This window comes from Rhinopithecus roxellana, chromosome 8 (genome assembly GCF_007565055.1).
Source record: "Rhinopithecus roxellana isolate Shanxi Qingling chromosome 8, ASM756505v1, whole genome shotgun sequence".
NCBI classification, from domain to species: Eukaryota; Metazoa; Chordata; class Mammalia; order Primates; family Cercopithecidae; genus Rhinopithecus; species Rhinopithecus roxellana.
The window spans coordinates 93892669-94036847 of NC_044556.1; the positions used below are offsets into that span (position 1 = coordinate 93892669).

Genomic DNA, 144179 nt, shown 5'->3' on the forward strand with positions numbered 1-144179 from the left:
TTGAGACAGGCTCGCTCTGTCTCCCAGGCTGGAGTGTGGTGATTCGATCTCAGCTCACTGCAACCTCTGCCTCCCAGGTTCAAGTGATTCTCCTTGCCTCAGCCTTCTGAGTAGCTGGGATTATAGGCGCCCACCAAGCTAATTTTTATATTTTTAGTAGAGATGAGGTTTTGCCATGTTGGCCAGGCTGGTGTCAAACTCCTGACCTTGGGTGATCTGTCCTCCTTAGCCTCCCAAAGTGCTGGGATTACAAATGTGAGCCACTACACCCGGCTGAGAAAATTATGTTTTGAAGTTCACTTTACTTTGAATGAGTCCTTTATCTGGAATTATTCCTACATAGTTTGAATTTATTAAACAGCCCAGTTCTTATGCCCCTTGGAGATTTTATAGTGGGGTCTTTGAAGGAAGCGGGAAGTAGGATCTCATCAAATGACTCTAGATGGTAAAATACATGTTGTCTCCAGTCAGCAACTATTAATCTTGGATGTACAAATAGCATTAAATGCCATCAATAATCCAAGTGAATACTAAGGGAATCATGATTCAAAGTAAGCTAAACAGAATCCAAGAACAGATAAAAACGCACCTTTGTTGGGGACATGTGGCCTAGGTAACCGACGGGTTATTGCCCTGATGAGAAGTGAGAGGCACACCACCCCAGGACAGAACACTCAACCGCCTGTCCTCAGAGTTGAAATGAGATGCCAACACTTTTTTTTGAAACTAAATACATTTTAATAGAAAACAAAATACAAAATAACTCTTTTCAGAAAACAGAAATATTTAATCCTTTTTCCACAAATTAGAACTTGCTTTATCCTCAGAGCATAGTTTGATATGCGTGCGTACATACTTACGATTCGTTTCACAAAGTGTTCATTAGACTGGTATTGCAGTGCAGGACGTGGGAGCAGTTCATTGCAGGAGAAAAAGACGTGGAAAAAGCCACACCTCTGAATGGTCATTCGGAAACTCAACATTTTTCTAATTCTATCTTGTTACTTATTACTCCAAATTATTCTTTATCATAATCTGTCTTTTGAGGGGAGAGAATTATTAAGAGAAGTGCAGCTATGGAAAGAATTTTTCTTTCCCACCATCACTGCAGGAGCCCAAAATGTTCTCAATCAAACCCACCCACCCGCTTCCAGAAACATGTCAGCCGGGGTGATCAATCTGTCACCCGAAATTTCCCTTTCTCCCAATACACTGTGCTACCAAATTCTCTGAATTCCCTGAACCTCAAAATTCCAAGTATCAAAGCCAGTGCCAGGAGTCAAACCTGAAAGATTAAAAGCAGAGAAGATACCCTCTGCCAGTGCTAGGTTTCCTCATCTCAATAATAATAATAATTATAATTATAATAACAATAATTAAAAAAATCCTGGTTCTCTGTAATTACGGAAAAGGAAAGACTATTTGCCAGGATCATCCCCTCCCCTTTCCTCGTTCCCGCCCCGCATCCCTCTGCCAACAAGGACTTCCCTCGCACCCAAGGGCTGGACCACGCGTGACCCCTGCAGCACCGCTTCTCCTGAGGGTGCTCTACAGCCACCCTCTAACCAAACCCAGGCCCGGTCAGATGGGGAGAATGAGACAGAGACAGGAAGGTGCTCGCATGCGTGAGGTCACGGTAGGGTCTTCATGAGGACTTGTGAGTGACCTCCAGGGCATCCTAATTATTGGTCACTCATCATTGCCTCGCTTCTGCCCCCTTCCCCAACCTTGGCCTTCAACACTGCGGGGCTGAGTGATGGGGACCTGCCCGGAATGAGGGCCCAGGAGAGAGGGGAGGAGTGGGCTCTTTCACAGTCAATGATTCAATCTCAGCTCATTAAAGGATTGCAACTGGAGGCTTTCCACTGTTACCCCAGTCCGTTCCAACCAAGTTAAAAAATTAATGTTCCTGATTTTCTTGTGTAATTCCAGTCACCAGAAGAAGGTTACAGGCCATGAACTGCACGCTCAGGACGTTGCTCATCTGCCCAGTGTACACGCCCACGAGCTCGCTGGAGGAGCCGTCGGCAGGTGCACTGCAGTAAGTGTTCCTGATGTCCCAGACGCGCACCGAGTTGTCCATGGAGGCAGAGGCAATCAAGCCGCTGTCTGGACTGAAGGTGAGGCTGGTGATATTGTCTGTGTGGCCTCTCAGCTCTTTATAAAGGGTCCCAGAGGCCAAGTCCCACAGCTTCAACCGCTGGTCCTCGCCAGCAGATGCCAAGTACTTACCATTGGGAGAAAAGGCTAGAGAAAGCACGGGGCCGCGGTGGCCTGTGAAAAGCCTCACCGAGTTCCCCTGCTGAGCGCTCCACAGCCGGACGGTCTTGTCGGTTGAGCCCGTGGCCAAGTAGTTTGAATTAGGGTGGAATTTGACACAGTCCACATCTGCCAGGTGTCCTGCATATATCCTCAGCGGGTACGTCCGATCAAATGACCACAGCCTGGCGGTGCGGTCGTGGGACCCGCTGGCGAAGTACAGGCTATATGGACTGATGTCCAGATCCCACACAGGATAGGCATGTCCTTGGTACAACACAGTGTTGGTGAAACTCCCCAGATCCCAGTATCTGATGGACATGTCTTCAGAACAAGAGAGCAACCCTGAGCTGTCGGCGAGGAACCTCGTGCTGTACACTGGTCCGCAGTGTCCCCGCAGTATCTTCATCTCTGTGCCTGCATTATCATCCTCATCATCCTGGGAACATTGGGGTGGGGTGGGAAAATAAACACAAGAAAAAAATGTTCAGTGGTCTGACAAGGAAAACAAGTCCAGGAGAAAAAAAAGCAGAGAACTGAGACTGCTTGGGAAATAGCATCTATCCAGCAAATGACAGTGGCCTTGCCCCAGGAAGATAACTCATAACTGAATAAAAGTCTCTTACGACTTACAAATTGCTCTCCTTAAATTCACCTTGCAGCTCAGACTACATCAGATTAAAAGATGCAGAAATGCAAGGCCATTACAGAGTGATGACTGTGGACCTTACCCTTCGATTGAGAATAGCTTGTATGGTTACTTCTGATGCATGCCATTTGAAAATGTTTACTTTCGAATTTCTGTGAGGCTCTTAGATTCTTCTATTCTATGGGCATTGCCTTCATCCGTCAGTTTTAGCTGCTTGATAAGCCATACTGCTCTCTGTTTTTACTTCATTTAACTGACAACAATATTTTGTCAAGTCCTGACATTAGTCCCTTACTCCCATGATGGGGGTTAATGATGCACGCAACACATGAAGGCAGATGTGGTATCACTTCAAGATTTTTTTTTTTCAGACGGAGTTTCGCTCTTGTTGCCCAGGCTGGAGTACAATGTCATGATCTTGGTTCACCACAACCTCCGCCTCCTGGGTTCAAGCGATTCTTCTGCCTCAGCATCCCAAATAGCTGGGATTATAGGCATGTGCCACTATGCCTGGCTAATTTTGTATTTTTAGTAGAGATGGGGGTTTCTCCATGTTGGTCAGGCTCATCTCGAACTCCCGACTTCAGGTGAGCCACCCGCCTCAGCCTCCCAAAGTGCTGGGATTACAGGCGTGAGCCACCACGCGCAGCCTCACGTTAGGATTAACACACAACTATCAGTTCAAGCATGGTGGCTCTCATTGTAGTCCCAACACTTTGGGAGGCCAAGGCGGGAGGATCACTGGAGCTCAGGAGGTGGAGACCAGCCTGGGCAATATAGGGAGACTCTTTACCAAAAAAATTAAAAAAAATTAGCTGGGCATGGTGGCGCATGCCTGTGGTCCCAGACACTTGGGAGGCTAAGGTAGGAGGCTCACTTGAGCCTGGGAAGTCCAGGCTGCAGTGAACTTTGATGGCACCACTGCACTCCAGCCTGGGGGACAGAGTGAGACCCTGTGCCAAAAAAACCCCCAAAACAAAAACAAATACAAACAAACAAAACCCAGAACTGTCAGAGGAGTTTAGCCAAAATAAAACCTGGATGTTTTAATAATTAACAGTAAGCTAAAAAGGTACAGTTACTAGTAAATCACAGCCCCCTCTGCCTGGTGACCAGCCACAAACTGCTTGGTGTCTCAAAAGAAATAAGAATGAAGTTTTTAAAGTGACTTTCTGGAGGGTCTCAAAAAACATTTCCCCCAAAGTTAACCAAACAAGGCGTGGACTCAGAAGTGCTTTAAGCAAAGCCAAGCGATTCACGTGAAATATTCCTTCGAAATAATTTCCTGTGTGTGAGGACAGAAAAGATGGCAACTAATGGTACTCGGAAAGAGTCCCCTTTCCTGGTCCCCTCCCTACAAGTATACCATCTGTTTTCAAAATTCATTTCCCTTTATTCCCTCACAGATAAACTCCTCAAAACTACAGCTGTCTCTTCTGTCCCAGAATTCATCAATTAAAATGGGTTTTAATTAAATACCAGAAAAAAGGAGTATGATGAAGATTCCTGAACCAGTCAGCTTTGTTGGTTCATTGCGGCAGCCTTAGGTTCTTGTATAAGAAAAGGGCATCCTTTTTTTTCTACTTGAAAATGGTTAAATTCAAAATAAAATGAATGCCTCCCATGTGTACATATTTAAGAAAAAGTTGAGAGAAAATAAACACTGATGTTCATGAATATTCAAAATGGCTATTACAAACACTCAACATTAAAAATACGTAAGTATTTGGGAGCTTAAGGTTCTACTGAGTGCTACCAAAAATATTAGTAATTTTCCTTTCCAAAGAAGTTACAATAACACTTTAAAATTTCAAGAATGACTCACTGCTCTACACCAGAAAGTTTATATAAAGGCTGTGGGAACAAAAATGACACCAGATGAATTACACAAAGATCCTTTGAAAGTTAACTATGAATTAAAGGACATGTTACTGCCTCTGAGGGGTAAGTGGTCTTCATTTGGAACAAGAAGCTATGGAAGTGGCCTTCACCTCCGCAGTGGTGAGGTGCATGGGCTAGGAGCATGGGCTGGGAGTACAGCTGGCGCTCCCCAGGGATCTTGATGATTGTCCCGGGCTGGTGGAAACGTGCCCAGCTGACTCTGTAGACCAAGGAATGGAGAAACCAGAATGTTCCTGCTGGCTATCACTGTCAGCCCTCTGCCAGGACCACAGCTTAAAATAACCCAGCCACATTTTCTGTGTGGCTCAACCAGTCCCACGCGGGCCTCAGTGCAGTCGAGTAGCTGATTTACAAGGGCCCAACCCCATGGGTTCTCACTTCTCTCTCCTGCCGACAGGATAATACCATACCCTACGATTCAGCCTGAATACTCCACAGTAATTGGGTATGCATCCCAAATAGAAATGTTTAATTTGTAAAGCATATTCATGTAATAAGAAATCTTATTATGTACATTATGAAACATACATGAAATAGAAATTTAAAAAGAAAAATAAACAGAAAGAGATCAAGTATCATCTCATGCCCCCTTGTGCTATAGTTTGCTGCCCTTGCTCTGGACTATGGAGTCCCTAAAACCTCAGATTTGTTATGGCTGTCTACTCCTGGACTTGGTGGCTCCAACTACCTCAGAGCTCACACTCACGTTTCCCCCAGACCAGGGGTCCTTTCTTGGGGTCTGGAATTTAGCCTCCATCTATTCTCTCATTAGCTGTCAGTGGAACATGAAGACATTAAATTTGGCTGGACTTGTGAGTGGATTAGACTTGGAAGCAAGTGAATCACTGCTACCTGCGTAAGAGATGATAGCAGCCTGAACTAGAACAGAAAAGTTGGATACTGGCTAGCATGATTTGACAAGTGCTGTTCGTGTAAAATACGTATCAGATTTCTAAAACTTAGGACCAAAAGAGATGTATGTAACAGATTTCATGAAAAATTTTTTTATATTGCTTATATGCTGAAATAATTTGTTCATATTAGTTTGAATGAAATACATCATTAAAATTAATTTTAACAAATTTTTAACCTTTTTAGATGTGGCTACTAGAAAAATTTAAATTACTATATGGCTCACACCATATTCCCATTGGATAGCATTAATCTAAATGACAATTTTATACACAGATTATAGAATTGAGTATTGATGCTAATATTGCCTTCTTTACTTTTCAAACCTAAAGAAGACCAGATTGAGGGGAAAACCACCAGACATATAAATGAATTGCACACAGCTGTTTTATTGCTGAGTTAAGTTGGTAGTTGCTGGTAGTGATGAGGGTAGCACACATAGCTGAAAAGAAAGAAGAGCAAATCCTTGGTTTGGTATCTCTGTGGTTTTACCATGTTGCTCAAATATTAAAAATACATAGGTATCAATCAACAGGGGTAAAGGTTGGACATCATTTCTTTTTTTTTTTTTTCGAGACGGAGTCTTACTCTATCACCCACGCTGGAGTGCAGTGGTGTGGTCTCGGCTCACTGCAACCCCTGCCACCCGGGTTCAAGCGATTCTCCTGCCTCCGTCTCCTGAGTAGCTGGGATTACAGGTGCCCGCCACCACGCCCGGCTAATTTTTGTTTTAGTAGAGATGGGGTTTCACCATCTTGGCCAGGTTGGTCTTGAACTCTTGACCTTATGATCCACCTGCCTCAGCCTCCCAAAGTGCTGGGATTACAGGCGTGGGCCACTCACTGCACCCGGCCAGGTATCATTTCTATCTCCATTTCATATAGAACAAAAGATGGAGAATGAGGGTTTCACTCTTCATCTCAGTGTCTGAAACAGAAGGAGGGCTGCTCATACCAAGGTGAAAAGCAAGGGACTGCTATGTCACTTAACACCTTTCCAAAGGTTAACCTAGATGATCTTCGAGTGGGAGACAACAGAAGCTACAGGACAGTGCTGTGAATTCAGTTTTATTTGGCATAATTAACAGAGAAAATTTTATGCTTACATAGAAGATTTTGGTTACTGTTTTCCTTTTTTTTTAAACTGAGATAAAATTACATACTATATAATTCTTTCAAAGTGTACAATTCAATGATTTTTAGTACATTCACAGAGTTGTGCAATGATCACCACTATCTAATACAGAACATTTTCATTACCTCACAAAGAAATGCCACACCCATTAGCGGTCACTCTTATTCTCCTTGCCCAGCCCTTGGCAACCACTCCTCTCTCTCTGTCTCTATGGATGTGCCTATCTGGATATTTCCTATGAAAGGAATAACAGTAGGTGACCTTTTATGACTGGCTTCTTTCACGTAGCATAAGTTTTCAAGTTCATCCATGTTGCAGCCTGCATCAGTGCTTCATTTCTTTTTATGGGCAAATAATATTCCACTGTAATGCACACACTACATTTTATTTATTCATTCATCTTGATGGCCATTTGGACTGTTTCCATTTTTTGGCTATTGTGAATAATGCTTCCATGAATATTCACGTACAAGTGCCTGTGTGCACATGTTTTCCATTCTCTTGGATATATGTCTGGAAGTGGAATTGCTGGGTGTGAACACCATTTCAAATACTGTTGAAATATTGTATTCACTGATTTATGTAATAGTTATTGCTTCAAAAAGATGAAAGCAGAGAGTGCAAGCTGGCTTTTTAATCTGACTTACATAGTGATTTTGTACTTTCTATCATCTCGTTAATCCATGTGGCGTCACCACCTGCTTTTACCTCTTTGGTTTCTCTAGTTATATGAGTTTGTGGCTCCTGTATTAAAAGTCTCTCTTTTTTTTTAAATATTCAATCTTTCGTTTCTAAATAATAGTCTGTTTTAATTATGCACTCTACAAGGGAAAAAGAAAAGTCCAAATTTTCACTGGAGAAACATTAAACACCAACTATCGTAACTAATTTATGCCTGGCTTCCCCCCCAAATACTTGTCAGAAACCAAAAAGAGAACTTCCCAAATTGCTGTGATAACATGGGCAGGCATGCAGAAATCCCATGCAGGAAGGCCCTCAACAACAGAATAGGAGAATCTCAGCTTTAGTTCTTAAGTTTAAAAAAAAGTTTATTCTTAAAAAAGGCAGAGGCTAGCGCTAGCTAAGCATCTACAGTACTTTCAGTATGAACAAGGATGGAAAGCCAGAAATGCTTAAACAAAACCACCATTCCAATGACATCTTTTGCTCTCTTTTTGATGGGACATCCAACTGTTTAAGCCTGAAACACAAATGTCACCATTGATGCTTCCTCTCCCTTATCCCCTACAGTAATCGAATAACTGAGCTCTCCTCTAGCCTGTCCATGTCTCCTTTGCCACTGCCACTACTCTAGTTTGGCTGCCGTAATTGCTCATATAAGACAGTATCACCACATCACTTCCTGTCTTAGCCCCTCTCCTAACTCCAGCCATAACTTAATTTCTTTCAGTTCCTGGAATTCCGCATGCAGTTCCTCACTTCTGAGTCTTCAGATACACTCCTGATACCCGGAAATATACACAGGACAAGTCACAGAGCTAGTTAGCAGTAGTGGCCAGAGTCTTAAAATGTTTTATTTTGGTCTACTGTTATCAGATGTCATAATGCTATCTTCCTTAATTTTTAATGCACAGAATAATATCCACTCTGTATCATCAAAGCTAATAAGGTCAGTATAAATAATTATTTTTTGTATTTACAGAAAACTGAAAGCAAATGCAGGCAGTATTCCTCAGTTTTATCAGAAGAACTCCCAAAAAGAGAACTGTCTCCAAGGAAAAGAGATGTTTGAAAATTCAAATACAAATGTAATAAAAAATATTTTGGAGAGTACTATAAAATTCTAGAAATTAAAGCTTCTATACAGGAATCTAGACTCTTTACTTATCATAAAGAAATCCTTCAATTATACCGTCTTGGTTGCAAGAATCAAAAATTCAAAGGCCATCCTAACTGGAAGCGGACTTAAAAAACAGGAACAGGAAAACACTGCTTTAATTTAGGGCACCCAATATTCTTTTTTTTTTTTTTTTTTTTTTTTTTTTTTTTCGAGACGGAGTCTCGCTCTGTCACCTAGGCTGGAGTGCTGTGGCCGGATCTCAGCTCACTGCAAGCTCCGCCTCCCGGGTTCACGCCATTCTCCTGTCTCAGCCTCCCGAGTAGCTGGGACTACAGGCGCCGCCACGTCGCCCGGCTATTTTTTTGTAGTTTTTAGTAGAGACGGGGTTTCACCGTGTTAGCCAGGATGGTCTCGATCTCCTGACCTCGTGATCCGCCCGTCTCGGCCTCCCAAAGTGCTGGGATTACAGGCTTGAGCCACCGCGCCCGGCCTAGGGCACCCAATATTCTTAACATCCTAATCATTAACTGTAATTTAATTAGACTGATTTTTTTGCTGCTTAATTTTTCAACATTATGTAAAGAATTTTCCATCCAAAGTAATGTGAGGCAAAGCTACCTGAATGTCAGTGGTGATAAGACAAAAATATTCTGGCCCACAGCCAGTGGTCCCGAAAAAGGACCACTCTAAGGAAAGTTAATTCTGTGAAGTTTAATTTCTATCTTCCTTGGCCCACATTTTTTCTAAGGTAGTGAATTTTGGTGACCTGAAACCCAAGCTGTGCCTGCCCTTTTCAATGACTGTCCTAAACGGTTACAAGTCAAACAAGATTGAACACTGACTGACGGGGGAGCTGGCAACTCTACTTCTTGTGTTACTTCTCCAAGTGGGGTCTGGGAACACCCTGTGGTACATCGAGCCACAGGATATGCACTGGCCTCAGAAAGCCAATACCATCCAGTGTGGTGAGGGTGCAGGGACGCCAGTGTTCTTACTACTGTTGCTGAGACTGTGAAATGGCACACCTTCTGTGGGGAAAATAATATTCATTATAGTTTACAATGCAGGCCCTTCGACTCAGTTATCCTACTACCGATTATTTACACCTGAGCAAATGTGCATACACATAAGTGTGTATTTACTGCAAATCTCAGCTAAAGTCAATATTAGCTAAAGTTCTTTCATTAGGCTTAGTGTTGTTATCCACATTTCACACAGTATAAATACTGACCATTCACTAATAACGTTAACTTAATGTTGCTAAAAATTGTTTTTGCATCTTAGGTTAGGCATGTGCAGGAATTCAATGGCTACAGGTTACGTGGCATTAGTGTGGCTTCAGCTGTAGGATGAGGAAAATTAGGAAGTCCATTCTAAGATATGTCATGTTTGGTAAGGACATTCTAACGAAATTAGGAAGGCAGGTACAGGGAAGAAAAAAATGGTATTCATACCTCCTCCTCCAGAATATCACAAGCCAAATGGATGCGGGACACGTCTACTTGATGGGGCTCTGATTTTAACTTCTTGGATCGTAAACTCCAAAGTTTTATACAGGAGTTGTCAAACCCAGCAGCAAGCAGCTTGCTATCAGGGGAGATTTCTGCAGTGTTCAACAGCTGCTCTGTGTTATAGAAGGCATAGAAGCAGATGGTAGTGAGGGAGGGAGGCCCATCCTTGACGCGCTTAATGCTCTCCTGTAAGACCTCTAGGGCAGCCTCGTTCTGCAGAATAGGGCTGGGCATGTCAGGGGGCTCCAAACTGTTGTTCTCACTGCGGGAGGAGCTGCCACTGGCATATAGCTGATAGTCTGTTCTCTTGGCAGGCTGCACATCAAGATGAATATGTAAGGTGAGGACTTTGCACAGGGCAGTATTGTTGTCACTTTGGAGGTAGCGGATAAGGTAGTTGTAGCTGTCTTCTTGGAGACGGACCACGTACTTGTTATCTAGGAATGCTCGAAGCTTGAAGTTAGATAGGATGTCCTGGATGGTTTGAGTGGTCTGTAGCTGCTCAATGACATCCTTCTGGCTAGCATTCTGCAGAAACATTCCATGGAAGCGGCTGTAAAAACTTTCCACTGTGCTCTTCGGACTGTTTTGGACCAGGTTGAGATGGAGGTAGACAAAGAGAGGATAGAGGAGAGGCATCACTTCGTGGCTATGCTGGGAATCAGAATCTATAATGAAAGAAAATGAGGGCTTTATAATCAGCATAATCTTACAGAATAACGTGATCCCTCCTGGGGATGACCACCATCACATAACGCTTTCTTGCCAGGACCCCATTTTTAAGAGTACTGATTGAACTATAAGCCTAACACAGGATTCTGGAATTTCAAGGCCTTTCGATTGAAGAAAGAGCATGAACTCTGAAGTCCAGCAAATCAGGGCTTGAAGCTGGGCACAACTCAGGAATTCAGTGCCCAGAGTGGTTAAGTGACTTGCCAGAGTTCACAACAATACAGTGGCTTGTACCCAGGTCTTCAAGATTTAGTATTTTTTCCCAATACATTAGTGTTTCTTCCAATTGGGGACCTCAGATATCTGAGGGTACTTGGATATATTCTTGGAAGACTGAGTTCTTCACAATTTTTAACTTGATGATAATGTAAAAAATAATTAACACACAGTATATTCAGAATTATCTGGATGTCCGCTTAACAAGTTAAGTACTGACAAGTGATTTTAGTGCTCTAGTTTGTGTTTTGTGATTACTTTTGGCATCCATTGTCTCAAGTAAAATCAAAGCACTTACTTTAGTGCGTTCATTAACATGTCTGGCTATACAGGCTGGCGTGTCCCATGTTAACATGACAGCCTTTATCCACAATTGTCTCATCAGCATATTCATTCTGATTTTGTTGGTTAACAAATTCTCTTTTGCAGTGATAATTTACAAATAAGACCATTTTATGTCATTAGGACTCAACTACTTACTAATTTGAGAGTTTAGCAACCATGAAACTATAAGACAGAGAATGTTATTTAAAAGGTGTACAGCTTGAATTCATGGGTGAATGAGAAAAGAACAGAAGTATATTTGACACCTAAATAAGTGCTCAAGGCATGCTGTGAGGGAGCAAAGGCTTCGATGTGATTCGTACACAGTGGGGAGAGAGCAGGGCCACTGCAGGGCAGAAGCCTCTCAGGGAGCTGAGACCAGCCCGCATCACAGTCACCAAGCTGTCCAGATGCCTGCTTGCAGCAGCAAGTTAGTTCTGGCAAAATCCATCCGTTACATTCACTCAGTGTTATTTTCAACTTTACTGCTTTTGGGGTTTTGCTTGTCCCTTATCTGTAATGAGTCTGGGTTTCGTAAAGAAATATAATAACCATAAAGGTTTTATATCTAGTGTAATGTTTGTACATATTTAAATAAATCAAAATAAAAATGTTTTAAGTCAGCACTTATGTTTTGGTAGCATTTTTTTTTTTTAATGAAAAGACATGAATACAGGGTTTAAGACTGAGGAATACTGCATCAGCGAATCTTGCTCCCTAATTTGATGATAAAAGATATCTACACGTTATTTCTGCTTAACACCCTATTTCACTTTATCACAAGGTGAATGAATCTGCTGCACAACATTCATAATATGCATTTTAGAATAAATGCATCCCAACTCAAATACATTATTTACAAGATGAAAAATTATAATCGTCCCACTGAACTGGAAGTTAAGACAGCCACCTAGCCACTTTGGGCTCCTCACACCTCTGAATCAACAGGCAAGGAAAGGAGTTACAGTGTTAGCTGGGGTGATTGATCCTGCCCAAGAGGAACTGGAACTACTACACAATGGACGTAAGGAGGAGTTTGTCTGGCTTAAGGAGATCCCTTAGGACATCTCTGTACCCTGCCCTGTGATTATGGTCGATGAAAATGACAACAATCCATACAGGACTGTGAATGGCCCACGCCCCTGAAGAATGAAGGTTTGGGTCACCAGGTAAACCATGATCAGCTTGCAAGATGAGTGCAAAGGGAATACAGAATGGGTAGTGGAAGCTACCACCATGTGACCAGTTACAGAAATGAGGATTGTAATTGTTGTATTTCTTATTTTGTTATGAATGTTTGGGTGTGAATATCTATACATAGATAAACAAAAAGCAAGTATCTTTGTATTCTTTCCTTTCTTGTCTCCTTATCATATAACATCGGATTACTGATTTTATTTTTTTGAGATGGAGTCTCGCTCCGGTGCCCAGACTGCAGTGCAGTGGCGTGATCTTGGCTCACTGCATCCTCTGCCTCCTGGGTTCAAATGATTGTCCTGCCTCAGCCTCCCAAGTAGCTACAGGCATGTGACACCACGCTCAGCTAATTTTTGTATTTTTTTTCTTCTTTTTTTAGTAGAGATGGGGTTTCACCATGGTGGCCAGGTTGATCTTGAGCTCCTGACCTTAAGTGATCCACCCACCTCAGCCTCCCAAAATGCTGGGATTAAGGGTGTAAGCCACTGTGCCCAGCCAGATTACTAACTCCATATCACAGTGTTTAGGTATTAAGTATTGTTTACCTCATAGTATTGAAATTATAGAATATCATGGAGAGGAGTAAACATCATCCAAGGACTTTGCATCCTCCTCTAGGGAAAAAGTTAGTGTGTTTTTTGGTTGTACACAGGATAACTTTATCAGGTTAGGTGGAAGTATGATCTTGTTATTCTCTTTATTTGGTGATTAAGTATGGAATAAGGAGATGCATATGAGTGCCAACTTAACAAGGAATGGACTTGCAAGGTTACTTTTACATGTCAAACTGTGGGTGGGGTGGGGTGGGGGGCATGGTACACAGTCAAACATTATTTTAAATGTTTCTGTGAAGGTATTTTTTTCTCTTTTTAAGATGAGATTAACACGTTTAAGTCAGTAGACTTTGAGTAAAGCAGATTACCTTCCATAAAATGGGTGGGCCTCATCCAATCAATCAATCAATCAATCTGTTTAGGCTTTAATAGAAAAAGACTTATATTCCCCTAGTAGAAGGAATTCTGCCAGCAGAGAGTCTTTGGATTTGAACTGCAACACTAACTCTTTCCTGTGTCTCCAGCCTGCTGGCCCGGAATGTGCCAAGCCTCCACAATTGCATGAAACAATTCCTTAAAGTAAACCTCTATATGTCCATCCTGTTGGCTCTTGGCTCTGTTTCTTTGGAGAACTGTGACTAGATTTTGGTATTTCTTTTTCCTTTGTATTCTATTGGGATGAAGGATTGTTTCCAACTCCTTAGAAACAAAATTTCTGGCTCATTTTCTAAAATGAGAGACATTTTAATTGAGTAAATTTAGAAAAAAAACCTAGCTATCAAGAAATAGTGATGTACTACTTTAAAACTTACTGAAATTCACTGTTGCTTCAGCTCATAGTTTCAGAATTGCTTAATTGCTCTCTCGTGTCTGAAGAGAACAGTGTGCTGGGTATAAAACAAAACAATTGATCAATTTGGAAGAAGGTGAGATTCAGAATTCCAACTCCCATTTTTAACTATTCCCTTGCAATCATAACATACTCTATATTTTACTGAAAGTGTACTCACTTAAAATATATTTTCTTCTAACTGCAAAAGTAACAAACATAGCCTCTGAAAGTAGACTTTTTCTTCCTTCTATCTATCCACTGAAATGTAATGAATGCCTACCTGGTGCCCAACTCTACTGGTAGTAAATGAGAGAACAATGGAGTTTTTCATGAGTTCATGGAAATTAGTAGTCCATGGAAATTGTTTAATTTAGTAGATACTAAATTAAACGAAACTAATCCTGTCGGTCCTCATTCTCCTCTACCTTTCTTCAGGGTTTGGCTCTACCGACTGGCACTCCTCTGTCCTTTATTCTGAAATCCCACACTACTTGGTCCTGCCATCACTCCCTTTTTGGTTCCTCTTCCTCCCGTCAGTCCTCAAATGCTCATTTCACTTTAAAGAATCAACACTGGGTGTGTGCCTCCTAGGAGCCAGGCACTTTACATCCATGATCATGTTTAAGAGTCACAGCTGGCCCTGGTTCAAATCCAGAGGTTGCTTGACTCCAAAGTCTGTGTTCTTCCCACTACACCTCCTGAAGAAAGGACCTATGGCAATAGGTGAGCTCACAGAATCTCTCATCTACAGACAACCTGTGGAGGAAAAATACATTCAGGTGGATACAGATATAGATACTCTTACATCTTTCCCTAGTATCTTCGAGATTTTATCATTTCTTAAGACTTTTAATTTGCATCTCCATATAGCTGATGCTACATGTTCTTTATCACAAGTCTTTATCTTTCTCCTAAATCCTAGCCTCAAATTTCTTACTGCAAGCTATGCAATAGGATGCCACTGTCATGACAATTTAAAAAACATAAACCCTTCTGACTTATTTCTTTTCAATAAACCTTCATCTCCACTCCAGTCTTAAAGTCTGAGCCATTGCCACTTCTTCCTCCTTTACTTCTGAGCCTGGGAGATTCCACCTTGATGATTTAACTATGAAATAAAGCTCCTGCCTTGCAATTCCACAATGCTGGCAAATTCTGGTCCTTTCTCACCTCATTTCTCAACATTGCCAAGCACTTAAATTAACAGTCAGTCTCCTTGCCATTCCTCTTACAAATAATTTTACAAACTGCTTTCAGACTAATATTCATCGATCTCCAGCCTGAAAGTCTCATTCTCAACAAAGCCTTAGTTGTTCCTGTAGAGTCGTCAAGCCTGCCTTTTTGCTCACGTTATTTCTTACCCAAATCACTCCTCTTCCTCCTCCTCTTCCAGTCTACTGAAACTCAACCCATCCTTCAAGTGCTGACTTAAATCCTACCTCCTGCTCAGGAAAGCCTTCTCTGACTACCCCCAACCAAATCACTTTCTCCTTCCATTCTGAATGCAATTCCTATATAATTCAGAAACTGATCTCATACTGGTCTGTGAAAATGCTTCTGTGATATTCAAATTTTATTTAAAAACTTTTACCTATAGTGTTTTTATGTTAGGACTGCTTCTAAAATAAGATTAATGAGTATATCTTTTACTTTATCTTGATGCTCAGGAAATAACTACTCATTTGATTTGGTTATAAGCTCTTCAGAGACCTGAGGATAGAGAAAAATATTCCAGGAGCAGCAGTCCAAAGTGATCAATATATATTAACCCCTTTTAAATAATGATCCTTTAAACCAACGGATTAAAGAATCAAATTACAGACAAAATAACAGACAATTTTCTCAGTTCAGAAACAAAGAACCTAAAGGAAATGGTTGATAGATTATAATCTTTTGAAATGTAAAGTTCTGGCCAAACTATCCTTGTGGTAATAATTTTTAATGGTAAAAGATGAGTATAAAGTAATCAATATATAAACCAAAATAATACACCTGGCCTTACACACACATAGAGTTATCCTAGTTTTTATCTGGCCCCCAAAAAGGTTAGCATTTTAAAGCAAAGAATCTACATTTACTATAGTCTACAGTTGGAGAAAATGGTCAAAATATTACAGGAAATAAGGGTTACAAAATAAAACCCTCTGGGGGGTTATCTTATCAGTTCACGGTTGTTGGGTGATAGAATTCGTAAGTAGAGAATAGTCTGTTTAATAGTCACAAAAACGAAAAATCGTGAAGATTAAGGCTTTAGTAAAATGAGTCTATTACGTTTAAACTGAAAAGAAGGAAGTTTCATTAATTCTGCATATCATATAAATGTTAAATATTTCAGTGCAGTGATCAATTTCCACTAAAGATAAAAAAAGAAAAACTGAATTTATAGTGTTTCTTTCATTCAGAGGTAAGAACTTAGAGATATTTTTTTATCATTGGCATTGGTTTCTGAGGCATTAAGCAATTTTAAGAAAAATTTAACTGAGTTTTTAGAAAGTTATTTTACTCAGTTAAAAAACTATGATATTATTCTCTCCATGACAGATTTATTTTCACCATACTAGTGGTGTGGAAGCCAGTTTAGAAAGAAACGTCTTGGCTGGGTGTGGTGACTTGTACCTATAATCTCAGCACTTTGGGAGGCCAAGATGGGAGGACTGCTTGAGGCTTGGAGTTTGAAATCAGCCTGGGTAACACAGTGAGACCCTGTCTCTACAAAAAAATTAAAAATAAAAATTAGCCAGGTGTGGTGGCGCATGCTTGTGGTCCAGCTACTAAGGAGGCCAAGTTGGGAGGATCACTTGATCTCAGAAAGTCAAGGCTGCAGTGAGCCATGATCATGCTACTGCACTCCTGTCTGGGCATCAGAACAAGACCCTGCCTCAAAAAAAAAAAAAAAAAAAAAAAAAAAGAAGGAAATTATCTGGCTTCTTTGAGCCTGTCTCCTTCATTCATTCAGCCTGTATTTATGTTAAGTGCTGACTACATGCCAGGGTAGATACTGTCCTAAGATATACTGATATGGTCCCTGCCCTCATGGAGCGTATAGTCTAATGAGGAAAACAGACACAAAAGTAAATCAACAAATGTATAATTTTAACAGAGATATATTCTGACTCATGACAGTGAGATGGCTTTTGTCATGGATATGACTGATTTCCATTATGAGTGACACTCAGATGACCCTAATGACATTACATACATTTTTGTATTTTTTAATCACTGAAGCATAGGTACATAATAAAATAAGCTCAATCGCATAATTTTATTGTTACAGAATTGCAATGATTTTTGCAGTGAAGTATTGATACACTCGGTTGATTGCTAAAGTGAGTTATCCTGGTGTAAATTTTTATGTTTACATCCCTTTCCCATTTATCTTCTGGGGCTTTTAACGTTTTTCTCCCTAATATGTGTATAGTATCTTTTTTATTCTTATCTCAAGTGGTCATTCTGCCACTCACAAACTGGTCTAAATGACAACTTCTAGTATTTTTGCCTGTTCATTCATAAGGACTATTTACTAGCACTTTTGGAAATAAGGGGCAAAGACCATTGTGCAATGTACTATATTATTAGTAGAGATATCGTGTACATTTCAAATGTGCTGTATTTAAGGATGTTTCTCTGCATGGCTGACAGTTTTTACTTATTCAATACAAGTCACAAGTCACTGTGCTGAAGGCCATGAATAAAACAGTGAATAAAACACCCAGAGCTCTGCTCTTGTAAACTTAAACCTCATGATTGAACTCTTCAGGAATTCCAATAGACCGTAAGTTTGAACGCAAGAACTGTGTTAAGAGTACCTTCAAATCCCTAGTATCTCATACCAATCGTGGAATATAGTTGGTTCTAAGGGAAATTTGCATTACTCTATTTTTTTCTTTTTACTGCTCCTTGTGGAGCAGGGCTAACTCATAAGCAGTGTGCCCAGAGTTGGTCTGTATTACTCTGTTTTCGTAATAAGAAAAGGTTCTAGAGCTGAGTACTTACCAGTGAGAAAATTCCGCAGTCGTCCAAACTGTACTTCATATTGCTGGGGTTCTGCCTGGCAAGGGGCTGCAGACACTATGTTGGCACAACCAGATTCTGATTGCACTAAAGAGAGGATACACAAGACAGGGCAGGAAACACAGAGATGGTTATTAACCCAGTATGTGGCAGGGTGGAGGAGGGTGTTGTGCACACATGCACAGCAACTGACATTTCAGCAGGTTTCCAAAGTGTGCTGGGTCTTGGTTAAATACGACAGACTGATGACACTTGTTTCTCTCCCCTCCCTCCTAAAGTTCAATAAAATGAGGGCCAGGGAAGGAAAGGCATCAAGCACAGGACAAGGTGAATGAGAGAAGACAAGTACATAAATTCATGAGATTTATCAGGAAATGTTTGACCCTATGTTCTTACATTTCACAGGTGCCTTCGTGTGAGTTCATTGTCAACCACTGTGCTGGGCACTGAGTGGGCCCTTTCAATTTGGAAATTCATGTCTTCTAGTTCTGCGAAGTTTTCTTGAATCATTTTGATAATTCCCTACCTTCTGAGACTCTTACAATTTCAAGGTCGGATCTCCTGAACCAATCCTTTCATTTTTTTTCTCCTATTATTCCATTTCTTTGTCTTTTTGCTCTACTTTCTGAAAGCCTTCCTCACCTTTCGGCCCTGCTACTGATTATTTCCTCCTAGATTACTTATAATACCTAATGAGTTTTTATTTTTTACTATCATGTATCTAATTGGTAAGTTTTTTCATTCTCAACATTCTTTTTTTCCCCAAACAGGCTATGATGTTTGAATCCTAAGTATTTGAAACAAGGTATTTTTGAGGTTTTCTTCTGCTTCTTTCCATCTGCCCTTCTTAGAAGATATGTTTCTTCTAGGGTTCAATGGCCCCCGGCTGTCTTACAGTGATGCACTCTGTGTGGTGAGGCTCATCCTCCAGGGTGACCAGGGTGAGCAATGTCCCAACATCACTGTCTTTTGGTATTTCTTCTTGGGCAAGTTGGACTCCCCAGGGAAGGATCGTTTACTTGCCTTCCTGGAGCATGGGTGCCTGGCTGCAGTATCGTGGGCAGATGAATTGGTGCGGGGGAAACAAGGCTGGAGTCTCAATATTCAGTATGTAAACACACACTTGATCTCCAATCTGTGAGTTTATGCTTTCTAAAACCAAAAACCAAAAACCATTCTCCTCCTCTTTACAAGAGGAGTGGGGAATACTGGGGAAAGAAGGTGGCTAAAAACCAAGGGAAGCCACCTTTAACCGTATCCTGAATGAAACATGAATGCATTTTGGACAATGGAATGTGGATGGAGAAATGCTGATGAATGCGGCAGGACTGAGGGAGCCATAACAGGAAACAAGTAGAAAGGGAATCACAGGGGAGAAGAAAGCCACCCTACTCCAAAAGGAAGAGAAGCCAGAAGCGAGGACCTGCTGCAAGCCTGCATGCAAGGGCGGGGCTCCTCCTCCTCCTTCTTGCCCCCACCTTTAGTTATTCTGTCACTAAATCCTACAGCTTCCTAAAATTTATCCTCTCCTCTCCACTCCCATTGCCACTTCCTCAACGGAGGCTGTCTTCACCTCTCACTGGACTGTGTCTTCTAACTACCTTCCCAGATTCTAACCTGGGCTGCCTTATCAATACTGCCACTAGACTCATTTTTCTAAAATTCACATTTGAAAACTTGGATACCCTCTTCCAATTTGTTCCCTGGTAAATATCTAATGGTTCCTTTGCAACTCAGCTCACTCCTTCAACTATTTACTGACCCCCAACTATGTCAGGAATCACAAGGCCTTTTGGGGCGCCTTCCTTGGCTTGCCAGCCTAATTTGGATGCTCTTTTGTGCTACCACTGAACCTCTCCCCTCACAGAACTTACTACCTCATGCTCTTCTTCAATCACTGACTTACCTGCCTCACTTCCCAACTAGAACACTTAGCTTCTCAGAGCTAGGGTCAAATCGTAGCTATCTCTAGAACTTTTCAGCACGTGGTCTATAGCAGATGTTCACTAAATGACTGCTGAAAAAAGACAGAATTCTTCAGATTACTTCATTAATGGAAAAATCTAGGACAAAATCTTCCGATAATCATATTTCACGTTTCTCACTTTTCCTGGTGGTTTTCCAGCAACAACACTTTGTCCTAATAAGCTATTCTATTGAAACTAAGACAACTTAGATGAGCATAGTTCTTGAAGACTGTTTCATATTGTTCATTCCTAGTTTCTATCAACAGCAGCAAGAATTACTGCTCCCTGGTTCCAAAGGATGCAGGGCAGCAGATTTTTGAAACAGCTGGGACGGCATGTTCAGAAGGAATTACTCTACAGTGGGATAGAGGTGCTGTAAATGGACTCCCCTATTCGAACAATAAGGCACTCAGTATTCTATACCAAGCCCATAATCTGGCCCTGTTTTGGTTAAGGGTATCTCTAAGGAGTTTGAAGGGAAGGAAGAACGGGTGGATCTGACCCTGAAATATGTGGCGGCAGGCTGCTGACTAGGCTTCTGTTAGTGTTTCAGAGGGAGTCAGGAACCACTCCTTTGAGAGCGTCCTCAGGTTGTTACTGTCCTAGCACTCTCTTCCTATGGCAATGTCAATGAACCCCGGGTCCTTGACTTTGAAGGTCTATGAAAAGAGGGAGCTGAGGTAATTCCTGCTACTAGGATGGAGGATGAAACCATTAAGAAATGGAGCAGGTGGTGACAGACATTTGGAAGAGCAGAGAAAGTCCAGGACCAAAGAAGAGAGAAGAATGTAGCCTGAGCATGTAAGAAAGGGAATCAGGACTGAGCTGCAGAAATCACTGCTAACTCCACCTGCACACACAGTCATTAAAGTAGTTTATAAACACCCTAAAGCATCCCAGCATTTCCCCCACCCCCAGAATCTCTAGTAAATAAGTTCAGTAAAAGCAAGTCCTGTTATGCTGGGTGCAGTGACTCACACCTGTAATCCCAGCACTTTGGGAGGCCAAGGTGGGAGGATCACTTGAGGTCAGGAGGTCATGACCAGTCTGGGCAACATGGTGAGACCCCATCTCTAACAAGAATAACAAGCAAAAAAAAAAAAAAAAAAAAAAAAATTAGCCAGGTGGTTGTGCATGACTGTGGTCCAAGCTACTCGGTAGGCTGAGATGGATCACTTGAGCTTGGGAGGTTGAGGCTGCAGTGAGCTGTGACTGCATCACTGCACTCCAGTCTGAGTGATGGAGAGAGACCCTGTCTCAAAAAACAAAAAACAAAAACAAAAACACAAAAAAAGAAGAAGACAGTCATATTACATAGAAACATGAACTCAAAAAATAGTTAATTACAGTTGGCCCTCTGTATCTGTGGGTTTCACATCCATGGATTCAAACAACTGCAAATCAAAAACATTTTGGGGGGGGGGGAACAAAAGTCCCAAGAAGCAAACTTTGAATTTACCAGGTGCTGAATACCATGATGAATCCATGTGAATGAGGTGATATGTAGGCATTGTATTAGGAACTATAAGTAACCTAGAGATGATTTAAAGAATACAGGAGGATGTGTGTAGATGTAACCTACTACGCCAAATATTATACCACGTCTTATCAGGAAGGGACTTGAGTATCCGCGGATTTTGGTATCCATGGAGCGGTCCTGGAACCAATCCTTTATGGATACTGAAGGATGACAGTATTTGTTAATCCAGATGGAGTCAAATCAAGTTTTTCTAAAATAGAATCTGATTTCAAAACATTAAAAAACAAAAACAAATTTAAAAAACCTCAGGAATGTGTCTATAATAATAATATTTCCAACTATGGATCCTGAAGTACTAATTCATTCAACAAACCTGACTTCCACATGTGAGGCTCCATGCTGGAGGAGAGGGGACCTGTGCAAGAAGGGGACAGAGGGAGACCCTGTCCCTAAAGGTCTTGTAGGTTAATTGTTTACGGAAGGAAAAAGTTGCACATACTTTCAGGTACAGATAAAGTAACTGAATGGTCCTGAGGAAGGAAATGACTTTAGCCAGGAGAACCACAGAGGTTATTAGAAGTGACATGTGAGCATGGCTCTGAATGACAGACAGGGTCTCTGAGGCCAACATCATTCACTTAACGTAGCTCACTGAGGTTTTTGGTCAGTCTGCTCTCTCTGGCACTATCTTGAGTAGAGAAGTAATCCCACATGGATATTGACGTGAGTTCTCCTGCTCCAGGTTCACCCCACCAGACAAACCCCCACCATTACCTGTTAGATTGGCCGCCATCTCTTCAGCAGTCTGTGACAGCCGCAGTCCTTGCTTCAGGGGACCGTCTGAGTCCACGTACTGCCGGCGTTTGAGGTAGCAGGACACTGCCATCTGAATCTGCTCGGTACGCACTCGTTTCATGACCTTCGAGGGAGGCAACCACAGGATGCAGAGACATCAGGGGCCTGGGAGAGCAACCCATCCAACTGCACCATCGCGGATGGGTAGGATATGTGGGAGAGGAAGACCAGCCATGTGGCTAAGTGGCCTAGTTAAGACGCAAATCTAAGTTCCCTAATACCAACGTGGTATACTCTTCCATTTTGTCTGTTTCTCCAATGACAATACAGCCAACTTCAACTATAGAAAATACGAAAAGCATTGATAATAAAGTCCTTAGATCACCCCCAAACTCTGTTTAATACCAAGATTCCAATCAGCCCCATGAAACTTTTCATTAGAGAAGCTAACAAACAGCAAACAGGGCCAGTCTGAAATTTAGGGCCTTTGATTTCTCCTGCCTACTCTGTGAGAGAGGTGTTAATTAGCAGTGAACTAGCCAAAAAAGTAGGCAGGAGGCAGTGCCAAATCAAAGACCACAGAAACTGGATAAATAGACGTTAACAAAGTATGAAGTTAACAATGGTGAAGGGGATTGTGATATTTTTGCTTAAGTGCCAGGAAAAGGCTGCCAGCTCTAAGTCAGGGATTTGCAAAATCTGTTTTCATTTTAATTGTATAATATTATTTATCTTTTTCACTCTTTATTTTAAACCACAGGTACAGAAAGGTAGCACAACATTAAGAGGGTATGTTTATGTGTTAGCATATGTCTCATAAATTCCTGTAAGAAAGGAAAAGAAAGTGGTAGGAAGTGACCTGAACAGAAGTAAATTATTTTTGAATAATTCAAGCTAATTTGTAGGTTCACAAAAACAAAAAGAAAAGGGGGGAAAAAAGAGGCACTGTTTCCTTTGACTATTGAGTTTATTATCAAGAATGACAGGAACCCCTAGTATTGCCATGGCCTCAAACACTACTTTGTCAGAAATAAATACTGCAGTTCAGATGACCAAAGACAGCTGGATGAATTTTGTGGGTTCACTGCTGTCATGTAAAACATACCTTCCCCTCCAGAACCAAAACATTGTGTCCATTTTGGAATGCATTTCATGTACGCATACACACATGATCATCCCAACCAAAGCAACATTCTCTAAATCAAGGTTTCCCAGTTGTTTTGTGTGGGAGATCTGTTTTTGATCATTTATTTGCATGTGTTTAAGTTTTAAGTTTCAGTTACATCCATTAGTATTTTCCTTTGAGAGTTCTTTCATTTTTTAATTTTATTTTATTTTTGAGACACTGTCTTGCTCTGTTGTCCAGGCTGGAGTGCAATGGCATGATCTCAGCTCACTGCAACCTCCACCTCCTGAGTTCAAGCGATTCCCTGCCTTAGCCTCCCGAGTAGCTGGGATTACAGGCCCACACTACCACACCTGGCTAATTTTTATATTTTTAGTAGAGATGGGGTTTCACCATGTTGGCCAGGCTGGTCTCGAACTCCTGACCTCAAATGACTCACCTGCCTTGGCCTCTCAAAGTGCTGGGATTACAGGTGTGAGCCACCATGCCTGCCCTTCCATTCTTTTTTAAGATGTAAAATTCCACCTTTTCCAGAAATCTATTTATTTATTATTTTTATTTTTTTAGTAGAGAAGAGGTTTTGCTATGTTGCCCAGGGTGGTCTCAAACTCCTGGGCTCAAGCAATTCTCCTGCCTTGGTCTCCCAAATTGTTGGGATTACAGGCATGAGCTACCATGCCTGGTCTTATTTTTCTTTAAACATAAAAAAAATGATTTGTATCTAATTTTCGTCCAACTGCAGTTTCTTTTAGTGTGTGGTGAATAACCAAACAAATGTTTTGCCTAGTGACTGTAGCTAACACACTGTCCCAATACCATTTGCAAGTAATTATTTCCTTCTAAACTGATTTGTGGGAGCCCTTTAAAAATAATACTCTGAAGACCCACTTTTCAGTTCCCTAAAAGTCATACAACACAGCAAACTGTGAAGGCTAGAGACACAATCACAAATATATATACATACAAATATAAAATGTCAGGACATTATATATATATATATATATATATATATATATATTAAACTATATGCATTGAAAGATTACATTATCCATACATTTTATTTCTAGATTGCCAAAGAGTTCAAAATATTTGTTACAAAGAAGGGGTACTAGGTCTGTTATTGTTAAAAAGAAGGGACACTGTGGTTGTGAAGCAGTGACATAATGAAACACAATAATAAATTTCCAAATACTGAACTCTCTTCTCACTATGAAATTCACCTTGCTTGTGTATGGTGTGTTATTCTCTCACTGTATTGATGACTTGGGTTACTTTTTAATTAAGTTGTTTTTTTAAATTGCTAATCCAGGGATTCTGATACTTCTGAGAGTGGGGTCCCTGCTCCCATTCTCTGTGGCCACTGATCAGCACTGCTCTACCGGTGATCCTCCAACCTGGCTAGACATAAGAATCCTGTGAGTGTGTGGACATGTCTGAATAATTCCAGCCCTGCAGATTCTGGTTCAGGGTTATATTCAGATGAAAAAAGTTAAATGCACACAGAGGCTGTGACAGTACTGTCCTTTCCCATGTGGCCCAAAGTCAAGATGAGTCAATCCAACCAGTGCCTCTTCCCATCACTTGCTAAAGCTGCTTTTCACCTAACTTCAAGAGCTCCTAGTCTGTGGACTTTCCCAAGCCAGCCCAACTCCCTACTCTAGCCGAGACTGAAATCTTTCCGACTTCTACACTGCCGATCTTTTGCTGACTTGGGAATGCATGCACGTATAGATGTACGTCCCTGAGCATTCTAGGCAGATGGGCCTGGATCTCTCAGATCACCTCTGACAGGAAAAACCCTTGCGTGTGAAAGACACACGCATGACTGATGGGGAGAACAGACTCTGTGATGACACAGTGTCCTCAAGGTGAGACAATATACCTTTGTGTCTGAGGAGGAGGGGAAAAGATGTGAAGTTATGAAAGAGTAAATAGAATGGAGTAAGAATGAATGATAGTCAACGCTGACCATATTTAAGATTGCTAGAAGCTAGTTTGTAAAACTGATTCTAACAAATGTGCTTAAATTAGCTGCCCCAAATAGCAGTTTCTCTGAGTCCAAACTACTATATATGATAAGGGCACTTCCCTGAGTGGGGGTGGTGAGCCAACTGTAGGGCCATGGATCTTAAATGCAGGAATTCTGGCAGTGACTCTCTTGCATAACCATGCTGAACTCAAATACTAGAGAACGACCCAATCAACTTAGCTGGGTTTTATTCCAATGTACCTATATTTCAAGTGACATGGATAATTAATGAACCTGAGATAACTCGGTCCCCTCCACCCAGATTGATTTCCAGAGTTCTAATATCCAAAAGAAAAAAACTCTCCTTAAACTAGACCCAAGTCTCCGGAGAGACTCATACGTGAGACGAACAGTGCAATTTCGTTACCTGCCTAGCTTTTCCTATAATTATAAAATCTTTCAAACTGAAATTGGATTTAGATACAATTATACTCTTTGTTACCATTTCAGAATTTCTCATAATTTTCAATTTATATAAAATACCTAACTTTCAGAGGTAAAAACAGATGTCAAATACTCTGCTCTTCATATCACATTGTTAGTATTTCTGGAAATCAAAATGAGGATTTTGACACAATGTATATCTATTCTCATATATCAACAGTTGCCAGATACTTCAACCAAGTTGCTATATAAAATCCCACACGATCATTTCAATGTAACAACTATGCAGGGAAAACCACAGCCACACTTAGCATTCAACTACAGAAATAAGGGGAGGTGGAGACACATGGAACCCAGGCACTCTCTTAAGATGCTGTCAGTGTGGAACTCTAGTCTGGTCAATCCCTTCGGTGGTTACACGCTGCATCCTATCCCTCCACCTCCACCCCCTTAGGCTCTAATGTACACAGATGGTAGAGGAGTGCTGGGAGGCACCCTCACCCACCACGTCACAGGTTAAAGTACTACACAGTTCCATGAAATGCCAAAAGAGTACTACCTGGCTCCCCCATCCCTCCCCCTGCCCCAATAAGGTGGCAGTTTTGAGTCGGGGTGAGTTCAAGATAAATTCAAGCAAACTCACTACACAATCCTCAAATCAGCTCTTCAACTGAGACTTCTGACTGTTGGCCTTTTTTGAGTAATTGTACTTTTTTCCCAACGGTAAATTTATGCTTATAACAGATGAAAAAAATTATTTTTGCATTTTTTGTAAAGTATCTACTAGGTAACTTATTAGTTCTCTTCACTCACAGCAACTAAATGGTTGTAATATCTATCAAAAGATCAGTCTAAGTTGGACCTAAAACCCTAGCTTTGCATTAATCATCATGATAAAGTATATTCAACTAGCTTTGTGAAAATATAAATCATAACTGAAAAGTAAATGAGCCATAGTACTTTCCGTTTCAGTCATGCCTCATATAATTTAAAAATTATGATAGCCTTTCATATTCAATTTTTGCTCAGACTGACAGAAATACACTTGAATTAGAAGCTGTGTTTTTTCCCAGGGTGTCCTAAGAAATAAAATGGCACGTGGATAAGGCCGTAGCTGGGCTCAGGATGCAGTGAAGAATGTGGCGTTTTGGTGGGCATGGCAGCAGTGATAGAAAGTAGGTGGAAATCATGAAATCCAGCAAACAGATGTCATGAGAAATAGATTTTCTCCAACATCAGCTGGGACCTCCATGATGTTCCAGAAGTCTTGTTTCATCAACTACTTACCCTACAGCCTTCCACCTACGCTATGCTAAACCTTCACCAGTCTCCCCACCCAGCCAGCTGACCCTGCTTCTGACCTCAGCAGGCTACTGAGACTTAGGATTCCTTAACTCTTGTCTGATCTAACCGGTCACTTTCCAGCAGCACCCTTCATGATCTCTCAGCTGGACGTGATGCTGCTGAACTCACCTCCCACTTGAAACTCCCTTGGTCCCTCCCACTGCAAGCCTCCCTTGTGGCTCTGCCCTCCCAGTCCTGTCTGCCACTGCTTCTTTACATTCCCTGCTTCACCACACCACTATGCAAGACTTACAGTCAAATCACCTTCCTGAACTCAGTCAATTAACAGATATTTCCACCTGCAATACCTCTACCTTCTCCCGGTTTTCTTAGTCGGCTTAATGGTGCCATTATCCACCATTAAAGCAAAAACAAAAGAAAACCAAATCCCCAAAAAGCCAGCCATGATGGTAAGATTCTGTTGTCTCTCTCCCTTACTTCGAAGAGGCCACCAACTCCTATTCTAAATGGGAATTCTCTCTCAACTTAAAAAAAAAAATGTGGCTAGTGCAACTCAACCATTTCTGCTGCCCTATCTTGACTGTTTGCTATTTGACAGCACAAATTGCTTCTCTCTCTCTCTCTTTAGAGGAGTAGTCTGGCTATATTGCCCAGGCTGGTCTCCAATTCCTGGGCTCATGATCCTCCCAGCTCAGCCTTCCAAGTAGCTAGGATTACAGGTGTATGCCACTATGCCCAATTCTACAAATCATTTCTCAACTGGACTATTCCAACATTCTTCCACCTTTAGGCCCTCATCATATGGTCCTTTGAAAAGCAGCCAAAGTACATGACAAATCTAATGATGTTACACCCAAGCCTAAATCACCCTCGCCCTCAGGCAGGTTGTCCCCTCTTGCCATCACTCTTCCTCAGTTCCCCTCAACAGACGGAGAGTTCCCTGAGGACAGGGCTTATCTTTGAAGCTCATCTTAAAAATAAAGTGAGTGCTATCTAGCTTCTTGGAATTCTTGAGAGTTTATTTTAAGCTCATGATCTTCTTGAATTTCTACTTTAATACTGTTTTACAGCACAGAAAAATTGCTTCTATACAAATCTTATTAACGTGGAAGAGTGTGGCACAATCTACAGAATGACTCTCTACACTACTTACTATGCTTGACTACATAACTTTCACGAATGCTTTACTTGCAAACACCACTGCAGACAGAAATAGGCTGTCCTGTTCTCAAAATAAGGGGTAGCATGTTTTCCTATGTTTATCACTGTTCCTGAAACTGAATTCAAATGCAGTACATGAGGATTTGGAGATGCTTCATTAAAACATTTATATGTGTGTGCGTCTCCAAGTGGATGGAATGATCTTCAATTTTTCATTTCAGAGCAGTACTGTCCAAGAGGATTTTTGGCAAATGACGGAAGTGTTCTAAGTCTGCACTGTTCACCACAGTAGTCACTAGCCACACAGGGTGATTGGGCAATGAAAATATGACTAGTGCAACTAAGGAACTGAATTGTTTTAATTAATTTTAATTTAAGTAGTCATATGTGGCCAAAAATTACTGTATTGGACAACAGAGTTCTACAGCATGACATTACCTGGCGAAACGAATGCATCAGCATCTTAGCTTAAAAAAGTTAATTCACAAAGTTTTGCATAACACTTCTGCTTACTAATGACAAAGTCTCCAAAAGTTAGTATTTTGTTTTAAAAACACAGCTACCTTTTATTATTGCCAAACATTGTAAAGTTATTAAATATCCATTCACCTTGTTACACCTTACTGGCGGGCTATCTTCTTGGACTACTAAACAATTATAAATGGAAGTATTTTATAGTGTTTTCTAAACACTGACAACATACATCATTCTTCAAATCTTCTTCAAATTAAAAAATAAGGAAAAAGACAATTTGCTTCAGCAGAGAAACAGCAGCAGCTAATTTCTTTCTGTAAAATGTCCCACTAAAAGGTGAGCCCAAACCTATGACCATGTTTCCTTTGCAATAAGAAAATTAAAAAGAACACTTCTTAGTCAACTTTAATTTACAAAAAGAGAAACGCTGAGGGTTATAGATGAAAATCAAATGTCTAACTATAATCTCTATCAATTTACACATATCTAAAATATATAAGGCAATATATGAATTCACTAAACAAATTCTCTCCAGCTATTCATGAATATCTTAAACACCAGTGTGTGTGATGAATTAAGTCACTATGAATCATCAAATTCCATTTCCAGAGCACTTTACCTTTCCCATCTACTAAATCAGTTACAATAAAGCACTTCTTAAATCCATATGCTCTTGCTGGAAATGTCAGCCCAAGCCATCAATGCCTGTTCAGGTGAGCAGAACGTCTTTTCATTCACCATCATATATGTGCGCACACACATATATATGTGTGTGTATATATATGTGCACGCACGCACGTTTTTTTTTTTTTTTTTGCGATCTGGAAAAATTATGTGTGGCATTTAACACTTGCACTTTGTGATACTCCCCACCCCATCAGGAATAATGACCTAATCTTTCCTATTTTTTGGTTTCACTTATTTGGTAAGATTGAATAAATATCCCAAACAGCACCTTGTTGTTCAAAATAGACTGAGAAAGAGTGCCCTGTAACAGGGGAGCCCCAAACATGAGACTTTTGGGGGGAAAACCTTGCTTGTGATCAAGCATATACAATATATACTTGAAGATAATTTTTTTTTTTTTTTTTTTTTTTTTTTTTTTTTTTTTTTTTTGAGACGGAGTCTCACTCTGTCACCCAGGCTGGAGTGCAGTGGCCAGAGCTCAGCTCACTGCAAGCTCCGCCTCCCGGGTTCACGCCATTCTCCTGCCTCAGCCTCCCGAGTAACTGGGACTACAGGCGCCACCACCTCGCCCGGCTAGTTTTTTGTATTTTTAGTAGAGACGGGGTTTCACCGTGTTAGCCAGGATGGTCTCGATCTCCTGACCTCGTGATCCGCCCGTCTCGGCCTCCCAAAGTGCTGGGATTACAGGCTTGAGCCACCGCGCCCGGCCTTGAAGATAATTTTTAAGAGGGAAGGACTGCCTGGTTTCTTCATGCCTTCTGTAAGTGCTGTCTAAGCTTTGAGATTTGGAATAAAATGCCCAACTCTACTGCCATTTTACTTTTGAAATCACAGGCGTATAGGGAACATCCAAGACTTTTTTAATTTTAATAAAAAATAAAAGTAAAATAAAAGTCTTTTTATTTTGAAACAAGGTCTCGCTCTGTCACCCAGGCTGGAGTGCAGTGGCACAATCACTGGCTCATTGCAGCCTTGACTGAGCTCAAGGATCTTCCTGAGTCAGCCTCCTCAGTAGCTGGGGCCACAGGCATGCACACCATCGCACCTGGTTAGTTAAGAAAAAAAAATTTTTTTTTTTTTTTGTAGAGATGGGGTCTCACTATGTTGCCCAGGCTGGTTTCACACTCCTGTGCTCAAGTGATCCTCCCAAAGTGATGGGATTATAGGCATGAGCCACCACACCTGGCCCTACTTTCAACATAATACTATACTACTATAGGCACAATCTTTCCAAGGAGCTAATCTGATGTTATCTCTGCTAAGGTTAAAAACATTTATTGCCGTCAGGTGCGGTGGCTTGAGCCTGTAATCTCAGCACTTTGGGAGGCCGAGGCGGGTGGATCACCTGAGGTCAGGAGTTCGAGACCACCAGTCAACATGGTGAAATCCCGTCTCTACTAATACAAAAATTAGCCAGGCATGGGGGCATGTGCCTGTAGTCCCAGCTACTGGGGAGGCTGAGGCAGGAGAATCGCTTGAACCTGGGAGGTGGAGGTTGCAGTGAGCCAAGATCATGCCAATGCACCCCAGCCTGGGCGACAAGAGTGAAACTCCATCTCAACAAACAAAACAAAACAAAATACTTTCAAATGCCTCCACTAGTGTGAAGGATAGAAAAATTGAGTGTCTACTGTGTCATTTCCAGGTTACTCTAATCTGCCTTTGTTTACCTCACTGGACCAATCCTTGGTTCTTCTTACTCTACTGGTGGGTCACTCTCCACCTTCTCCCCTCAGGGGCCCTCGAGTAGTTGGAGGCACTCCACACTGGCACTGCAACCTGGTTTGACCAAATCCCACCCACACTTCGCAGCTCAGCTGAGTCATCTCTTCCTCCCAAAAGCTTCCTTGATCACAGTCCCTTCCACATTTGGACCCAGGGAACAAATCTGTATCATAGAACTCAACCCTACTCTTGTCTGTTTCACACACTACCACTGTGAATACTTAACACTGAGCATACCCGGCGCTAAGACACTTCGGGCACTTAAAATTAAGTGCTTTACACAGATCGCCTTCTTTAAACTCACAACAAACCTGAGGTAGGTAACATTCTTCAGATGGGAAAGCTGAGGCCCAACGAAGTTACACAGTGCCAGGATGGGAACTCAGGCCATCTGGCTGAAGGGTCTGAGCTCTTACCTTCTATAGCATCTTGCTGCTCAAAGGATTCTATACATGACCAGGGGCTTCCTGAGAGTACAACAGTGAATGCTTACTAGATGCTTGCTGAGAGAATGATCAGAACACTTACTGCCTGAGAAGCCACCAGTCACATAGAAAATAGGTTGGAAACTTGACTTCTAGTACTGTCCATTGAGTAATGCTGGTTTAACAGATGATCCCTAGAGTGTCCTTCCAGCAAAACAAATTAGCAAAAACAAAATCCCCTTTCTTTCCCCAGAAATGTCCTTCACAGGTGCTGATATATTGCTTGCAAAGCCAAAAACCAGTCACTGAGTAGTTAAGTGAGGCCTTTACCTAGTTTCACAGTGACAGAAGCTCACATAAGCTCACATTTAGAGGCAGGAGCAACAAAACTATTCCAAGATACACTAATCTAATCTGTTGATGACAAAGAAAAATACTCAAAACAACCCCATCTTTTAATTTTCTAGCTTAAAACTGATTTTTAAGGCAGGAAGGATTTACGATTCATTAAAAAATTAGCATGTATTCCATTTAACGCAAAACTTAGGACTACAGGGAACCTAGAAGGTATCTGGCAAAAAGGAAATCATAATAGCTAACATTTAGCCATTTTCATATACATCATTCTTTTTCTGGGTACCTTTAAAAAGGTCGTTTTTTGGGAGGCTGAGGCGGGAGGATTGCTTGAGCCCAGACCTGGGCAACATAGAGACACCCTGTCTCTTTGAAAAAAAAAATTCCACGTTTAAGTTATTCCTTATCATTGCATTTTATAGATGAGGAAACTACAGTTCAGAGAGGTTACGCAGATGGCTACATGGTTTCCATTCTAGGTCTACTGTCACCAAGCTCTATCCACTACATTATGCTGTTCCAAAGTTTAAAGATGTGGCCAGATGCATTTAACCTACTAAGCACAAAACTCCCTTTCCTACTCCCACTTCCAAGTAGAGATGTGATCAGGAACTGGGGAACAGCCTCCGTGTCCTCTCCTACATCCCCAACTCAGGTGTTGGCACACTTGAATCGCTTAATGTAAGACATGCTCCGCCCTTACTGTTCCTCTCAGCACAGCTCCCACCTGCTTGTTAGCAGGAGTCACCATTCCGAGATTGCAATCTGCAAGGTCAGTTTAGGTACAGTAATTTAAGACAGACACCGCATGGGACTGGCACTCACCTTCTGATCCCAGAACCACAAAGACTGCGAGATCCGCATTACAACGACTTTCACAACTGATGGGAGAAGTGCATGTAGCGTTCCTGCACTCCACTTCCGCTAAGTCTAAAATGACACCACTGTTTCTAACCATCCACTCACTTCGGACCAACGCCTTATCGAATACATTTTCAAAAGCCTGGCAGCTTCGCGAGCTGGATGGTGAACCCGTCCCACGCCATGGGCGCACCAACCTTACCTTGCTGTCATGAGGCTAAGAGCCCCGAGAGACACTTTGCAGGTCGGCACTCTCCTGCAGCAGCTAGTCTAACTCTGGATCCCCCGTGTCACATGCGGAGATCGACTCCACACCCACCCACGCACGATCACCATGTGCAAAGTTGAATCCCGACTTCGCCGCAAAGACATTTCCTTTTCCCCTACGTGCAAAGGAGCTGTGGAGCCGTGCTCCCTGCCTGGCTGTCGGGAACTGGGATACCTTCCCCGCGGGCGCCCGCCACCTCCTCCCCGAGCCCGGCATCCAACCCGCAGGACCCACCCCTGCGCAGGAACGCGACGCCCGTCCAGGTGTAGCCGCCGACTGCAGGCCACGCCGCCGGCCGCAGCCCGCGACTCGGGAGGCCGAGGGCGGAGGCGCGGCCGCCGCGCCCGCGCAGAGCCGCTCACCGCCCCCCCGCCCCGCCTCCCGCGCCCCACCCCCACCGCCCGCCGGCGGGAGCCAAGGCGCGCCCAGCCGAGGCCCCACCGCCACGGCCCCCGCCCGCCCGCGCGCGCGCGCCTCGCGACCCTCCCGGCCCTCCCCGCCCGTGCGCCCGGCACTCACTGAACATCCCAGGCGGCTCCGGCTCCCCCCGCCGCCGCCGCCTCCGGGATCGGGTTGCTTCCGCCTCCGTCGTCTCTGCCGCAGGGTCTCGCTCCTATGGTCGGCTCAGCTGGGCCCCCGCGCCCCGCGCCCCGCCGCCCCCGCCGCCGCTCTGGGCGGCCGCTCCATGACTGACTGACACGGAGCGGGCCGCGGGCTGGGCCGCTCGGGCCTCCAACGCGCAACCGTCTCCTCCAATGGGCGAGGCGCCTCGGCGCTCGGCTGGCGACGCCTGGCGTGCGTGCCGCCCCTCCCCGCTGCGCCGCCGGCGTCGGGCGGAAGGAGCGCGGGGCCAGGTCCCACGTGGTGGGGCTGCGGGACCGGGACAGCAGCCGCCGCCGCTGCCGCCGTCCTCCGCCGTCTGCCCGGAGCTGTCTCGAGGTCGGCCCCCTACAGGGCCCGGGTCCCGAGGTGAGTCCCCACCCGCGGTGAGCCCCTACCTGCGGCCAGGTTCCGATGTGAGTCCCCCACCCGGGGCTGGTCCTGAGGAGAGCTCCCCACCTGAGGCCGGGCCCGGGATGGGGGTACCCCAACCCTGCCCAGTTCGGGTGCCACCAGCAGACTCTGGGCGAGAGCCGACTGGGCACGCTCCATTCGCGAAGGCAAACTCCCTCCTGGCATCTAGCTGCTCTCCCCTGGTTCTTGTTGCTTGGTCTCTTTCTGCTGGGCAGGGAGTGCTGGCAGGGCTGTGCTGTCCGCCCTGGACTTCGCATTGCCCGGTAAGGGCGGTTGCAGGCCCGGAGAGCCGAACTCTGGCGGAGCTGGGGAGAGCATCTCGGTTGTTTTTGCTAGCCAGTTCAGCAAACACCTGTTATGCACTTTGTAGCTGTCGCGGTGGCGGTCTATGGTATTGAACTTAGAAGTCAGGCATCGTTGAATTCGTTTTGGACATTTTGACAAAATAGGAAAACTAACAGCACTTGATGGTTCTTGTCCTCTGCAGTAGAGTGAAGGATAATTTAATTTCTAAAATGAAAACGTCTTAACGTTCCTTTTCTCTATAACTTTTAGGAAACTCAGCCAAGTTTACCCAGTTTTATAGTAACTGTAGGTGTTTGGTATGTTTGCTGTCCCCTAGACTTCACGGTTTTTTGTTTTCTATTTTTAATCTTTTCCTTGTGCAAGTATCTCTTGTATCTTTTTTGAAGTGTGTATGTGCGTTGTAAATTTATACGTGACTGAATAAAAGTCTTAGCGGAAGGTTACTGTTGCAGCTGAAATAACAGTATTCCTTTGGGGATTTCTTTTTCACTTGGAGACATATTACTTTCTCCAGATATTGCTTATGTATCTTTTCCTCTTTCAATTTGAAACCATGTATGAATGACTCTTTCCACAAGTAATGTAAACAGTGATATTGGCCTTGTTGAATTCCTGCACACTCACCTTTGTGGAAGTGATGTTTGATCACAGCTGGAATACATATAGTCCATCTTCTGTGTGTGCAGTCCATCTTTTTCTTGCTTTTGTCTGAACTTTCCCCAGAAAATTCATGGAGTCAAGCATCTTGTATGTGGATTTACCCCGACAAATCTGTTGATTCATTAAAAACTTTTAAAAGAATACATATTAGGTAAACGATAAGATGCAATATTGTTGGCTTTCTGGTGCCTCCTCAGTCTGACCTTGTTATAGTATTTTTTTTCCCATTGTTTTTAAATTGTAGATAAAGCCTAGCCATGGCTGCTGTTTATTCTGGCATTTCCCTAAAGCTTAAAAGCAAGACAACCTCCTGGGAAGATAAACTAAAACTAGCTCACTTTGCTTGGATTTCTCACCAGTGCTTTCTTCCAAATAAAGAACAAGTAAGTTTAATGTGAATTTCATATTTTTACAGTCTGTCAAGATAATTATCACTTGTATAATTTGGGTATTGACAATTGGTTAAAATAAAAAAAAAGAGAAAAAGTTGGGGAGGGAACTTTGTTGGAAGTTAAATGTAATGACAATGAAAAAAGTCATTACATCAGTCAGGTACTTCATTAATACATTTTTTTTTTTTCTGTTAAAAAACCTCATTTAGGTCGGGGGCAGTGGCTCATGCCTGTAATCTCTATTTTGAGAGGCCAAAGCAGGAAGATCGCTTGAGGCCAGGAGTTCTAGACCAGACTGGACAACATAATAAGATCCCATCTCTTAAAAAATATGTATAAATATATATGTATATAAATTAGTCAGACATGGTAGCATCTGCCTGTAGTCCCCACTACTTGGGAGGCTGAGGTGGGAGCATCCCTTAAGCCCATAGTTTGAGCTATGACTGTGCCACTTTCACTCCCAGCTTGGGCGATAGAGCAAGACCTTGTCTCTTTAAAATAAATAAATGAACCCACTGAATTTAGCATTTCTTTTGTTTGGAGACATCATATTACAAGTTAAGTATATGCATTAATGAACACATTGGTAATTAAGTTACAGAAGTTAGGTTCTAAAAGTCCATTGATAGCTGCATTTGCTTATAAATCCAAAGTGATGTTTCATAATCGGTTGGTGGTGCTTTGTTAAAAATCCTCACGATTGGATAAATTGAAGGTTGGGAAGTAGAGAAATGTTAGTATTTGTATAAAGTCATTTTAGAAATAGGCTAGGTACCAAGAAAGGCATTGCATTTTGCTAGAATTTCTCAGGCTTTTTAGGCTAAAAAATAGTTGGCATGATAAACACCAGGATGACAAGCTCATGAAATTGGATTAATACACATCCAGTTCCTGTTGTCAAAGAAGACAGCACAGAATGCGTCCAAGGTGGATGATGTGTAAAGTGATGATGAGGTATGGTGCGGAGAGCAGTGGTCATATCCAGTGCCTTCTACACCTGGCTGCACGTGGGAGTCATCTTGGCAGCATGGCCATCACCTGGCAAGTCTGCCCAGGGTGAAACAAAGGGGAGGCTCTAGCAGCCAATTGGATCAAAGTTTCTGCCGTTGTTATACTGAGAGATTTTATTCCTTCTGGCATTTGTCACTGTTCGTACTGTTATTGACAGTTCTGGAATCATGAGCTGAGGCCTCACCACCTTTCTTCAATGTTTTGTGAATAAGGAAACATGACACAGTAATGGAACCTGTATAGGCACAGTCCTCCTTTTCATAAAACACTTGTGTGATTTCATATCAACTGTGTCTGTCTCCCGGATGACGTATAATATTAATAATATTAGAGGTTAAGCTGCAGGCAATGTGGGGGAAGCCAGGACACAAATCCCAGACTTTCTACTCTTACTTGCTTTTTTACTTTGTGTGTCTGATACATTCTGTGGTCATTCTGAGCAGTCTTTTGTGTTTCTAACTTTTAAAACAGAGATACAGCAGGCTTGGTTCCACATCACCAAAATAGATCACAATATTGTGAGTCACACAAAGTTTTTTGTTTCCTAGTGCATGTAAAATTTGTTTATACTGTACTGTAGTTTATTAAGAATGCAATAGCAGTATGCCTAAAAAATGTACATACCTTAATTTTAAAATATTGCCCTAAAATGCTACTAGTTATTGGTTATCTGAGCCTTCAGGGAGTCATCATCCTGGAGGGTCTTGCCTTAATGTTGATGATCTGGGTGGTGATTGCTGAAGGTTAGGGTGACCGGCAACTTCTAAAATAAGACAACAGTGAAGTGTGCTGCATTGATGGAGCTTTTCCTTTCATGAAAGACACAGCATTTTACCCACAGTGGAACTTCTTTCTAAATTGGACTTCTTCTCAAAACCTGCCACTGCTTTATCAACTAAGTTTAAGTTCTATTCTCAATCCTTTGTTGTCATTTCAGCAATGTTCACAGCATCTTCACCAGGAGTAGATTCCATCTCAAGAAACCACTTTCTTTGCTCATCTCTAAGAAACTATCCGTTCAAGTTTTGTTAGTCCCGTCTTCAGGCTCCACTTCTAATTCTAGCTCCCAGGCTGTTTCCATTATATATGCAGTTGCTTCCTCCACTTCAGTCTCAAGCCCGTCAAAGTCATCCATGAGGATTGGAATCAGCTTCTTCCAAAATCCTGTTAATGTTGATATTTTGACCTCTTCCCATGATTCATGAATATTTTTACTGGCATCTAGAGTGGTGATTCTTTCCAGAAGATCTTCAGTTTGACTTTCTCCACATCCATCAGATAAATCATTATGGCACCTATAGCATTAGGAAATGTGTTTCTTAAATAATAAGACTTGAAAGTCAAAAGTACTCCTTGATCCATGGGTTGCAGAATGCATGTTGTGTTAGCAATCATGAAAACAACATTCATCTCCTTGTCCATCTCTGTCAGAGCTCTTGGTCACCCAAGAGCAGTAATCTTCTGATAGGAATCATTTTGTTCTGATCAGTCTCAATACGGGCTTAAAATCTTCAGTAAACCATGCTGTAAACGGACATGCTGTCATTCAGGCTTTGTTTTTCCATTGACAGAGCACGAGCTGAGTAGATTTAGCATAATTCTTAAGGCCCCTGGGATTTTGGGGATGGTAAGTGAGCTCTGGCTTCAACTTAAAGTTACCAGCTGCATTAGACCTTAATAAGAGAGTCAGCCTGTCCTTTGAAGCTTAGAAGCTAGGCGTTGACTTTCTTCTTTAGCTATGGAAGTCCTAGATGGTGGCCGGGCACAGTGGCTCATGCCTGTAATCCCAGCACTTTGGGAGGCAGAGGCAGGTGGATCACCTGAGGCCAGGAGTTTGAGACCAGCCTAGCCCACATGGCAAAAACCCATCTCTACTAAAAATACAAAAATAAAAAAATAAAAAAATAAAAAAAAATTAGCTGGGTGTGGCAGTGGGTGCCTATAATCCCAGCTATTCGGGAGGCTGAGGCAGGAGAATCAAACCTGGGAGGTGGAGGTTGCAGGGTACCGAGATTGCACCATTCCACTCCAGCCTGGGCGACAAGAGCGAAACTCCATCTCAAAAAAAAAAAAAAAAAAAAAAAAAAAAAAAAAAAAATCCTGGATGGCATCTTCCAATAGAAGACTGTTTCTTCTACACTGAAAATCTGTTGTTTAGTTTAGCCAACTTCGTCAATAATCTTAGCTAGACCTTCTAGATAACTTCACCTGGAACTTTTATGTTATGAAGATGGCTTCTTTCCCTAAACTTCATGAACCAACCTCTGCTAGCTTCTGACTTTTTTTTCTGCAGCTTCCTTACCTCTCTCAGCCTTCATAGAATTGAAGAGAGTTAGGGCCTTGCTCTGGATTAAGCTTTGGCTTAAGGGAATGTTGTGGCTGGTTTGATCTCCTATCCAGACCACTAAAACTTTCTCCATATCAGCAATAGGGTGTTTCACTTTGTATCATTTGGTGTTCACTGGAGTAACACTTTTACTTTCCTTCAAGAACTTTTCCTTTGCATTCACAATTTGGCTAATTGGCTCAAGAGGCTTGGTTTTGGTCTGTCTCACCTTTCAGCATGGCTTCCTTACTAAACTTTATTATTTTTAGCTTTGGATTTAAAGTAAGAGACATGCAGCTATTCCTTCCACTTGAACACCTGGAGGCCACTGTAGGGTTAATTGGCCTAATTGCAATATTATTGTGTCTCAAGGAATGGGAAGGCCAGAGGAGAAGGAGAGAGGGGAAAATAGCTGGTCAGGGTAATAGCATTTTGGTGGAGCAGTCAGAACACATAGAACATTTATTGATTAGGCTTGCTGACTTAGAAGGACACAGTTCATGGCACCCCAAAACATTTAGAATAGTAACATCAGTGATCACCGGTCACAGAGCACCGTAACAGATAGAATAAGAATGAAAAAGTTGGAAATACTGGGAAAATTACCAAAATGTGGCAGAGACACGAAGCAAGCGCATGCTGTTGGAATAAAGGATCTAATAGACTTGCTTGGCACAGAGTTGCCATAAACCTCCAATCTGTAAATGCAATATCTGTATCCACAAGGCACAATAAAATGAGGTATGCCTGTATAATGTCAGAAAAGGGGGTAAGACATGTTAGAGTTTCACCTGAAACTTTTAATTTGCCCTAACAAGACAAATTTGTTTTCCCGTTCTTATCCTTTAATAATAAACATTTTAAAATACCTGGACACTTAAGTAATATTACCAAAGGTAAGTTTTAAAAGAGAAGTTCGCCCCCATGGCAATTGCATTTGGTTATACCTGTAATGTCCCTATGATGTCTAACATCTTTCTCTCTTAGCAAATAAATTTATTGTCAGTATATGTTTCCTTCAAATTCAGGTATTACTTGACTGGGCAAGACAATCATTGGTTGCCTTTTATAAGAAAAAACTTGAGCTGAAGGAAGATATTGTTGAAAGGCTTTGGATCTACATAGATAACATTTTACATAGCAGAAAATTGCAGAATCTCCTCAAGAATGGAAAGACCATTAATCTTCAGATTTCCCTAGTCAAGGTAATTCACTCTTCTGTTGTCCTGTTATGTGTTGCATGCATCTCCATTGATTTCTTCTTCATGCTGGAAACTTGTTTTAGTGTCAGTTGTGTGATGATATAGAAAATATTAAGGTAGGGGAGAAGGATGTATTATTATTGGAATTATAATAATAACTATTGAATGTATCATATGCTGTAAGCGTTTTGTTATTTAATATTCAAAAAAAGCTTAGAACGATTTCATAAACAGGTCATTGATTACCTTTTTAATTGGAAAAGGTAGCTAGCAAATTATGCTTCTCTGATTTGTTTTTCTTCTTCTTTGCCTTTCTTTTGGCCTAGAGGGAGATCAAAGGCCAAAATTCGGACAGAAATTTCCTCAAAGGTCCCCCCCCCCACCCCCCACTATGGCCTTTGAGCCACAAGTGCCACTAGTGGCTTGGCCGGCAACCCGGGGCCTCCTCAGTTTTTGACTGAAAGTGATTTTGAAGTCTCGGATCAGAAGTAGGAACTTCATTGTCAAAACTGAGTATGTTTATATACCACGAGAAGTTACTACGATAAAAACTACTACTAATTAGCACTTAATGTGTGCTAGGCTCAAAGAAGTTTAACTTTCCTAAAGTCACATGGCTGGTTAGTGGCAGAGCTGGGATTTGAACCTCACTCTGCCTGAGTATAAAGCCTGGGCTGTGAAGCCATAACACTGCCTCACCCTCATGACTGTGCAGGCAGAGAGAAAATCGTTAGAGGCTAGTAACGGAGAGGAACGAAGGTTGAGCTGCCTGATGGCACATAAGGCTTAACAGTTCTTGAGATTATGTTCCAAACTGGGTCACTTTTAAAAATAATAAACCAGTGGTCACCAGAGTGGCTTGTTTCAAATGATCTTTTGGAATATGGGAAGAAAATCTTAGAATGTCTCCTTGTTTAAAAAGCCATAGTTAATTTTTATTTTTATGTATGCTTCATAATTATATAAAATGTTAGTGCTGTAGCATATGTGCATAATTTATAAATAAATTACACTTATTGAGTATAAATGCAGGGCAAATCGATGAGTTGTATAATCAAAAATTTGGAGATCACCGTAATAGTGCATTGATGTTTAAGGATTTGTCATCTTTGTTACAGCTTTTCCAGAGTAACTTTAAAAGTCCACGACCAGCAATTACTTGAATAGAAATAATAATACCTATCTCATTGGGGCACCTGATAACTTAGCACCTGGGATAGGTTTGGTTCTCAGAAAGGCTGGGAGCAAGTCACTTAACCTGTGAGTGAATGAATCTGCCTGGTTCTCATAATTTCTGGTGTTTGTGAATTTTGGAATTTTGAGAGCAGTAGACAATAGATTTGCTGAATAATAAGCAGTGGCAACATAACATTTGCTTTCCTTTTTTAAAATTTTTTTGAGATACAGTCTCTGTCATGCAGGCTGGAGTGCAGTGGTGTGATCTTGGCTCACTGGAACCTCTGCCTCCTGGGTTCAAGCGATTCTTGTGCCTCAGCCTCCTGAGTAGCTGGGACTACAGGTGTGCACCACCATGCTCGACTAATTTTTATATTTTCAGTAGAGATGGTGTTTCACTATGTTGACCAGGCTGGCCTCTTGTAATCTGCCTCGCACTCAGCCTCCCAAAGTGTTGGGATTACAGGCATGAGCCACCATGCCCAGCTGCTTTCCTTTTTAAAAGAGTGTCTTTTGCTTTGCCTTTTTTTAATAGAAAAAGTATAATTGACTATAAACATGTATTTTTTTTTCTTTTTTCAGACAGAGTCTTGCTCTGTCACCTAGGCTGGAGTGCAGTGGCTCCATTCCAGCTCACTGCAACCTCCACCTTCCAGGTTCAAGCCATTCTCCTGCCTCGGCCTCCCAAGTAGCTGGGATTACAGGTGTATGCCCGGTTAATTTTTTCATTTTTAGTGGAGTCGGGTTTCACCATGTTGACCAGGCTGGTCTCAAACTCCTGACCTCAAGTGATCCACCCACCTTGGCCTCTCAAAGTGCTGGGATTACAGGTGTGAACCACTGTGCCTCGCCTATAAACATGTATTTTGGACCACAAGGTCATAATTTAAGTGCTACTTTCCTTCAAGTGCTACTTTCCTTCTGCCTGGTAACATCTAAGCTCAGTTGCAGGTTTAGGGTCTAAGGGAAAGTGATATTTGGCATTTAAGCCCTTTAAAACTCAGCTTTAAAAAAAGGGACAACACATTTACAAAGGCACGGATCCTTTTCTAGATTTGCATTGGTGGAAGATGGATGTGTGGAGGAACTGAAACAGGTGCTTTGCCTTGTTTTGATGCACTAAGCTTATGTCAAGTTCATTGAAATATGGTAATCTGGGCATTTCTTTCCTACCAAGATGAGGGTAAGGGGTGAGTTTGTTGATTATTATTATTATTTTTTTTTTGATACTTTTCTTGTGTATATGGGTTTAAGGTCAGTAATGGATTTTCTTTCTTTCCTACTGTTCAGATCATAAATGAAAGAATAGCTGAGTTCTCTCTTCGGGGTTCCCAAAGAAACATCTGTGCTGTCCTTCGATGCTGCCAGGGCATCCTGTCAACACCTGCCCTTGCTGTCATCTACACAGCCAAACAGGAGCTGATGGTGGCCTTGCTGAGCCAGCTTTGCTGGTCGGCCTGCAGGCAGCCAGAAGGAGCCGTGGTAGCCCAGTTGTTTGAGGTCATTCACCTGGCCCTTGGCCATTATCTCTTGATCCTGCAGCAGCAGGTCAACCCAAGACGTGCCTTTGGGGATGTGACTGCTCACCTGCTCCAGCCGTGCCTGGTCCTGAGGCACTTACTCTCCGGGGGCACATGGACGCAGGCTGTCGAGGGCCAGCTGAGGCAGGTGCTGAGCCGGGACATCAGAAGTCAGATTGAGGCCGTGTTCCGAGGAGGAATTTTTCAGCCTGAGCTGCTGTCATCCTACAAGGAGGAGCTCTTGGACCGGCAGCAAGGGGATGTGAAAGCAGGAGCCATGAAGAACCTTCTGGCTCCCATCGACACCGTGCTCACCAGTCTGGTCAGTGCTGGCTACTGTGCAGCATCCCTTCATACCTCTGTTGTGGCCAATTCAGTGGCCTTGTTGTATAAGCTCTTTCTAGAGTCTTACTTCAAGGAGGGAAACCAGCTTCTTTGCTTCCAGGTTCTCCCCAGGCTGTTTGGCTGCTTGAAGATTTCACACCTGCAGGAGGAGCAGAGCAAAGCCCTGTCCACATCAGATTGGACCACAGAGCTTTTGGTTGTGGAACAGCTATTAAACTCAGTGGCCAATAACAATATCTACAACATCGCTGCTGACAGGATTCGGCACGAAGAGGCTCAGTTTCGCTTTTACCGGCATGTGGCTGAGCTGCTGATAAACCACGCGCAAGCACCCATACCAGCCTGGTTTCGCTGCCTGAAGACTTTGATCTCTCTGAATCATTTGATTTTGGAGCCAGACCTGGATGACCTGCTGGCTTCGGCATGGATCGATGCAGAAGTAACAGAGTTTCGAACCAAAAAAGCCCAGGAGACGCTTATTCAGACTGTCTTCCAGACTTATGCCAAACTCCGACAAGTGCCACGGTTGTTTGAAGAAGTTTTGGGGGTGATCTGTCGTCCAGCTGCTGAGACACTGAGGCAGCCTGTGCTGGCCTTGGGCCCCTCCACGGTACTGTCTGCATGCCTCCTAGAGCTGCCTCCGAGTCAGATCCTGGACACGTGGTCCCTTGTGCTGGAGAAGTTCCAGTCTTTAGTCTTGCCCTATTTGCAGAGTGATGCTGACATGGCCCTGAAGTCACTGTCACTGAGCTCACTGCTGCACTGCATCATGTTCAACATGAGGAGCCTGGACAGCAGCACGCCCCTGCCCATCATCAGACGGACGCAGTGCATGATGGAGAGGATGCTGAGGGAACTGGTGCAGCCCCTGCTGGCCCTTCTCCTGGACCCCCCAGGCCCAGAGCCAGAGCTGTGGCTGCAGAAGGTCAGTGACTCTGCACTCTTGCTCGCTTACACCTGGGCCCAAGTGGACACTATGTTAAGTTTGAACCTGTAGCCAGTATCACTCTATGTCTGGGGCCCTTATAGGTGTTGCTGTGGAGATCTCGAATCTCCCTTCGTTGCTCCCAGGTGTAGAAACACAGCATTGGAAGAAGATAGAGAAATTTACAGCCCAGTTCAGCTCTCTTGGTAGATATTGCTTGGAACAGCTGTACCTGCAGAAAATGAGAAGAACTTTAATGCAAACTAGTTTCCGGTCTGAAGAAGCCCTCCAAAGTTTGAGGTGTGATGCTGCCTTTATTATTGGTTCCAGCAGAAAAAGCTTGAATCAGAGAACGATGGCTTCCTGGGATGGCCAAGTGGGAACAGTGAGTGGACTCACATACCCTGTAGCACACTGGCACTTGATTGTGTCAAATCTCACCATTCTGATGCCCTATCTGTGTCCAGATGATGTGAGATACCTGGCCAGTGTCCTCCTGAGAACTTTACCAATGGGCAAAGCCCAGGAAGGCTCAATAGAGGAAGAGGCATACGTCACACTGGAAAAAATATCCAAAGCCATCCTTCATAGCCCTCTCTTTCCAGAGATGCAGTCCCTTCATTCTGCTTTCTTAATGTGCGTAACTGCAAGATGCTCCAGCATTCTGTGTTCTGGTGTCCAGTGTGACTCAGGTCTTGTCAGTCAGCAGCTTCCCTGGCTTTTTGAAAAGGACCACATGGTTGTGGGTCATTGGGAAAAGAGATTTGCAAAAGCTGGACCCGAAGGTATAGAACCTAGAGGAGAAATTGCCAAGAACTTACTATCCCTGGTCAAGGGTGACTTCCCCATCCAGCTGGAGGGAGAGCAGTTGGAAAGCATCCTGGGGCTTTTGGAAGTGATTTCTGCTTTACAGCTGGACAGCCTTTTACCACCCTATCATGTGCATTATTTTTTTCTGTTACTGTCCATGGCCATCACCAGACTAGGATGCTCTTGCTCCTCCTCACTGGCTCTCAAGTTCTTGATGACTTGCTACCAGCTTCTTGGTTACCTGCAAAAGGGGAAAAGTGCTCGCTCTGTGTTCAAGATCATGTATGGTAGTGATATTTTTGAGATCGTACTGACCTCATTGTTCAGAGCTAGTGGTAGGTTCCCTATTGAGATGGATGATCCCACTTGGCTGGAATTCCTCCGAGTGATAGGTACGTTCTTAGAGGAGCTAATGCAGATGCTCATCCAAATGAAGCTGAGCTTGTTGCTCAATTTTAGAAAAATCACCACATTTCTCTCTAGTTCCAAACCATACACGGAAGCAGCTTCTGGCAAACAATTGGAAAATCAGAACCCCCAGGGCAGGCAGCTCCTTCTGGTGTCTTTAACCAGGTTGTGCCATGTCCTGGGACCTTTCCTCAAAGAGCAGAAGCTGGGCCAGGAGGCCCCAGCAGCACTGTCCGAGCTGCTGCAGCAGGCTGTGCTGCAGGCGGGAGCTGTGCTGCAGCTCTGCTCAGTGCGAGGGGACCAGGGCTGGCACCTTCCCTCCATCCTCATCTCATCCGTCAGCGCGCTCTTGGAAGCCGACATGGGTCAGCACTGCAGGGATGGAGGAGCCAACATTTCTCAAGTAACCGACAGGACGCTGCTCTCCCACGCTGCCCTCTACCAGGGTGTTTACTCTCAGATACTGTTGGAGTTGCCAGCTCTTGCGGGACATGATCAGTCTTTTCGGGCAGCCTTGCGGTTTTTGACTCTGTTCTTTTTGGCCCCAGAACTCCATCCCAGAAAGGACTCCGTGTTTACCTCCATGTTTCATTCTGTGAGAAGAGTTCTTGCAGGTAAGATATTTTCTCTTGAGCTAATTCTGTGTTATAGAGGTCTAGTTTCCACTGCTCCCCTTTTTGGAACTGGGAATAAGTGAACACGTGATGTGTTCAAAACGTACCACATGTGGACAGTGAGAAGATCTCCCTCCTAGGCCCGGCACCCACGACTTCATGCCCTCTGTTTACATTCTAGGCATACATTAGCAATTACCGCTACAACTAGTTCCCTACTTTCTGTGCAGACAGCAGCCTCCTCAGTGTGTTGCTCTGCACCTCAGTTGCTCACTTCTTTTGGAGGTTGTTCTGTGTAAGTTTATAGTTTTGAAATCTGCTGCTCTTCAGCTTTTTAGCCTTTAACTTGTCCTGGCTGCAATGAGATACACAGATACCTGCATCCTTAGTAGACTCTTATGTATCAGACTTTCAGTGCCATAAATTGACTTTAAAAAGATATAACAATCTTTTATACCTTTTTAAAAAAGTACAAATCAGAGCCAGGCGTGACAGCTCACGCCAGTAATCCTAGCACTTTGGGAGACTGAGGGGGCAGATTGCTTGAGTCCAGGCAACATGACAAAACCCCATCTCTACAAAAAATACAAAAATTGGCCAGGTATGGTGGCACACGTCTGTCGTCCCAGCTACTCAGGATGTTGAAGTGGGAGGATCACTTGAGCCCAGGGAGGTCGGTGCTGCAGTGAATCTTGATCCTGCCATTGCACTCCAGCCTGGGTGACATAGTGAGACCCTGTCTCATTTAAAAAAAAAAAAAAAAAGTACAAATCACTTAATGTCTTTTTTTTTTTCTTTTTTCGAGACGGAGTCTCGCTCTGTTGCCCAGACTGGAGTGCAGCGGCATGATCTCGGCTCACTGCAACCTCCACCTCCTGGATTCAAGCGATTCTCCTGCCTCAGCCTCCCAAGTAGCTGGGACTACTGGCACCCGCCACCACGTCTGGCTAATTTTTTTGTATTTTTTAGTAGAGACAGGGTTTCACTGTGTTAGCCAGAATGATCTTGATCTGACCTCGTGAAGAGTTTCACTGTGTTAACCAGGATGATCTCGATCTGACCTCATGATCTGCCCGCCTCAGCCTCCCTAAGTGCTGGGATTACAGGCGTGAGCCACCGTGCCCAGCCAAATCACTTAATTTCCAAAGAGCCTCTTACAGTTCCTTGAGGGCAGGACTGTGCCTTCCTTAGTTCACACACGCAATCCCCCCCACCCCGCCCATGTTGGGGTGCTGCCAGGTATAGGTGCTCACTGGACCAAGGCTACCTATGATGTCATCAGAGTGTTTGAGTCTGAAGGCAGCCTTCCAGGCAGCAAACTAGGACCTCATACACAGTCTCAAAGCGAGAGAGCTCATGTCTTCCTGCACAGAGTCGACCTTTACAGCCCCCTTGTGAAAGGTTAATGGGTTACGAGGCAGCCATTAAAATTATAATTCTGAAACCTCTTATGAAGACAAGGGCTAGAAATATATAGAAAATATTGTTAAGCAAAAAAAGTACAACATGAAATGTTAAGTATGCCACAATTACAACTTTGTAAAATATGTATTCATGCAGAAAAGGGCTAGAAAGGCATCCAAAAATTAAAATAATTATTGCATTAACATGTGTTGTATTAGTGCAGTGTAATATGTTGTGATTGTTGCTATTTTCTTATTTTGTACCACTTTAATGTTGCATTTTAATAAGAATAAATCAAAATACTTTTCTATGATTTAAACTTGGCATAAGCAGGGAATAGATGATAATGTTTTTGGAGGCCCATTTAGAGTTTGTTGAGGTTTTCCTCTAAATATAGTGAAAGATGATTAAGATTTGTTACCTTTATTAGGGTATACAAATAAAATACACTTTTATTCCTCCCAAACAAACAGTTAATGGAAGAGATTTCTTCTGTTTCAAGATGGCACACACCACAATTGTGGGGGGTCTTTTCTTTTTTGTTTTGGTAGTAACAAAAGGGCTGGGGTCAGGTCAGTCTTTTGAGGTGAGGTCTGCAAGTCAGCCAAGTCTGACCCTCGTTAATGTCACGTTAACGTCCCTGTTAAGCACACGTTAAGGTCTGTGTTTCTGGGTGGAGAAGCTGTGACGGATGGGGCCACGAGCGTGCCTTTCAGTACGTGAGGGTTAAATGGGTTCTCGCAGAAAGTAGAGCCATCTGGTCTGCCTGTGCCAGCGCCAGAACTAGAGTGCCATGGGCCAAATCACGCTGCTGTTGTCTCCCTTTCAGTAACCTGTCTCTGGCTGGATTGTGGATTAACTGAAAGGCTTTGATATTACATTGTTCTGTCTTACTGTGTCAGGGTATCTTTTAGTGAATGGTGTTCACCTTCTTAATGGGGGCTAAAATCGAGTCTTTTATTAAGCCTAATTATAGTGTTCTAAGTGACTGGCCCAAGAAACGGCAGCTGGTGGTCTGAAGCTCTGCCCTTGTGCCCTTTAGTTAACAGAATATTGTGTCCCCCTTTTCCTCTTCAACCCTGCTGAGTTGAGGCAATCTCTTTTTTTTTTTTTTTTTTTTTTTTGAGACAGAGTCTCGTTCTGTCACCCAGGCTGGAGTACCGTGGCATGGTCTTGGCTCACTGCGACCTCCGCCTCCCGGCTTTGAGCGATTCTCTTGCCTCGGCCTCCCGAGTAGCTGGGATTACAGGCGTGTACCACCACACCCAGCTAGTTCTTGTATTTTTAGTAGAGATGAGGTTTTACCATGTTGGCCAGGCTGGTCTCGAACTCCTGACCTTAAGTGATCCGCCTGCCTTGGCCTCCCAAAGTGCTGGGATTACAGGAATGAGCCACTGTGCCTGGCTGAGTTGAGGCAGTCTTTAAGTCCTAACTGTATGTCCCTGGACTTTTGGTACCTTATTTCCCCAGGGACAGAGCCCCTCGGTCACAGCGTGGTCAGGGTTGGGCAAGGCCAGACTGGTACACTGTGCCCTCAGTTCATGGCCTGGGGTGTTGCTGTGTCCAGGCCTCTTCCACCTGAGCTGTTAGACACTGTCCAGGGAAGTGCCAGAATTGTGAATGCTCTGGAAGAAATGCCAAGTGAGGAGTGGCCCAAGGCTTTGGGCAGGAAGAGGGAGTGTGAAGAGGGACCTGTGCAGGTGCCCCAGCCATGGAGTTCTCCCTGTGTCCTTAAAGGTGGCTCAGAGGTGGGCTTTTGAAAAGAATGCCTTCTGATAGTAGAACAGAGGGCCTGAATTCGATTACAGAAACCAACATTTCTAAAAATGCTTCTTGGCTGGGAGTGGTGGCTGGCATCTGTAATCCTGCACTTAGGGAGGCTGAGCCAAGAGATCACTTGAGGCCAGGAATTTGAGACCAACCTGGGTGAAAAAGCAAAACCCCATCTCTACGAAAAGCCGGTGCGGGTAGCATGCACCTGTGGTCCCAGCTACTCCGGAGGCTGAGGCGAGAGGACCCCTTGAGCCCAAGAGGTCGAGGCTGCAGTGAGCCATGATTGTGCCACTGCACTCCAACCTGGGTGGTGGAGTGAGACCCTGTCTCCAGAAACATAAAAAAAAAAAACCAATTAAAATGCTTGAATGTTTGAGGCTGTGTCCTGCTCTGGAGATGAGTGAGGTATTGATTTTGGCCTTTGTAATTAAGTAAACAGACATTCGCACACATCACAGGGTAAAGGTGGGGGAGACGCCATAAAGTGAACCAGAGCTATGGGACTCGGTGGAGAGGCCAAATACAGGCCACGTGTGAGTGGCCCTTGAAGCGTAGCTAGGGCAGGTGGAAATGGGAGCCTTTCGTGTGAGGGGACTATGTTGTGAGCTCTGTGGCCTTTTTTTATTTGCCAGCCACAGGAGTTGGTGCTGTTATGCTCACTTCACTGATGAGGGAGTTGAGGCTCAGATAAATCATGGGTCCAGGGTTTTACAGCTTATGGGAGACTTGGACCTAGATCTTTACCTCCCAAAAGTCCACTTTCCCCCAGTGCTGTAAATAGTAAGCAAAGACAGGAAAGCAGGAAGGTATTCTGGCAATGTGGAATAGGCAGGTGGGGCTGAAGCGCTGGCTGGAAAGATGACCTGGGGCCAGATGATAAAGGGCCTTGAGTGCCCTGGCTTTGGGCGTTATTGTGAAACTGTGGGCCCAAGGACACTGGGGATGATGGGAAACAGCTGGGTGACTTCCTGACCGTCATCCAGGCCTGAAAAATGGAGCTCTCTTAATCTTTGTGACTTTCCCATCTGTTTAAAATATCACCCACTCTTGCACCCCTACCAATTTTATAAGAGAAACACAAAGAAAGTAGAGAAATAAAATACAGTTGACCCTTGAACAACATAGGGGTTAAGGCACCAACTCTTGGCACAGTAAAATATTCCATGTATATCCTTCTGAAACAATTCTATTTAAAAAAATCTTATATTACTTTTGACTCTGGAAACTAAACTACTGATAGCCTACTGTTGACCAAAACCTTACTGATAATATAAACAGTTGATTACCACATGTTTTGTGTATGTATTTATGTATTATATTCTTACAATCAAGTAAGCTAAAGAAGATGTTATTAAGAAAATAATAAGGACGAGAAAATGTATTTGCCATTCATTAAGTGAAGTATATTATCATCAAGGTCTTCATCCTCTTCATCTTCACACTGAGTAGGTTGAGGAGGAGGAAGAGGAGGGATTGGTCTTGCTGTCTCGGGGTGCCAGAGGCAGAAGAAAACCCATGTGTAAGTGGATCCATGCAGTTCAAACATTGTTCAAGGGTCAACGGCACCAAGCAATAATCACTGTCTTCTGTGGTTCAGAGTTTACCTCCTAAGCATGGCTGTCGTCTTCTGTGTTTGTGTGTGTGAGAGCATGGCATCACACCAAATACGTGTACCTGCTTTTTCCACCAGTGCTTGTATCACCATGCCCCTAACTTCGTGATGGTTGATGGCGGCCACAGCTGTGTGCAGTTTCATCCTGTGGCTACTTGGTAATTTATTTCACCTGTCTGTCACATCTTAATAGTTTTGGTTTCTTACCCACACAGATCCTGAAATTCCTGTTCGGGTCACTCAGGATATTGAGCCTCATTTGGGAGCCTTGTTCACCCAAATGTTAGAGGTTGGGACAACAGAGGACTTGAGGCTGGTGATGCAGTGTGTTCTCCAGGGACTGGACGTCAGTAACATGTGGAAAGCAGATGTGCAGGTGGGCGGCTTCTCCCTCCTTGTGTGGCAGGCTCAGAAATCATGTCGGCTCAAATGGGAAAACTGATTTGAGATCTGGTGTCACCCTTAAAACTAAACAAATTCTAACTGGTAGAGACTCTAGGCAAAGAGGGAGTCTGTGAGAGGGAGCCCTGGCCTGTGGAACAGCCCAGGCTGCGGCGTAGGGAAGGCCTTAGTTTTCAAATGGGAAGTCTTCAAATTACAAATGAGTGGTCTTATTACGTCAAATACTAAGTGTTACACATTCACAAAACTGATACATAAAAAGGTTAAATTCTGCTCATTCTTTGCTGAAGACCTCTTACACCATGCTTTTTGAAACGTGGCCTGATTGGGCCATACTGCCCTCATGCCAGCATCTGAGAAGCACCTCAGTTAGCCTGCCCCTTCAGTTCTGACAGAAGTCACTGATACAGCCTGCATGGTGTTGCATTTGCTGAGTGCCTTTGCACAGAGCTCACATGCTGGGATTTGCTTCTGTGAATGCCTGTGGGCACTGGACCGGTCAGATGTCTCTTACACAAGGAATAAGGCCACAGACCACAGAGCCAGTGGTTGGCGGGGCGGAGACTCCAGACAAGGTCTGTGATCTAGGCATATTCTTTCTGCCTCGTGAATGACTTGTTGACTCCTGGTCATATACAGCACACTGGTATTGGGTACTGATTTGGGCAGGGGAAGAAACAAACCCAAATTTCTGTTTGGACCAGTTGGTCAGGAGACTTCCCGGAGGAAGTGAGACTCCAGCTGTGCCCTGAAGAATGCAGGAGACTTGGTTGGGGAGCAGAGATGAGGGGAAGGGAGGCGTGCACTGTGCAGGCAGCGTGTTGGGCTGCCAGGAGCAGGGGATGTACAAGTGTGAGAAGATGGACAGGGAGAAGTGGTGTGGGGGGGCGGGCCCTGGTGGGGAGATAGCCTGTAGGTGGGCAGGAGAGTGGGAGTGGAGATGGGGCTTTGGGGTGTGCATAGTCAGAGGGAGCAGGGAAGGGAAGAGAGTGAAAGGCAGAAGCTAGGACTTTGGCTAGGGTTGTAGGGCGGGCTGCACAGCATTCGGGGAGAAGAGGATGGTGTGAGGCTGAAATAGAAACTCACTGACAGTGTGAAATGCCTGGCACCCAGTAAAGGCAGGGCTCTGCCTATGTCTCATGGTTTAAAACCTTATTTTTCAAAGGGGAAGTTTTTCAAATTACAAATGTGTGGTCTTACTGTATAAAATACTAAGTGTTACATACTCACAATACTGATACATATAAAAGTTAAATTCTGGCCCGGCGCGGTGGCTCACGCCTATAATCCGAGCACTTTGGGAGGCTGAGGTGGGTGGATTATATGAGGTCAGGAGTTCGAAACCAGCCTGGCCAACATAGTGAAACTGCGTCCCTACTAAAAATACAAAAATTAGCTGGGTGTGATGGTGGATGCCTGCAATCCCAGCCACTTGGGAGGCCGAGGCAGGAGAATTGCTTGAGCCCAGGAGGTGGAGGTTACGGTGAGCAGAGATCATGCCATTGCACTCCAAGCCTGGGTGACAGAGCGAGACTCAGTCTCACAACAAAAAGTTAAATTCTGCTCATTCTTTGCTTAAGGCCTCTCCCACCGTATATTTTGAAACACATGACCTGATTGGGCCATATTGCTCGAGGCTCGTATCAGCATGTAGCACCCGCGACCACAGCACCTGATCCGATTGTTTTCACATTTTCCTCCAGCCCCTCTTGTCTGTAAGCATGCATCGTTGCTCAGTGAAGTAACAGCCAGTGTCCTCTGCGTGGACAGAGCCTTGACAACACAGGCTCTCCATAATTAGGTCACAGTGTGTGACCCTTGTGCAGTTCACTGTCCTGGCCTGTTTACGTGCTTGGTTTAGTGAGATGCTGCTGAAAGACCCTGACTTGGCCCCAGCTCTGCTCATCTTCTTCACTTCCTTCCTGTCTGCGTGCTGATGTGAAGGTTGTCCCTCCCAGGACTTAACCCCAAGCAGGCCTTATCCACGTCCCCTGACAGCAGGGCGCTCAATCCACTCCAACGCTGCAGCCCCAGGGACCAGGCTCCTTCCCCAGGCGGAGTTCTTAAGAGAGAACAAGCTATCTCTGCTGCTAAGTTTTTTCTCTTTTGCCCCAGGCTGTTGTGTCAGCTATTACATTGCTGAGGCTGCTACTGAACTGCCCACTCAGTGGAGAGAAAGCAAGTCTGCTGTGGCGTGCGTGTCCCCAGATAGTCACGGCTTTAACAGTGAGTACCCTCTGGAGATGTGTCCTCCAGCTCCTCCCCTCCCTCTTCCTATAAAGACAGAAGTCAGCCTTTTGGGGATCTGCTGCCCTGTGGCTTTATGCAGAGCGTGTGTGTGGGCTGCTTCCTGAGGGCGACGATGAGCAGGATGCCGAGTTTGTGTGGCCTGCCTGAACACATTGGTATCAACAGTTGGAGCAGTGGAAGGGAGGTGGTATCAAGGGCCATTTAGTAGCATTGGGAAGCATCAGACAGGCAGTAAAAACAGGGATGTAGTGATAAAGGGAGGCTATCGTGGAGGCCTGCTTAATTTTTAAAATTTTATGTTTTATTATTTTTTTAGAAATGGGGTCTCAATGTGTGGTCCAGGCTAAGGTGCAGTGGCTATTTGCAGGTGCGAACATAGTGTTCTGCAGCCTCAAACTCCTGGCCTCAAGTGATCCTTCTGCCTTAGCCTCCCAAGTCACCAGGATTATAGGTGCATGCCACTTCAGCCAGCTTGTAGATACTTATTTAATCAGATGATAATACAAGGAATTCTGGGGTTTTCTTTGTCCCTACAAAATGTTGTGGTTAGTTTAATGCGCTCGTTTATTTGTAGGAGTTTTGTGTGTGTGTTTAAGGCCTATGATACAGTGAGAATAAAATGCTTTATAGGATGGGATAGTAATGTTGCAGATAGGAGTTTATTTTGTTACAATCTTACTCAAATGTTAAAATTTGTGTCCAGTTGTTGCTAGGCTGTTTGTTTCACTAGAACAAAAGTCTGGCTCAGATTGGGACTGTCTCCTGCCCTCTACAAACCCTGACCTGGGTGTTCTTACACTTAGGTGTGGAGGAGCAGTATCTATTTTACCATCATCCTCTATCCTTATTCTAGCTGTTGCTACCTGAGAGAATTGCCCTGGGTTAGCATGTTCCTAGGGCAAAAGGGCCTAAAAAACAGACTTAATATTCTCTCTTGTTTCCAATTTGGCTGCTTTGTCATTTTCCTGAGCATCTGTTTTGGTGGATGGCAGGGGTCGTCATCACTGAGTATGTGTGGTGAGCATCAGGAGAGGCACGTGGGCTATATATAGGGGTGACCTATGCTGACGGGCAGGCAGTGTTGATGATGTGTGTGGTAGGCCCTCACTAATGAGAACACCAGGCTAGAATCTGCTTATGTCCACCCAAAGGGTATAGCAGGGGTCTACACAGCCAGAATTCCCAGCAGAACAGTGAGCATTGTAAGAGACAGCCCTCACCAGGGCTGCTGTGTGTCTGAGAAGGAGGGTCACAGGTGAGCTGTCCCAGGTTACGTAGGTAAGACTTTGAGCTATCCTTCCTCTTGGGTCTGTTGTCTGTATTTTCTAAATCATTAATTGAATATCTTTCACTAGAGCTGATTTGTAAGAAGTTTAATAAATGGTATTTAACTGCCCACTGACCACATCAATTCATTTTGGAGCACAGACGTCTTTACCTCAGTCACTCAGTGCTACAGTGTTTGTGTTATTTCCTTGGGGAATTACTTTCATTTTTCCTCTATCTCATCTTGCCCTTTAGCTCCTAAACCGAGAAGCTTGTCAGGAGCAGCCTGTGTCCCTCACAGTGGTCGGGCCTGTCTTAGACGTCCTGGCTGCACTGCTGCGGCAGGGGGAGGAGGCCATCGGTAACCCCCACCACATCAGCCTGGCCTTCAGCATCCTTCTCACTGTCCCTTTGGACCATCTGAAGCCGCTGGAGTATGGAAGCGTCTTCCTGAGGCTGCACAACGTGCTCTTCTCAATCCTGCAGTGTCACCCTAAGGTGAGAAGGAGGGCGAGAGCGGCAGGCAAGTTTTCCTCTGCGAGCAGGGTACTTGACGTCTATAGAAAAGTGGCAGCAAAACTTTACTATTGCAGGACAATAATACAAATAATGAATTGCCAGGCAAACTTTCTGTTCTAGTAAATTTCAGAGCCAAGTGGTTTCTCAAGCATAAAAATGCTTGACCTTCATACTGGGCTTTGCGAGCGAGGTTTTCTTCATTGGATCTGGCGCTTTGAATAGTGTTTGTATACTACAGGTTGTACACTTCTAATCCAAAATGCTCTAAAACTCGAAACTTTTAGAGTGCTGACATCGTGCCACAAGTGGAAAATCCCACTCCTGACCTCACGTGACTGGTCGCAGTCATAACACAGTCAAAACTTTGTTTCATGCACAAAATTATTTAAAATTATTGTAGAAAATTACCTTCAACTGTGTGTATAAGCTATATAAAGTGAAACATAAATGAATTTTTAAATTATATTTAGATGGGTCCCGTCTCCAAGATATCTCATTCTATATATATGCAAATATTCCAAAATCTGAAATCTGAAACACTTCTAGTCCCAAAGCTTTAGGATAAGGGATACATGATCTGTACTATTTAAGGAAGCTCATTAGAAATTATTCTGTTTTTGCTCACCACGTATTTAAATAAGCCACTCACTTGCATAGATCTCTTCCTGGGCTTTTAATTCAAATGGATATAGGGAATGAGGCATCCTGAGTTCCAGTTTTGTAGTATGCTCCTTTTTAAGTTAAACTGAAACTGGGGATAAATGTCCCACAGAAAAAATTACAGTTCAGCTAACATTTATTGAACATTTGATATGTTCCGCCCCTATAGCAAGCCTGTGAAGGAGGCACTAATCCCATTTTATTGATGAATAAACTGGAGCTCAGTGCCACCAAATGATGTGACCAATGTCACTTAGCTGAGGCTAAACCTTAGACTCACGACTTGTTATCTTTGACCAGTGTTCTTTTCATGGTGCCACCACTGTATGTATGGCTGACTATATGTGTAGGAACTCATAAATATGACAGTTAATGCATCGCTTAATGACAGAGACATGTTCTGAGAAATGTGTCGTTAGGCATTATTGTTGCGCAAACACCATAGATCATATAATACTGTCACAAACTCAGATGGTACAGCGTAGTGCACACCTAGGCTATGGGGTATAGCCTGTTGCTTCTAGGCTATAAACCTACAAACTTATACAGCACGTGACTGTGCTGAGTCCTGTAGGCAGTTGTAACACAATGGTGAGTATTTGTGCATTTAAACAGAGAAATATTCCATTAAAAATACAGTCTTATAATCTTATAGGACCACCGTTGTTTTATACAGTGTGCCTTTGACCAGAGTATGGTTTTGTAGTGCATCGCTGTGTATCATATATTCATGCACATTCAGATATTTTTAGGTGTTTTGATGTCCTAAGGCTAGAGACCTGCCAGCAATGCAGTTTTTAAGAAAAATACTCTCTGGTAAGCTATATACTCAGAAATTGGATCTAACTCTAAAGCCTTCCCCCATTAACAGTTGCCTTTGGCCCTGTTTATCTTGTCAGCATCTTTGTTTTAAAATCTCTCTGCTGTTGTTAGAGTTGTATGTGACTGTGCAATATAAATGCAATGCACATAAATTACAAACTGAAATTACAGGTGCAGGATTTCATGAAGTTGATGAAAGTAGTATTAGAAAGCAGCTTGATTCTTCTGTTTGCAAAACCATTAACAAATGACCATTTAGTGGAATTAAGATCATGTAACGAATGGAGAAAATTGACCAGATCATGACATGGTATTACAGTAAAGAATGATGTGAATTAATCAAAGCTCACTCTCATCTGTTGGGGTTGTGTAGGGAATCTGATGCCTGACCACAGCATCAGCAGTGTGCATGGCAGGCCCACACGGATGTAAACACGCAGCCACAATCCTCTTAGGTACATGTAAAGGGTATAGCAAGAAGTCAGCACAGCCAGCGTACCCAGCAGAATGATCAGCAGCTCGTGCTGTTCCAAGCACTTGACATGGCTTAGCTTGTTCAGTCTTCGCGACAACCTCTCGTCTTCATTTTGCAGATGAGGAAACTGAGGTGCACACAGACAAAAAAGAGCTAGATGATTTGTTCAAGATCATAAGGAGCCAGAGTGTGAACCCAGATAGTTCCAAAAGGATTTGTGATCAGTATGATAGCAAAGGATTAAGAGAGGGTCCTTGGGGAACTGGATGAAACGCTGGAATACTTTTGCAAAAATGACTTCTTTCAGAATATGCTGCAAAAAGTCTAATTTGACATGAAGAATGTGGTATTATGCTATCAAAAATTTTGTTGGACAAATTATGCCAAAGAGAATAATCCCAACGCTTGGCTTACTCTCTGTTCACTCTCACACGTGGTGCAGCACTGTCCAGCAGTGGTCGGCAGTGGTGGGCGTGTGCTGTGTCTCCATTGTCCAGCATGGTAACCACTGGCCACAGCTGTCTTGACCACTTGAAATGTGGCCAGTGTGACTAGGAACTGAATATTTAATTTTATTTAATTCTAATTAATTTAAATGTAAGTAGTCACATGTGGCTGGTGGTGCTCTGCTGGACAGTGTGTGGTTGTGATTCAGACCTAAAGATGATTGAGTATAAAAGAGGCATGTTCTGTCATCAAAATCTCATTTTTCTTTTTTTTTTTTTTTTTTTGAGATGGAGTCTCGCTCTGTCACTCAGGCTGGAGTGCAATGGTACGATCTTGACTCAGTGTAACCTCTGCCTCCTGGGTTCAAGCAATTTTTGTGCCTCGGCCTACCGAGTAGCTGGGATTACAGGCACCGGGCACCATGCTTGGCTAATTTTTGTATTTTTAGTAGAAACGGTTTCACCATGTTGGCCAGGCTGGTCTCCAACTCCTGACCTCAGGTGATCCGCCTGCCTAGGCCTCCCAAAGTGCTGGGATTATAGGTGGGAGCTGCTGTGCCCGGCTGAAATCTCATTTTTCAAGATGAAGTTTTCAAGCAGAGCTTTTCACCACTATTAATTGAGAGGTTTTGGTCCCCATTTTAAGTGCATTTGCTTTAACATAATTTTTTTTTTTTTGTACCAATGATACTTAAATATATGAATTAGTACTGTTCCTATTATTGTTTATTTCTACCCATTTCCAGAATGGATTAGCACCAGCTTAGAGTAAAAGTTGATTCCAAACCAGGATTGCCTGATAGACCTCCTGAAGTTATGCAGTGTGGGGGTCTCTGCCCTTGATAGTTAAAATAAGGGTCAAAGAGTCTAATACAAGATGGATGAGCAGTGACACCAGCATGTCCAGGCGAAAAGATGTGGCTACCCCGAGGCACACACAACTGGTTTAAGTGTCCCGATAGACAAGACTAAGAAATAAATAAGTATGAGCTCTTTTAAAGTAGAAAAACTTAAATAATCACATATGTACTTTTACATTCTGTTATCTGTCATCACAGGTGATGCTGAAAGCCATCCCTTCTTTCTTGAACTCTTTCAATAGATTGGTGTTTTCAGTTATGCGTGAAGGGCGGCAGAAGGACAAAGGTAATTTGGAGTAACATCAGATACAGTTTCAAATGTATTTATCATGAGGTGTTGGCTGCTGGCCACATATGTTACTGAAAATAAAACTACTCAGTTGTGTTTAAATAAGAGAAATGTTGATATCAAATGAATACTCAATTTTTTTTTTTTTTAAATTTCATTGGTCACATTTTATCTTATCCAAAACAGTGGATGAATCAGGCATCTTCTTATTGAAGTAGTTCCTTTTCTGGGAAAAAAAAATAGCAGATTTAGGAAATGGTTACTGAGTATGTATATCCTATAAAGGGGATATAAAAATGACTTACAACCCCATTCCTGCCCTTCAGGAGCTTGTAGTTCAACAGGGAGATGAAAAGGAACAGGCAGGTATAGAGCAATCTCATTTTATAAAAGGGATAAGGTCCTTCTGCTCACTGCTGCAGCCTCACCTTGGCAAGGGTGTGTTTGTTTACTAGGGAAACACTAACCGCCATATGGCAATAGCATATATTATGTGTACAATTCATTTTTCAGCTTTGAAGTTGATTCTTGTTGAATTTCTAATTTGAGGGAGACTTTCAGTATTTTAAAAATTGCTGGCTGGGCGCGGCGGCTCATGGCTATAATCCCAGCATTTTGGGAGGCTGAGGCGGGTGGATTACCTGAGGTCAGGAGTTCAAGCCCAGCTTGGCCAACATGGTGAAACCCTGTCTCTACCAAAAATACAAAAATTAGCTGGGCATGGTGGCACACTCCTGTAATCTGAGCTACTCAGGAGGCTGAGGCAGGAGAATTGTTTGAGCCCGGGAGGCAGAGGTTGCAGTGAGCCAAGATCGTGCCATTGCACTCCAGGCTGAGCAATAGGGCAAGATTCCGTCTCCAAAAAAAAAAAAAAAAGTATGAAAACCAAAATTGCATGACTTTCTATTTTATATTGCAGTATTTCGAAATTGCATAGCATGTACCATCCCTGTACTGTCTGATGTGCTAAGTGGTAGGTCAGGGTGTCAGCTCAGATGCTCTGGGACCATAACTCAACTCAGGGTGTCAGAGAAGACCCTGTGACCGTAGTTCTGGGCCAACTGGAAATACACGAGTGGTGCTCAGCTTCTCTCCCACCATTGTGGTTCAGTTTTGTAGACCTAAGCAATAGCCCTTTAACCAGACAGCTTTTGAGAAAAGGGAAAGGGCATTGTTAACACTAGGCTTCAATTCCTCTGCCTGGTTTTGGGATCAGTCAGTGGCACAGTTAGATATTTCACTTCTTCCTGTGTCTGATGCAGAGCATGTCAGCTTAATATTGTGAATCGATTTAGGAGCAGCCTTCGTAAACAAGTTTCCCCTCCCATGTCAGCCTCAGCCAGTTGGTGGTGGCTGCCTGCAGTTCTGTGTCAAGGCCTCTCCCATCATGTCTGAGCTCAGCCAGGAGGAATCCCTGTTCTTGTAGTCATATCTGCCTGGACGGAAGGGGCCTTGCTCAGTGGTGGTGGAGCACAGCCTGGTCACACTGCCACAGGCGTGTCCTTTGTCATGTATTTGAGGAAGCACAGGAGCACATCACACTTCTGGTACTCTGTGCTGTGTTCATGTGAATGTAGCTTCATCATCTTGTCTGCTAAGACCTGGTTCTCAGACATATTCATGGCTTAACTGAGTAGAGTTTTAACTCTTATTCTCTCTTTTATTGGTATCTAATATGCTCTTTCTAATGGGCATGCATTAAATTGGTGGCCAAAATAACAAGTGCTTTGTATTCATGTAATATGTTGAACAGTCTGAAAAGAGAAGAAACAGTCGATGTTAGATATTAAAGCATATCACCAAAGTATATTTTCTGTTGAAATGCTACATGAATGTTAACAGTAATGTAATTTAGTACAATTACATTGATCTAGAAAAATTACATCTATAAAAGATATTTGTATGCTTATTCAGGTCTTCAAAAAAGGTATGCATTCCAAAAATCAACTTTATTGAGTTATATGCAATGTATGCATAACAAATTGCTTCTGTTTAAGGTATGCAATTTAATGGGTTTTATGTATGTGTGAAGCTGTTCCCACCATCAAAATACAGAATATTTTCCATCATCCTTAAAAGCTTCCTCTGGCTTCTTTGCAGTTTTTTCTCCACTGTGGTCACAGCCCCAGTCACCCATCTGCTTTTTGTCCTTATGGATTCGTTTGTGTTTTCTGGAGTTTTATAAAAACATGCCTGCCATTGTGCTGAATGACAGCAGGGAAGGTGCTCTCGTGTGCCGGAACTTCCCCATGGGCTGTAACGCAGGCTGTGGGGACACACATGCAATTAGGATTCTTGGGAGGAGTTTGTTAAGAGGCCCTGGATGGTCCTGACACTATATGGTAGGAAAAGAGCTAGGAATCAGAAGTAAATCTAGGAAGACAGTAGAATGTCTACTAATGATAATTGAGTCCTATGTCTGTGCAGCTATAAAAGGCACATAACACAAACAATTTCTGAAACTTAAGGAGGCAAAGACATAATTTAGGGTATCTCATTTTTTAAATCATATGTCGGTAAATGATTTTCTCCCCTTAAGATAATTTTTAAGTTTTTTTCCATTTTATGCCTTTCTTATAGAACTCCATCTTGGTTTTTTTTTTTTTTTTTTTTTTTTTTTTTTTAGTAATCCTAGATTTCATCCTAAAAATCTTGATTACTTTTCTGGTTAGACTCTTAAAAACACCTGAGCACTCTTGAGTTTTTAAGTGTCCTTCCCTTTGTTGTGTAGATAACTGTTTGGACATATCTGTTCTCCCTTATTCTGTCTGCAAAATAAGCCAATTAAAGAGTCTGGGAAAACATGTAACACCTGAGATAATTTTCACCTGTATTAAAAGTCTAACATAGAAGAGTTAAAATGTGCTGTTTTTGAACTAATTGGTTGGGAAACCCTTTGCTGTCTGTAGGAAGCGCAGATGACCTGCCCACGGTCCTAAAGTGTGCACGCCTGGTTGAAAGGATGTACAGCCACATCGCCGCACGAGCTGAGGAGTTCACTGTGTTTTCCCCATTTATGGTGGCCCAGTACGTGTTGGAGGTACAGAAGGTAAAATCGGGTTCAATGTCTTTCACCAAGTGCTGTGTTTATGGTCCTTAAGCCGGGTTTCTCAACCAAAACGGCAAGTGATGTTGTGGGTCTGACAGTTCTCTGTTGCTGTGTGCAAGTTTTAGACAGGGTTTTGCTCTCTCACTCAGGCTGGAGTGCATTAGTGTGGTGATAGCACACTATAGCCTTGAACTCCTGGGCTCAAATGATCCTCCTGCCTCAGCCTCCCAAGCAGCTAGGACTACAGGCATGTACTATTACACTCAGCTAATTTTTAAATTTTTGTAGAGATGGGGTCTCACTATGTTGTACAGGCTGGTCTCAAACTCCTGGCCTCAGGCCTTCCTTCCTCCTCAGCCTCCCCAGTCTCTGGAGTCCTGTGTATTTCAAGGTGTTTAGCAGCATTCCTACAGGGTTATTGTAAGGACCAAATGAAATGACATACAGAGGGCTCAGTGGTGCCTTGTACACAGAAAATGCTCAATTTTCTGTCTTGCTCTAGCACAAACCCTGGGGTCTATTTTGGTTGGTTTCTTGAGTAATATAAAAGGAGAGGAAATATTACTCAGGTCCAAGAACAGGAGCTCTCATAGGACCAGGATTAATGGAGACTAGAAAGAGGGATTCTAGACCTCAGGGTTCTGGGGTCCCCTCAGCTGCAAGAGTTCATGTATCTTTACTCTGGAGGTGTGTCGTTCATGTGACTCAGCTGCTCTCAGACACTCAAAGTAGATGACAAGGTGGAGATACAGGTGGTTACTCAGATAGATTGAGAAAAAAGATCTTTGTCCAAATTAATCTGACTTTTTGATTCAGTGTTCTAGATAACTCATTATCCAAGCAGTTATCTTCTGTTTTTTCTGAGATGGAGTTTTGCTCTTTCTCCCAGGCCGGAGTGCAGTGGCGTGATCTTGGCTCACTGCAACCTTCGCCTCCTTGGTTCAAGCAATTCTTCTGCCTCAGCCTCCTGAGTAGCTGGGATTATAGGTGCCCACCACCATGCCCGGCTCATTTTTGTATTTTCAGTAGAGACAGGGTCTTGCCATGTTGGCCAGGCTGGTCTCGAACTCCTGACCTCAGGTGATCCACCCGCCTTGGCCTCCCAAAGTGCCAAGATTACAGGTGTGAGCCACCACGCCCAGCCATTTAATAGTTATCTTACTTTGGAATGTCATTGTGCTATTTTCAAAATTCCATAGGATGCTCTGTGACCCATAGTAAGCTCACTACAGAACTTTATAAATCTAGGCTGTATAAATCTTGGTTTAAATTGACTGTCATAGGCTTGAGTAAAGTGCGGTGCATTTTTTTGTCTGTCTTCTTCTGTATGTATAGATATACATGTATATTGTGTTCAATCTCTCTGTAAAATATCCATTTCCCCTTTGTAGAACGATAGTAAAATCACGAGTAAGCTTGTTAGGGTAGAGGTGTCAGCATTTGTCTAGGGAGGCTGGGTTGAATGGACTTCCTTAGAAAACCTGGAGCTGCATCACTTTTCATCCCTGCTCCTGTTTTAGATATATCTAGAACTACTAAATAGTTTCTACCCCGCTGACCTTTCTCACCTTGGCAAGTGGGTGGGGACATGGGGGCAGCCTGGCCATGTGAGTGCACACACCTGGTAAGAGCTGCGGATCTTGAGAACACCCCTTCAAGTTGTCTTTTGACCAAGATGTGGGCTTATAGTTTGGTTTCCTTGCAGTTATTTGGCCTTTTTATGAAATCTTAATGTTTCCCAAGCACACCAGTCATTAACATGTAAGCTTTTGATGAAAGAAAAGCTGGCATTATTTTCTGTCTTACTGTATAATAAAATGAGACATAGTAATATCACTTCACTAAGGGCCAAGAAGAGAAGCAGTAATTTGAACCCTTAAGTCGCTAATTATCATTCTGAAATTTACTTTATGAAAAGTCTCTGGCTTCCTGGCCTCATTATTCATGTCTAATTTATGTTCATTAGTTATATTTTATTTTTAATCTTGAAAGCCAGAGGCCTTGGGAATTAGCTAGGGCCACAGCCTCCCAGAATCCACTGGCACCACAGTCTATGTTTTATCTTTCATTTGTTTTTAAATTTGGTAATGAAGAAAATATTCCATATGCATTAGCGGCTTCTACTGAGAGAGCCATAAATCTTTCTAGATCAGTGTGTTTTAAGTTTAATTAAATGCCAGATCTAATGCTAAATAGGTCTCCTTTGCATTTTCCTTGTACTTCTGCAGAGTTGAGTATTGCTGGTGGGACCTGTCAGTAGTCAGGGAAGACGACCTGGTGAGATATGTCAGTCAGGAGCCTAAGGGGCAGCTCCAGAGGCCTGCTTGTCTTCTTTCCTCCAAGCAGTAATGAGTCCCCGTGGAAACATACAGGGAAATTATGGTTACTTTCATCTTCTTTTTTACCGGTAGACCAAATTTACAATGTCCCTCTGCAGACGCTCCTTGAGTTAGGATGGGGCTGTGTCCCGATAAAGCCATAGTATGTTCAAAATATCCTAAGTTGAAATGCATTCAATACTTGATAAACCCATCGTAAAAGTGAAAAAATCGTAAGTTGAACCATCGTTAAGTGCAGATGCTCCTCGACTTAATGATGCAGTTATATCTGGATAAATCCATTGTTAATTCAAAAAATGTTAAGTCAAAAAATGTTAAGTTGAACCGTCTTTTAAGTGAGGAACCATCTGTATGTTGATAGCTTAGAATGAATAGTTTGTGCTGCTCATCTTATCTGAGGTTTTTAAAAGCTACTTAGCGATGTTTTCATTTGTTGGCCAGTGATCTTAGTCTTGTAGAAATTGATTTTTTTCTTGTTTTATAAATAAGTTGTCCGAAACCTAAAGATTTAAAATGGTTGTGTTGTCTAAAACCTACTGGCCTTCCTAGCTCTTTGCTAGAGGCTGTCTGGCTCCATTTTCACTACTGAGAAACTGTGCGAATAGTTCAGAGCATGGGCTCTGGGCTCAGACTGCCTAGGTTCAAGTTTCAGTGCTGCTAGTTATTAGCTGTGTGACTTTGGGGAGGTCACTGAACCTCATTTTTTGCCTTTGGAAGTGGAATTATTTATTTAGTAAGTGATAAATGAATGAACGGGTATGAACAAGTAGTCCACTTACAAAGCTCTCACCCTGCCAGTATGATCAAGGACTTTGTTTGTGGTTTTGTCTATTTTTTGTTTTGTTTTGTTTTTTTCTTTCCCTCCCAATTACCTTGCTGTAAAATTCACAGACATGCCATTCTATCTTTCCTTGAGTGTTCCTATCATCTATAAAATGGTAAAATTCAAGATGATCACTTGTCAGAAATTTCTGAACTATCACATGAAAAGGATCATAACTTTGAAGAATAGCATCATCTTAGAGACAGAAACAAATTACCTCTTTAGGAATGTACTTCTTCTCAATGGTTGCCTTTGTGAACAGTTCTTCTGGTTAATAAAATATATCCTCATTAGAAGCTGTGTTTGCAGAGACACATTAACTCTTTCAGGTTATCAGGGTAGCAATAAATGATCAGCCAAATTCCAGGCCTGTCTGCTGGTACTTTACCACTGTTTTGTTTTTTTTTCTACTTTTTAAAAGTAATGGTAAATACATCTAGTATAAGGTGAATTTTACCAGCTTAACTGTTTTCTGTGTGCACTTCAGTAGTATTACATACTTTCTTACATTGTGCAGCCATCACTACCATCTGTTCCCAGAACTCTTCATTACTACTGCTTTTTAGTTTCAGTTACTAGGGTTTCAAACTCTGTTCAGCCCTCATTTAGTTGAAACCTGAATGGATGTGGTAAGTGTGAAGAGAACCTGCTCCCCCAGCCTTTTAGGTTGGTTTGATATTAGTCTGAGTCTCTTCTCTGGAAGTTTGGGTGAAGCATCAGATATAGCCAGGTTGGAGCTGGCTGCCACGCCCACTCCTGTGCTCCAGATTTTAGTTAACTGTGAACTTCAGGGGAGAAGTGCATCTTTAGGCATGAGGACCAGTTCAGCCATTCCAGGGCTGTTAGGAATTAAGTGCATATTGTGCTGTTCTTGACACAAATAAAAAAAGAATCTATTAAGTGGCAATCATGAATCACTTCTGCTCTTGGGTGATATGATGTGATCTAATTACTCGTGTAGGCTTATCAGTGGTCTGTTTTGGTCATGTCAGAGCCTGCCTGCTGCCTTGCTCTGGAGTGAGATGGGGTCACAGTGTTACAGTGAACGTAGTTGTCATTGTCCCACAGGGTTGGCAAAGCTTCCAAGGTGATTGATGGCGTAGAAGAATTTGACACAATGGGCAGGCAGCTTACCTTCTTATAAGGTTTTTAAATTTAAAGACTCCAGTTTTTTAAAATGCCCCTGGTAAACATGTAAGCATCATTTACTGAACAGGAAAGCTACCCTTGTGCTTTCATGGAGTTTCATTCCAGGTTTGAGTTTGCTTGAGTTAGCTTTTATTTCCCCAAAATACAAACTTTAAAAATAGGAGGATTTAAATATTTGACTTAGCAACAAAATTATATTTTGAAAGTGAATGTCAATCTTTTCTCAGTTTGGAGATCAGTTTGAAATCACTTCTCAGTCCTTCCCAAGATACTGTCGGCAGGTGGTGCGGCTTGATCTCTGCCCCCAATTGTTCTCACAAAGGTTTGCCTTTTTCCCCAGGTGACCTTATATCCAGCTGTGAAAAGTCTGCTGCAGGAGGGCATTTACCTCATCCTGGACCTCTGCATCGAGCCTGACATCCAGTTCCTGCGGGCCTCGCTGCAGCCGGGAATGAGAGACGTCTTTAAGGAGCTCTATCATGACTATCTCACGTACCACAAGGCCAAACATGAAGGAGAGAAAAGATATACGGCCTGAGGCCATGGGACAGAAGTGCTGCCAGGGACATTGTCCAGAGGCTTTGGCTGCATGGTCTGAAAGAGCTGGAGAATGAAAGACTTAAGATGTTCTAATTCGTAATATTGGTATACATAGAAAATCCTTTGGGTTTTATGTAGTATATTTTGATGTATTTTACATCGTGTTTTTCTTACTATTTTTTAATACATAGTTTTATGCAGTAAGTATTGCAATAGAATCCTGAAAATTGACCCGGGGATGAGATTAATTCAGTAGAAAAATTGCGGACTCTCAGAACCTTTCCGTGTTTGGTTCTCGTCTTGGTTCAGTGGCTTGGTGTTCCCTCATCCACACTAGAAACTGCGTAAAAGTTGGCTTTTTACTTCAGGTACATGGGTATATAATTCAGCCCTGTTTAACTATTGCCTTTCAAATTCTTCAAGTAACATGGGAAGTATTCTTGAAATGTCACTTTTTCTGCCTTCCCTCTAAGTATGCTCTCTGAAGAAGTCAGGGAAAGTTAGAGTCTGTGGCCCGCGGTGTGTGCTCTGGGCAGGGATAGCGGGCACCTCAGGCAGGTGGGTGATCTTTAGCACAGGTGCCAGGGTTCCTGCCTGCTCCTCCTGCATTAGCTCTGTGAAGTTCATTTAGGAATTTTTTTCCTATTCAGTTTAATAAATAATCCTCATTGTTTTTGCTTATTACCTAAGCAATATATTTTTATTATAGCAACCTCAGAAAAGAAAAATAAAAAGATAATTTAAAAAACTCATTCATAGTCTCAGTTACCCAGATAAGCCTCTGTTGTCACCTTGGAGTATCTAGTTTTAGTCCCTTTACTATGTGTATGTATATAGATGGGCATATCAATATATATAGTAGGTAAATTGGATCATAAATGCATTTTTTTAAGTTACCTTTTTTCCTGTGTAATATTTAAGTAACTTTGGGTCAGAGAAAACATTCAACATCTATTTTTTATTGGCTGCATAGTAGTCCATTGAGTAGATACTGTTGTTTTATTTAATAAGTACCCCATGGTTAGCCATAGCTATCTTTCCAAATTCCCTTTTATAGATGGTGCTTGCAGCTGAACTATTTTCAGAAGATGAATTCTCATGAGTTGTATTATTTGTCAGAAAGCCACATCGTTTTTAAAGGATTTATATAAATATTGCCAAATTGCCCTTAGAATATGTACTTATTTATTTTCCTATTAGTGAGTCAACTTTAATATTACTGATTTTTGTTTGTTTCTTTGTGCTTCCTTGATAGGCGAGAGATGTTATTCTGTTTTGAATTTCTTTAATTACTAAGAGATTATACGTTTTTCTATTTACCATTTTTATTTCTTATGTAAATTATGTTTATATAATTATCTTCTGTAGTAGCACATTTCTCAATTGGGATATTTACTGTTTTTCTTATTCACTATCTTTGTGGGATTCATGTTGGAATTCCCTTTTTAATTAGTCCAAAATGCAGACTTTTAAAGTTATTCGAAGGATCATCCTTAAGCAAAGACTTCTTTTTTTTACACTACAGTTTCAAGCAGATGTGATTGGAGCAGACAATATAAAATGAATGTCTTTGATACCTAAGAGAAATCGCCCGTGTTTTATGCCCCACGTTTGATTTTATTTCCTGTGCTGTCTTGTGGGGTCTGAGGGACAGTCCTGCCTTACGCACCGTGCAAGTCATCCGTTCCCTTCCTTTTCTCATCTAGACTGTGTGTGCGGACAGGTTTTCGAAGCTCTGGCCACCAGAAGTGGCTTGGGCTGGTCTGGCAGCCTTTCACTTAATGCTTTGTGTTGACAGAGTTTTGTTTCTGCGGTAAACTCCCTGCAGGAGCCTGGAAGAGAGTCTGGTGGCGCCATTTCTTGTTCACAGTTGGAGATGGGTGTTGGTGTGAGCGGCGACCTTTCAAGGACACGAGCTGTAAACCAGCGGGAGCTAAAATCACGGTCTTAGGTTTGCCCCTGGTTCAAGTGCCCAGACCGGAAACTCACTGTCTCTGAGGCCTTCATGGAGCCGTGGCTAGTTTTTCCTGTTGCTGGAAATTCCTCCCCTGCCTTGGGAATGCTGGGGGAGCTGGCGAATATGGAGCAGTTCGTCAGGCGACCTGGCGGTGGCACTGCAGGGCCTTTAGAAGGGAGTTGGCAGCGGCTACCAGGCAGTCAGCCTTGAGGGAAGGGGAGGAAGAAGAGAAGGCTGGGTCTCCACCTCCTCCCTGCACAGCTCTGAAGGGCTCTCTGCTGTGTTCCCGTTTCAGGGGAAGTGGTCACAGGTTCTCACAGTCATTTCTATTTGAACTCCATATGCTCCTCAGCAAAGAATTTGTTTTAACTCCATTTTGCTGATTCATAGGGTAGAAGAAACATTTTTCCGGCTGGCGAATATGGAGGCTCTGTTGTTCATTTTTATCCTGTTGGAATAGATCTCACAGGCAAAGAGAGTTGGCCCAGCCAGCTCTCCACATGGCAGAGTCAGGGACTCAGCTTGCGGGACGGCAAAATGTTGAGCTTCAGAGACTGTCCCCACCGGACCTGCTGTGGCTCTAGACCCCTCATCACCTGACAGATGTGCGTGAATCACCTGTCTGTACCTGGCATGGAGACATGGCCCTGGTCCTCAGGGAGCTTTCTAGCAGGGGACATTGACAATGAGCCAGGAAACAAATAGGCCACGGGGTGGTGGCGGAGTTGGCAGCAAAGCAGACAAGTTTAGTGGCTGGAGAAAGGGGTGACATTTGAACTGAGACCTGCCTGGGTGGTGAGAGGCGCCCCTGGTAGGGCCTGGGGTGCTGCTCCTTAATGCCTGCACTGAATCCATGTGGCACCCTGGTTTTGGCTGAGAGCGGACACCTGAAGGGAGGGGTGGGCGTAAGGGGAGTTGGGCAAGAGAAGGCCCAGCGGGGTGACTCTGCCTGGGGTGTTGCCTTGGGCGGTCCTGGACAGTAGTACATCGGGGACCCCCAGTGGCACAGACAACACACAGCCCCGTTCTCAACCTTGCCCTTGACCGCTGCTTGTGCACCACAGTGGGTGGGTCTCCTTCACAGCCTGTCTTCTGCAGCTTCCTGGACTCGGCCTCCTACGGTAGCTGTGGAAACTGCCCGTTGTTCAGGAGTGATGTGAAGTCTCCAGAAAAAAAGCAAGGAGGGGGTGTGTACTTGAAGGGATTTGGGTGCTGTTTTTTTTTTTTTTCTTGGTTTCTCTTTTTCATTTTTCTTTGGAGACAGGATCTCACTCTGTTGCCTAGGCTGGAGTGCAGTGGTGCAGTCCTAGCTCACTGCACCCTCCAACTCCTGGGCTCAAGCGATCCTCTTGCCTCCAGCTTTCCGAGTAGTTGGGACTACAGGTGCACGCCACCACAACCAGCAAATTTTTCAGTTTTTAGTAGAGATAGTCTCACTATGCTGCCCAGGCTGGTCTGGGACTCCTCGCCTCAAGCAGTCCTCCCTTCCTTGGCCTCCCAAAGTGCTGGGATTACAGGCGTTAGCCCCTGCACCCGGCCCTGGTTTCTCATAACTCATAGAGGTTACTTTGATTTATTGCCAGCGTGCCAGGCTATAGCCTGAATTCTTTTGTCTAATAAGCTCACACATTTCTGCTTTATGTCTCATAAAAGCCACTGTAGAGGCAGCAGCGGTGTCATTTTTGATTCCTCATTCCTTTGTGTAACTTCTGAACACTGCTTTTTTTTTTTCATTTTACTTTGTTGTTTACCTTTTCCAGCTCTTCCAGCAGACAAGTTCAGTGGCTGGAGGGAGAGGTGATATTCGCCCTTTCCCCCCAGCCTGTATGTCTCTCGTGTCTCTCTAATGGATGTTACTTCTGTTGCCCTGTGCCCTCTTGTCCCCATGTCCTTCCAACACCATTCTGCCATCCCCACTCACTGACTTCTCTGCCCTCCCTCCCCGGTGTGTCTGGGCCACCTCTCCTAATCACTCCTGCTTGCTGGTGACCTCTCTTCTTTCCCAGTCTTCCCTCTTGTTTCCTGCTGATATTTTTTGTAGCCTCATGTCCACAATGGGGACCCTTCTGAAACGTCCTGACCCGGCGTTCCCAGGACTGCCACTCCTGCCCATCTGCCATTGCTGATGTGAGAAGTCATACTTGAGCCTCCCTGTTGGACTCTTCCTGGCTTCCCTTGCTCCTTTTTTTAAGAGGCTTAAGTACTGTGGTGTGATCCTAGCTTACTGCAGCCTCCAGCTCCTGGGCTGAAGTGCTCCTCCCACGTCAGCCTCCCAAGTACCTAGGACTACAGGTGCATGCCACTACGCCTGGCTAATGTTTTTTAAGTAGAGATGGGATCTCGCTATGTTGCCCAGGCTGGAATTAAACTCCTGGGCTCAGGTGATCCTCTTGCCTCGGCCTCCCAAAGTGCTGGGATTACAGGTGTGAGCCACCATGCCTGACCCAATGAGCCTGTTTGTAATGTCCTTTCTCTGGCCTGCCCTGTTGTCCCTCTACCCAGCTTGGTCCCCATTGCCACCATGACCACTGTGCCTCACTGGCATCCCTAGGTCTGGCACCTCCTTCCTCGGCTTTGGAGTCCCCTGATTGTTCTGCCCTCCCCTCAACTCTAGAGCCAGCTCTGTTGTGGGAGAAAGGAATGGAGTCATGGGGATTGATTCTTTACAAAATCCTGTTCCCTCTCTCCTGCTGGGTCCATCTATTGGAAGGAAGATGTCTTTTTTCATCAGAGGAAGAAACATCCATGAAGCTGCATAGCTTTGGGATGTTATGAGCTTGTGGAGACTGGATTGTTATAATGGTTTTAATGTGAAGTTCTGGTTGATGGTAGAACATAAATGTTATGGACGAGGGGAAGGAATTGTGAAATGCTCCACAATGAACACAACTAGTAGTGAGAGTGGCTTTTCATTACAAAGGAGGATTGAGGGGATGTAACTCAGTAGAAATGGCACAGACCAGGCTCAACAGAGGTGAAAGTGTGTTGGGGCCTGGGGCAAGAAACACACTCAGAAAATGAGGCCATGGGAAATCCCAGCAGTAGTGCCTGGCTGGATGCCAAGGTGGTGATAAAGAAGCACCCACAGAAAGCACAAATCAGTGCACTGCCAGCCCTGCGTCTTCCTGTACCTTAATGTCATGCTGGAGGGCATGGCCAAGTGTTTCCCAACTGTGGCCATTTCAAAGACTGAGAATGGCTGTTCTTGTGGGGACAAATGTGGGTGCCGGTGACAGTGTCTGGTATTCTCTGACTTGGCATGCAGCCTACACTGGTATTTTCTCTAAGCCCTCTTTGAGCTTTATAACAGATTAAATCCGGCACACAGTCTCTTCCCATCTAACCATAGCCCTCTGTCTCTCAAGTCTCTGCTATCACTTTCCCTGCTGCTGTTTACGGACACACACAGAATACTCTTAATTTATCTTAAATATCGATCCTATTATCCTCCCACATGTCCATCAGCCTTTTCTCTTGACTACCCAACAATGATAAGGAGTCTACCTTTGTTCCTTGGTTATCCTTGCCATTGAAACTGCCCTCTGAAAGATGACTGGGTCAGCTTTAGCCACCTGGCTTCACGAATGTGTGGTAGGTCCTTGACCATCGCTGGACACCCTTGGCTGGTCGGACCCCCTGCTGGCTCTCTGCATCCTCTAGGGCCTCGACTATCTCTAATGCTCTTGCTTACCTTTTTCTCTCCCTTCGCCTAAAATACTGGTGTCTTCAAGGATTAGTCCTTGACAATTCTTTCTAGACTTTCTAACTTTCCTGACCTTCCACTCCCCGGTGTCACCATTGCCTCCGGGCAAGTCCTTCTCAAACTTGCCAATTTCTGGTCATTGAATTGAGTTGAAAATCTGGAGGACATAACCGATTCCTCACTCTCCTTCAGTCCCAGCTCTCTCTAGCGTCTTCCCTCTTTTCTCTTACTGCCTGCGGTCACTCATCCTAGAGATTGTTTCTAAATAGTCCTAGTGGTTGTACCTCCATCTTCCTTCAAAACCTCCAGGAGTCTCCTTTCAAAAAACACATTTCTTTTTTTTTTTTTTTTTTTTTTTTGAGACAGGGTCTTGCTCTGTTGCCCAGGATGAGGTACAGTGGTGTGATCTTGGCTCACTGCAGCCTTTGCCTCCCAGGTTCAAATGATTGTCCCACCTCAACCTCCTGAGTAGCTGGAACTACAGGTGCGTGTCACCACACTCGGCTAATTTTTATATTTTTTTGTTAGAGACGGGGTTTTACCATGTTGGCCAGGCTGATCTTGAACTCGTGGCCTCAAGTGATCCACCATCCTCGGACTCTCAAAGTGTTAGGATTATAGGCGTGAGCCACCGCGCCCGGTCTTATCATGACTTTTGGAAACTCCATCTAAAATCCCACCCGCCTACCTTGACCGTCGTGTCCCCTTTTCCCTGCTTCATTACTTTTCCCTCAGTGTGTATCGCTCTCCAACTTACTAGGTGTTTTGCCTATTCATGTTGTCTGGTGTCCTTTTTCCTAGTAGAAGTTAAACTCCACATATGCAGGGATCCTGTTTGTGCTACTCACAGTTATGAGTATGGACTGGGAATGGGCACCTGGCACATATTAGGTGCTCAATTAATACTTGTTGGATGAAGAATGCCCTGGGAAGACTGGACTTCCAGCAGAGTAGAGCAATTTGAAAACTGCGCTCCACCCACTTGCCTCCATAAATGTCAATGAATGCGTCTTTGTAGAATAAATATTGGAAAAACAAGTGACTGTGAATTAAATTTTCCATGCACTGTGTGCGGTTGCATGGCCTGACTGTACGGAGGCTGCAGTTTACCACAGCAAAGTGTTGCTGATGCTCCCTATTACAATGTGTCATTGTTTCACTAAACACCTATAGCTTACGTTTTCAGAAAATCTGGAAATGTGACATTAGCTTCCTGATTGTGTCAATTTCCAGATGCATTCATCCCTAATCCAGCAAATGTCAGGAGGGCTGCTTTATGCCCCAGGGGCTGCGGTTTTCAGCGACCTGTTTGCCCCGTGCCTAGTTCTGATGGTCATTGGGATTGGAGATACAGGCAGAAGACAGCTCTGCCAGATTCGACTTTCTGATGAGGCTCCTGTGACAGGTGCTGCCGCTGGCACTGGCTTGTGGTGCTGGAAATGCAGGGTCTGGTGGCTCCCTTTGCAATGGGAAGTTTCAGAGGAGCTGGGCTGGTGAAAAGCAGCTGTTCATCCACAGCACGTCTGCATGGAGCAAGGGCACTGGGGAGACTTAAATGTCCACTTCTGGGATTCTCTGGTTGGCATTTGGACGCCAGTTTTGATTGACAGGTTGTCAAAATGATAGCATGAATGTCCAAGGCTGGTGCCTTACGTGTGCATGCAGCAGTTGCTAATGGTTTCCTCCAGCTTCTTGAACGCATATTCATCACAGATGGGGCATCAGTCTGGGGGGATTCTTCTTCCCTCCTTAGAAGACAATGGGGAGAAATGCCAAGATTCCTTTCAAGGTCTCCAAAAGGGCAAACGTTTCTGTCTTTGGAATACTCACTTTGGAATGCTTTATGGAAAACTGTCCAAATCCCAGGTGGCATTTTCTTTTGCTGTGTGGTGGGAGCAGGTGCAGTGATTCAGATGGCTGCATGCATTGGACAGACACCTGCAGCAGGGCAGGCAGAGCTGTGAACTGGGGAAATAAATAGCTGTTCTTGCCTGTGGGCTTCTGGAGTTCGCAAGGTTTTGTAATTAACCTTTTGTTTATCTTTTGGAGCAATTTTGTTGCTTCTTGCTAAGATGCAAAGGACTTTTTGTGAAAAGACTGTAGAAGCAGAGGTTAGGAGATGGCTGCTTAAAACCCAGAGAGTGGTGGGGGCAAAATACCCTCTCTCATCTCAGAATCCGTTTTAAATCTTCATCTAGTTCTTCAGTAATCTGACGGCTGCCTCACTCTGGCCAGGCTTGGTCTTCTGGTGAGTGTTTGAAGGCTGCTGTCTGCTGTGTTGAGCTCCCTTCTCCATGCTTAATTCTTGAGCACTCTCAGAATCAGAGACCTGGGGTGTGTCCAGGAATAAGAAAAAGCTAACATGCTTCTACTCAGGAACTGTAACTTCTACCTTTCTCCTCAAGGCTGAGGTTTTAAAACTGGCCTTCAGAGGAGCCACAAACCCACTGAGACCCCATGTCAGTTTCTGCTTGTATGTGCACTTTTCTGGGTGGGCCCCTGGCTTCCATTGATTCTACCTTAGTGCAGGCTTCCAGAAAACAAAGTAAGATACGGAGGACATAGGTGCTATTACTTTATTATGGAGTTCAATCTCAGAGAGCAGGAGCGAGGGGCGTGGGGCACCAAGCATAGAAAGAGTTCATAGGAGGGCATGTTCTACCCCTGCCCTGTGGGCTGCATCTGCATTGTCTGGGTGCCTGGTCGGGGAGTGGGGAGGAGGCCTCTGTCAATAGAAGAACGGGGCAAGAGGTTTGGTGCAATCAGGTTGTGTCTGTAGGAGGTCAAAATCCACACAGCTGGAACAAGAGACAGGTGAGGTCCAGAGGCTCTGCAGTGGAGCAAAGAGGTATCTGATGCAGATTCTCTACCTGCTTAACTTCAAGTCTGCTTCATACAGTTGTATGGTTTGTGCACTGCCCAAAGGTTCCTGGCTGAGGGAACAAGTTGGGACCAGAATCTGACCTGAGCTCTCTTTACAGAGGCTTGTACCTTTGTCCACCCAGAGCAGGTGCCTTTTCCAGATTAGCTCGGGGGGAGCTCTCTTCAGCTGGTTTTCCAAAGTGACCAGTCAAGGGTAGGTTGCCCCCTATATTAGTCCGTTTCCATGCTGCTGATAAAGACATACCCAAGACTGGGCAATTTATAAAGAAAAAGAGGTTTAATGGACTGACAGTTCCATGTGGCTGGGGAGGCCTCACAATCATGGCAAAAGGCAAAAGGCACGTCTTACATGGTGGCAGACAAGAGAGAAAATGAATACCAAGCAAAAGCATGTTCCCCTTATAAACCATCAGATCTCGTGAGACTTACTCACTACCACAAGAACAGTATGGGGAAAACCGCCTCCATGATTCAGTTATCTCCCACTGGCTCCATCCCACAACACGTGGAAATTATGGGAGCTACAATTCAAGATGAGATTTGGGTAGGGACACAGTCAAATCATATCACCCCCTCCAGCCTCTTTTTTCCTTAGCTCCCTTCACATTCTAGTTTCTACCCGTGCCACCAGGCCCTGTGGCACAGACCAGGCATCTTGGACGATACCCCAGACCCTCCTCATAAGCAGAATCACTCTTCATAGGTGCTCCTTTTTCCACCTGCCCTGTACTCCCGTCTAGATTCCGATTTCTTGTGGTGAGTTGGTGTTGCCTTGGATTTCTTGTGCCTGCTCAGATCTGTGGATTTGGCCCTAGGCCCTTTTTCTTTCTTCCTGTTGGCCTCCTCAGCTCTCTCCCTCCTTTCTGCCAGGTGCTCCCTGCAGTCCTCAGCATCAGGGCTACCTCTATTGACAGGGGATCCTTGGGCATTGAGGCCGTAGGTTTTCTTTGGTGAATAAATATATATGGCTTATAAAACATATGTGTTTCTAAACGTGTGCAATTATATGTATGTTTATACAGTCATTCATGCTTTCATCACATTTATTTTTTTACAGAAACCACTTCGTAACTGTGAGACTCTGGATAAATCATATGGTTTCCTGAGTGTCATTTTCTTCTCTGTGAAATGGAGGTAATAACGATTGGCTCCAGTGTGGTCCTGCACCTTGAACAAGATAGTGGATTTTAAAGCGCTTCATCAGATGCCAGCCCAGAAGGTGACCAGTGGGTATGAATGTCCCCCCTGATGCCATCCCCACACCTGGTTCCCAGTGGGGAGTGTGATGAAGTGGCTGCTACCCAGGAGCTCATGGCGTTTCTGCCCAGTTCCAGTGCACACGAGCTCCCTGGGGATGGCACCTCTCACTCTGCCATGGAGTGGTGAGAAGTCAGTATTCTGGAATTGTTTTATCTCAGCACTACATACTATCTTCAGCATCTGTGTTTCATTTTTCTTCTGGAACATGCCTCCCAGAGTTGTTGAAAGAATTAAGCTAGGTGCTGTATGAAGAGAACTTAGAACAGTGTGTGGCACATAAACAATAAGGGTTCAGTAAATAGTGGCTCTCGTCATCCTTGTCATCCTATAGCCAATGAGAGAAGTGAGTTGAAATAAAACCTGGCTTAAGAGCCAGTTGTATTTGAAATTATTTGTGTTGGCCCGTTGCCTGTGGGCGGCTGGAGAAAACCATCGGTTCTGGTTCCTGGAAACAGACCAAGCCAGTGCAAAGGTTTCTTGATGTAAGAACACAGTGAATCTCGTCTCGCAAGTAGGCAGATGCCCTGGACTACCGTCATGCTATGTGGCCTTGTCATCTGGGGTCTTGAATTAGGGTTTTCTTCTCTCTGGGTTCACCTTGCACTGCTGCTTGGTCTTTAGAATAAAGATTGAAGTTATCAAGACCTAGAAAAGTGACTTTTCTGAACTTGAAATATTTCTTTTGAATGCTCAGGAGGCAGTATACTTTTGTTATTCAGAACACGAATTCCAAGTTAGATATACTCAATTTGAATCTCACCTGTCATTGATAAAATTATCTGTGTAACTTTGTGAAAACCACCTAACTTCTCTGTACCTTAGTTTCATTGTCAGGAAAAACTGGGATAATAATTATAACCACCTTGTATTGTTGTTTCAAGGATTAAATATGAAATGCACCAAAATCCTTTAGTACAGTCCTAGGTAGAGAATAAGTGCTACCACAGCTAATATCATACTGAATGGGCAAAAACTGGAAAAATTCCCTTTGAAAACTGGCACAAGACAGGGATGCCCTCTCTCACCACTCCTATTCAACATAGTGTTGGAAGTTCTGGCTAGGGCAATCAGGCAAGAGAAAGAAATCAAGGGTATCCAGTTAGGAAAAGAAGAAGTCAAATTGTCCCTGTTTGCAGATGACATGATTGTATATTTAGAAAACCCCATCGTCAGCCCAAAATCTCCTTAAGCTGATAAGCAACTTCAGCAAAGTCTCAGGATACAAAATTAATGTGCAAAAATAACAAGCATTCTTAAACACCAGTAACAGACAAGCAGAGAGCCAAATCAGGAATGAACTTCCATTCACAATTGCTTCAAAGAGAATAAAATACCTAGGAATCCAACTTACAAGGGATGTCAAGGACCTCTTCAAGGAGAACTACAAACCACTGCTCAGTGAAATCAAAGAGGACACAAACAAATGGAAGAACATACCATGCTCATGGATAGGAAGAATCAATATCGTGAAAATGGCCATACTGCCCAAGGTTATTTATAGATTCAATGCCATCCCCATCAAGCTACCAATGAGTTTCTTCACAGAATTGGAAAAAACTGCTTTAAAGTTCATATGGAACCAAAAAAGAGCCCGCATTGCCAAGACAATCCTAAGTCAAAAGGACAAAGCTGGAGGCATCATGCTACCTGACTTCAAACTATACTACAAGGCTACAGTAACCAAAACAGCATGGTACTGGTACCAAAACAGAGATATAGACCAATGGAACAGAACAGATTCCTCAGAAATAATACCACACATCTACAGCCATCTGATCTTTGACAAATCTGAGAGAAACAAGAAATGGGGAAAGGATTCCCTATTTAATAAATGGTGCTGGGAAAATTGGCTAGCCATAAGTAGAAAGCTGAAACTGGATCCTTTCCTTACCCCTTATACGAAGATTAATTCAAGATGGATTAGAGACTTAAATGTTAGACCTAATACCATAAAAACCCTAGAAGAAAATCTAGGTAGTACCATTCAGGACATAGGCATGGGCAAGGACTTCATGTCTAAAACACCAAAAGCAACGGCAGCAAAAGCCAAAATTGACAAATCGGATCTAATTAAACTAAAGAGCTTCTGCACAGCAAAAGAAACTACCATCAGAGTGAACAGGCAACCTACAGAATGGGAGAAAATTTTTGCAACCTACTCATCTGACAAAGGGCTAATATCCAGAATCTACAAAGAACTCAAACAAATATACAAGAAAAAAACAAACAACCCCATCAAAAAGTGGGGAAAGGATATGAACAGACATTTCTCAAAAGAAGACATTCATACAGCCAACAGACACATGAAAAAATGCTCATCACCACTGGCCATCAGAGAAATGCAAATCAAAACCACAATGAGATACCATCTCACACCAGTTAGAATGGCAATCATTAAGAAGTCAGGAAACAACAGGTGTTGGAGAGGATGTGGAGAAATAGGAACACTTTTACACTGTTGGTGGGATTGTAAACTAGTTCAACCATTATGGAAAACAGTATGGCAATTCCTCAAGGATCTAGAACTAAATGTACCATATGACCCAGCCATCCCACTACTGGGTATATACCCAAAGGATTATAAATTATTCTACTACAAAGACACATGCACACGTATGTTTATTGCGGCACTATTCACAATAGCAAAGACTTGGAATCAACCCAAATGTCCATCTGTGACAGACTGGATTAAGAAAATGTGGCACATATACACCATGGAATACTATGCAGCCATAAAAAAGGATGAGTTTGCGTCCTTTGTAGGGACATGGATGCAGCTGGAAACCATCATTCTTAGCAAACTATCACAAGAACAGAAAACCAAACACCGCATGTTCTCACTCATAGGTGGGAACTGAACAATGAGATCACTTGGACTCAATAAGGGGAACATCACACACTGGGGCCTATCATGGGGAGAGGGGAGGAGGGAGGGATTGCAGTAGGGAGTTATACATATGTAACAAACCTGCACGTTATGCACATGTACCCTAGAACTTAAAGTATAATAAAAAAATAAATATAAAAAAAAAATAAAAGTTTCTACAAAAAATAAAAAAAAAAAAATTTTGTCCCCAACTTTTTATTGTGAAAATTTCAAAATTATAGAGGTTGAAAAAATAGTGTAATAAACATCTATATACTCTACCTATATTAAAAGCTTGTTAGTATTTGACATATTTGCTTTCTCTCTCTCTCTCTACACACACACACACACAATATGTTTTGCTAATGCAGTATGAAAAGAAGTTGCCAACATATTTCACTCCTAAAAACTTCATCCTGCTCCTAGTAAAAAGGACATTCTCCTACATCCCATAATGCCCATCTCTTACCTAAGAAAAATCAAATTCCATAAAACCCTCTGTTGTCCAGTCTATAGTCAATTTTTTTCACTTGTTCCAAAAATATTTCCATGGCACTAAAGAATTACCCCGAGGATTACTTGCTGAGTACGATTAGGGAGGAAAGTATCTTTATTATAGAAATATCGGTCCATGTTAACAATAAACACTACCATTAAGTAGTGGTCTGTGGCAGTGTAACATGAAGTGCATACCACCACCTAAGATGTATCACGGCCAAAATTTTACCTATCATCTAATCAAGTCTGTACACCCGCACTGTTCAATACGGTAGCCGCTAGCCATGTGTGGCCATTCAGTGTTGAAATGTAACTAGTCCAAATTGAGATGTGCTGTAAGCATGTATTATCTAAGTTTTAAAGACTCAGGATGAAGAAATAATGTAAAATCTCTCAGTGATTATTTATTTATTATTTATTTTGAGATGGACTTTCACTGTTTTGCCCAGGCTGGAATGAAGTGGCACCATCTCGGCTCACTGCAACCTCCACCCCCCTGGATTCAAGTGATTCTCCTGCCTCAGCCTCCCAAGTAGCTGGGATTACAGGAGCACATCATCATGCCCAGCTAATTTTTGTATTTTTAGTAGAGACGGGGTTTCATCATGTTGACCAGGCTAGTTTTGAACTCCTAACCTCAGGTGATCCACCTGCCTCAGCTTCCCAAAATGCTGGGATTACAGGTGTGAGCTACTGCACCCAGTCTCTCACTGATAATTTGAAAATATTATGTTGAAATCAGCATTTTGTGAGTTAATGTTAATAATTATTAAAATTAGCTTTACCTATTTTACATTTTTTAAAACATGGCTACTGGATAATTTAAAATGTATGTGGTTCACAGATATTTTCTGTTTTCTTTTTTTTTGACACAAGGTCTTGCTCTGTCACCTGGGGTGGAATGCATTGATGTGATCATGGATCAAGGGATCCTCCCACCTCAGCCTCCTGAGTATCTGGGACTATACAGATGCATGCCACCACACCTGCCTAATTTTTTTTTTTTTTTTTTTACTTTGTAGAGATGCAGTTATGCCGTATTGCTTAGGCTGGTCTCGAACTCCTGGGCTTAAGCAATCCACCCACCTCAGCCTCCCAAAGTGCTGGGATTACAGGTGTGAGCCACTGCACCGGGCAGGTTTACAGATTTCTGGTGCACAGCACTGCTGTAGACCTAACTTGGAGAAAGTCAGGGGGTGGAGGAACAAGCCAAATGATATCACAAGGAATCAATCAGATAAAACCAGAATGTGGGGCATGTTTGAAACTCTTCAAAATGTCAATGTCATGAAACAAAGGAAAGAGTGCAAGGGTTATTTTAGATTAAGAGATTATCAGATGAAACCAACAATATTTAAACCTTAATTGGAACCTTCCCCTCTCCACCATCACTAAATCAAAAGCCATAAGAAATGTTCTTAGAAGCTGTTATTATTAAAGATAAGCAAGAACTAGATGGTGAAGGTTAGGTTGTGCACTTCAATGAGGACATTCCAGGCAGCTTAAGAGAGGGTTGTTAGTAGGTACGGTTCTTCCGGAGGTTTTGATTGGAAAGTGCGTTGTTGATGTCTTAAAATGTCCAGGTTGGAGTGATTCTAGGGAGTCAGACAAGATCTATTCTGCCCACTTGGGGCAGAGTGGTGCAGGAGAAGGACATTTGTGTTGAGACATCACAGAGCTTGGAGACAGGATTTGGTGGGTTGTCTCTGTGGACACTGACGTTGGTCTCAAAGGTCAAAAGTTGGGGTTTATAACAGAATCAGTGATGATAAAATACATAATGGAATTTAAGAAAAACCCCGACCTTAGCTACTATCCTTTTTGTGGTCTTTGCCATTGGTTCATTAAGCTTTAGTTGCTCTCCATAGCTGTAGGCAATAAAGAATGTTTTGGCACAGAAAAAGAAAAGAAAAGAAGAGAAGAGAAAAGAAAATAGAAAAGAAAAGAAAAAAGAAAAGCAAAAAGAAAAGGCTGCCTTTTGGAGTTTCTAATGTGGACAGAATCCTACTGGAATCAAAATCTCCACCACAGAGCCTGGAAGCCAGAGCCTGATGATGCTGTACACGTCTCAGCAGGATTTGCAGGTGTTTCATTTTTATTTGCTACCTCTTTGAAACAGCTCACTTTCTCAGAGCTTTGAAATTGTTTCTGCTCTATTTCATTTTAGAAACATCTGAAAACCTACCGACAGAGATGAGTTTTATGCCAGTTCTGGGCTTTTCTCCACCCAAATTACACATTTATTGAGAATAGCTATGTTTATAATTTCCATAGAACATGAAAAGATCATTTAAGAAAATTGATAGGCAGGGTGCTGTACACCTTTTATTATATTTGCAATGTATTTCTGACTTGGGTTTTTGGTAAAGTTTCATTATTTTATTTTCAAGGTATCATGCTGACAGGAGATCTGTTTCTTTTTTCTCCCCTGGTCAATGAATTTCAAATCAGATGTTAAATCAGAACTACTGGAATGGTCCTATTTTTCAGTGCTGGGGAAAAGGCATTTGGGAATTCCTGTGTGTATTTGCCCTAAGAGTTTCTGTGATTCTTAGTGATGTCAGTAGTGCTTCCTATCCCAAAGGGATGCTACTGTATGAACATGCTCTGCCTCTACAGTGCAGCTTCTGGTTGGAAATCATGCTGGTGTAAACATGTGTTTTCAGGCTATGAGGTTGCACAGTATCAGAATAACCTGTTGCTCTGAGACATGCCTGCAATAGAAACCACTTAGAGGGAAGTTAGCTGGCTGCATGCACAGGCAGGGCTCACAGTGTGGCAGGCCCCTGATTCAGAGTCCCTATGTCCTGGGGACTCGATTAAGCTTATTAGCAGCTTTAGAAACTTCACTATATCAGTAAATCAGCATCAACTAGATACTTAGAGCTAACTTACAATCTCATGATAACCAAACAAAAAGAGTTTTCACCATGGACAAGATTCATCAACAGTGACCGTGCTATTTAAGCTCTTAACTAAGGCACGAGCTCTACCTGGTTTCAGAATCTTCGGGAAGCTGGATTCATCATCTGGGGGGTTGCTTGCAGAGGATGACGTTATGTGAAAGGAGCTGCATTGTTCTAAAGGGTATTTCATATAGGCCTTTCCACCAAGATTAGGTTCATTTTCTCAAATGTGCTACCTGCAGCTCTCCTCTTCCTTCAAAACCATGTCAAAATGAAACACAATGAAAGATATAAAAATCGCAAATTGCAAAAAACCATTCACAAGCTTCAATATTTTAACTTTTATTGGTGCCAGATTATCTGGAAAACACCTTACAAATGATCCCAACATACCTGTGACCAATGCTACTGTCCCTGGATCTGTCCCCCTCTTCTTCCAGTGTAATGAAGTTTAAGCCAGGCACATGGCTACCAAACATAAAGACTAGATTTCCTAGTCTACCTTGCAGCAAGTGATCATGTGGCCAGTGGGATGTGAGGTGAAGTAATGCACACACCTTCGGGGTCATTCCTTCAAAATGAAGGGAAATACATTGTCCTTCCTGCTTTCTGGAGTGCAGCCACCTTGGATCATACAGATGAGGCAAATGCTTGGGGGATGGTCGATGACCAGGGAGAAGGAGCCCGGGTCCCATGCCTTGAGTGCCATACCTGCTGAGGCAGTGACATCGATTACAGTTTGCTAAACATCCTCGAGCTCCCCGACCCCCCTCCAGCAGCCAGGCAGAGCTATGTTCAATTGTGACATACGATTGCTTCTGGGCTGCAGCACACACAACTCTCCAGCCTGATCCTCTCCTCTGAGACAGGTGGGGACGATGGAGATGCAGGTGTAGGTAACAGCTCCACATGACACCCCGGTGAACTTGCACTATCTACAATGACCACCTAGGTACCAGCTTGCCCTGCAGTGAATCTGAGTCTTGCCAGAATGCCTCATGGCCCTTTCAGAACACAAGAAGTTGACAGACTTGTGTGAGCTGCTCTGAGCCCCCAGCCCACAGCCTCCCTCTCCCCCTGCTCAGCTGTTATACCGTTTCCCATTGCCTCCTGGGTTCTGAGGAGGTGTGGGGCTTTGTGCACCATCTCTCTCAGAATAAAGCTGCAGACCATAAAACCACATGGTTAGAGGTAGGAATTAGCTCCTCTGCAACGGGGTGTCCTACAATTCATGTTGTATTCCCTGGGCCTCTTGTTTCAGATCATCCTTTTAGTGTGTGGGACGAGGACTTCTGGAGTGGGCACCTTTGGCTGTGTTTCCTTTCACGGCCTATGTACGTAGTAAACTGTCAAAATCAAAAAGGGGCTTCTTGTTGCTTTCCTGGCTGAGTTTGCTAGGGGTTTGGCTGTGTCTCTAAGCCTTGTGCTTGATAAAAAGGCAGCATCAATGTGAATCCTCGCCCCACTATTGAACAAGCTTCCCAGAGGAGCAGTCAGATCCGCAGCAGCCACTGGCATGAGCAGGGGAAGAACCAAAGAGTGTTTCATTGTTAAGCCACTGAGATTTCAGGGTTGTTTTTCCGGCAGCACGGCTTAACTTAACCTGAAGAGCACGTTGATTCTTTGTGGAGTAACTTCATGGAGCAGAGCCACCATATTATTCTAGACATGCACACAGGAGAGAAATACAGTTCTACCCTCTTTAGACCACTGTTATTATTATTTTAATCACAGCCAACTGGTTCTGTATCCTAATGACCTACCATGAGTCTTGATATCTCATTTGAGAACTATTCAATAGCAAGTGCTCAATAACTGTTTGTTAATGGAACCAAGGCACGGTAAAGTCCAATGACCTATCTCTCTTTTAAAATAGAGTATATCATTCTGGTGACCAGAGCCCTCTGCCAGATTTCATAATTTTCTCCTGAATCATGCTGGATTAACATGGGCAAGTTCTTTGATACATGAATACATGATCAAATAAATCTCTGTTCATCCACTCATCCCTCCATCCCTCTTTCCCTTCACCCTTCTCTCCATCCACCCACCCAACCATCCATCCATCCATCCAAACAGGGAAAAAAGTATATCTGCCTTCATGGAGCTTATCTCTTTACTAGTAAAGGAGCCAGGGAAATAAAAAAATTTAATTTCTTATTCCCTATTCCCCAGGACTCGTCCGTTAGATATAGTTTTCTAACAACGTGTAAAAAATTAGGCTTTTATTTTCTTGGTTGCAATCATGTTTATATCATGACTCACTGATACAATATCCCATATCTGATTATACTCAGGAGCCCTGAGTTTCCTTATTTTCATACATATAGATAATCTTTTAAATTATTTTTTAAAAAATAATTTAAATCTTTTAAATTATTTAATTATATATATAGATACTCTTTTAAATTATTCTTTTAAAGACAGATAGCTATCGTCTTTTCATATGTCCTACTCGCTATGAGTTTTATTCTCAGGGGTTAACCTTATTTCCCAGTTTTGGGGACATTTTACTTCTGTGTCTAAATGACATCTCTTATAGAAAATTCACTCATTTGTTTAACAAATACTTCTAGAGCAGCAATTATGCACCATACTGTTATAGGTGCAAGGGGTATAGTAGTGAAGCAAATAGACAAGTCTGCCTTCATGGAGCTTACATTCTAGTGATGCCATGAAGATTAATATGCCATCCAGCTATGTAATTACAAAGGTATTATGTGAATGAGGCTATAAGGAAAGTATTTTGACCAAATTATTTTAATGCTAGTAAAACTGAATTTAAGGAATTCGTCTAAAATCAACATCATAATTTTTTATTTTATTTTATTTTTTTGTGGAGTCTCACTCTGTTGCCCAGGCTGGAGCGCAGTGGTGCGATCTTGGTTCACTGCAACCTCCGCCTTCCAGGTTCAAGCGATACTTCTGCCTCAGCCTCCCAAGTAGCTGGGATTACAGGCATCTGCCACCGCGCCCGGCTAATTTTGGTATTTTTTAGTAGAGATGAGGTTTCACCATCTTGGCCTGACTGGTCTTGAACTCCTGACCTCATGATCCACCTGCCTCAGCCTGCCATAGTGCTGGGATTACAGGTGTGAGCCACCATGCCTGGCCAAATCAGCATCGTAATTTAAACATAAATTTATAATTTCTTTACCATACGCAACCACAGTAAAAAATGTTGCTTAAAAAGTTGATACAGGTTCACATTTTTCTTCAATGAACTTTCTCTAGTTTCTGTAATTAGTCCTATCAAGACGTCACCCCATTCTCCCTAATTATCATTTCATTTTCTTTCTCATTAAGATTTGTACTCAATATATTTCACTTTTGCATAGCCCTTGGATCTTAGCTACCATTAATTTCAGTCTATATTATGCAAAGCATTTCATGAACAAAAATGATCATAGATGATTCTCAAATAAATTTGATAGTTTTGCTTTTATGTTGAAACCCAGGGATATCTTTTGATGAGCCAAATTGTGACTTTTTAGCTTTATGGTGGTAGGCTCATTAGTTATTTCTGACTTAAATAGAAACATCTGAATATTTTGTTCTATATTTCAAGCTGCATGATGAATATTACCTGGCTGACATTTCAAGTAATATTTTATTTGACAACTTCATATATTTTGATGTATGTTCTACTAATACTTCTTTCTCACCAATCCCACTTTATTCCAAATTCTTTTTATTCTTACTGCTTTCTTTCAATACCTAATAAAAATCTTCATTTATAAGGCACTTTATTTCCATTATAAAAAAAGAGAAGAACATCTTTCAAACCACAATGCTGTATTGCGTAATCAAAGCTATAGTTTAAAGGGAGCCGTCTCATTTGCTTTTACCTATAATATGATTGCAAGTCCTGGTCATTATTCACGAGATTAAAATTCCTATTTACAATTAAACAGTAAGAGTCACTCCTCTTTATATTTTGAAAACAACAGAAGGAACACAAAATAGCATTGGCATATGGGTTCACATTTTACATATGTCTCTTAAAATTGGTTAGAATAGGTTAGAATTTTGCTTATTGACATTTAAAAATAGTATTTATCAGATAATGTTGATTCATGTTGATCAAAAGCAAATTATAACATTTAGGTAGGGTGACCCCATCCAAGTAAATTTTTTTTTTTTTTTTTTTGGCAATTTCTCAACATGTTAAACTCTTTAAAAAAAAATTTTTTTTTTTACGTGTGCCATGTTGGTGTGCTGCACCCATTACATGTTACATGTGCCATGTTGGTATGCTGCACCCATTAACCCGTCATTTACATTAGGTATATCTCCTAATGCTATCCCTCAACAGGCCCCAGTGTGTGATGTTCCCCTTCCTGTGTCCAAGTGTTCTCATTGTTCAGTTCCCACCTATGAGTGAGAACATGTGGTGTTTGGTTTTCTGTTCTTGCGATAGTTTGCTGAGAATGACGGTTTCCAGCTGCATTCATATCCCTACAAAGGACATGAACTCATCCTTTTTTATGGCTGCATAGTATTCCATGGTGTATATGTGCCACATTTTCTTAATCCAGTCTGTCACTGATGGACATTTGGGTTGATTCCAAGTCTTTGATATTGTGAATAGTGCCACAATAAACATATGTGTTCATGTGTCTTTATAGCAGCATGATTTATAATCCTTTGGGTATATACCCAGTAATGGGATGGCTGGGTCAAATAGTATTTCTAGTTCTAGATCCTTGAGGAATCACCACACTGTCTTCCACAATAGTTGAACTAGTTTACAGTCCCACCAATAGTGTAAAAGTGTTCCTGTTTCTCTACATCCTCTCCAGCACCTGTTGTTTCCTGACTTTTTAATGATCACCATTCTATCTGGTGTGAGATGGTATCTCATTGTGGTTTTGATTTGCATTTCTCTGATGGCCAGTGATGATGAGCATTTTTTCATGTGTCGGTTGGCAGCATAAATGTCTTCTTTTGAGAAGTGTCTGTTCATATCCTTTGCCCACTTTTTGATGGGGTTGTTTGTTTTTTTCTTGTAGATTTGTTTGAGTTCTTCGTAGGTTCTCGATATTAGCCCTTTGTCAGATGAGTAGATTGCAAAAATTTTCTCCCATTCTGTAGGATGCCTGTTCACTCTGATGGTAGTTTCTTTTGCTGTGCAGAAGCTCTTTAGCTTAATTAGATCCCATTTGTCAGTTTTGGCTTCTGTTGCCATTGCTTTTGGTGTTTTAGACATGAAGTCCTTGCCCATGCCTATGTCCTGAATGGTATTGCCTAGGTTTTCTTCTAGGGTTTTTATGGTTTTAAGTCTCTAATCCACCTTGAATTAATTTTTGTGTAAGGTGTAAGGAAGGGATCCAGTTTCAGCTTTCTACTTATGGCTAGCCAGTTTTCCCAGCACCATTTATTAAATAGGGAATCCTTTCCCCATTTCTTGTTTTTGTTGGGTTTGTCAAAGATCAGATGGTTGCAGATGTGTGGTATTATTTCTGAGGGTTCTGTTCTGTTCCATTGGTCTATATCTCTGTTTTGGTACCAGTACCATGCTGTTTTGATGTAAATCTTTATTAGTTGCTTAAGTTTAACCTCTATCTCTCTCTGGGGCTTTGTTTTTGTTTTTGTTTTGAGACAGGGTCTGGCTCTGTCATCCAGGCTGGAGTACAGTGTAACCTCTGCACTCCCAGGCTCAATCCATCCTCCTACCTCAGTCTCCCGAATAGCTGGGACTACAGGTGGGCACTACCATGCCCAGCTCATTTTAGTATGTTTCATAGAGACGAGGTTTCACCATGTTGCCCAGGCTGGTCTCGAACTCCTGAGCTCAAGCAATCCACCTGCCCCAACCTCTCAAAGTGTTGGGATTACATGGCACTGCACCTGGCCTGGGACTCTGTTTTAAGTCAGCAACGTAGACTACCTGTACTCCAGGTTTTACCTCAGAAATCACAACCATGGCTCTCTGTATAATTCTTATTAAAATATGTATGGTAAGTTCTCTGAAGAAAATACAATCCATTTTTTCTTACACAGACACACACACCACAGAAACATATACACACACATACATACAACCTTGGTTCAAACCAGTTCTCCAGAGAGCTGTGAATGAGACGACGTTTGTTTGGCCTCATACAGAACTCCTCAACTCACATTATTTGACTTTATATCAACTGTGATTAAGTGAGTGAATTGCAAATGCGTGAGTATAAAACGGGTCATGGTATTTTTTTGTAAAGATGTTGTCAAAGACATTATCTATGACATCACATACTATTCTCTTTATAAAGACCCATGGGGTACTGAGAGGTATCCAAAAAATTGGGGCCATCCTAAACTTTTATTAATCTTAACGATATCACAATTTTATAATTCATTTTCTTCCTTTTTTTGCATTGGCCACTAGGAATCTTTAATTTTTTGGTATATTCTTGGCTTCCAATCAAGACAAAATGAGATATAATTCTAGAGGATAATCCGACTGTAATTTCTTTTTTTGTGGGGGGGGGCTTGGGGGGTGGGGATGGAGTCTTGCTCTGTTGCCCAGGCTGGAGTGCAGTGGCATGATCTCAGTTCACCACAACCTCTGCCCCCTGGGTTCAAGCAATTCTCCTGTCTCAGCCTCCCAAGTAGCTGGGATTATAGGCGCACATCACCATGCCTGGCTAATGTTTGTATTTTTAGTAGAGATGGGGTTTCTCCATGTTAGCCAGGCTGGTCTCGAACTCCTGACCTCAGGTGATCCACCTGCCTCGCCTTCCAAAGTGCTGGGATTACAGGTGTGAGCCACCATGCCTGGCCCAGACTGTAATTTCTTAACCATGTTTTTCCTTCATCTTGACTTCTCAACTATTTAGCCTAACACTTAAGAGCTTAAGGCTGTGGGCTCAGAAGTAACTACTCTAGCTTTGTCATTTACTAGATATATCACTTTGTGAAATTACTAAAAGATTTCCTTCCCTTCCTTCCTTCCTTCCTTCCTTCCTTCCTTCCTTCCTTCCTTCCTTCCTTCCTTCCTTCCTTCCTTCCTTCCTTCCTTCCTCCTTCCCTCCCTACCTCCCTTCCTTCCTTTTTTCCTCCCTCCCTCCCTCCTTTCTTTCTTCTTTCTTTTCTCTCTCTCTTTCTCTCTTTCTTTGACAAAGTCTCGCTTTATTGCCCACACTGGAGTACAGTGGCGTGATCTTGGCTCACTGCAACCTCTGCCTCCTGGGTTCAAATGATTCTCCTGCCTCAGCCTCTAGAGTAACTGGGATTACAGGTGTGTGCCACCACACCCAGCTCATTTTGTACTTTTTAGTAGAGACGGGTTTCACCATATTGGCAAGGCTGGTCTTGAGCTCCTGGCCTTCAGTGATCTGCCTGCCTCAGACTCCCAGAGTGCTGGGATTACAGGTGTGAGCCACCATGCCCGGACAGCCTTTCTGAATTCTAGCTTTTTCATCCAGAAAATGGAAATAATGATGATTAAATACAATAATATAGGTAAAAACTTTAATATATGCCTACCACATGATAAATAAGTAATTTTTGAAAATTAGGTATTTTTGTATGCTTCTTAGAAACCTTATAAAAACAAGGCATTCTATCAGAAAACAAATGAAGACCTTTATGACCTTTTCTCTTTTTATACTTGCTCAGACTAGCAAAATATTTTTCTGCCCAAAGAGTGGCAATGATGAGTAGCAGAAAGAGCACGGGCTTTGCAATTGGACAGAGGTGGTGTCAGAGCTCAATCTAGACATTATTAGCTGTGTGAATTTCAGCTGTGCATCTTTCTGGCTCCATCTGACCAGTCCCAGGTCCTGGGTTTCCCATTTCTACCTTGCTAGAACTATATGATGTCTGTCCCTTTCTGCTCCTACCATGTAGGTTCCAGGGCCCCTCCCTGCTGTGTGCCTCTGCGGGAGGACACAGGAGGGGCTCTACTAGGAAACTTTAATATGTTGTGCTACTGATTATATTCTGACATTTTGCACCCCCCTATGATAAACAATCTCTCGATTTTTCTGCTATTTCTCCTCTCAAGTACTCATGATAGCCATGGTGGGCTCTTTGTGGCTGCTTGTGCCATGTGACTCTGTCTCCTGGTCACAGCTGATTGGACCAGGAGAAGGCAGCTAATATAGGTCAATTGTTGTCCTTTACTTTAGGCCACAATTGAGGAATTTACGGGTTGATACCTGCCTCAAAGTGTTCCTTCCTAGGAATTTGGAATTAAGGCAGAGAGAGAGAGTGGAGTCTAGACCAGTAATATGCAAACCACTGGCCATGTTTTCTACCATATAGATGGGAAAAGCAGTGGAATCCAACCTGCCAAGGAGAAGGAAGCAGATGTTTTCCACAGTGGCTGCACCGTTTTATCTTCCCACTAGCCACACACCCAGGTTCCAAGTTCTCCACATCCTTACCAACATTTGTTATTGTTCCACTTTTGGGATTATAGCCAGCCTAATGGGAGTGAGGTGGTATCTCATTGTGGTTTTGTTTGATTTGCATTTCCTTAATGATTATTGACACTGAGCCTCTTTTCATGTTCTTTTTGGCCATTTGTCTGTCTTTTTCGGAGACATGTCTATTCAAGTCCTTTGCCCATTTTAAAATTTATTTTATTGTTATTGAGTTATCAGAGTTCTTTATATATCCTGGACATTAACCTCTTATCAGATAATTGATTTGTAAATACTTTCTCCCATTCTATGTGTTGATGGTATATTTTGATGCACAAAAAGGTAAGTGCATCAAAATACATTACTAATAATATGTAGTTAGTAATACATTATTAGTATAAGTAATGTAAGATATATTACTTCTCTTTTGATGGTATAAATTATCTTTTGATGGTATATTGCTGGGATTACAGGCATGCACCAACACGCCTGGCTAATTTGTATTTTTAGTAGAGATAGGTTTTCATCATGTTGGTCAGGCTGGTGTTGAACTCCTGGCCTCATGTGATCTGCCCATCTTGGCCTCCTAAAGTATTGGGGTTATAGGCATGAGCCACTGCGCCTGGCCATATTTTTTCTTTCAGCAGTTTAAATATGTCCTCCTGCTTTCTTCTGTTGGTCATGGTTTCTCATGAGAAATTGGCTGTTAATCTTATTGAGGATCCCTTGTATGTGACTAGTCACTTCTCTTTTGTTGCTGTTTTTTTTTTTTTGAAATGGAGTCTCACTCTATTACCAGGCTGGAGTGCAGTGGCATGATCTTGGCTCATGGCAACCTCTGCCTCCCAGGTTCAAGTGATTCTCCTGCTCCAACCTCCCAAGAAACTGGGACTACAGGCGTGCACCACCACGCCCAGCTAATTTTTGCATTTAGTAGAGATGGGATTTCACCATGTTGGCCAGAATGGTCTTGATCCCTTGACCTTGTGATCTGCCTGCCTCAGCCTCTCAAAGTGCTGAGATTACAGGCGTGAGCCACAGCACCCAGCCTCTTTTGTTGCTTTTAAGATTCTCTTTTTGTTTTTGGCTTTTGACAGTTTGCTTGTAATGTGTCTAGGTGTGGGTATTTTGGTGTTTGTCCTAATAGTGTTCATTGAGTTTCTTGGATTTGTATATTTATATCTTCTATGAAAGTCAGTACGTTTTTTACCATTATTTCTTTAAATATTCTTTTGCTCCTTTTTCCCTTCTCCTTCTGGAACTCTCATAATGTGTATGTTTGTCTACTTGACAGTGTTACACAGCTCCCTTAGACTCTATACTTTCTGCATTCTTTTTTTTCTTTCTTTTTCTCACACTTGATGACTTCAATGATTCTATCTTTAAGTTTGCTAATTCATTTTTCTGCCTGCTCAAATCTGGTGTTGGACCCTATAGTTAATTTTTTCATTTCAATTATTTTATTTCTTTTCAGCTCCAAAATTTGTTTTGTTCTTTTTAGATAATTTTTATCTCTTTATTGATATTCTCTCTCTCTCTCTCTCTCTCTCTCTCTCTCTCTGTTTCATAAAGATGGGGTCTCACTCTGTCACCCAGGCTGGAGTGTAGTGGCACAATCATAGCTCAGTGAAGCCTCAACTTCTGGGTTCAAGTGATCTTCCCACCTCAGCCTTCCAAGTAGCTGAGATTGCAGGCATGTACCACTGTACCTGGCTTCTCATTTTGTTGATCCATTGTTATACTGATTTCCTTTAGTTTTTTTGTGTCTTCCTTTAATGATCTGATCATATTTTAAACAGTTTTTTTTTAAACCTTTGTCTAGTAACTCCAATTTCTGTCCTTCCTCCGGGATGGTTTCTGTCAATTAACCTTGGTCCTTTGAATTAGTCATACTTTTGTATTTTTTCGTATGCCTTGTGATTTTTCATTGAAAACTAGACATTTGATTACTACAGTGTGGCAATTCTGAAAATGAGAGTCTCCCCTTCCCCAGGATTTTCTGGCTCCTTTTCTTTCTTTTTTTTCTTTCTGTTATTGAAGGCTACAGTAGCCTGTTTGTTTAGCGACGTTCCCAAACTATATTTCAAATACTGTATTTTTTGTTGACATGGTCACTAAAGTCTCTGTTTCTTAGCTTGAGTTCAGCTAGTGTTTTGACAGAGAATTCCTTGGATGCTAGGAGCTCTCCTACTCTTTGCAAATTGGCTCTGTGCTTGGGATTTCCTTCAATTCCAAGCTAGGCTTGCACTGTGTCTAGGGATCAGTCTAAGGTGGAAGCTTAGGTCTTCTCAGGTCTTTTCTGAGCATGCATCTTGTTCTGGGCATGTATATGTCTGTCAAAATTCCCCATTTACTTTTGATTGTCCTAATTTCCCAGAGAAACTCTACACAGATTTTGCCTTAGGTAGTCTGTTGTTTGTTGAACTGTAATCTTTTTTCCCAGGCATCTTAGGGTTGTTCTTTTGGTTTGCAATATTTTTTAGCATTTTTTGGCCTCAGTCTTGAGCTAGGCAAAACAGAGAGAAAATCAACTTGCATCAGTTTTTCTGTGTTAGCCCCTATACAGATTAGAATAGAAATGTGGCTCAGACAAATGAGACATACACAATAACTTGCAGATAAGGTCTGCTCTGATCCCTCCAGAATCGGGGACATGGTCTTGCACTAGGAACTTGGGCTGTTGCCTCATTAACATCACTACTGCTTTCAGATGGCTGCCACATAGGAGAGGGGTGGGGCGAAGACATCTAGAATCACTTCAAAACCTTCTACAGGTGTGTGTGAGTGTGTGTGTGTTTGTGTGTGTTTGTCTGTTTGTTTGGTTTTGAGATAGGGTCCCACCCTGTTGCCCAGGCTGGAGTGCAGTGGCACAATCTCAGCTCACTGCAACCTCTGCCTCCCAGGTTCAAGTGATTCTGTCTCAACCTCCCGAGTAGTTGGGACCACAGGCACGTGCCATCACGCCCTGCTAATTTTTGTATTTTTAGTAGAGATGAGGTTTTGCCGTGTTGGCCAGGCTGGTCTCGAACTTCTGATCTCAAATGATCCACCTGCCTCAGCCTCCCAAAGTATTGGGATTACAAGTGTGAGCCACCACGCCTGGCCCTTCTATATATATATATATATTTTTTGGAAGTAGTAAGGATTTTTATTGTCAAAACAAGAGACCATAATAGAAGACACAAATTAATTGTTCTAATAATTTTAGATTCCAGGGCCTCTCTATGAAAAGGTCAGCTTCTTATGCAGACAAGATACTATCCAAAACCAAAAACGGGTATTTGAGACAGTGTTCAAGACAATGACTGAACTTGTCCACAGTGAGGAGAAGTAAGAAGGCAGTTTCCCTGTTTCCTTTCCTCAGTGAGGTTATGTGTTGCACAAAGGGATGAGGCTCATTTTGGTGAAAAATGCTTTCATACAAAGAAGTTTGAATTCTTTCACCTCCCCTTGCAGATGTTTCAGGCTCTGAACAAGGAAATCAAAATACGGTAACACTGGCTTCACATGAACCTCAAGACTATAATCTAACTGTACCTACCATCTTCTTTACTTTAAAAAAGTTTAGGCTGGGTGTGGTGGAACATGCCTGTAATCCCAGTACTTTGGGAGGCCGAGGCGGGTGGCCTCATCAAAAGATAGAGACTATCCTGGCCAAGATGGTGAAACCCCGTTTCTACTAAAAATACAACAAAAAATTAGCTGAGTGTGGTAGCACGTGTTTGTAATCCCAGCTAATCAGGAGGCTGAGGCAGGAGAATCACTTGATCCTGGGAGGCAGAGGTTGCAGTGAGCCAAGATCATGCAACTGCACTCCAGCCAGGTAACAGAGCGAGACTCCAACTCAAAAAAAAACGAAAAAAAGTTTAACGTCCATTTACCAATACCAAATCAGTAGACTGAATTTTCTCTCTTAGGAAGCTTTTAACCAAATTGGAGTTAAATTAATCTCATTTTAAAGTGCAAGGAAAGCTTTGCAAGCCTAGTGTTTGTTCTGCGGCATAGACAGAGAAGCATGCCTCTCCCAGCACTGACCTAAGAGGCCCCACATGAAGAACTGGCTGCAGGACAGTGATCCATTAGGTCTACCAAAAAGCAGGGGGACTCAAGGTTCAGCCTAGAAAGAGGGGTCCCTGCCAAGTCTGGCTTTTCCCTGTACCCAGGTCCCAAACAGATCTTGGGTTCCCTAAGTGACAAGGCTGGAGCCCAGTACCAGTCGTCAAGAGGGCCAGAGTCATCTCAGCGAGTCAGTGAGCACCTCTTAAAGTTCTTATCTAGGGTGAATGATGAAAAACTAGGTAATGAGGCCCCCCATACACCCCTGCTGAGATGATTTAGTCTAGCTTTGAAGCAGTACAAAAGGGCTTCTTCCACACAAGGGCAAGCTTTGTACTAATGTTTCTCAAAAACCAATAATGTCTCCAGCTCTAGCCTCTAATTAACAGGTTTTTAAAAATATACCTTTCCGGCCAGGCACGGTGGCTCATGCCTGTAATCTCAGCACTTTGAGAGGCCAAGGGGGGCGGATCACCTGAGGTCAGGAGTTCAAGACCAGCCTGGTCAACATGGTGAAACCCTGTCTCTACTAAAAATACAACAATTAGCCAGGCGTGGTGGTAAGCACCTGTAATCCCAGCTACTCAGGAGGCTGAGGCAGGAGAATCTCTTGAAGCTGGGAGGCAAAGGTTGCAGCGAGCCAAGATTGCACCACTGCACTCCAGCCTGGGTGACAACGCGAGACTCTGTCTCAAAACAAAACAAATATATATATATGAAAGATATACGTATATCTTTCCTATGTCAGAGCCAAGTTAAAAGGGGAATGGGGCAAGAAACCCTCTTTACCAGAGGACTGGAAGAGAAAGCACTCCAGAAGCCGGTAGGTGTGAGCACATTCAAGTCACCGGGTTTGAGATGATGGGTCTGTGTCAGCTGTGTATTCCCTTCCGTCACTGGGATGTCCATCTTGGGTGGCTTCAAGGTTGCTGGATCTCTAGTCATGTGGTTGGTCTGGGCACGGGTCAGTTCCATTGGAGAGGGCTTATGGGCTCTTCGGTAGGCCTGGGTGGCAAAACTTGCAGAATCTTCCTTCTGAAGGGATCTTGGTCCAAAGAGGCTCCACTTATCTGACAAGTTTCTGTCCTTTTCTCCACTTCCAGAATCCATGGTGCAGGGATCTGGGCCAGGTAAAGCTGTGGAAGAACCAGAAGTGAATCAGCCTTTGGGCCTCTGCTCAGGGGAAGAGTGAGGAGCGCAGCTTGGGGCAGACTGGGCCGATGCAGGTCGCCTCTCTTGTCTTGTTCTTTCTCCACTCTGTAGCTTTAGTTGGTGGAGCACTTCTGCCACTCAAAGGTACTTGGTCTCCTCCGTGGTGAGGCCCTTGTAGGGTGTGTAGCCAGCATGTCTCAGCCCTGCCTGTCGCCCAAAATGCTGAGTACTTTTCCTTTTCTGTTTTGTGAACAGAGAATTCGTGATGATATGGGTAGCTTTAGACTTCACCACTGGGACCGTGCCACGCTCTCATGGCAGGGGTGGGTAGGCTGGCTTCTCCTTCCTTCTCCTTGGTAAGGGACTGATACTTGCACTCTGGAATCACTGCCTTCCAGTGGATGCTGCCCGTGTCCGATGGAGGAGGAGTCATGGACACAGGGTCCTCGAGGGTATTATCATATCTGGATGCCCAGCAGTTTATCCTGATGGGAAGGGACATCTTGCCTAGAGGCCCACCAGCCTCAAGAGCAGGCACTTCTGGTTGTGTTGAAGCCAATGAAAGACTGGGACCCAGGTGCTTTTTCCATATAGAATTCCAAGCTGAGTCCCTGCCACCACAGTGAAATGATATAACGACTAAGCTGACAGGCGTTAATGAGGAACAAGGTGCAGTGGCTGCAAATTAGCAAAGCTTCCCAGGAAGAGTGCATCCAGAGGTTCTGTTATCCTGCTGCTGCTGCCGCTGGGCTGCCTGTGGCCTGGAGTCCATCGCTAAAGAGACTCCGAGGGCCCACGTCTCCCGAGAGGCTGTGATGCAGTCTGGACCCAAGGACATGGTGAGAGCAGCATGGACACTGAAGGTCTCCAGGACCCAGCAGAAAATACTGCCCCCCTGCTACGGTTTTGAAGGGTGTTCTTCTGGACTCAGCCCTTACATGGTTGCTATAAACATTAGATTATTTTTTAAAGCAGTTACAGATGCTTTTTTTTTAATTTTGAAAGTTTCTGCTTTTTTTTTTTTTTGAGACGGAGTCTTGCTCTGTTGCCCAGGCTGGAGTGCAGTGGTGCGATCTCGGCTCACTGTAACCTCTGCCTCCTGGTTCAAGTGATTTTCCTGCCTCAGCCTCCCGAGTAACTGGGATTACAAGCGCCCCCCTCCCCACCACAGCCAGCTAATTTTTGTATTTTTAGTCGAGACAGTGTTTCACCACATTGGCCAGGCTGGTCTCAAACTCCTGGTCTCACATGATCCACCCACCTCGGCCTCCCAAAGTGTTGGGATTACAGGCATGAGCCACTGCAACCTCCACCTCCTGGGCTCAATAAAAACATTTTTTTAAAAAAGTTTCTGCTTTAAACTTTAAACTTTAAAAAGTTTAAAACAGAAACTTCAGCCTGGATGACAGAGTAAGACCCTATCTCAAAAAAAAAAAAAAAAGAAAAAGAAAAAAAGAAAGTTTCTGTTCGGGGAGAAGAGATTGGGGCGTCATACTCTGCCATTGTGCTGACGTTGCTGTATTTATTTTTACATTCAAACTTTCTTTTGTAATAAAATATATCTTGAAAAGCATCAGTGGTGGTGTGGCTTTATTCATTTTTAGTTTGAGAATGTGCACATTTCTTCCTGATATTTGGCAACTTAAAATTATCAAAAGGCTTAGGACCCAGTTAAGAGAGTTTATTCAAATGCACTGTGAGGGTGACCATCACCAAAGAATGGTGATCAGTGCTCCTAGTGTCCTTGTGTGGGGAAAAGTGAGGGTCGCTTATGAGTTCAAAAATGGAGGTGCTGAACAGAATCACGTTTTCCATACAGAGGCTAACATGCAGATATAGGATTTGATTGGCTACTATTGATTCCACGCTAAGGGGGTAACTTAACATCCTATTGTAAGGATATAACAACCACAAGGTCTCCAGCATCATTTTGTGTAGTTTGAATGAAGAATGGGAAGTCTGGTTGACATATAACATCTTAACACAAAAGTCAGGAAGCGGTCGTGCACCAGAGGAAAAGAACAGTCATGTTACCTGACTCAGTTTGCAGGGCTTAACTTTTCTTCTTAGCACAGTACATTTGGAAGATCCTAAAATTTTACCTCTTTTCACATATGGCAGGTGGATACATCAGTGTCTCAAGTGGGGCTGGCTATGCTCTAGAGTACTGGCTGTCCTCGGTGGTCTCTACTGTCTATCAAGTGGTACCCAATCTCCTACCACAAAGGGCTCAATGTTTTCAGCCAGACAACAGTGTGTGTGCCTTTATTTGCAGCTCAGATAAATATCTTCTCACAATCAGTTCAGCTGAAAAATATTTATTGAGTACTATGTGTCAAGTACAGCAGAAAGCATGGGGGTATAACTGAGGACATAGAGGCTCCATGCTAGAGGAATGTACTTCCAGTGAGAGAGACAGATGGTAGGCAAACAATTTTAGGACAATGGGGAGCTGCCATGATGGAGGTATGTAGATGGTCCAGTGGGAGCCCAGAGCAGGAACTTGCTGGAGCTGAGCATTTTTGTTTGTTTGTTTGAGACAAGGTCTTACTCTGTTGCTCAGGCTAGATGCAGTGGTGTCATCACAGCTCACTGTAACCTCCAACTCCTGGGCTCAAGCGATCCTTCTGCCTTAGCCTCCTGAGTAGCTAGGAATACAGGCATGCACCACCACACCTAGACAACTTTTAAAATTTTCTGCAGAGAGAGGGTCTCACTATATTGCCCAGGCTGGTCTCAAACTCCTAGGCTCAAGAAATCCTTTTACCTTGACCTCCCAAAGCGCTGAAATGACAGGAGTAAGTCTCTGGCCTCAGCCCTGGGATCTGAGTCTTGATTAGAAGTTAGCTAGATGAAGAAGGAAGGGCCACCAGACGAAAAATTCATAGCAAAGCCTGAATGAAAACTCAGGATTTCTGAGTCCTGCTCCAGCATTTTTCTTTCTTATTCAGGTTTTCAGAATCTCATCTAGAAGAGACTCATATTCTTGTTTAATCTGGCAGGGCTTTTTTTTCTTGTAAAGGTTGTTGGGAAATGAGGTATTTTGCCCTGTTTGACAGATTCACCTACTAAAAGGATTATATAGTCACTGCTCTAGAAAACCACTTCCTCAGTGAGAATTGGTCCAGTAGATTGTGTCCTGGTTTTTCACACATTATTATATATCTTTTTTTTTTTTTTTTTTTCAGACAGAGTTGTCTCGCCCAGGCTGGGGTACAGTGGTGCTATCTTGGCTCACTGCAACCTCCGCCTCCCAGGTTCAAGCAATTCTCGTGCCTCAGTCTCCCAAGTAGCTGGGACGACAGGCATGCACCACCATGCCCAGCTAATTTTTTAATTTTTAGTAGAGACAGGGTTTCACCATGTTGGCCAGGTTGGTCTGGAACTCCTGACCTCAGGTGATCCACCCACCTTGGCCTCCCAAAGTGCTGGGATTACAGGTGTGAGCCACCACACCTGGCCTATTATTTATTATTCTAACCTGTATTCCAACATACTTTGATGACCTGCTTGTTGAGTGGCTTTCAGAAGGGAGGCTTTGCCTTTCTTCCTGGGATAGAGTCATCTGAGTACTTGTCTTGGCTCAGTTCTAAGTGACTGGTCTCTTTACCTGTCATCCCCATTGCCGGGTTAGATCTAAGCAGCATCCCATGAGACTCAATCCTCCCTGGAATCAGATGAGTGGACAGGGGGGTGGGCCCTGCCAGCCTAGCTGAACAGTCAGATGCTCTCCCTGAGAATCTGGAATAGGGATGCTTCCGATTCTGGGGACTGACTTGGTTAGCTACAGGTTCCAAGTACAGTTATGTGGAGTCGAGTTTCATGATGACGCTTACTTAGGCAAAGCAATAAGCAAACTAAAGTTGTGAAGGAGCAGAAACCCTGAACAGCGAGGGGAAGCCAGTGCATAGGGAGGATATGGGAGCAGGTGTACAGAGAGAAGCCAAGATGAGAGATGATGTGGCTTGAGAAACGGTTGCCATTCATTCTCTGGTTCCCTGGAGACCCAGCTGCACTTCCTACAGCTGGGTTGTTAGATCGCTCTGTATCTTGTACAATAAACCTTTTGCTTGAGTTGGCTTGCACGGGTTTCTGATCTTCAGCAAAAACTTCCTGCGATTCTAGCAGTCCCAAATTGATTTCTCCCCAGATCTTTCAGCTGACATGATTTCTTCCCCTTTTGTTACCTAGTCTGTGAGAATGAAGGAGATTCTGTGGCATCAGTGATTTTCTTTTTCCAGCTGTTGCAAAGGTATTTTACATTTGCTAGGGATTAGAGGCAATGACTCAGTAGTTTCTCCGACAGAGGGGGAGCAGATTCATTGGTGAAGTCAACGATGGCCACTTACAAGCAGTTCCACATAAGCGGTGCATTGCAACACAGAAGTATTGAATAATTGAAAGCATAACCACACTAATAGGATCTATGCCTGGCTACATGATAGGCCATGAAAAATATCAGACCAGGAGCCAGGGAGGCAAGGTGCATAGTTCCAACCCTGCCTCTAATTGGCTGCATGATTAAAAGCATCAGGGGCAGTTCAGTGCACCTTGGGGTTTCGGTGGCCTCCTCCCCTTGCTCACAGGCTCAGATGAGACAAGGTATATGAAAGCACTTTGAAAAAGTACAGAGTGCCTTACCCTGAGATATGTGAAGGACTATATTTGGTTGCTGGGAGCTGCAAGGGGCTAATACCTTTCCCACATGTCCTATCAAAGACACATGTGCAGGACAGCTGGCAAATACAGATCGGTGAAGCGTTGACCCTGGCTGTGCTTTGGAATTGCAGTGGTGCTTTACAGATAGAGAGGGGCCGCCTTACCAAGTCTCTCTGAATCCGAAGTTCCTTGAGCAATGCTTGGCAGCCAGGACTGAGAATCTCTTCTGCTGAGCTGTCTCCCAGTTAGGCACAGAACTCTGGGAGGCAGCAGGCCTATGTTGGCTTCTGGCGCTTGGCTGTCCCGCCGGGCCCCTGGAGGTCAGAGGCAGGAGGAGCCAGAGCACAGGAGCCAGAGCACCCAGCTGAACACAGACGCTTACTCATCCTCCCCCTCGCTGGTCACACTAATGGGACTGGTTACGAGAGAAACTCTTCAGTGCTAACAGGCTGCAGCTGCTGTTGTGGCAGCAGCCAGGTGGTGAGTCGGCACAGTTGATGACTGGCTTAATTTGCAGCGGGAAGCGGGGCTGGGGACGGTCTGCTTCCTCTGCCTCTCTTCGTCCCCAGCAGAGCCCTGCCTCCTGGTGAGCGGTGCAGCTGGCAGAGGTAATTGGATTTGATGAACATCTAGTCCTATGGAGACAGAACACTTTAGGTTTTCCCATGAAGGTCAAAGGCAGGCCAGATGGTTTTAAGATTTCACCTCTGGCATCTGAAAAGACAAATAATGGAAAGTTTTTTTTTTTTTTTTTTAAATGAGTTTGTGGTTGAAATTTTGGCTATTTCAAATGGCTAGGAGGATACACAAAATGACTGAATTTAACCCCTGAGAATAAATTCTGGACTGCTATAGAATGGCCTGGGCCTTCCCACCTCTCTAGCCTTATGTCTTACACCTCACAGATACACTGGCATCTTCCAGGCATGGGCCCACCCCACACTTCCACTTCTGGAAATGTGTTTTTTTCTCTGCATAGTTTGACTTTATCCTAACTACCCATTTTGCTGGGCCAACCCCTATTTATCCTTCCAAACTCAGTTTGAGTCACTTTTCCAGGCAGGTGCTCTGCCTCCTCCTTGTGTGAATTTCCATCATAGAACACCCTGTGCGCAGCTTGCTTGGATCCCTTCTGCCATGCACTACTGCAGAGGGGGCAAATACTGAGCCTCTCCAAGCCACATTCTCTTTGGATGTAAGATTGGACTAGTAATATCCATCCCTTAATGATGTGGCAAGGATGAAGCTGGCTCATTTGTACCAAGTGTTTAAAATGCCATCTGATAGTAAACGTTCAACAAATGATTGCTACTGTTCCTCTTCTGTGATGGCAGGTTTCCACATCTGCCTCCGGGTACTAGCTCAGGGCCTGCACTTAGTGGGGGCCCAGTAAGTGTCTGGCAAGGAATACTTGAGGAAGAAAGAGGAAAAACTAAGAACCTGATAAGCTTGTTAAAATGATCAGTAATTATAATCATTTTTTGAGCTGATTGTCATTTCTGCCCAATTATTAGGCAGTGCTATAATGTATGCAAACATAACATTTGCATAATACTTTCTGTGTAAGTGGCATGTTCCAGGTAGAGTAACTTACTTAATATGGTAACCCTATGGGCAAGCCTTATTAACTTTAATTTCATCATTTGCATTTTACAAATGAGGAGCAGCCTGGCTCCAGAATTGGTGGCTGCACCACAGTGTAGTTGCTAGAAACACGATGAAACCTCATCCAAGTGAAAAAGGCCCAGCCAAGCTTAGGCCCCTGGAGGCCAGAGTGGAGTGGGCTTTGGTCTTAGATGGGAAGCATGTCTGTCAGAGAAGGCAGCACAGTTCAGGAAAATACCCCCGGCCACATTCTCAGATGAAGCCCCTTAAAACAGTCAGTTTAGGAAGGTCACAGGGCAGAGGAACAGGTGTGTGGGTGGATAGGGCTGGGCAGGGAGAACAGAGCCTTAGTGCCCTCCCCTGGAGGAGGCACAGAAGCTCCCCACATGGTCCTCCCTGGGCCTCAGTCACCAGCTGAGAGCACAGCCTCTTAAAATTGCACCCCCTGCCTGCCTTTGTCTCCCATTTTGGGATCCGGAGAAGTCAAGCATCTCTTTGACAATGTCAGTGTGGCTTTAGAAACGCTGTTCTGTGTACTTGTTGTTGTTGTGTGCACTTTTTATGGAAACATATGCACTCGAAGGTGCCCCGGTTGCATGTTGTATTAACTGTGTCTTTTTATTTTCTGTATTCTGATGCTTTGCTGTTTTAGGGCCTTGCTATCTTGGCGGGACTCCCCCTCCCAGGGCTAATTATGAGAGAAAGTCAGGAGCTGGCCTGAGAGTGCACCTTTCATATGCAAACCAACCAATCTAGAATGCCCATCAGCGACACTTCCTCTATTGCACTTACACTCCCGGCCAGGCCATGATTCCCTGCCCTCATCACCCCAGGGCTAGGTAGCAAACAACTAGGCACAGTCCCTATACTCCAGAAATTACTTGCTGAAATTACTCAGACAAGACAGTCCTCAACCCGCTTGTCCTGTTTTGCATGCTCTTTCCCTTGGAAACCACAGTAGAGAGCCTTGCTCGTGGTTTTCCCCTCTCCCTCTGTCTTCAGCCAACTCTAGTGCTTGCCTGTGTGCCCCATGTAGAGGAGTGACAGCCTCTTCCTCTCAGTAATTGCAACAAAGCTACCTTATCAATGGCAGTCTTCTGATCTGTTGGCTTCATCAGACCTGAATAATAATAAAATCTGCGTTTCAAAACAGTGTGTATTGCCTTAGAAATGCATCTGGGAAAAACTCAAACTTTCTTCTCTCTTACATAACAACAACCTAATCTGACCCGATGTGGAGGGGATTTCCTCCCACCACCAAGCAAGCGTTCTGTAGAGGACGCCAGCTGGGTGTCCTCCAATTCAATTCCCACAATGTCTACCTGCAGAGAGCGTCAGACCCCACAGGTTGAGGGCCCAGTCCCCAAGATTGCCCCCCACCCCAGATGCCAGTCTCGACTTTGGGCTTCTGGAACTCTGACCCACCAGCTTCAAGTTGGGGTTCCCATGACACGCCTTTGAGTTCAACTAATTTGCTGGAGCAGCTCATAGAATTCAGGGAAACGAAGTCATGTTCAGCAGTTTATTATAAAGGATATCACAAAGGATACTGACAGAGAGATGCAAAGGGTGAGGTATGGGGGAAGGGGCGCAGAGCTTCCATGCCCTCTCTGGGCATGCAACCCTCTAGGAACCTTCCCGTGTTCAGCTATCTGGAAGCTCCTAGAACCAGGTCGGCATGATTGATTAAGTCATTGGCCATTGGCCATCAGCCCCTCTCCCCTCTCCAGAGGTTACGGGGTGGGGCTGAAAGTCCCAGCCCTCTAATTATGCCTTGTTCTTTCTGGTGACCTGACTGGGCCCATCCTAAAGCTATCCATCAACATAAGCATACAAAAATACATCACTGTGGAGATTCCAAGGATTGTAAGAGTTAAATGCCAGGAAACGGGATAAAGACCAAATATATATTTTACAATGTCACAAGTTGTAACAGCGCCAAGGCCAAAAAACATTACCAGCCATTTCCAGAGCATTTTGTTCTTTTACAGTCCAACAAACATGTATTAAGTGCTTTCTATTCCTCATACCTTCACCGATTCACTACACATTTGCCAATCATCTACTGGGTGTCAGACTGTGCTTGGGAGTCACTGAAGATTCACCGGCGAGCAAAACAGACACAGTCCTTGGCTTCACCAAGCATGTCTTTTAGTGACAAAGACAGTTATTAGTCAAATAATCACACAAATGAATACGCAATTGCAAATGATGGGAAATGCAAGGAAGAAGAATCAAGATAGATAATATTTATCATGCACTGCTCTGTGCAGGCTGCTCTGTGGATTATCTCCCTTAGTCCACTCACTCCCTTAGGCCTATTAGGTGAATCTTGTTAATATCTACTGCCTACACTGGAGGAAACTCAAGTGAGGCCTTGCCCAAAGGCCCCCAGCAGGAGAGGCAGAGCTGGAATTGAACTTGACTGGCTGATGTATGTCTCTGCATATCTTCGCCGCACTGCAAAACTGCCAAGCCCTACTGAGCCACCAGCTCTGAGGGTATAACACACACCAGGGCCAGGCATGGTGGCCTGTGCCTGTAGTCTCAGCTACTTGGGAGGCTGAAGTGGGAGGATCACTTGAGCCCGGGAAGTTGAGGCTTCAATGAGCTATGATCACATCACTGCATTCCTTCCTGGGCGACACAGCGAGACCCTGTCTCAAAAAAAACAAAAAACGTGCCAGGCATGGTGGCTCAGGCCTGTAATCCCAGCACTTTGGAAGGCTGAGGTGAGCAGATCATCTGAGGTCAGGAGTTCGAGACCAGCCTGGCCAACATGGTGAAACCCCGTCTCTACTAAAAACACAAAAATTAGCCAGGCATGGTGGCAGCCGCCTGTAATCCCAGCTGCCTGGGAGGCTGACACACAAGAATCGCTTGAACCCAGGAGGCAGAGGTTATAGTGAGCCGAGATTGAGCCACTGTACTCCAGCCTGGGCGACAAAGCAAGCATCCATCTCAGAAAAAAAGAGAAGAAAAACATAAGGAAGAGAAAATATATTTACTATTCATTAAGTGGAATAGATTGTCATCATCAAGGCCTTCATCCTCATGTTGCGTAGGCTGAGGAGGACGAGGAAAAGGAGGGGCTGGTCTTGCTGTCTCAGGGGTATCGGGGGGAAGAGGTGAGGAGGTGGAAAGGGAGGCAGGAGAGGTATGTGAACTTGGTGTAACTTTTATTGAAAATAAATTCACATATAAGTGGACTTGCACAGTTTAAACCCATGTTGTTCGACGGTCAATTGTATTCTGCTTTTCTATCTGTCAGGTAGAGCTTCCCAGAGTGAGGGTGGACACATCCTAATTCAGGACGTGTCTCTTTGAGGGCAGTGTAGTGCCCTCAAAAAGAGGGAAGGCTTTAATGGGATTGAATCTTTGTTTTGCTACTTACTGGCTGTGTGACCTTAAACACGTTACTTAATCTTTATGAGCTGGTTTTGGTATTGGCCCAATGGGATACAATATTAATCTTGCTGGGTTGTGTTAGGATTCAGGTTCATGTGCAACTAGACCTTGGCAGAGAGCAGGCCCTCTCTTCCTCATTTACAGGGCATGTGTTCTTCCTACAGGCACTGGACCAGAACTTGAACAGTGAAGCCGACTTACTCTGGGCAGCAGCAAGCAGACCCTTCATGACGTCACAGGGATGCCAGAGTCTTTTCTGTATCTTCTTTGGCCTGCTTTTCTTGCTCCTCTGGGACTCCCATGCAAGGCCAGACTTAAACAGGCACAAACAAGGAACCAAAGACGCAGCCTCCAAATGAATGCTGTGCACAGATCCAAGTGACCTCAAATACCCTCATACTTTGCTGCCCTCAATTTTGTAAACATGTGTACAAGATCGTGTATCCCTCAGGACTTCTGTGAGAAGACCGTCTTCCTAGTGCGAGACGTTATCAGCAGACGCGTTAAAGATAAGAAAACAAAAAACTTGGCCGGGCGCGGTGGCTGAAGCCTGTAATCCCAGCACTTTGGGAGGCCAAGACGGGCGGATCACAAGGTCAGGAGATCGAGACCATCCTGGCTAACACGGTGAAACCCCGTCTCTACTAAAAAATACAAAAAACTAGCCGGGCGAGGTGGCGGGCACCTGTAGTCCCAGCTACTCGGGAGGCTGAGGCAGGAGAATGGCGTAAACCCAGGAGGCGGAGCTTGCAGTGAGCTGAGATCCGGCCACTGCACTCCAGCCTGGGCGACAGAGCGAGACTCCGTCTCAAAAAGAAAAAAAAAAAAAAAAAAGAAAACAAAAAACTGTCCACATCGATGGGAGAGAAGCACGTATTGGTTTTATGCCAGCTCCCCACCCTCCAACTGTGACTTGTAGGAGAGGAGTGAACTTGGCAGAGACTGAACTTGCTTTTCCATTTTTGATGCTGTTTCTTTGATTTTTTGACTTGATCCGACAGCATCTCAGGAGTTCTAACAGAAGAAACAAACAAAAAACCCACCATGTAGAAATTCCTTGAGATCATGTAATACCTAAAATCTTTCATATACGTTTTAGTTAGTTTTATTAAATATGTCAAAAAATAACATAAACGGATACCATATAAATGAATAAATTGTTCTTATACATAGGCTTAGCCCACACTCAAGGGATGAACACATCTTCTCCATATATATGTAGGGCACTGTTCCTGGTCTTGACCCATGCTCCACAAACCACTGTATGCTGGTTTTGCCCAGGGTGAGGAGTTACATTTGGAGTTTCTTCCAAGTCTCCAGTTCTGTGACAGAGACAAATCCCTGCCCTTTAAAGTATTGAACTAGAAACATGTTTTATCTCTGTGTAGGGCAAGAGACAGGACCCAAGGAAGATACCTTCTTTTCCCCCTACACCTTTGGATTGATTTTGCTAGCTCCCAATACATATTGCCCTTTATTGTAAATGCTGGAGTTGCCCTGGCCTCGACCTTCGGATGGTGGTGGTGTCCATGGTGGTGGGAAGGAGAAAAATGTGCTGTGTTAATCTCTGACTGCATTGTGCTAATGACTGGTAATGGAGGTCAGCTGACCTGAGGGTACCCCAGAGACCATTTACTTAGCTTATCAGATGGTATCAAATATGCCAATTTTTGTGAGGGCCTGGGTATGCTTTAACCAGGAATCATATCTTTGGACATTGGCTTTTTCTGTTTTTAATCGAAAAGTTAAAAAACAAAGTCCATCACAGGTCTTATCTTTCCCTCTATGTATTTGGATGTCTTGAACCAACTTCTCAGTTATATGACTAGCAATTACCCTCACTCACCTCACAATCAATAATATTCTCTCCTGTTTTCCTTGTTTCTTAAAAAATGCTTTTATTAAATATTAAGTAGAGTTTCCACAGTTGCTTAAGATACTGCAAGAACATGTCACTCCTACCTGACAAGAAAATCCAGGTAATCTACAAAATAATAATTTTTTCTAGGTTGTAAGTTATAAAGCAACCAGGGGACTGAATTTCAAATGTGCTAAATCAAAGGTGTGGCTGCACAGTCTTGTGGTAAGACCTCAGAAAGAGAGAAAGGTTAGAGTACTCAGTCACGCATAAAGCTCTTTGAAGAGGTTGAGGTCCTCCAGGTTAAGGGTCTTGGGCTGGGGAGAGGAGCCTGGATTATCTAGGTGGGCCCAATCTAATCACATGAGTGCTTAAGAGTGGAGAACATTTCCTGGCTGCTGAGAACCAGAGAAATGGCTCCATAAAAAAGACTCTGCCCACTGTTGCCGGCTTTGAAAATGGTGGAAGGGAGCCACAAGCCAAGGAATGTGGATGATCCCACCTTAAATATAATGACATATATAGGATAAAAGTAAATGGATGAGAACAGTAAACGAAGCAGGAGTGCTTATATTAACATCAAAGTCAAATCCCAAAGTAGGAATTTTACTAGAGATAAGAAGAGCCTTCCTATAATGATGGAGGGGCCAATTCCTTAATGAGCTGTAACAACCCCAAGTGTGTAGATATGGAAAAACACAGCTCCAAAATATATAAAGCAAAACATGATGGAACTAAAGAAGAAATAGATATATTCACAACCACAGCTGGAAACGTCAACATCCCATTCTAAGGGATTGATAGAACAAGTTGCTAAAAAGAATCAATAAGAATATAGAAGACTTGAATGACACAATTGTGGGAGCTGGCCTCCAAGATGGCTTTCAGTGGTATTCATACATATGTGTAGTACCCTTCACATCATATTTGAAATTCTTGCAAAATTTCTTTTATTTTTTAAATTAAAACATTTATTCTATTTTTTAACATTTATTTATTTGTGTTTATTAATTTTTTTCGAGACGGGATCTCGCTATGTTGCCCAGGTTGGTCTGGAACTCCTGAGCTCAAGGGATCCTCCCATCTCAGCCTCCTGAGTACCTGGGACTATAGGCATGCACCACCGTGCCTGACTCAAAATTTCTATCTCTTGTTCTTTACACCTTATTCTATATAATTTCTTCATATTTATTCTTTATTCCATGAATTCTCTCTTCATCTGTGTCTCATCTGCTGTTAAACCAACATTGAGTTTTTAATTTTGATTATCATGTTTTGGCTGGGCGTGGTGACTCACGCCTATAATCCCAGCACTTTGGGAGGCTGAGGCAGACAGTTCACTTGAGGCTAGGAGTTCGAAACCGGCTTAACCAATATGGCAAAGCCCCATCTCTACTAAAAATACAAAAATTAGCCAGGCATGGTGGTACATGCCTGTAGTCCCAGCTACTCGAGAGGCTGAGGCATGAGAATCATTTGTACCCAAGAGGCAGAAATTGCAGTGAGTCGAGATCATGCCACTGCACTCTAGCTTGGGCTCCAGCCTGGGCGACAGAGACAGACAGACTCTGTCTCAAAAAAAAAAATTATTATGTTTTTCATTTTTCCAAATCTTGCCCATATAGCATTTTTATTCTTTAAAAATATTGCATATATTCTTTTATATTCTATGTCTAATTTAAATTTCAGAAGTCCTTGTGGATTTGATTCTGTTGTTTTTCCTAGATCCATCTCATGGAGATTTGTTTTCTTGGTATTAAGTGATACTTTTTGTGACTTCATATTTGTTGGAATTTTATTTGTGGGAATTCTTTGTGTCCCCTGTTGAAAGTAGTTTTCTTCAGGAAGGATTTGTATCTGCTAGATGGGCACTATTTTCTTTTTCTTTTTCTTTTTTTTTTAGGTAGAGTCTTGCTCTTGTTGCCTAGGCTGGAGAGCAATGGCGCAATCTCGGCTCACTACAACCTCTGCCTCCTGGGTTCAAGCAATTTTCCTGCCTCAGCCTCCCAAGTAGCTAGGATTCCAGACACCAGCTACCATGCCCGGCTAATTTTTGTATTTTTAATAGAGATGGGGTTTCACCATGTTGGCCAGGCTGGTATCGAACTCCTGACCTCAGGAGATCCATTTGCCTCAGCCCCCCAAAGTGCTGGGATTATAGGGGTGAGCCTCAGTGCCTGGCCTAGATGGGCACTATTAACTCAGAACCTGGTTTTTAAAAAGAATCAGTCTGAAGTTTTTCTAGGCATAAAAATAGTATGGATTTGGGCTACAAAACTATCTGAGAACTACCATGAGGTTATGAATCCCTGAGTTTTTTCCCCATCCATATATGCCAATTTATGAGATAGCAATTTTCTTCATAGTCTACTCTGGCTGAGGACAAGCTCACTTCGGATTTGCTCTTGCACTGAGAGTATACCCCTTTGGGATCTTAGCATTATTAGGGTATCTCTCTCTCTCTTTTTTTGCTGTTTAATAACAATAATAATAATAATAGTTATTTGGGAGTAGTTTGAGGTTTACAGAAAAGTTGCAAAGTTGCAGACAGTTCCTGCATACTCAGTTTCCCCATTAAGATCCTCCCACTATCTTGCACAAGTGCTTTTAAGTCATCTTTCTCTCATTTCTTTTTCTTTTCCTTTTTTTTTTTTTTGAGATGGAGTTTCGCTCTTGTTGCCCAGGCTGAAGTGCAGTGGCGCGATCTTAGCTCACCGCAACCTCTGCCTCCCGGGTTCAAGCGATTCTCCTGCCTCAGCTTCCCAAGTAGCTGGGATTACAGGCACATGCCACCACACCTGGCTAATTTTTGTATTTTTAGTAGAAACAGGGTTTCACCATGTTGGTCAGGCTGGTCTCAAACTCCTGACCTCAGGTGATCCGCCTGCCCTGGCCTCCCAAAATGCTGGGATTACAGGCGTGAGCCACTGTGCCAGGCCATAGCCATCTCTTTCTTTTTTTTCCTTTTTCTTTCTTTCTCTCTCTCTCTCTTTCTTTCTTTTTCACAAGAACAGTAAGTCTTTTATTTATTTATTTAGGTTACATGAGTAAGTTCTTTAGTGGCGGTTTCTAAGATTTTGGTGCACCCATCACCTGAGCAGTGTACACTGTACCCAATGTGCAGTTCCCTATCGTTTACCTGCTCCCACCCTTCCCCGAGACTCCAAAGTCGATTGCATCATTCTCATGCCTTTGTGTCCTCATAGCTTAGCTCCCAAAGGTATCTCTTAGTGCATTTCCCACTCTAGGCAGCCCCTGGTCTTTCTCTCCTGTGTCTTATGTCCCTTGGGGTGTAAAAACAGGAACTTTGGTAAGTTTCTATCTTATTATGATGGTTTCTTATTTTTTCTGTATTTTAAAACTTTTCATTTAAGCTAATTTCTTACAAAAAAATTAGAGAAAATTACCATATACCTTTTCCCAAATTCCATAAACATTAACATCTTACATAATTAATTATGATGATCAAAATCAAGGCATTGATGTTTACATAATACAATTTTCTGATGTATACGCCATATTCACATTTTGCCAGTTGTCCTACTCATGTTCTTTTTCTTCTCTGGTATCCAGTCCAGGATCCCGTGTTCTACTAAATTATTGTCTCCTTGGTATCCTTTAATTTGGAATATTCCTTACTCTGTGCCTTTCGCTTTTCGGTTAAGATGTTGATTGTTTTGTTATTTTTAATGACTGATTTGTATTGTATTATTAGAAGTTTACTTCAGTGGTTCTGTATGTATGAACTCCTCCTAGATTCTTTTCTTGTCTTTTCTTCCCTTTCTTTTGTTTTGCTATTACAAACAATGATTAAATGAATGAATACATAGGTAAATGAATCTTATTTTATTAATAAAGAAAATTGTATTTACTTAGAAGCATTTAGAATGTCAACAAAACAACTGCAACTTTTTTTTTTTTGCAACTACAAAGTGGTATTCAGTGAACAGAACAACAATTATTTCATATAAGCTACATCAGAAACAACCGAAGATGAAAAAACTACCATCCCCGTATGTTACTAATTTGTGCTGTGCACCAACAACAACCTGTTTAAATTTCCATGCTGATTTACAACCCCATACTGTACCAGGCAAGGTTAGTGACTATTGAACATACCACCAGGACAGGGCTATCTAAAGACACATTCAGTAATGTGTTAACTATACAAAAAAGACACGGTACAGTTAAAAACAAATCTTACACAGCCTCCCATTTCAATGTGTTACTTTAAAAGGAGTGAGTTGTGTACAGGGGGGTTATATGCTTTAAAGACAAGAAAAGGAAAACTGCTAGAACCAACTTATTCATCATCGTCATCTTCTTCATATTCATCTTCATCTTCTTCCTCCTTGTCCTTTTCCTCTTCCTTCTTTTTCTTACTTTTTCAGCTTGACGACTCCCTTCTTTGCTGCATCAGGCTTTCCTTTAGCTCAATATGCGGCAATATCCTTTTTGTATTTTTCCTTCAGCTTTGCAGCCTTCTTTTCATAAGGCTGCTTGTCATCTGCAGCAGTGTTATTCCACATCTCTCTCAGTTTCTTTGCAACATCACTAATGGACAGGCCAGGATGTCCTCCTGTGATTTTGGGGTGATACTCAGAACAGAACAGGAAAAAGGCTGATGGGTGCACTGGGATTCTCGAACTTATTTTTTTCTCTCCCCTTTGCAAGGGATATGGCTTTCATTTCTCTTTCATAGCAGGTCTTGTCTGCCTTTCCCATGTCTTCAATTTTCCTTTCTCTTTAGCATGTATGGTCTTCCACCCCTCTGAGCACTTCTGAGAAAACTCTGAGGAGTTGACTGGAGCAGCTGGGTACTTCTTCCTATGCTCCTGCTGACAAGCTTGCACAAAGAATTCAGATGATGACATTTGGCCTCTCGGCTTCTTAGGACCTCCTTCAACCATGCTTAGTTATCTTTCCTCAGCAACGCACAGAGTTGCCCAGTGCCTGTCTGGCAAGTCCAGCTCTCCCTTGCCCCAGTGCTGTCTCTATGGAGCTCAATGTACTGCAATGGCTGCGACAGTGGGAACCAGACACAGCATCTGTACTTTCTCTGCTCTGTAACCAGGTACATGAATCTTTAGGTACTTGTAGAAACTTACTCATAGGGTAAATTTGTAGAATGATATTACTGGGTTAAAATGCTCTTACATAGATAAATATTGCCAGCAGCATCATCTTTTTATTTTAATTTTAAAAACTTACAGAGAGTAAAATCTACTTTTTGGTGTAAAGTTTTATGTGTTTTACGTGTGCATAGAGTCTTGAAACTAACAGCATGGGCAGGATACAGAACAATTTCAACAACTTAAAGAATTCCCAGCCGGGCTCAGTGGCTCATGCCTGTAATCCCAGCACTTTTGAAGGCTGAGGCAGGTGGATCGCCTGAGGTCAGGAGTTCAAGACCAGCCTGGCCAACATAGTGAAGCCCTGTCTCTACTAAAAACACAAAAAGTTAGCTGGGCATGGTGGCAGGTGGGCAGGTCCCAGCTACTTAGGAGGCTGAGGCAGGAGAATGGCATGAACCCGGGAAGTGGAGGTTGCAGTGAGCTGAGATCGTGCCATTGCACTCCAGCCTGGGCAACAAGAGCAAAGTTCCACCTCAAAAAATATATATATATATTTTCTGCTTTCCCTGTGTAATCAGACACTCTTGTCCCTGGCAACCACCTACCTGTTCTCCGTTCTTATATTTTTGCCTTTTCCAGAATGTCATGTTGCAGGAAGTCAGGGACCCTGAACAGAGGGATCAGCTGCAGCCATGGCAGAGGATCATAAATTGTGAAGATTTCATGGACATTAATTAGTTCCCTAAATTAATACTTTTATAACTTCTTATGCCTGTCTTTACTGTAATCTCTGAACACAAATTGTGAAGATTTCATGGACATTTATCACTTCCCCAATCAATACTCTTATAATTTTACATTACACATTCCCTGTCTCCAAGGACGCCTCTGGTGTATTTCCTTTATCTGGAGTTGAACATCTTCTCTTTGGGTTTTAAGCCCTAGTGGCGGTTAGCAGGCTTGGTCAGGGGTAGGAAGATTTTACTCTTGCTGGTGATACATCAACACGAAATTAATAAAGGATTCTGAACAGTGCTCAGTCGACCTGAATCTAGAATTCTTGCTGAGATTGGGCTTTTAGGAACCCTGATGAAGAAATAAACTCAGCTCTCTCTGTTTCGACTGAGCTCGTCAATACAGCACTAAGGCAATTTGGCCAATGTAACAACCCACCATGAATCACTACAAAGCTGAAATTGTGTCCCTAGAGCGCTCACTGAAATGGACATGAGTATTTCATGAGAAAGACTAGATCACTGCAAAAGGTTCATCTACATCAGTGTTTGTAGTTGCGGTTATGCAGCCAGCAAAGTGAGGTTTTCATTCTGTTTTGACTCCAGCTGTTTTCCTTCAGGGCTGCTCTTGCTCATGTGTCTGAGGCTTTCCCTGTTGGAGGCCTTCTGCTACCTCATCCTAAGGTGCACCTTCCATAGACGATCTATGCCCCTGGCCAATGGAAAGCAATTCTTGTACCCAAGACCCTGTCACCTCCTGCTCCGAATCTCCTTATCCCTTGCACTTCTACCTGGTCCTGAAGGTCAACTTCTTCCTCTCTACATCTCTTTCCTCACTCCATAATAATTCCTCTTCTAGCCTTTCATCCACATAGGGGGCCCTACCTGTGTGCCTGAGATGGAGTTGTCTGGGTTCATATGAGGATTCCCTACCTAGGATCCTCAGCTGGTATTTCTTCAAGAATGGCCAACAGACCAACTGCATCAGTACCACCTTAGGGCACCTGTTAAAAATACAAATTGGGGAGGCCCATGGGATCACTTGCAGGAAGCATAGAATCTGCCTTTTAACAAACACCCAAATGTTTCTCTTTGCAATTCGACTTTTAGAACAGTTGGCCCAGCCCTTCCCACCTATAGATCTGCCTGCTGGGCATCACCTCAGCTCATTTCTGCTTCTCTTTATAAGAAAGTCTTTTATATATTTGCAGATTAGCCCCATCTGTCTCAAGCCTACAACCTCATACTAATAAACAGCTTGCTGTAATTTTCTTTACCGCACTCCTATCCCCAAATAAAATCCCATCAACTTCTTGTATCTCTGTTTGTTTTTCTAGTTCTCATTGAAAGGGACTTACACTTATGGGCATGAGAAAAATAAAAAAGTACAAAATTACCTAGAACACTAGAAAACTGAACAAAACATGTGAAACAACAGTGTTCAGACACTGAACTACGGACAGTCCAGGTTCCAGATTGTGGAAATCTCACCAAATTGAGACAAAATAAATCAGAGCTCAGGGAGGTCAGACAGCTAGAATGTGGGGCAGAGAACAGGCAGGAGAGGACTCTACAGAGAAAGAATTCCAGAAATCTGAACAGGGGTCTCTTGAGTCTGAAAAACTAGTCAGTATATGGTTAGGATAAAACTCTGCAAGGCGGGGCAAAGAACAATTTCCAGGAAAAGACAATTACCAGAGAGCTGTAAGCCAAAAAGTTTCCAGAGCTTACACAGAAGTGGGAATCATTTGAATGTCCACCAGCCATAGGGTAGGGAGACTTCCTTGCATTACAGAGATTCCACTCAGCAGAGACCCCAGAAGGGTCATGTCTTAGGAATGTGATTAAATTAGTCCTAGAGTAAAGGCTACTCTAGTTCTGCTTTATAAGAGCTTAAAAACAAGCTTTGAGTGGGCCAAACTGATTCACAAGTAATTTAACTGCCTGCCAGAACAAACTCCAACTTGTAAAGGAATAAAATAATATCTAGCACTCTACAATGAAAGAAATGCCTACATCAATAAAAAATTACTAGATTTATAAGAAATAAAAAAGTGCTACATAACCAGTAAAAAAATCAGTCAATAAAAAACTTTGAAATAATAAAGAAGATGAAATTATCAGATGAAAACATTAAAACAGGTATTATGAATGGGATTGATACGCTAAAATATTTAAAGGAAAACATAAATACAATTATGAGAGAAATGGAAGCTATCAAAGAGAAGCCAATGAAAAGAATAACATCTGAAAATAAAATTGTACTGAGTGGAATTTACAGCTCAGACACTCTAGAAGAAAAGAGCAATGAACTTGAATCCAGAGAGAGAGAGAGAGAGACAGAGAGATGACAAACAAAAACAAAAACAAACAAACAAAATATAATACTTGAAGAAATAGTCCCTGAAAATTTTCCAAAAATTGATAAAAACTATAAACCCACAGTTCTAGGAACAAACTCCAACTAGCAGAATAGACACAATTAAAACAACTCCAAGGCACGTTATAATCAAATTGCTGAACACCTGTGATAAAAAGAAAAATCCTAAAAGTATTAGATAGCTGGAGAAAAAAGAGGTACATTATATCAGAGATAAATAAAGATTAGAATTATTACACACTTCTTGTCAGGAATTATGTAAACCTTAAGACCATGAAGCAATATCTTTTAAGTACTGAAAGAAAAAAAAGAGAAAATTATCAATCTAGAATTCTATACCCAGGGCAAAAATAAAGGTGAAATAAAGACTTTCAGATAAGTAAAAGCTGAAAGAATTTCTCAGCAGTAGGCCTTCACTACAAGAATTACAATTCTCCATGAAGTTTTTCAGACAGAAGGAAGTCAGATATAACTTGGATCTATACAAAGAAATGAAAAATGCCATATATAATTAGTATGTAGGTAAGTGAGACATTTTTTATTATTTTTAATGTTCTTAAAAGATACATTGACTATTTAAAGCAAACTGTAGTCATGCATTGCTTTGCAATGTGGATATGTTCTGAGAAATGCATCATTAGGCAAATTCATCATTGTGTGAACATCACAGTGTGTACTTACACAAACCTCAGTGGTATAGCCTACCACATACATAGGCTGTGTGGTATAGCCTATGTTCCTAGGCTACAAACCTCTACAGAGTGATACTGTACTCAATACTGTAGGTAATTATAATACAATGGTAAGTATTTGTATATCTAAACATAGCTAAGCATAGAACAGACGCAGTAAAAATAAAGTATAAAAGATAAGAAATGGTACATGTGTGTAGGGCACTTACCCTGTATGGAGCTTGTAGGGCTGGAAGTTGCCCTGGGTGAGACAACGAGTAAGTGGTGAATGAATGTGAAGGCTGAGGATATTACTGTACACGACTGTAGACTTTGTAGACACTATATACTTAGGGTACATTAGTTTATATAAATATTTTTCCTTCAATAATAAATTAACCCCAGCTTACTGTAATCTTTTTACTTTATAAATTTAAAAAATTTTTAAACTTTTTGACTCTTTTTTAATAGTGTTTAGTTTAAAACACAATCATATAGCTGTACAAAAATATTCTTTCTTTATATCGTTATTTTATAAGCATTTTTCTATTTTTAAAAATTTTAAAATACATTTTAAAAGTTTTTGTTAAAAACTGAGACACAAACACACACATTAGCCCAGGCCCACAACGGGTCAGGATCATCACTGTCTTCCACCTCCATACCTTGTCTCACTGGAAAGTCTTCAAGGCAAAAACACGCATGGAGCCATCATCCCCTATGATAACAGTGCCTTCTTCTGGATACCTCCCAAAGGACCTGGTCAAGGCTATCTTACCATTAACTCTTTTTATAATGTAAGTAGAAGGAATAAATCTAAAATAACAATAAAAAGTATAGTATAGTAAATACGTAAGCCAGCAACATAGTCATTTATTATCACTATCGAGTATTACATATTGTATGTAATTATATGTGCTATACTTTTATATAACCTACAACACAGTTCATTTGTTTATGCCAGTATCACCAAAACATGTAAATCATGTATTGTGCTACAATGTTACCAAGTGATAGGAATTTTTCAGCTCAATTACAATCTTATGGGATCACTGTTTTGTATGGGGTCCATCATTGACCAAAACATTGTTATGTAATGTATGACTGTAGTAACCATCTATTATGGGGTTTATAACATACGTAAAAGTAAAAATCTATTAAAGCAATAGTGTAAAGACAGAAAGTATACTCTGGAAGTATAGTGTTACAGGTTTCTTTTCTTTTTTCTTTTTTCTTTTTTAGACAGACTCTCGCTCTGTCACCCAGGCTGTAGTGCAGTGGCGCGATCTTGGCTCACTGTAACCTCCGCCTCCCAGGTTCAAGTGATTCTTGTGCCTCAGCCTCCCGAGTAGCTGGGATTATAGGCACATGCCACCGTGTTGGCTAAATTTTTGTATTTGTAGTAGAGATGGGGTTTCACCATGTTGGCCAGGCTGGTCTCGAACTCCTGACCTCAGGTGATCTGCCTGCCTCAGCCTCCCAAAGTGCTGGGATTACAGGTGTGAGCCACCACACCCGGCCTACAGGTTTCTTAATTATACTTGAAGAAGTATAATATTGTTTTTGTTGTTTTTAGAGAGACGTTCTCAGCTATGTTTCCAAGGGTTGGAGTGCAGTGGCTATTGACAGGAGTGATCATTGCACACTAATGGCTTGAACTCCTGGGCTCAAGAGATCTTCCCACCTCAGCCTCTGAAGTAGCTGGAACTACAGCCTGCCTGGCTAAAAATTCATATGTTAAGTCTTAGAACAACACTTAAAAATAAAGAAAACAGAAAAATAGCTAATAAGTCAATATTAGAGATAAAACGGAATCCTAAAAATATTACCAGTTATCCAAATAAGGCAGGTAAAGTGAAAGTGCAACAAAGAAAATATGAGGATAAATAAAGTACAAATAGCAATATGGTAGACTCAATTCCAACCGTATTTGTAATTATAATAAAGAATCTAAACACTACTATCCAAAGTCAGATATTGCCAGACTAGATATAAAAATTGAAACCCAATTATATGAAGTCTACAGATATGCTCATTAAATATGAAAACATAGGTGGATTAGAAGTGAAAGAATGAGAAAAAATATACCATGAAAACACTACCCATTTAAAAAAAAGCTGATGTGGCTATATTAATATCAGAAAACTATATCTCAGAACAGGAAATATTACCAGAAATAAAGAAGAATATTTTATATTGATAAAGGGGTCAGGAAGACATCATAATTCTAAATATGTAAGCACCTAAAAACAAAGCCTCAAAAAAATCAAAACTGAAGGAACTGAAAGGAGAAATAGACAAATGCAGAATTACAGTTGAAGATTCTGTTACTCTTCTTTCAGTCCTTGATAGAACAAATAGACAGAAAATCAGTCATGGAGATATATGAGACTTAAACAATGCATGATATTGGATGTTTAGTAGGACCGTTGTCCTGGAATTAGCACTGGGGGCTACAGGCAAAAATAACAGGCTAAATTTAAGTACCCTATATTCTGGAGAAAGCTGCCAAAAATTGGGGCCAGCACCTCCCTAGTAGAAGACCGTCAAATTAGCCCTACTCCTCCCTACCATCATTCCAACAACTACCTGCCTTACTGCCCACCCATATGAGTAAACAATTGGGAGAACGAAAGTTGGAAGTCTTTGGGACTTGGGAAGTGTCTGAAGTTCATAGCAACAAGCCTTTGAGGTTGGAGACCAGCTAGACTTGTTTTCTGGTCACAACCCTGCTGATCCAAACAGGATCTTGTTCAGTCAGGATGAAGCAAAAAAACCGTCAGTAACCAGCAGATAGCGACAAAAGTGATCCCTAGGTGCCCTCATTGCTCATTAGCATGAGACACTCCCACCAGCACCATGGTAGTTTACAAATGCCATAGCAACGACCTGGAAGTTACCAATCCTTTCCTAGAAAGTTTTAAATAACCCACCCCTCAATTTGCATTAACCTGCCCTTAATTTGCATATAATTGAAATTGAGTATAAACACAGTTGCCAAGAACCCATGCGTTGTTGACTCTGGGCATGCTGCCTATGAGGTAGTGCTGCTCTACAAGGAGCAGTACCATTCAGTAAAGAATTGCTGTCTAACACCACTGGCTCACCCTTGACTTCTTCCCTAGGTGAAACCAAGAACCCTTCTGGGCCAAGCCCCAATTTGGAGGCTTGCCTGTCCTGTGTCAGTTTCCTAAAACGTAAACTTTGGAAGGGGCCCATAAGAAAATTCTTTGTAAAGCTTGAGGGCACCTGCCTAAAGCGAAGACTACTACCTCTCTCCAGGTGGGATCCTTGCTGAATTACTATAAACCAGCAGTCCCGTAATGATACTGTCAGCAGGAGAAACAGCAGTTGGGGAATTGTTGGAAAAGGTTGGTCTGTAGTTCTTGGAGTTGTGCAGCACTTGTGAATTTACAAAAAGGCACTTTATTTTCTGGAAGTTTCTAGAAGTAAAAAGCTTATAGGAGCAGGTAAATGTGGAGGGGGAAGCAAGGCCTTGGGTAGTGGTTATTAGTACCCCTTCCCAGCATTGGTGGCAACTCATAGAGTTGAGAGGGGATAGCAGAGTTCCTGTGACCCCACGTACAAGGAGCCAGAAGATGGAGGAGACAGGAGACAGAGGCCACAGTGAGGCCTGGGAGCAAGAGAGGCCACTCTCAACATAGGGTCCTGAACTCTGCCTCTCTTCCTCTTCTGGTCTTGAACACCACAGGAATTAGGCCTTGAGAATAAGTGAGATTCAAGAGAATAATAATCCTCAAATCAGACCCCTGCCCCCCCTCTACACCTTCATTCTACGATGCTGCAGTGAGGGGCCGGTGAGAGCAGCCCACATCCTCCCTCCTAACAGGCCCCTGAGCTCTGCTGAGCTGTGGGGGAGGGATGAGCTCAGGTTGAAATCCAACCTGAGCCTGGAATTTGAATAATTCAAAGTGACTGGAAACTCACGGCTCTGCCAAAAATGTTGTTGAGGTAAAGAAAGCGGGGAATTGACAGAGCACAGTGACTGGAAAAACATGAAACTATTTCGAGCTAATATCCCACTGAGCTGAGAGTGCTTAACAAAACCAGACTGAGTATTACCACGTATCCAAATTGTGCACATATTTGTCATGGCTGTCACCATATTGGTATGTATTACATTATATTTATATGAAATAGTGTGCTTAATAATGCACCTATTGTTGAGCATTTGGGTTATTTCCAATATATTCTTTTTTTTTAGAAATAAGTTTGCTATAATTGGTATAAATTGCTCTATTTTTCTTCTTAGCTATTTCCTTAGTTATATGCCTCAGCTCTCAACTAAAATGGCATTTACTAATGGAAAGCCTTTACTCCCCTACTAGAGTCTAGGTTAGACTTCTCTCCTATACCATCCTTTGGCTCACCACTTCAATGCATGTCACTCTATTGTGATATCCCATCCGGACATCAAATGTGTGTAAGTTGGTTTTCCCTCTTTGTAGGTGACAGTGTGCTGTTCATACTGGCTTATACACAAAAGGGGCCATATCGGCTCACACAGCTGAAGTCCAAGGGTAGCACAGCTGACTACGGGCCTTTCAGTCCTGAGACTCAGAGGACACCATCTGGCCATTTCTCTAATGTCTTTGCCCTGCCTTTCTCCAGGAGTTATTTCATTTTTAGGCTGACACAGCCCAGGAAATGGAGATGCTTACAGCAGCCCCAAGCCTCATACCTTTATACAATATGGCAGAAGAAAATGTATATTTGCCACAAGCCCAAGCAAACATCTTTATTCATTTCATTAGCTCCAAATGAGTTCTGTGTCATCTCTGAACCAATCCTAGTGACCAGGCGGTGATATACAAAAATTGACTTAAAATAGGTGTAGCTGGATGAATGGACCATCCATTCACAGGGTGGAAAATGAGGAAGGGGTGTTTCTTTCTTTTTCTTTTTTCTTGTTTTGAGACGGAGTCTCACTCTGTCGCTCAAGCTGGAGTACAGTGGCACAATCTTGGCGCATTGCGAGCTCCGCCTCCCAGGTTCACGCCATTCTCCTGCCTCAGCCTCCCGAGTAGCTGGGTCTACAGGTGCCCACCACCACACCCAGCTAATTTTTTTTTTTTAATTTTTAAACTTTTATTTTTTATTTTTAGTAGAGACGGGGTTTCACTGTGTTAGCCAGGATGGTCTCCATCTCCTGACCTCGTGATCCACCCGCCTCGGCCTCCCAAAGTGCTGGGATACAGGCAGGGTGTTTCTTAAAGAAGATTTGGAGTACATTTAACACAAAGAGGAAGCAAGTATCACCGGTAGAGGGTCGCGACTGCAAGTTGTCCAGGTTCTTGGCGTTTTGAACAAAGAATTGGACAAAATGTTCTTCAAAGCAAAGAAAGAACAAAGCAACAAAAGAACGAAAGCAGGGATTTATCGAAAACGAAAGTATAATCCACAGTGCGGCAGCAGACCCGAGCAGCGACTCAAGGGCCCAGATACAGAATCTTCTTGGGTCCAAATGCCCCTAGAAGTTTCCCATTGGCCACTTCATGCTCACCTCATGTAAATGAAGTCGTAGCCTGCCATCAGTCTGATTGGTTGCAGAAAGCAGCCAACCAGAGGCTGGAGTGAAGTTACAAAGGTCACACTCCTGTGCAAACATCTGCTTGGTTGCAGAAGGCAACCAATGAGAGGCTAGGATGAAGTTACAAAGTTATGCTTTATGCAAACAAAGACTTGGCCTGCAACCAGTCTGATTGGTTGTGGAAAGCCAATTTCCCATCTGCTGTGCAGAAAAGGTAGGGGATTTGCAAAGGGAGTAGACTCTGGTCTTTTTGTCACTTAGGCTGGAAAGTTAGGGTTTTCCTTTCAGTTTAGTTCTAGGAAGGTGGCTTGAAAAGCCTTAGGTTCCCTGCCTCCAGACCCTATTCTCCTGCCTCACCTGGATTGTGAGCATGGAAAATATATATTCACTCCATCAGTAAATGTGTTTCTTTCCCTCTGTAGGATTGTAAACTCTCAGGGCGGGGATTATATGGACTTCACCACTGTATTCACAGTCCTCAAAACAGTGCCTAATGCATAAAAGGAAAATGCTTAGTGACTATTCATTGAATGAAAAACCCCCCAGAGTGGAATAACCAGATTGGAAGAGCTAAACATTTTTTAAGACCTTATTACACGTTGCCAAATTGTTCTCTAGGAAAAAAGTACCAATTTATAGTAGAATTGTGGTTTAAAAAAACCAGTATAATAGTAGTGTGTGCTAGGATAGTTATTTATACAAAATATTGCCAACAAGGAATTTTATTGTTTTAATTAATTTTTGGTAATACAATATGTTTTTAAAGTAGATTCTAATTTTAATTTTATTTATTTATTTTTTATTTATTTATTTTTGTAAAGATGGAATCTTACTATGTTGCCCAGGCTGGTCTCCAACTCCTGGGCTGAAGTCTCCCAAAGTAGCATGATACAGGTGTGAGCCACTGTGTCTGCCCTTAGCAGATTTTTAAAGCTGGTATCTTCTATATGCATTTTTCCATTAACAAAATCGATCATCTGCCCAGTACTAATATTAATTATAAATTTGCCTATATGTTTTTATTTTTTATTTTTATTTTTTCAGACAGGATCTTGCTTTGCCATCCAGGCTGAAGTGTGGTGGTGAGATCTTGGCTCAAGTTATCCTCCTTCCTCAGCCTCCTGAGTAGCTGGGACTACAGGTGTGCACCTCTATGCTCAGCTAATTTTTTGAAAAAATAAATTGAGATGCGGTCTCACTATGTTGCCTGGGCTGGTTTTGAACTCCCGGGCTCAAGTGATCCTCCCACCCCGGCCTCCCAAAGTGCTGGGATTACAGGTGTGAGCCACCACACCTGGCCTACTTTTCTAGTTTCTTGTAGAGACTGGACCTCATTATATTGCTGAGGTTGATCTTGAATTCCTGGGCTCAAGTGATCCTCCTGCCTCAGTCTCCCAAAGTTCTTGGATTACAGGAGTGAGCCACCATGCCCACCCTGCCTATATATATATTTTAAAGACACTCAGTAATATTTTATGAATTTTTTTCTCTAAATTACATCTTCCAGTGCATTTCCATGGTGATTGGTCTCTGAGGACTTTTTTTTGTTTTCCCTTTGTTGAGACAGGATCTCACTCTGTCAGCTAGGCTGGAGTGCAGTGGCACAATCATGGCTCAGTGCAGCCTTGACCTCCTGGATTCAAGTGATCCTCCCACTTCAGCCTTTATGAGTAGCTGGAACTACAGGCATGAGCCACCATGCTGGCCTAATTTTTAAAAAGTTTTTTGTAGAGATGGGGTCTCACTATGTTGCACAGTGTTTCTGAGGATTTTAAAAACTGATAAAATACATGTAACATAAAACATAGCATCTTAACTATTTTAACTGTGCAGTTCAGTAGTGTTAAGTACATTCACATTGTTGTGCAACCAATCTCCAGAACACTTTCATCTTGCCAAACTGAAATTTTATTGCCATTAAACAATAACTCCTAACTTCTCTCTCCTCCGCCTATCCCCTGTCAACCATTATTCTACTTTTTGTCTATTGTTTGAATAATCTAGGTACCTCATATAAGTGGAATCATAAAGTATTTGTCCTTTTATGATTGGCTTATTGTGACTTAGTATAATGTTCTCAAGGTTCAACCAGGTTGAAGCATGTGTCAGAATTTCCTTCCTTTGTAAGGCTAAATAATATTCCATTGTATGGATATACCACATTTTGATTTTCCATTCATCTGTTGATGGACATTTGAGTTGTTTCCACCTTTGGGTTATTGTGACTAGTGCTGCTATGAACATAGGCTTCAAATACCTGTTCAAGGCCCTATTTTCCACAGCAACTATAATTTTACATTCCCAGCAATAGTGGACAAGTGTTCCAACTTCTGCATATCTTGGCCAGTGCTGCTGTTGCTGCTGCTTCTCCTCCTCCTCCTCCTCCTCCTCCTCCTCCTCCTCCTCCTCCTTCTTCTTCTTCTTATTCCTCTTCCTCTTCCTCTTCTTTTTTTGAGATGGGGTCTCACTCTGTCACCCAGGCTGAGGTATAACAGCACAATCTTGGCTCACTGCAACCTCTGCCTCCTGGGTTCAAGTGACTTTCCTACCTCAGCCTCCCAAGTAGTGGAACTACAGGTATGTGGCACCACACCTGGCTAATTTTTGTATTTTTAGTAGAGACAGGGTTTCACCATGTTGTCCAGGCTGGTCTTGAACTCCTGACACCAGATGATTCGCTGTCTTGGCCTCCCAAAGTGATGGGATTCCAGGTGTGAGCCACTGCACCTGGCCAAATATGTGAAAACTTAAAATGCATTTATGCATTATAAGAGGGGAGGGTTATATTCTCAAGGAGCTAGAAAAAATTGTAAAATTGCTCTTTATGCCTTTTGACTTGAAATTTGATGACATGCTTTTCGAATTCTTTAATTGTGTTCTTTGTTTCACAGTTGAACCCAGTCTCAACCAACTTAATTCCAAAGAACACCCAACCAAGGTTAAAATTTTCCACTTTCAGCATACCTAATGTTTTGCATCATGATTTCAACCATGTTAAGTTTATGAGACCTATTCTTTTTTTTAAAATCACAATTATTGATGCTTTCATTTTTCTTTCTACTTTTATAAGACAATAAGGGACAAATGCAATAAAATGTTTAAATGCCTACATTATTGTACAGATGAAAATGATGCCACTGCCCAAACATTGCTGTTGGCTAGGCAAGGCCACTTGAAACTGTAGATCAAAATGCTCACCTATTAGTGGAGTATGATCATCTGAACTTACCAAAAGTAGTTTCAAGTTGTATACTTTAAGAAAGTGCAAACTATTTGGAAGTCAGATACATGAAAGCCAAAGATTTCCAAAAATGGGTTTCCAAAGATCAGACACTTTAATACTAATTTCATTACTTCTATTGAGAACCTACTGTGTGAAAAGCATAAAGTTTGGTTCTTGGGATGAGGTGGACTGTACGAGGAAAAGGGAAAATGAGGATACTTACTTAAAATCTGGTGGTGGAAAAAGAAGCATACAAAATAATTTTAAAACGAGGAAGACTACAATAAACCCTTCTCGAATTCTTCTAATAAATTGAAGAATGGAATACTTTCTTTTTAAAATTATATATCATCCTTTTAATACAAGCTTTAAAAAATCTGAAACAATAGAAACTGTACAGATTTCATTAATCTTTTTGTTTTTAAACTAAGATCTCTAAACACTCCAGTGTCCCATTCCAAAATACTGCACAACGTTCTGAATACAAAACTCTTGCTTGTATTCCTCCTTCTTGAAGGGAAAAAGTTCATGACCCTGCTGTCCAGGCTCCTCTCCAGGCTTGCCTCAATGCCCTCTTCCCATCCCTAGGGAGAAAACTAGAGCATCTATAGCTCACTGCACTGAGAAAAAGACGTCATTCTGGACTAACAATTTGAAGAATGGAACACTTTCTAACTCATTCTGTGGCCAAAGATACTATAAGAAAAGACAGCTACAGACAAATATATTTTGTGAATATTGATGCAAATATTCTTTTTTTTTTGTCTTTTTTTTTTTTCCTTTTTGTGGAGAACGGGGTCTCGCTGTATTACCCAGGCAGGTCTCGAACTCCTGGGCTCAAGCTATCCTCCCGCCTCTGCCTCCCTGAGAGCTGGGATTACAGGCGTGAGCCACTGCGCCCGGTCGGTTGCAAATACTCTTGACAAAATACTAGCAAACTGAATTCAGCAGCAAATATTAAGAGAGTTATTGACCGTGACCAACTGGGTTTTATTCCTGGAATGCAAGTATGGTTTAACACATAAAAATCAATCAATGTAATATACCACATTAACAAAGTGAAAGAAAAGAACATGCAATCATCTTGATGCAGAAAAAGCATTTGACAAAGTTCAAAACATTTTTGTGCTAAAAACACTCAACAAACTAGGAACAGAAAGAAACTTTCTCAATATAATAAAGGCCATATATGAAAAAAACCACACCTAACATTGTACCCAATGGTGAAAGACTGAAAGCTTTTCCCCTAAGATCAGGAATACTTTCACCACTTCTTTTTTTTGTTTTTTTGTTTTTTGTTTTTTGTTTTTTGTTTTGAGACGGAGTCTCACTCTGTCGCCCAGGCTGGAGTCACCACTTCTATTGAATATGATACAGAAGTTTTAGCCAGAGGAAGAAGGCAAGAAAAAGAAATCAAAGGCCTCCAAATTGCAAATAAAAAAGTAAAATCATCGTTGTTTGCAGATAACTTGACTTCATATATAGAAAACCCTAAAGAGTCCCCAAAAAGAAAAAATCCAAAAAAGGAAAAAAACCAAAACCCATTGGAACTAATGAATGAGTTCAGCAAAATTGCAGGATACAAAATCAACACTGAAAAATCACTTTCACTCCTATAAACAGCAGTTATCAACCTGAAAAGGAAATTTAGAAAACAATTCAATTTATGATAACATCAAAAGAATAAAAACTTAAGAATACAAGTAGCCAGGCAGTTGAAAGATAGCTACAGAAAATTACTGAAAGAAATTCTAAAAGATTTAAATTAATGAAAAGACATCTCTTATGATCTGAATGTATATGTGCCCCCCAAATTCCTACATTGAATCTTAACCCACAATGGGATGGTATTAGGAGGTGGGCCTTTGGGAGGTGATGAGGTCATGTGAGTGGAGCCCTTATAACTGGGATTAGTGTCCTTACCAAGAAAGTTAAAGGGGGCTCATTTGCCTTTCCACTATGTGAGGACACAGGGAGCAAATATCATCTGTGAGGAAGCAGGCCCTCACTAGACACTAAATAAGATCTTGGCAGCCTCCAGAAGTGTGAGAAATAAATTTCTGTTGTTTATAAGCTACCCAGTGTATGTTATCTTGTTATAGCAAAATGAAATAAGACAACATCCTACGTTCATGGATTAGAAAACTTAATATTGTCAATATGACAATACAAACCAGAAGAATCTAGAGATTCAATGTAATCCCTACCAAAGTTCCAGTGGCATTCTTTGGAGAAATAGAAAAAGCTATCCTAAAATGTATAAGAATCTCAAAGGACTTCCAATAACCAAAACAATATTGAAAAAGAAGAACAAAGTTTCAGGTCTCACACTTTCTGGTTTTAAAACTTGCTACAAAGCTACGGTAATCAAAGCAGTGTGGTACCAGCTTAAGGACAGATATATAGATAAATAAAATAGAATAGAGATACCAGAAATAAACTCTCATGTTTACAGTTAGTTGTTTTTGACAGGGTTTTCAAGATCATTCAATGGCAAAAGGACAGTCTTTTCAACAAATGATGCTGGTAAAACCAGATACCCACATGCAAAAGGATGAGTTGGACTCACATCTTATACCATATAAGAAAATTAACTCAAAACTGATCAAAAGTCTAAACTTGACAACTAAAACTATAAAATTCTTAGAAGAAAACGTAAGGGAAAAATCTCATGACTTTGTGTTTGACAATGATTTCTTGGATATAACACCAAAAACACAGGCAACAAAATAAAAAATAGATAAGTTGTAGTCATCAAAATTTAAAAGTTCTGTACATCAGATAATACTATCAAGAGAGTGACAAGACAACCTACAGAATGGGATAAAATATTTGCAAGTCCTATATCTGATAAGGGAATAATATTTAGAATATATAAAGAACAAATAAAACTCAACAACAACCCAAAAATAAAACAACTCAGTTTAAAATGGACATCAATAGTTATAGCTATTATTCACAATAATAGCTATTAATTCACAATAATATAGCTATTATTCACAAATATTATAGCTATTATTCACAGTAGCCAAATATGGTAATAACCCAAGTGTTCACTAACAGATAAACAAGTTTAGTCTATATATACAATGGAATATTATTCAGCCATAGAAAGAAAATTCTGATATATATGACAACGTGGATAAACCTCAAAAACATTATGCTAAGTGAAATAAGCCAGTAACAAAAGAACAAATGTTGTATGATTCCACTTATTGAGGTACCTACAATAGGCAAATTCATAGAGACAGAAAGTAGAATGGTGATTGCCACAGTGTGGGGGAGACAAAGTAGAAGGGTGATTGCCATGGTGTGGGGGGAGGAGGGAGTGGGAGTTATCGTTTATTATTTATTTATTTTTTAAAAAATTTTATTTTATTTTTTCAGATTGAGTCTCACTCTGTTGCCCAGGCTGGAGTGCAGCGGTGTTATCTCAGCTTAGTGCAACCTCCACCTCCCAGGTTCAAGTGATCCTCCTGTCTCAGTCTCCTGAGTAGCTGGGACTATAGGTATATGCCACCACATCCAGCTAATTTTTGTATTTTTAGTAGAGATGGGTTTCACCATGTTGGCCAGGCTGGTCTCGATCTCCTGACCTCAAGCGATCTGCCCGCCTCAGCTTCCCAAAGTGCTGGCATTGCAGGCGTGAGCCACCACACCTAACCCTGGAGTTATTTAATGAGTATGGAGTTTCTATTTGTTATGATGAAAATTTCTGGATCGTGGTGATAATTACATAACATTGTGAATGTGTTAAAGCCACTGAAGAGTTCACTTAAAAAATGATTAAAATGGTAAATTTTATTAGGCATACTTTATCACAACATAAATAAAAATAAAGGGAACAATCCAAGCAAAGGAATGGAAGCTGATGCTTCTTACCAGGACTGTAAAGAATACAGTTTGTTTGGATGACTCCGTGAGCAGCAGATGCAGTTCCCTGCTTGGCAGTGGGAGAAGATCTTCAGGAGTCTGTGGAGCAGGCTCCTGGCTGGGCCTGCCTGGAGCATCAGGACCTGGGCAGTGGTAGAGAATCAGCTACATCGTAGAATGTAAGCTCCGGGAAGTCAGGTGCCCTCTCTGCATTCATCGTTTGTTAACCGGCCTCTGTCACACAGCGGTCAATAGGCATTTTTTCCAATGAATGAATGAATAAAACATACAGAGCAGTGGGTCTCAATACGTATCATAATATATAATATCAGAATGTATCTGCACATATTGGAATCTCTGGAGGGCTTTCAAAACACAGCTTGCTGGACTCAGAGCTCTGATTCGATAGATCCGGGATGGGGCCTGAGAATTCACATTTCCAACAAGCTCCCAGATGCTGCTGCTGCTGGTCAGGGGATACACGTTGAGAACCACTGATTTAGAAGAAAGAACAATCGTCACGGCTGAAGGACCAGGTTCCTGCTCACATTTCCAAGTCAATATGTAAACTTGTATGATTCTTTCAAAAATCCGAGGCTGCAGGTGAAGAGATCACTCCCTAAAAGAACCTTAGTCCTCAGTGAGCCTGCATATGGGCCCAAACAGATCTGGACTGACATTCCAAGTTCACTGCTCTCTAGCTGTTTGACTTTGGGCGTGATATCCAGCTTCTTTGGACTTCAAATACTGTATCTGTAAAATAGAGATGATAGTAGCAAACTCATCATAAGGATTAAATGCAGTAGAGTAAGTAACAGATAGAAGCTCTCTTTACCCAATTTCTACCTAACCCACTTGACATTTTAACCATCTGCGTCTTCCTGAGTGAAGCCAGATAGGGGCCCATGGCCCCCGTGCCCTTCCTACATGCCCTCCTTCACCTGCTGAGACAGAGGCATTCCAAAATTAGGTGCATCTGTTATCAAACCTGTTTTGCTAATTGTAACTACAATATGTAATATGTGATTTAATTAAACATTACTTAAATCCATGAAATATGAGTGCAAAAGAAAGAGCATTGTTGTTTCTATGACACAGTAACTTAAATGCTTTGGAGAGTCTCCATAAAGGCAAGCAGTTAGAGTAAATTACTATCAGATTACGTGCATGTGAGACAACTGTAAAAGAGTGGGGGAAACAGCAAACATCGAGAAAGACTGTCCATTGCTCACACGTATCTGTAAGTTCCTGCTCCACTTTAAAGAGTCTTAAACTGGAGATCTTAGATGATGGATTGCAGATGTGGTTTATGCAAGAATAATGATTTGGCACACTGGTCAGGGACTTGGACTTAAAGGCAGGGTTTTGAGCTTTAATCAATAGATTGGCAAAGAAATGTACAGATCCATGTCTTAAGTTAAAGTAAAATGCTTAAGGTATGAGTATATCACTTTGTGCGGTTCCCCGCTTCCACTGACTTTTCAGCAGACCAAAATGCCAGTTCTATTCACACTGGATAAGGAGTTTTCACAGTACTTGGCACTGGCTAAATGTTATCTCCTTCTCCCATCACCACCCTACCACCACCTTGAAAGTTCGATTTCACACCCAAATGCCATTCCTGTTCTTTAACATTTTATCAGTATATACACGCTGTTGAAGTGCCTCCACGTTGCACCAAACCAGTGCTATTTGCAGAGAACATTCACTTAACCTTAGAGCACAGAGGCCTAGGACATTTCCATTTTACACATTCCAGAAACAGCTTCACCCCCTCACTCAGCAGAATCCAGAGAGGCCTGGGGAAGGTGGCAGACAGAGCTCAGGAGTAGTCATCCAGCTTTTTAATAAAAATAACAACATCCACCCTTTACATAGCACTCTAATGATCATGAGCCCTTTGAAGATGTAGGTTAATCTCCTGACACTCCTCTGAGCTGGGTCTATGTTGTTCTTTTCTGCTTAGAAGATTAGGGAGTGGAAGGAAAGAAGGTTAATTGACTTGTTGAAGGCAGCACTACAACTTCATAGAAATGATAGAGTGAGACTCCAGGGCTGCAGGCATTGCCAGCTGTGTGCCCTGTCTCAGGTCTTTTGGTCTAGCTTTTTCCCCAGGAACTCATGTGTGTTTTCTGATCACAATACTTTTACACAAAGTGTGCATGTGTGCATATGTGAATGTGTATATGTGTGTATATGTATATGCATGCGCATGTGTATCTTTCCTCCTTCATGAGAAAACCTGGAAAAGAAATATTGCGGGTAATGATTCATCACACTTCATTTCTCCAGTCCCTCAATTGGTTAAAATAAAGAACTCAGCCCACAGGAGAATCGCTTGAACCCAGGAGGCGGAGGTTGCAGTGAGCTGAGATCACGCCATTGCACTCCAGCCTGGGCGACAAGAGTGAAACTCCATCTAAAAAAAAAAAAAACAAAAACCCAAATCGGCCATCCCTAGCTTTGTTGCATTGACTGATAACTTGTTTTGCTGAGAAAAAAGCCAGTGCCAAGGCCACCTGCATACACCTTCCCTGCCAACCCCAGTAATGGGAAAATCTTAGAGAAAGCCTGATCTAGGCAAAGGATTGAGGCCTAGAGATGAACCCTTCAGAAGATCCTGCTGTTCTTGCCCTCAGCAAGTCTTGGATATGGGACAGGCGTCCTACCCATATTTGGCACATCCTATCATGTTAGAAAAATAGGATTCCTTGGTCCTGAGGAATCTCTTCCATTCGCTTCCTTCCCATCCATCCTTTCCCATGTTCCTGAGATGTGGCCACAACTTAGCTTGGTTATAAATCACGACTGTGGCGTGTAAGTCATTTGCACGTATGGGGTTGTTGTTTTGTGTTTTGGAGGAAAAGTTATGTAAACATCAGCTCCATCTGAGGAACAAATACAGGTTGACCACAGACAATATCAACAGGGAAGATGATGAGATCCTGTGGTCTCTTCTGGGGCCAACGTGGAGAGCCTGTGGGACCAAAATACCATCTACCAATGTCTATCAGGCGGCTACTGTGTACTCAGTGCCCTTGAAGGGGTCTGGGCGATGGCGCTCAGGATGAAACCCCAGGTGACCAGAGGGAGGAGGGGAAAAGGGGTGGGAATAGAGGCACTGATGGGATAGAACTGTGTAAACGAACGAGGAGACTGAAGGTGACACGCAGACTCTGTCCCACAAAGTTTCTGCTGCTGCCTAACTCCATGGACACTGTAAGTGGATAATTCACTGAGTGCTGCAGCAGGAACTTTACCCAAACTCCTGCGGCACTTCTTCCTCCTCCTTTGCTTCCTGCTTCCCTCCCTAAACCACAGGGGCCCACCCAGGGCAGCCTGCCTTGCCCCACAAGGACAGCAGGGATCTGTGTCATCCAAAGCCAACAGGAACATCATAAAACCCCTCCTTCTGATCCTAGCAGGGCAGCAAATTGGGAATGAACTTTAACTGCTTTGTTTTCAATTAACTTGGACTTTCTAGGCCAAACGTGGACCTAGAAAACCCTCTGGTGGTCCTTCTCTACTGGTAGCTTGAGATGGATTTAAAGTAAGCCACAGCACAGGAAAACTCACATTTGCAAATGAGTCCTTCCTCATTCTTTACAAAATAACTTTTTTTTTTTTGATACATAGTTTTACTCTGTCTCTCAGGCTGGAGTGCAGTGGTGCTATCATGACTCACTGCAGCCTTGTGCACTGAGCCTGGGCTCAAGTGATCTTCTTGAGCAGCTAGGACCACAGGTGCGCACCCACTCTTGGCTGATTTTAAAAGTAGTATTATTTTGTAGAGATAGGGTCTCACTATGTTGTTGGTCTCAAATTCCTGACCTCAAGCAATTCTTCCACCTTGGCCTCCCAAAGTGCTGAGATTATAGGCGTGAGCCACTGTGCCTGGCCAAATAATGTTTTTTGTTTGTTTTTTGAGATGGAGTCTCACTCTTCACCCAGGGTGAAGTGCAGTGGTGCAATCTTGGCTCACTGCAACCTCCACCTACTGGGTTCAAGGGATTCTTGTGTCTCAGCCTCCCAAGTAGCTGGAATTACAGACGTGTGCCACCTAGATGCTTGCAGGCACACACTATGCTCCCTTATCTGGTCGTCTATTTCCTTAGAAGCCTCAGGAGTTGGATCCTGATAGGGACCTGACACCTCCAGAATTCTCTCTCCAACAAAAGATTACTTTGAGGCCGGAACCCACTCCTGGCTGAAGACTGACTACAAGATTGAGTGTGATTAATTTATAACCTGGCAGGATCTACAGTGGCACCAGCTCCTTCACCAAATGGAACAGTGACTCAAGATGAGCCACTGGAGCAAGTCACGCCACCTGGCACCTCCTCGTACCACTCCTCCCTCTTCTACATTCTAAACCCCTCTTTAACAACCCCTATGTTCCCTCCACAAATGGATGAGTGAAATTGCTTTCTACTCTTCCCCTTCCTAGCATGGAAAATAGAAAAATCTCACTCTCTTTGATCATAATGCATTATTCTTTTGACTTCTTTCCACAAGTGGAAAGCAGCCAGACCCTTTTGTTGGTTACAGGAACCCTCTCTAAACTCTGCTCTGGTCAGAAAGCTGACAGGTGGTAAGGTGGTGAGGTAATTATCCACCTGCACTCTGGGCTACTTAAAGGGCCAGCAGCTGTAGGGCAGAAGCCACAGCGCCCTCCAGTTCTGCCTTTAGGTCAAGGCCAACAGGCTGCTGAGAGTCCCCACCTGAATCCCTCTCTGAGAATTTGGTTGAAGGAAGTGCCGAGGTATCAGGCTATGCCCCTTCTTTGGGGGCAGCCTCATTCAATGACTGGCCTGTGCTTGGTACAAAGACCCAGCCCCAGCCTAATTCTAGGACAACTTTGTGGGCTATCCCAGTTGCAGAGCCACTGTGAGGTTGAATGAGGCATTTGTTGCAACTGCATCACAGCTCAGTTTCCCCTTCTGTTCCCTCTCTTTCTTCCTTCTAGGTGCTGTTCTTCAGAGCAACCTCCTGCAGACAATCTCCATCGCAGAGGCTGTCTCTCAGCAAAAAACCTAAGGGTCTACCCACCAGCACCCACATACAGGCCTGCCTCAAGCAAGGCTGGGTTCAGATGCATTACAGCGACAACACTGGCACTTCCTCCCACACCCTTCCATGAGGGGATGACTATCCACTTTCCTGAGTTCTGTGTGTGTGTGTGTGTGTGTGTGTGTGTGTGTGTTTTAATTCATTCCAGAAGAACTGAGAACACAATGGGTGATGTCCTATATGTAGCTGACTATGAGATTAGGTCAGGTTGGCTAATTAAGACTCATTCCGTTCCATCTCCTGAGATGAAAGCTATTGTGAGGCTGACATAGAAACAATTAACCCTACTAGACTTCAAAAGCTTATGTGAGCTGAGAGCCCATTCCCCACTCTGGAGCCATTCATTAATTATTCTATCCTTTTTCCCCATCCTTTACTCCCATCCTAACTTCCTTTACTGGTGGCATCAATTGTCATTCTGTGCAATTCCCTGACTGACAGCACAAATGCAAATTTAGAGAGCATATCACAGGGAGAGGGCACACTGTGCCTGGGGAGGCTAACATCTGTTTCTGCAGAGATGGTCCTTTTGCTTGGAAGCATATCACAGCCTAGCTAATGTGAGGAGCAGTCTTGAGAGATGCCAGCAAGAAACCCAGAGGCAGGGAAAATCCTCACTAATATAAATGAGTGTGGTTTACATTTGGCAGGGTGAGGGGATGCATGTTTAAATGAGAAAACCTGCAGCATTGTAGGTGAAATGAGACGCCTCCCCTTGCAGGAGTGCCTGTGTATCTCAGATCCAGGTGATGGATGGTCGAGGCTTGTAATTACCCGCATCAACAGCCCTTTTGATTGACCTGGTTATTTGCAAATAAGGTTGCTGACATTTTTATTTGCTCTGTTTCCAAAACAGCTGCACTACTTTCTCATAGTGCATTTTTTCCCCTTAATCTTTGTGGTTGCAATCTTGGATTTCTCTAATGTTACAACTGAGAGCAAAGAAATAAGTTGGTAGGCTAGTTCAGCTGAGGCATCCTAGGGATGATGCAGGATGATCCAAGACCAGCCTCTAGAGAGAGTAAATCACATCAACCAAGGCCCTGGAGACTGCAGTAGAACCCAGACCACTGATTTACACTAGGAAGTGAGGGGATGAGATGGGAGACAGAGAGCTAGGCATTTATATGGACAAAAACATTCTGATGCACTGTGCAAACTTCCTAGCAAGTTATCTGAAAGAGTAATTGAGTGATTGAGCAGAGAATCAAAGCCAAGGGAGTTTTTTTTGGGTAATTTCATCCAGTCTAGGGAAGACCATGGAAAGCTCTCTCAGTGCCAGTATAGATTTTGCTATTAAAGTAACTATAATTTCTTAACACTTTTGAATTCAGAGTCTTTTTCCCTCCACTTTGGGAAGGGCTAGATAAACTGGGCAAACTGTTTGCTTCTGAACTCTCCCTTTTCCAGGTTCCATGCAACAGTTGGCAGTTACCATAAAAATGTTGCAATTACCAAGATTACTACTTATCTGATAATAGTTAAAAAGCTGACTTTGAATGGTGACATTATCTGTCCTTGATCTCTGATTTTAGGGATGCACTTATGTGGTGGTTCTCTATGCACTTGCTATACTCACGTTCTTTCCCTTCACTGTAACACGGAGACCCATATGGTAGCCTTTAGGATTCGAAAGTACTATTAAGACTTGAGTTGAGAACCTAAGACACAGAAAGGGATGGCATAGTTAACAACAAGACAGAATAGGTGGAGGAAAGATGAATGAACAGATCAGTGAATTTGTTGTTGGGAAAATAAGCCAAGATTTACTCGCATGTACAAGGAATTTGAAAGACAGAATGTTCCGTGAATGACACAATTCTTGGTGTATGGCAAAGGTATCCAAACTGCTAGTGGTGATTAGAAAGGCCAGGGTCCCAAACTCCAGAATGCTACCCACTATCTCAATAGATTCCTAAGGCTTTCTTTAAGAACAGTTCAGGCCAGGCACGGTGGCTCAAGCCTGTAATCCCAGCACTTTGGGAGGCCGAGACGGGCGGATCACGAGGTCAGGAGATCGAGACCATGCTGGTGAACACAGTGAAACCCCGTCTCTACTAAAAAATACAAAAAACTAGCTGGGCGAAGTGGCGGGCGCCTGTAGTCCCAGCTACTCGGGAGGCTGAGACAGGAGAATGGCGTAAACTCGGCAGGCGGAGCTTGCAGTGAGCTGAGATCCGGCCACTGCACTCCAGCCTGGGCGACAGAGCGAGACTCTGTCTCAAAAAAAAAAAAAAAAAAAAGAGAACAGTTCAGATCAGATCTACCTTTTAGTCCCAAATCCCTATCTTGTTTCCTGACTTACAGAACTGAGTTATGAAAACTCCTTCAACCCCTCTAGATTAAAGAACTAAATTTCTGGCTTTGAGTTTTTTTCTTTTATTTTCACATGGTTTTCTAAAGATGATGGGAAGAGAGGAAGAATTTCTTAAAGAGACCTCCCAAATTCTGCTTCTCCGTAAAAGTAACTAGAATACCGACAAAATTTACCGAAATTGGTGTTTCAGAACTCTGGACATTAAAAGCTTTCAGAAATCCAAGAAATATTTATTCAAGAAAAACAGCTGAATATCAGTAAGAACAATACGTGTTACGGCATTTTAACTTGTCCTAATTTTATTCCCCTCCCCCCAGCTCCACAATAATCTTAAAAATAAGTAGCCTGCAACTACAATAGCAGCCCAACAGCCACTGGAGGGGGAAGAATGAGTTTGAAGCTCCCCAAAAGCCTTATCCCAAGATAATTGCCACTGTTTAAGTAGTCTGGAAGCTTATTAAGAAGCTCCATTCTCAGGACTTGTCTTTATTTAATCGGATTCAGATCTCACTCAGTGCAAGCAGCCCTATCTCCAAGACATTTGCCAAAAACTATGAGCAGCAATTGTTTAACGTTCCAGCTGCCTAAAGTAGCATTTCCAGTTGGGGATAACAAGAGGCTGATCAGAAAACTCAAAAGGAAAAACTTGGGAATGAGATATCTATAAGGGGATCTGAACATCTCTAACACAATCCTGGGAATCCAGAAGTCCACACATATGTGCAGGATGACATGCATTCCTAGAAAAGACAAGAGAAGGCCCTAATTTCTCCCATCTTGCTGGTCTTCAGGCTTTACCCAAGAAGTAATTGAAGACAAAGGGAGGTCATAAACTGCCTGCCAGTACCATTGATGGCATACCTCAACACTCACACAGAGTCACTTGACAAAGATTAGGAGATGTATTGGTTCAAGACATTTAAATAAATCTCTGTCCAGTCATTAGCTGACCACAACGTTAATCAAGCAGAGACCTCAATGACTGCATATAACAAAGAACATGGATCTTACAGGTTGAGTCCAGGCAGATCACTAAACAAACAGCAGGAACAACAACAGCAAAGATAAAACAACAAACCCTAGGGAGTTGGGGGAACCTGATTTCCACAGATTCTGCCAAAAAGAGTTGCCATATTATATTATTTTAAATGCTTAGTTTTCAATAAAAAATTATATGACACGCAAAGATACAGGAAAGTATAGCCATACATAAGAAAAATAAGCAGTCAATTTAAACTATCCCTGGGGAAGTCCAAATATTTTATTTACTAGAAAAAAGATCTTAAATGAGCTATTATGAATAAATATATTCAAAGAACTAAAGAAAATTATGTCTAAAATTTAAAGGAAATGATGAGAATGATGTTTCACCAGATACAGAATATCTGTAAAAACCTAGAATTGTTTTTTAAAAGAATCAAATAGAAATTCTTGAGTTGAAAAGTAAAAAGGTTGAGGCTGGGCATGGTGACCAACGCCTGTAATTCTAGCACTTTGGGAGGCTGAGGTGGGCAGATCACCTGAGGTCAGGAGTTCAAGACCAGCCTGGCAAACATGACACAACCCCATTTCTACTAAAAAATATAAAAATTAGCCAGGCACAGTGGTGCGTGCATATAATCCTTGCTACTCAGGAGGCTGAGACAGAGAATCGCTTGAACCCAGGAGGTGGAGGTTGCAGTGAGCCCAAGGTTGCACCACTGCACTCCAGCCTGGGCAACAGAGGGAGACTGTCTCAAAAATAAATAAATAAATAAATAAATAAATAAATAAATAAATAAATAAAATAAAACAAAAAAATAAAAAGGTTGAAATGAAAAACTCACTAAAGGGGCTCAATAGTAGAAGATCTTAATTGGAGGAAGAACTAGCAAACTTGAAGACAGACCAATTGAAATCATCCTGTCTAAGGAACATAAAGAATCAAGGATGAAAAAAAATGAATAAGTACCTATGAGACACTGTCAAACATACTAACATACACATAATGAGAGAAAGAGGAAAAAGAATATTTGAAGAAATAATGGCCAAAGCCATCTCAAATTTGATGAAAAAATTTAATTGATCTGTACATCTAAGAAGTTCAATGAACTCCAAGTAGAGAAACTTAAGAGAGTCACATTTAGAGATATCATCATCAAAATGTTGAAAGACAAAGAATTTTGAAAGGAGTAAAACAGAAGAAATTTATTCCATGCAAGCCATCCCTAATAAGATTAACATATGAATTCTTATTAGAAAACATGAGGCCAGAAGGTGGTAGTATGACATATTCAAAGTGCCTAAAGAAAAAGACTATCTCTCACCAAACTATCCACCAAGAATTCTAAAAGATTATCTCCCACCAAACTATCTACCAAGAATTCTATTTCCAACAAAACTATCCTTCAAAAAACAAAGGAGAAATTAAGACATTTAGGCAAGACATTTAAGAAACACTAAAGGGAGTCCTTTAGGCTGAAATGAAAGTACACTTGACAATAACTTGAATACACATGAAGAAATAAAGAAATAATAGTAGCTACATAGGTAAATAAGATAATTTGAATATCTTTTATTTGTAACTCTTTTCTCCTATCTGATTTAAAAGACAACAGCATAAAATAATAATTATAAAACTGTGTTGATGGGCTTATAATTACAAGGGTATAATTTGTATTACAATAATAGTACAAAGCACAGGGCACAAAGTTATATTGGAGGAAAATTCTTATATAATTAAATTAATTTTAAATTTGTATTAAAATTAATCTGTTTTTAATCTGAATTCTATTGTTTTGAGTTAAAATGTTACTTGTAATTCCCAGGAAAACTACTAAGAAAATAACTTAAAATATGGTTAAAGACACACAAGGGAATTAGAATGATATGTTACAAAATATATAACTCAAAATAAATATATAACTCAAAATAAGGTAGTAATGGATAAATAGAAGAACAAAAATGATGTAAAATATGGTGTAAACAAATAGCAAAATTGTGGATGTAAGTTCTGCCTTATTAGCACAAGTTGAGTATTTCTTATCTAAAATGCTTGGGACCAGAAATGTTCTGGATTTGGGATTTTTTCAGATTTTGGAAGAATATTTGCATTATACCTACTGGTCAAGCATCCCAAATCTGAAAGTCTGGAAGCTGAAATGCTCCAATGAGCATTTTCATTGAAGAGCCTCATGTTAGCAGTCAAAATGTTTTGGATTTTGGAGCATTTCAGACTTGGATTTTTGTATTTGGGATGCTCAACCTGTAACTACATTAAATGTAAATGGACGAAATATTCCAATCAAAAGACAGAGATTGCCAGCATGGATTAAAAAACCAAAAGTGACCAGGCATGGTGGCTCATGCCTGTAATCTCAACACTTCGGGAGGCCAAGATGGGATGATTACTTGAGCTCAGGAGTTTGAGACCAACCTGAGCAATATAGTGAGACTCCATCTCTACAAAAAAATTAGCTGAGCATGGTGCTTTAGCTTTGGAGGTCAAGGCTACAGTGAGCCACAATTGTGCCACTGCACTCCAGCTTGAGTGACAGAGTGAGATCCTGTCTTAATAAATAAAAATTTAAAAAGTGATCCTACTATAAGCTGTCTATTAGAGATACATTTTAGAGTCAATGACACAAGTAATAGATTGAAAGTAAAAGGATGAAAAAAGACATAACATAGAGATAATACCCAAAAGAGAGGTGGAGTAGCCATACTAATATCAGAGAAAATAGACTAGGTCAAAAATTGTTACTAAAGGCAAAGAAGGACATTTTATAATGATAAGAGGATCGATCCATAAGGAAGTTATGGCCATTATAGACATGTATGCATCTAATAAGAGAGCCTTGAAATACATGAAGAAAAATTGATCAAAATGAAAGGAGAAATAGACAATTTGACAATAATAGTTGGAGACTTCACTATCCTACTTTCAATAATGGATAGAACAACCAGGCAGAAGATCAACAAAGAAAAAGAAAGTGAGGAGATACTTCTTCCCTGGCAGGAAGACATTCTAGGCCTACTTTATGACCTATGTCCCATGAATGGGAAGAGAAAGCAGTCACCTAAAGCAGAAAAGCCATCTAGGATCACCAAAAAAATGGTATTCCCAAAAGAGTGCCCTTTTTCAAAGAAGCAAAATATTTACCCTTTTGTTTCTCCTGAGAAAGTCTGGCCACCCTTAGCAATTTACCCTGTTGCTGGCCCTTGCTCCATATCAGCACTTCTTGTTAGGAGAAGAGGTGAAATTAGGTGGAAGTGGAGTCTCTGACCTTCCCTTAGAAATTAAAGTGTGTTCCTGTCCCGACCTTTCTAAGCAAGATTGATTGCCTGTACTTTGGGAGAAATGGAGGCACAAGGGAGTGACATCAGCCTCCCAGCATTCCTGAAAATGTTATGGCAGGATAAGTTGTTCACCTGAGGAGGCAGGAAATATCAGGAAGTGGTTATCTGGCCACTTCTAGTTTAGAGCTTGTATTAGTCTGTTCTCACACTGCTAATAAAGACACACCCAAGACTAGGTAATTTATAAAGGAAGGAGGTTTAATTGACTCAAGTTCCACATGGCTCAGGAGGCCTCACAATCATGGCAGAAGGTGAAGGAGGAGCAAAGTCACATCTTACATGGCAGCAGGCAAAAAGGGTGTGTGCAGGGGAACCCCCCCTTTATAAAACCATCAGATCTCATGAGACTTACTCATTATCACGAGAACAGCACAGGAAAAAGCTGCCTCCCTGATTTAGTTGCCTCCCACCAGGTCCCTCCCACTATGCATGGGACTTATGGGAGCTACAATTCAGGATGAGATTTGGGTGGGGACACAGCCAAAACATATCAGAGCTCTTGATATGATATATATGTTCAAACAAATGTGAAAAAGGGAGAGTATACCAAATTTAATCAAACATCAATAGAAGGAAAATCACTAAGGAATTTCTGCCTCATTGAAAAGGTCTATATTTTTTCCATACATAATTACCTGAGGAAAGTCTAGTGTTTTTTCTCCTCCAAAAGATTGCCAAGCATTTTGCTGTGTCACTGGGCAAGCAAAGAGGGATCGATTTATGTTCAACACTCCATGGGGAATGCATTGCTGCGTACAGTAAAGTTGAGTTTCTGCTACCTTGTTATTTATTGACTAATTTCTTCGATCAAGTCCATTTAAGAGGTTTAGTAAGTTTCTAGTGTACTTTAATGACATTTTACTGATACCCCCCTAGAAGTACTTGTTAGCATTCTTTAAACAACTTTATAAACTTTAATCAGTTAATTTTCACAATACTCCAATGAGGTTAGGTGAGAATTAATCCCATTTTTATGGAAAGCATAAAAATTCCATTTTTATGCAATTCTCATACATGAGTGGGCATCAAAGTAGTCTAGGTTACTTGTTAAAAGGGAAGATTCTTAGGTTCCGTCCTCTAGGAAGCTTTGATTCAATAGGTATAAATGAGACTTAAAACCCTGTACTTATTTATTTTTATCTTTAGAAACAAGGTGTCATTCTGTCACCCAAGCTGGAGTGTAGTGGTGTGATCATAGTTCACTGCAGCCTTGAATTCCTGGACTCAAGCTATCCTACAAGTAGCTGGGACTACCTGTGTGTGCCACCATGTCCAGCTAATTAAAAAAAAATTTTTTTTCTTTGGAGGTGAGATCTTGCTATGTTGCCTTTAGGCTAGTCTCGAACTCCTGTCCTCAAGCCATCCTCTCACTTCAGCCTCTCAAAAGCCCTGTACTTTAAATAATCATTCCTAGGCATGCTGACAGAGATAGTAGAGAACCACATTTTAAAAAACACTATAGTAGGCCGGGCGCAGTGGCTCAAGCCTGTAATCCCAGCACTTTGGGAGGCCGAGGCGGGCGGATCACGAGGTCAGGAGATCGAGACCATCCTGGCTAACACGGTGAAACCCCGTCTCTACTAAAAAAATACAAAAAACTAGCCGGGCGAGGTGGCGGGCGCCTGTAGTCCCAGCTACTCGGGAGGCTGAGGCAGGAGAATGGCGTAAACCCAGGAGGCGGAGTTTGCAGTGAGCTGAGATCTGGCCACTGCACTCCAGCCTGGGTGACAGAGCGAGACTCCTTCTCAAAAAAAACAAAAAAACAAAAAAACAAACAAACAAACAAACAAACAAAAAACACTATAGTAATCCACGAATCTGTAGATAGAGAAATCTTTTGTTTTTAAAATATGGCAGACTATCTACCTTGACTTCAACTCTAAAAGATTACTTTTATGTTACATTGTAAAATATCTTCTGTGATGAATAAAACACAGCTTTTGAAATGTGCAATCAATATGGGGAGAAGGTAAGGGTGAGGGATGTCTAATAAAGAAAGTGAGAGCTAAGGAGGTAGATGAGGTGCTGAGGCCAGCTTTCACCTTGAAAGCATTTGCTAGACAAGCGAATTTGAAAACCCTACTAAGATACCATTTCTCACCTATCAGATTAAAAAAAAAATCCTAAAAGCTTGAAAACATTGTATGTTTGGAAGTAGGCTCTCTCATGTATTACTGGCAGGAATGCAAAAAAGCACAATCCTTATAAGAGAAGTTGGCAACACTTAGCAAACATTACATAGACATTTTCCCTTTAATTCATTAATCCCAATTTTGGGAATTGGTTTCAAATATACAGTGACAAAAATACAAGAAGACACATGCAGAAGGTTGTTCAACCAAGAAAAGGAGAATAAGAAAATACACATTTTCTTATATTTAAAAAAAGATGGAAGAATGGTTATCTATAAAAGGGGGGACTATGAGGTAGAGGAAACAGAAATTTGTCTATTTTGAATATATGTTATTTTGTATATTTAATTTTGTTATCATGTAAATATTATGAAAAATTCTAAAGTGAAGTTTTAAGTAAATGAAAAAAGCAATTATAGAAATGGAAAAGAATGTGAAACAAATGAACCTGTTTTTAGATTGTACACAGTTTTCGAAAGCAAGTATTCCAAATGACTGTAAAACAGTAATTTGACTGTATATCCCTCATGGGGATATATGCAGAAGACACAAACAATACAAAAGCAAAAACAAACACAAAAAACTCACAGCCAATTCTAAAATGTGAAACTCTCTTAGTAATCATATTGCTGATGGTAGCATTGATATTGTTATTTGGAAACTGTTGTGTTATAGTAAGAAAGGTAATTATATGGTGTTGATGAGAAATGAGATTTTTTTGTATCCTTGAGAGGAAGGAAAAAATTCAGTGAGGTTCTACAAAAACTCTGTATTCCTGAATTTAAATAAGAGATCTCGACATGAACTCATGATGCATTTTTTCTTCAACAAAACATATGTCTTAGCTTTGTCCATCAAAAATGCCTAGAAACAATGACCAACCCAATAGCAGTGAACAATCCTCTACCTTCTAGATTTTGTTCTCTAAATACTACTTATCACTAAAAGGGATCACAGCTCTTTAGGGAAATGGTCGGTTCCATGTTTGGGGCACAAATGAGCATGGAAATTTTGTCAAATCAAAAAGGAAAGAAGCTATTAAATATTACTAGAATTATGTAAAAAGAATGGAAGAGCTAATCTGAGTAAATTCTCATTGACCAAAGATGAGACAATTTTAGCATCAATCAAGATAATAACATTTAAATCTGTAGGTTCATAATGATACAAAAAACCCCACCC

The 144179-nt window shown here is 42.4% G+C and overlaps 2 protein-coding genes and 2 pseudogenes across 3 annotated transcripts; 1 reads left to right on the forward strand and 3 right to left on the reverse strand.

Moving 5' to 3' along the window:
- Positions 1-714: 714 nt before the first annotated feature.
- TAF5L (TATA-box binding protein associated factor 5 like) lies at positions 715-33802 on the reverse strand. Of its 2 annotated transcripts, none has more exons than XM_030935976.1 (5): positions 33595-33802; positions 22256-22400; positions 18017-18121; positions 10112-10836; positions 715-2698 (listed from the first exon to the last, which is right to left on the reverse strand). In XM_030935976.1, exons 2-5 carry the CDS (start codon positions 22395-22397, stop codon positions 1901-1903), a joined length of 1770 nt encoding a protein of 589 aa, XP_030791836.1. In that variant the 5' UTR covers positions 22398-22400; positions 33595-33802; the 3' UTR covers positions 715-1900. The 2 variants fall into 2 exon arrangements, with proteins under 2 accessions (XP_030791836.1, XP_030791837.1); XM_030935977.1 differs by lacking the exon at positions 33595-33802 and adding an exon at positions 14004-14078.
- An 87-nt stretch (positions 33803-33889) lies between these two features.
- Positions 33890-67217, forward strand: URB2 (URB2 ribosome biogenesis homolog). The gene is given in 11 exon segments (XM_010374035.2): positions 33890-34044; positions 35300-35438; positions 39816-39992; positions 42456-44021; positions 44023-45787; positions 50792-50952; positions 53094-53204; positions 54750-54992; positions 58475-58562; positions 61475-61614; positions 66266-67217. Coding segments are annotated over 10 exon segments (4575 nt in total). The 5' UTR covers positions 33890-34044; positions 35300-35312; the 3' UTR covers positions 66464-67217.
- Positions 67218-73458: 6241 nt separating this feature from the next.
- On the reverse strand, positions 73459-96729 carry LOC104659319 (annotated as a pseudogene).
- A 15207-nt stretch (positions 96730-111936) lies between these two features.
- Positions 111937-112543, reverse strand: LOC115899272 (annotated as a pseudogene).
- Positions 112544-144179: the final 31636 nt, after the last annotated feature.

What these genes read in the sequence shown, in the direction of transcription:
- TAF5L (XM_030935976.1), bottom strand. Translation starts at nt 22,397, where the DNA reads ATGAAACGAGTGCGTACCGAGCAGATTCAGATGGCAGTGTCCTGCTAC. An exon ending in ACTGCGGAATTTTCTCACTG is followed by an intron (nt 10,837 to 18,016) that starts GTAAGTACTCAG and finishes CTTTCATTATAG; the next exon opens with ATTCTGATTCCCAGCATAGC. An exon ending in GTGATATTCTGGAGGAGGAG is followed by an intron (nt 2,699 to 10,111) that starts GTATGAATACCA and finishes CAATGTTCCCAG; the next exon opens with GATGATGAGGATGATAATGC.